Source organism: Pseudorasbora parva, chromosome 22 (assembly GCF_024679245.1).
Source record: "Pseudorasbora parva isolate DD20220531a chromosome 22, ASM2467924v1, whole genome shotgun sequence".
NCBI classification, from domain to species: Eukaryota; Metazoa; Chordata; class Actinopteri; order Cypriniformes; family Gobionidae; genus Pseudorasbora; species Pseudorasbora parva.
Window position 1 is genome coordinate 2,847,521 of NC_090193.1, and position 106,258 is coordinate 2,953,778.

At 40.7% G+C, this 106,258-nt stretch overlaps 3 protein-coding genes across 3 annotated transcripts; 1 reads left to right on the forward strand and 2 right to left on the reverse strand.

The window, feature by feature from the left end:
- Positions 1 to 2,991: 2,991 nt before the first annotated feature.
- dgkab (diacylglycerol kinase, alpha b) lies at positions 2,992 to 65,613 on the reverse strand. Its single transcript, XM_067431911.1, has 24 exons — positions 65,481 to 65,613; positions 64,714 to 64,812; positions 64,472 to 64,548; positions 59,317 to 59,449; positions 43,422 to 43,496; positions 43,273 to 43,322; positions 43,005 to 43,079; positions 37,819 to 37,935; positions 37,615 to 37,732; positions 35,108 to 35,196; positions 33,262 to 33,372; positions 28,979 to 29,068; positions 28,341 to 28,424; positions 28,145 to 28,218; positions 27,269 to 27,343; positions 25,700 to 25,785; positions 23,718 to 23,807; positions 22,242 to 22,402; positions 21,233 to 21,297; positions 17,101 to 17,191; positions 7,583 to 7,757; positions 6,501 to 6,621; positions 6,351 to 6,411; positions 2,992 to 3,875 (listed from the first exon to the last, which is right to left on the reverse strand). The coding sequence occupies exons 2-24, from the start codon at positions 64,784 to 64,786 to the stop codon at positions 3,798 to 3,800; spliced, it is 2,169 nt and encodes a 722-aa protein (XP_067288012.1). The 5' UTR covers positions 64,787 to 64,812; positions 65,481 to 65,613; the 3' UTR covers positions 2,992 to 3,797.
- A 130-nt stretch (positions 65,614 to 65,743) lies between these two features.
- Positions 65,744 to 78,960, forward strand: nabp2 (nucleic acid binding protein 2). Its single transcript, XM_067431729.1, has 7 exons — positions 65,744 to 65,975; positions 66,153 to 66,264; positions 67,270 to 67,408; positions 70,106 to 70,177; positions 70,344 to 70,413; positions 73,695 to 73,743; positions 76,724 to 78,960. Exons 2-7 carry the CDS (start codon positions 66,186 to 66,188, stop codon positions 76,897 to 76,899), a joined length of 585 nt encoding a protein of 194 aa, XP_067287830.1. The 5' UTR covers positions 65,744 to 65,975; positions 66,153 to 66,185; the 3' UTR covers positions 76,900 to 78,960.
- A 12,850-nt stretch (positions 78,961 to 91,810) lies between these two features.
- zgc:193807 (uncharacterized protein LOC555981 homolog) lies at positions 91,811 to 105,542 on the reverse strand. The gene is made up of 12 exons (XM_067432357.1): positions 105,411 to 105,542; positions 103,194 to 103,251; positions 103,031 to 103,083; positions 102,068 to 102,201; positions 96,393 to 96,618; positions 95,663 to 95,797; positions 95,325 to 95,497; positions 92,739 to 92,843; positions 92,489 to 92,633; positions 92,204 to 92,388; positions 92,028 to 92,097; positions 91,811 to 91,924 (listed from the first exon to the last, which is right to left on the reverse strand). Exons 1-12 carry the CDS (start codon positions 105,540 to 105,542, stop codon positions 91,859 to 91,861), a joined length of 1,482 nt encoding a protein of 493 aa, XP_067288458.1. The 3' UTR covers positions 91,811 to 91,858.
- Positions 105,543 to 106,258: the final 716 nt, after the last annotated feature.

The window sequence follows — 106,258 nt, forward strand, 5'->3', positions numbered from 1 at the left end:
CGTGGGCAAATAAAGCTTCAAAAATGTTTTTAAAAACTGATGTAAATGGACTGCATTTATATAGCGCTTTTATCCAAAGCGCTTTACATTTTTGCCTCACATTCACCCATTCATACACCGACGGCGATGTCAGCCATGTAAGGTGCCATCTAGCTCGTCGGGAGCAGCTGGGGTTAGGTGTCTTGCTCATGGACACTTCGACACTTGGTCAGGTGGAACCGGGGATTGAACCACCAACCTTCTGGTTTGTAGACAACCTACATGAACCACTGAGCCACTGCCGCCCCATGTGATGCCCCTGATGTGATGCTTTTTTTTTTTTAAATGAATAATGTCAAAGACTTTATATACAGGAAGGTATTGTACATGAAAGAACCAATCATTGATTAGTAAAGTCAGCTGTAGTTAGAAGCTCTTTATTATACCACGGCTCAGGCCCGGATTGGCTAATCGGGAGCACCGGGAAAATTCCCGGTGGGCCGGTCTGTTTTTGTGGCCGCGAGGGCCGTTGTTGTCATGGCACATAGTTGAACTATGGATGCTGTCCCTAGGCTGCCTGAACTCACAGCAGCCCCACTTTTTTATTTTACCGCAGTCTAACTCTTTTTATTTGTTATTTTACCGAAGTCCCACTCTTTTTTACTTAATATTTTCTCGCAGAGTGCAGCCTGCAGGTTTAATGATGACGTGATTATATTTTGACTCCCTGGCCCCGCCCTCGATACTGCGCCTTGAAAGTTGCTCAAAATAATAAAAGTCAGATAAAAATGGATAATAGGAAGCGCAAGGCGGCGCTGAAAAGGCCAGAATAAAAAAAATAAGAAGGCTCTGGAAACTGACGCGGCCAAATGTTCTAAGCTGTGCACATTGTTACTCAAAAAAACAAATGATGACGACGGGGCCGGTAAGTAATTATCACGTTAAGATAGTTAGGAGCAGTGCAAGATGCGACCGCGCAAAACAATGCTCTCTGCAAACCACGTTCATGTATCAAACTTTTTCTTAGCTCTTCAGCAGCAGCCGCCTCTAGTCCGTTTTGCTGCTAATAGTGAAGAGCAAGGCCCAGTAACTTTACCAAGCTCCAGTCATGAGCCCAACACACCAGAATGGGCAGGTAGGATAGTCATTCAGAAGAACTAATAGGAAGAGCCCTGCTCAATGAAAAATGCCCTGAGATAATAATGATACCTGATGATTCAGCAATACATTAATGAAACTGAGTGACTTGATTTGAAAGCTTTGTAAAAAGGGGGTAGGCTATTTGTGGTGAGAAATAAATGTAACAAATTTCATGTAGTGTCAGAAAGTTGTGAAGAGATTAGCTCTTACTGTGAAAGACACAGGTAAACTGCTATTGTACCATAGTGTGTGAATAAGCAAACAGTATCACTGAAAAAAATGTTTTCTTACTTAGTATCTTAATATCAAAATATTCTTAATTCAAGATACATTTACTAGACAAGTGAAATTACATAAGAAATTTATATATTTCAAAAATACAAAGAATTATAAGGCTCTAGAGAATAGTGTACTTTATGCAGACTTATACTCTGAGGTTGGAATCACATTATTTTAATATAGTCTGTCGTGAACTAAAGTGGGCCGGTCTAAGGCATGAAACTCCAGGGCTGAAAATGAGTCTCAATCCGGCCCTGCCACGGCTCTACTTCCTGCTCTCGACTGCACAGACTCAGGTCCAGAAGAAGCGAGAGATGTCAGCGCCATATTGGGACATTGGCATTTCACTTTTCAACAGGCGAAGAGAGTGAAGGCGTGTCGTCCTCTTTTCACGCTCTTTCTTGTTCTACAGCATTGTGTAATCAAACTTTTTATTTACTTTTCTTTTGGTAATATTTCATTTATAAAAGCCCTATATAGTCACAGTAATTCTACAAAAGTGTTTAAAAATAACTTTTATCTTATAGAAATGTGTCCATAAATCTTACGTCAACTCTGTTCCCGCACCATACTTTACCTTTAAATTGGCGGACTTATGTCCCACAACTATACAGGGAATGATGTCACTTCCCCTCACTGATAAGATCTGAAGTGCTGAAAGGTGTGTGTGCTCGAGATAATATATTAATCTAAAAAGTTCTTACACCAAGAGTTATTTAAAACGTCAACACACAATATCAAAAGGAAAACAGGACTGATCACTCATTAACCCGTGGGTTGTTGAAGTCTTTTAATCAGGATTTCATTAGTGCCATGTGCTCTTAGCATTAATGCAAGCAAGTTTTTAACTAAAACATGTTAAATGTACAATTCTGTTACCATCAAACTCTATTACCAATGTTATTTCTACACATCGCCTAATTTGTCTGTAACAGAGTTGACAAGCAATACTACAAAGAAATACATTTTTCTTTAAAAGTAAAAAAAGAGAAAGGGAAGTAACTTGTGTTTGGCAAACACACTGATATATTAATTGAATATGATTTCAATAAGATGATATTTTAGTGAACAGGTTTTTCCCGTAAATTTTGGAAATGCAAAATCTATCTCCAATTACAGAATCACTCATGTATTTTGGAGATCATGGAGATCATACTGTCAGAGTTTGGAAATGTTTATACTGTAACTAACACACCTAACCCTCCGTAAAGCATTACCATTCACAAAACCATAATCCCATTTCAAGTAATATTTCTGTGACATACACTATATTGCCAAAAGTATCACTGTTAGTGGGATTATAACAAAGTGGAAGCCATTGGGAACAACAGCAATTCAGCCACGAAGTGATAGACCATGTAAAATCACAGAGTAGGGTCAGCACATGCTAAGGGTCACAGTGCGCGGAAGTCACCAACTTTCTGCAGAGTCAACAGCGCCAAACCTCCAAACATCTGTGTCCCTCAGATGAGCTCAAGAACAGCGTAGAGAGCTTCATGGAATGGGTTTCCATGGCCGAGCAGCTCATCCAAGCCTTACATCACCAAGAGCAATGCAAAGCGTGGGATGCAGTGGAGTAAAGAAGCCGCCACTGGACTCTAGAGCAGTGAGACGTGTTCTCTGAGCGACCAATCACGCTTCAGTCTGACAATCACATGGACGAGTCTGGGTTTGGCGGTTGCCAGGAGAACGGGACTTGCCTGACTGCATTGTTCCAAGTGTAAAGTTTGGTGGAGGGGGGATTATGGTGTGGGTTGTTTTTCAGGGGTTGAGCAGTGAAAGGAATGCTTCACCAAGATATTTTGGACAATTTCATGCTCTCAACTTTGTGGGAACAGTTTGGGGACGGCCCCTTCCTGTCCCAGCATGACTGCGCTCCAGTGCACAAAGCGTCGGCCCATAAAGACATGGATGAGGAGTTTGGTGTGGAGGAACTTGACTGGCCTGCACAGAGTCCTGAGCTCAACCCGATAGAACAGCTTTGGGATGAATTAGAGCGGAGACTGAGAGCCAGGCCTTCTCGTCCAACATCAGTGCCTGACCTCACAAATGAGCTTCAAGAAGAATGGGCAAAAATCCCCATAAACACACTCCTAAAACTTGAGGAAAGCCTTCCCAGAAGAGCTGGAGCTGTTAGAGAGGGTGGGCCGACTCCATATTAAACCCTACGGATTAACAATGGGATGCCATTAAAGCTCATGAGCAGGTAAAGGCAGGCGTCCCAAAACTTTTGCCAATATAGTGTATGAAGTATTCTTAACATAACCAAATTGACACTAAAACTGAACACAAGCCTAGTCTAATGATTGCAACGACAACAAAAAAATCTTATATTATCATTATAGTGTAATGTTCCTGCACATCTTTATCTTCAGTGGAATGATCTTCAAGCCTCTGTTTTACTTGAGGAAGAATCCCAGTGTTTTAGCAGCAGGAGCCATCAACATATTAGCCTGATTTCTGTGTGTGATGTGGATCTACAGACAGAAAATACTGATGTTAATGACTGAACATCACTTCACAGAATGGAGCCGCTGCAGACATCTGAATGTGAATATGTGACGTTATTTTTGCTCTATATTAATGAGATTTGTAAGGTGTCTGATGTACTCAATTATATTTTGTTTGCTGACGATACCAGTGTTTTTTGCTCAGGTCCAAATCTGGAAGAGTTGGTAATGGTAGTGGAGAGGGAACTGTACAAACTAAAGAGATGGTTCGATTCAAATAAATAAAAACAAAATTCATGGTATTTAGTAATAAAATTATAGAAAATGATATTAAACTTAAAATTGATAATAATATATTAGAAAGAGTTAATTACATTAAGTTTTTAGGAGTGATTATAGATCATAAAATGGCATGGACATATCATATACAAAATGTTCGAAAGAAAATATCAAAAACAATTGCAATTTTATATAAATTGCAATATTTTTTGAATAAAAGTGCATTATATATATTGTACAGTACTCTCATCACTCCATATTTAACATATGGAATAGAAATCTGGGGAAATATACATCTAGAACTACTCCAGTTTTTCTATTACAAAAAATAAGGCCATCAGAATAATTACACATTCTCCATATAATACCCCAACAAATTCTTTGTTTACTGAGCTGAAAACATTAAAATTCTATGACATGGTAGATTTGTATACTACTATACTGGTGTTTAAGGCAAGGCAACACTTACTCCCACAGTCCTTGCAAGCTATGTTTAATTTGAGAGACAGTAATTATGATCTTAGAGGGACATATGTGTTTATACCATATTGTAGAACCAATTTAAGAAGAAACTGCCCATCAAATAAAGGTGTTCAGGTGTGGAATAGCTTCCCTGATGAATTAAAAAAGGCTAATTCATTAATACAGTTTAAAATACTTTATAAAGGACTGGTAATGAATAAATATAACAAATGATGATGGTAATGATGACTGATGGTAGTGGTAATGGAAATGATAATGGTAATAATAATAATAATCATAATAATAAATAAGAAAACTATAATAATAACAACGATGTATGTTCTTCCAAATACACATTGAGAATATCTTATATTTGATATATTAAATTAATGTCAATTAGTGCAGCTTGTGTGGAGTTAAGGGTAGGCATAATAAGCTTTAGCTTCAGCCTACACCTTTGGTCAATTAGAGTGTAAACTTAATTTTTTTATTTTTTATTTAAAAAAATATTTATTTTATGGTTATGTATGTGTGCATGCATATACAGTATTGTATGTATGTTCCCATATGACTAGTGCTATTTTGTGTAAAATGATTGCAACTGGAATTTTGCTTGTTGACAAAAAAACCAAATAAATAAAAATAATAATAATAATAAAAAAATTAATAAAAAAACAATACTCAGCAGGAACTGAAGTCACCATGGAATAATAATGGACAATTCATATTGTTTTAAAGAGTATTATTGCATATTTATATACGCTGTCGTTCAAAAGTTTTTGATCTGTAACATTTTTAATGTTTTTAGAAGAAGTCTCTTCTGCTCACCAAGAGCATCATTTAATTTATTTTTTAAGTGTAATTTATTCCTGTGATCAAAGCTGAATTTATCATCATTACTCCAGTCTTCAGTGTCACATGATCCTTCACTAATCATTCTCAGATGAGGATCTGATGATCAACACACAGTTATGATTATTATCAGTGTTGAAAAGGATTCTTTAATGAATACAGATATATATTCTTTTGAAGAACAGTATTTATCTGAAATAGAAAGCTTTTGCAACATTGTACTACTACATTGTGTGTGTGTGTGTGTGTGGGGGGGGGGGGTAAAGGGGGTAAAGAAGTAAAGTAAAGTAAAGAAGACATTTATAATATTAAAACAGATTCTGTCTAAAATAAGGCAGTGGCTATTACACTCGATAATTAATTAATTAATTAATTTCTTAGCGAAAGATGATATTTACACATTTACACCATGTAAAAGTAGCATTTCCTGCAATATGTGTAAATAGTAATTACATGCTATTTAAACCTTATTTTGACAGATATATACTATTTGCGCCTCAGCATTGCTGTATATTAGCAGGATGCAATAATAATAGAGTGTAAATGATTATATATTTCGTTAGACACTTGTAAATGCCTTTCCGATGTGATATGTGATGGGAAAAGGCGGATTTGAACCCGTGTTGATCGCGTCACAACAGATCCTTAAGTTTTACGCTCTACACCACAGAAGAAGCGGAAATATGCACGTCTTTTTTAAAATCTTGTCTGGCCAAAGCGGGCATTGTTAGGTGAAGCTAATGCGAATAGCCAAAAAGGCTCACTATTTGCACTTGGCACTAAATGCTGCTCTTTTGAACTTTCTATGTGGTTAAATGGCAGCAAAAACATGATGAAACATTTCAGTGAATGAGAAATCACTAGCACTGACGCCCTATAATAACGCTGATGCATGACAATCACACCTACCGTACATGGAGGCTGCATCCACGGCTCTCCATCCACCTGCATGGGCAGAGTTTTATATGTTCTACAGGAAAGGAGTGCTGTTAATAATATTCAGATTCACTTGCTTATCCAAATGCACAGTATATTGTAAAACACGTCATCTGGCTTCACCTGATCGTGACGTGAGCAGCCTGAACCAGGCGATGTGCTTTACTCTTCAACCCCGCGTAAATCTGCCCCATTTCCACCACACTCTCCAGCCCGACAACCTCGAGGAGTTTATCATTCATTTCTGAAACACAGCATTTAGTATCAAAGACAGCATCATCATCAACACACACACACGCACGCGCACGCACACACACACACACACGTTTGTTTTTGTGACATATAGGGACATTCCATAGGCGTAATGGTTTTTATACTGTACAAACCGTATTTTCTATCCCCTTACACTGCCCCTAAACCTACCCAACACACACACACACACACACACACACACACACACACACACACACACACACACACACACACACACACACACACACACACACACACACACACACACACACACGAAACTGACTTCATTAACACACATTCCTAATCTCATTTGTTCATGAACTCATTGGTTCATGTTACTTCAGAGAAGAATGTTTTTTCTGTTTATTCCTTCTTAAATATGTAATAATAACCTTACGTATAAAAGTATAAAAGACAACTCACGCGTAGCGGCCCAAACAGCCTTCTTTAGGGTATGACCCTGAAGCGTGGGTTGTTTTTTCCCCCATGTCTTTTATACTTTCTATCATGAAATAGCCAGTTTAATAAAGGCTTTTTATAAATTTCTAAAGAAGAGTGCCTTGGATTTCCTTCTACTATAGATTTTATAATGTTGTATTTCTGCTTTAGTTAGTATATCAGGTTAAAGCTACACTGTGTAACTTTTTTAGTTTATTCTTAGCTAAAAACACTTAGTTCTTTCAAAAATATATGTGCTCATTAATGTATATTTACTTCGTTCAAGTAATATAGTATTCTCGTAAGTTTATAATATACCATTGAAAATACATACGGGTGAGGGGTTCGAATGCCGGTAATTTCGTTTAGGGCAACCGTATAAACATGTATATTATAATATGTATATAATATGTATTCCATATTGCATTTCTGTCTCCTCATAAATACTAACCTTAGAATTGACAGCAATTTTATATCTTGTTTTTTTATTACTATTGCAGTAAGCATTTTCTTACCCTGTGAGCACATCTTAAGAGCCTCAGGATCAACAGTGACATCTTGCCACTTCTTTAGTTTCTCAACACTCTTTGTTTCCCCCCACAGGTTTGAACCGCCGTGCATGCTGGGAATGTTCAGGACAGCAACGCCCTCCAACGAGAGTCTGCTCAGGTCGACAGGAACGCCACAACACTACAGGGACAGAGAGTCATCAGACAACACTCCTCAGTGACCGCGAACGATCATTAATGCTATTAATCTATAATCAGTAATGTTATCTGATATGTCCAATTGTAGAAAAGAGTGTAAAAAATGTTATGATGATGAAAAATGCAGTAAAAAGTGTAATATTGTGAAATATTATCATAATTTAAATCAGCTGTTCTCTATGTGAATATATAGTAAAGTGTAATTTATTCCTGTGATCAAACATCATTACTTCAGTGTCACATGAGCCTTCACTAATCATTCAGCACAAATGCTCAACACACATTTATGATTATTATCAGTGTTGAAAACAGTTGTGTAGTTTGAACAAAAAATATTAATACGCAAAAACAGTTTTCAGCATTCAAATGAAAGGTCAGCTTTAATAACAGAAATAAATTACATTTTAAAATATATCAAAATGCAAATCATTTCTTTTAAAATGTAATATTTCATAATATTGGTGTTTTTTACTGTATTTCAGATCAATTAAATTCAGCCTACGTTCAAAAACATTTAAAAAAGTTTTAATTATTTGCAAGTATTGACTGCCAGTGTGGATAGCTAATATATATATATATATATATATATATATATATATATATATATATATATATATATATATATTATTTTAAAGTTTTTATTTTATTATATGGCACTTTTCTAATCACAAAACTTGAAAGTTGTCAGATTTACCATGTTCTAGTGTAAGTTTGAGAATATGAAAATATTTCGAGTTAAATGAATGTTCTTTGAAAGTTCAGAGAAAGGACTAAAGAAAGCCTGGAAACAGTTACATATTCACTCTTATCTTCTAATATACTCAGAACTGCTACGTTAATGTTTCTTTGTGTGATGAATAACATAAATGGCATTAAATCTGAGAATCAGTAGTAGTTTGCCTCCCTGGATATTAATATTGGTTGTTTAACATCTTTTTATCATTAACGATTGGCAAATATTGCCCCATCATGTTTAGATGCTTACCTCTTACCTGGCATGAAGCGTTAAAAAGTGCCGCGCTGCTCGGCTAATGTGGACAATAAATCCCACCTTCGTCGATTTAATTAGCTATCTCAACATTTTGAGATTGATACACACTTTTAGACCGCTGTACACTAGATAGATTAGAGTTTTTGACTCAAGTGGGCTACGCGGGCCATTCGTCTGGGTTGATGGAAAGATAGGCTATGTAAATTTACAAAAAGTCGCTTATCGATGTCTTTATGGACCGACGCTTTGTGCACTGGAGCGCAGTCATGTTGGGACAGGAAGGGGCCGTCCCCAAGCTGTTCCCACAAAGTTGGGAGCATGAAATTGTCCAAAAAGTTCCTTTCACTGGAACTAAGGCGCTAAGTCCAATCACTGAAAAACAAACCCACCCCATAATCCCCCCTCCACCAAACTTAACACAATGCAGTCAGGCAATTCCCATTGTCAGGGCGTGGTGCCATGAAAAGGGTGCAAGGATTTAAGTGCAGGAATAAAGCGATTTATTTAAATACAAAATAAAATCAAACATCCACGAGGGGGGAAAATCAAACATCAAATAAACTAAACACAAGCAGCAGGGACATGTAGCATGACATGAACAGGGACATCCAACAACTATACAGCACAGGACTGCAAACACAAGGAGATTATAAAGGGAACAAACAAGGCAGGAAATGAGGGAGAACAGGTGGGGCAAATAATAAATAATGAGATAACAAGAGGGGCGGGAGACATGACATATGACCAAAACATCACAAATCAAAGCACATGGCTAGAAAATAATAAAAACACCATATGTGCGAAACAAGACAAGACAGACATGTGGCAACCTTTCTCCTGGCAACCGCCAAACCCAGACTCGTCCATGGGATTGTCAGACTGAAGCGTGATTGGTCGCTCAGAGAACACGTCTCACTGCTCTAGAGTCCAGTGGCGGCTGCTTTACTCCACTGCATCCCACGCTTTGCATTGCTCTTGGTGATGTAAGGCTTGGATGAGCTGCTCTCTGTGTGTGTGTTGTTCTGCTGTATGTGTGTGTGTGTGTTCTGGTGTGTGTTTGTGTGTCTCTCTGGCGTGACTTTGTGTGTGTGTTGTTCTGCTGTATGTGTGTGTGTGTGTTCTGGTGTGTGTTTGTGTGTCACTCTGGCGTGACTCTGTGTGTGTGTTGTTCTGCTGTATGTGTGTGTGTGTTCTGGTGTGTGTTTGTGTGTCACTCTGGCGTGACTCTGTGTGTGTGTTGTTCTGCTGTATGTGTGTGTGTGTGTTCTGGTGTGTGTTTGTGTGTCTCTCTGGCGTGACTTTGTGTGTGTGTTGTTCTGCTGTATGTGTGTGTGTGTTCTGGTGTGTGTTTGTGTGTCACTCTGGCGTGACTCTGTGTGTGTGTTGTTCTGCTGTATGTGTGTGTGTGTTCTGGTGTGTTTGTGTGTCACTCTAGCGTGACTCTGTGTGTGTGTTGTTCTGCTGTATGTGTGTGTGTGTTCTGGTGTGTGTTTGTGTGTCACTCTGGCGTGACTTTGTGTGTGTGTTGTTCTGCTGTATGTGTGTGTTTGTGTGTCACTCAAGCGTGACTCTGTGTGTGTGTTGTTCTGCTGTATGTGTGTGTGTGTTCTGGTGTGTGTTTGTGTGTCACTCTGGCGTGACTCTGTGTGTGTGTTGTTCTGCTGTATGTGTGTGTGTGTGTTCTGGTGTGTGTTTGTGTGTCACTCTGGTGTGACTGTGTGTGTGTTGTTCTGCTGTATGTGTGAGTGTGTTCTGGTGTGTGTTTGTGTGTCACTCTGGCGTGACTCTGTGTGTGTGTTGTTCTGCTGTATGTGTGTGTGTGTGTTCTGGTGTGTGTTTGTGTGTCACTCTGGCGTGACTCTGTGTGTGTGTTGTTCTGCTGTATGTGTGTGTGTGTTCTGGTGTGTGTTTGTGTGTCTCTCTGGCGTGACTTTGTGTGTGTGTTGTTCTGCTGTATGTGTGTGTGTGTTCTGGTGTGTTTGTGTGTCACTCTAGCGTGACTCTGTGTGTGTGTTGTTCTGCTGTATGTGTGTGTGTGTGTTCTGGTGTGTGTTTGTGTGTCTCTCTGGCGTGACTTTGTGTGTGTGTTGTTCTGCTGTATGTGTGTGTGTGTGTTCTGGTGTGTGTTTTTGTGTCTCTCTGGCGTGACTTTGTGTGTGTTGTTCTGCTGTATGTGTGAGTGTGTTCTGGTGTGTGTTTGTGTGTCACTCTGGCGTGACTCTGTGTGTGTGTTGTTCTGCTGTATGTGTGTGTGTGTGTGTGTTCTGGTGTGTGTTTGTGTGTCACTCTGGCGTGACTGTGTGTGTGTTGTTCTGCTGTATGTGTGTGTGTGTGTTCTGGTGTGTGTTTTTGTGTCTCTCTGGCGTGACTTTGTGTGTGTGTTGTTCTGCTGTATGTGTGTGTGTGTGTTCTGGTGTGTGTTTGTGTGTCACTCTGGCGTGACTCTGTGTGTGTGTTGTTCTGCTGTATGTGTGTGTGTGTGTTCTGGTGTGTGTTTGTGTGTCACTCTGGCGTGACTTTGTGTGTGTGTTGTTCTGCTGTATGTGTGAGTGTGTTCTGGTGTGTGTTTGTGTGTCACTCTGGCGTGACTCTGTGTGTGTGTTGTTCTGCTGTATGTGTGAGTGTGTTCTGGTGTGTGTTTGTGTGTCACTCTGGCGTGACTCTGTGTGTGTGTTGTTCTGCTGTATGTGTGTGTGTGTGTTCTGGTGTGTGTTTGTGTGTCTCTCTGGCGTGACTTTGTGTGTGTGTTGTTCTGCTGTATGTGTGTGTGTGTTCTGGTGTGTGTTTGTGTGTCACTCTGGCGTGACTCTGTGTGTGTGTTGTTCTGCTGTATGTGTGTGTGTGTTCTGGTGTGTTTGTGTGTCACTCTAGCGTGACTCTGTGTGTGTGTTGTTCTGCTGCATGTGTGTGTGTGTTCTGGTGTGTGTTTGTGTGTCACTCTGGCGTGACTTTGTGTGTGTGTTGTTCTGCTGTATGTGTGTGTTTGTGTGTCACTCAAGCGTGACTCTGTGTGTGTGTTGTTCTGCTGTATGTGTGTGTGTGTTCTGGTGTGTGTTTGTGTGTCACTCTGGCGTGACTCTGTGTGTGTGTTGTTCTGCTGTATGTGTGTGTGTGTGTTCTGGTGTGTGTTTGTGTGTCACTCTGGCGTGACTGTGTGTGTGTTGTTCTGCTGTATGTGTGAGTGTGTTCTGGTGTGTGTTTGTGTGTCACTCTGGCGTGACTCTGTGTGTGTGTTGTTCTGCTGTATGTGTGTGTGTGTGTTCTGGTGTGTGTTTGTGTGTCACTCTGGCGTGACTCTGTGTGTGTGTTGTTCTGCTGTATGTGTGTGTGTGTGTTCTGGTGTGTGTTTGTGTGTCTCTCTGGCGTGACTTTGTGTGTGTGTTGTTCTGCTGTATGTGTGTGTGTGTTCTGGTGTGTTTGTGTGTCACTCTAGCGTGACTCTGTGTGTGTGTTGTTCTGCTGTATGTGTGTGTGTGTGTTCTGGTGTGTGTTTGTGTGTCTCTCTGGCGTGACTTTGTGTGTGTGTTGTTCTGCTGTATGTGTGTGTGTGTGTTCTGGTGTGTGTTTTTGTGTCTCTCTGGCGTGACTTTGTGTGTGTTGTTCTGCTGTATGTGTGAGTGTGTTCTGGTGTGTGTTTGTGTGTCACTCTGGCGTGACTCTGTGTGTGTGTTGTTCTGCTGTATGTGTGTGTGTGTGTGTGTTCTGGTGTGTGTTTGTGTGTCACTCTGGCGTGACTGTGTGTGTGTTGTTCTGCTGTATGTGTGTGTGTGTGTGTTCTGGTGTGTGTTTTTGTGTCTCTCTGGCGTGACTTTGTGTGTGTGTTGTTCTGCTGTATGTGTGTGTGTGTGTTCTGGTGTGTGTTTGTGTGTCACTCTGGCGTGACTCTGTGTGTGTGTTGTTCTGCTGTATGTGTGTGTGTGTGTTCTGGTGTGTGTTTGTGTGTCACTCTGGCGTGACTTTGTGTGTGTGTTGTTCTGCTGTATGTGTGAGTGTGTTCTGGTGTGTGTTTGTGTGTCACTCTGGCGTGACTCTGTGTGTGTGTTGTTCTGCTGTATGTGTGAGTGTGTTCTGGTGTGTGTTTGTGTGTCACTCTGGCGTGACTCTGTGTGTGTGTTGTTCTGCTGTATGTGTGTGAGTGTGTTCTGGTGTGTGTTTTTGTGTCTCTCTGGCGTGACTTTGTGTGTGTGTTGTTCTGCTGTATGTGTGTGTGTGTGTTCTGGTGTGTGTTTGTGTGTCACTCTGGCGTGACTGTGTGTGTGTTGTTCTGCTGTATGTGTGTGTGTGTGTTCTGGTGTGTGTTTGTGTGTCTCAATGGCGTGACTTTGTGTGTGTGTTGTTCTGCTGTATGTGTGAGTGTGTTCTGGTGTGTGTTTGTGTGTCACTCTGGCGTGACTCTGTGTGTGTGTTGTTCTGCTGTATGTGTGTGTGTGTTCTGGTGTGTGTTTGTGTGTCACTCTGGCGTGACTGTGTGTGTGTTGTTCTGCTGTATGTGTGTCACTCTGGCGTGACTCTGTGTGTGTGTTGTTCTGCTGTATGTGTGTGTGTGTTCTGGTGTGTGTTTGTGTGTCACTCTGGCGTGACTTTGTGTGTGTGTTGTTCTGCTTTATGTGTGTGTGTGTGTTCTGGTGTGTGTTTTTGTGTCTCTCTGGCGTGACTTTGTGTGTGTTGTTCTGCTGTATGTGTGAGTGTGTTCTGGTGTGTGTTTGTGTGTCACTCTGGCGTGACTCTGTGTGTGTGTTGTTCTGCTGTATGTGTGTGTGTGTGTGTGTGTTCTGGTGTGTGTTTGTGTGTCACTCTGGCGTGACTGTGTGTGTGTTGTTCTGCTGTATGTGTGTGTGTGTGTTCTGGTGTGTGTTTTTGTGTCTCTCTGGCGTGACTTTGTGTGTGTGTTGTTCTGCTGTATGTGTGTGTGTGTGTTCTGGTGTGTGTTTTTGTGTCTCTCTGGCGTGACTGTGTGTGTGTTGTTCTGCTGTATGTGTGTGTGTGTGTTCTGGTGTGTGTTTGTGTGTCACTCTGGCGTGACTCTGTGTGTGTGTTGTTCTGCTGTATGTGTGTGTGTGTTCTGGTGTGTGTTTGTGTGTCTCTCTGGCGTGACTTTGTGTGTGTGTTGTTCTGCTGTATGTGTGAGTGTGTTCTGGTGTGTGTTTGTGTGTCACTCTGGCGTGACTCTGTGTGTGTGTTGTTCTGCTGTATGTGTGTCTGTGTGTTCTGGTGTGTGTTTTTGTGTCTCTCTGGCGTGACTTTGTGTGTGTGTTGTTCTGCTGTATGTGTGTGTGTGTGTTCTGGTGTGTGTTTGTGTGTCACTCTGGCGTGACTGTGTGTGTGTTGTTCTGCTGTATGTGTGTGTGTGTGTTCTGGTGTGTGTTTGTGTGTCTCTCTGGCGTGACTTTGTGTGTGTGTTGTTCTGCTGTATGTGTGAGTATGTTCTGGTGTGTGTTTGTGTGTCACTCTGGCGTGACTCTGTGTGTGTGTTGTTCTGCTGTATGTGTGTGTGTGTGTTCTGGTGTGTGTTTGTGTGTCACTCTGGCGTGACTCTGTGTGTGTGTTGTTCTGCTGTATGTGTGTGTGTGTTCTGGTGTGTGTTTGTGTGTCTCTCTGGCGTGACTTTGTGTGTGTGTTGTTCTGCTGTATGTGTGTGTGTGTTCTGGTGTGTTTGTGTGTCACTCTAGCGTGACTCTGTGTGTGTGTTGTTCTGCTGTATGTGTGTGTGTGTGTTCTGGTGTGTGTTTGTGTGTCTCTCTGGCGTGACTTTGTGTGTGTGTTGTTCTGCTGTATGTGTGTGTGTGTGTTCTGGTGTGTGTTTTTGTGTCTCTCTGGCGTGACTTTGTGTGTGTTGTTCTGCTGTATGTGTGAGTGTGTTCTGGTGTGTGTTTGTGTGTCACTCTGGCGTGACTCTGTGTGTGTGTTGTTCTGCTGTATGTGTGTGTGTGTGTGTGTGTTCTGGTGTGTGTTTGTGTGTCACTCTGGCGTGACTGTGTGTGTGTTGTTCTGCTGTATGTGTGTGTGTGTGTTCTGGTGTGTGTTTTTGTGTCTCTCTGGCGTGACTTTGTGTGTGTGTTGTTCTGCTGTATGTGTGTGTGTGTGTTCTGGTGTGTGTTTGTGTGTCACTCTGGCGTGACTCTGTGTGTGTGTTGTTCTGCTGTATGTGTGTGTGTGTGTTCTGGTGTGTGTTTGTGTGTCACTCTGGCGTGACTTTGTGTGTGTGTTGTTCTGCTGTATGTGTGAGTGTGTTCTGGTGTGTGTTTGTGTGTCACTCTGGCGTGACTCTGTGTGTGTGTTGTTCTGCTGTATGTGTGAGTGTGTTCTGGTGTGTGTTTGTGTGTCACTCTGGCGTGACTCTGTGTGTGTGTTGTTCTGCTGTATGTGTGTGTGTGTGTTCTGGTGTGTGTTTTTGTGTCTCTCTGGCGTGACTTTGTGTGTGTGTTGTTCTGCTGTATGTGTGTGTGTGTGTTCTGGTGTGTGTTTGTGTGTCACTCTGGCGTGACTGTGTGTGTGTTGTTCTGCTGTATGTGTGTGTGTGTGTTCTGGTGTGTGTTTGTGTGTCTCTCTGGCGTGACTTTGTGTGTGTTGTTCTGCTGTATGTGTGAGTGTGTTCTGGTGTGTGTTTGTGTGTCACTCTGGCGTGACTCTGTGTGTGTGTTGTTCTGCTGTATGTGTGTGTGTGTTCTGGTGTGTGTTTGTGTGTCACTCTGGCGTGACTGTGTGTGTGTTGTTCTGCTGTATGTGTGTCACTCTGGCGTGACTCTGTGTGTGTGTTGTTCTGCTGTATGTGTGTGTGTGTTCTGGTGTGTGTTTGTGTGTCACTCTGGCGTGACTTTGTGTGTGTGTTGTTCTGCTGTATGTGTGTGTGTGTGTTCTGGTGTGTGTTTTTGTGTCTCTCTGGCGTGACTTTGTGTGTGTTGTTCTGCTGTATGTGTGAGTGTGTTCTGGTGTGTGTTTGTGTGTCACTCTGGCGTGACTCTGTGTGTGTGTTGTTCTGCTGTATGTGTGTGTGTGTGTGTGTGTGTTCTGGTGTGTGTTTGTGTGTCACTCTGGCGTGACTGTGTGTGTGTTGTTCTGCTGTATGTGTGTGTGTGTGTTCTGGTGTGTGTTTTTGTGTCTCTCTGGCGTGACTTTGTGTGTGTGTTGTTCTGCTGTATGTGTGTGTGTGTGTTCTGGTGTGTGTTTTTGTGTCTCTCTGGCGTGACTGTGTGTGTGTTGTTCTGCTGTATGTGTGTGTGTGTGTTCTGGTGTGTGTTTGTGTGTCACTCTGGCGTGACTCTGTGTGTGTGTTGTTCTGCTGTATGTGTGTGTTCTGGTGTGTGTTTGTGTGTCTCTCTGGCGTGACTTTGTGTGTGTGTTGTTCTGCTGTATGTGTGAGTGTGTTCTGGTGTGTGTTTGTGTGTCACTCTGGCGTGACTCTGTGTGTGTGTTGTTCTGCTGTATGTGTGTGTGTGTGTTCTGGTGTGTGTTTGTGTGTCTCTCTGGCGTGACTTTGTGTGTGTGTTGTTCTGCTGTATGTGTGTGTGTGTGTTCTGGTGTGTGTTTGTGTGTCTCTCTGGCGTGACTTTGTGTGTGTGTTGTTCTGCTGTATGTGTGAGTGTTTTCTGGTGTGTGTTTGTGTGTCACTCTGGCGTGACTCTGTGTGTGTGTTGTTCTGCTGTATGTGTGTGTGTGTTCTGGTGTGTGTTTGTGTGTCACTCTGGCGTGACTTTGTGTGCGTGTTGTTCTGCTGTATGTGTGTGTGTGTTCTGGTGTGTGTTTGTGTGTCACTCTGGCGTGACTCTGTGTGTGTGTTGTTCTGCTGTATGTGTGTGTGTGTTCTGGTGTGTGTTTGTGTGTCACTCTGGCGTGACTCTGTGTGTGTGTTGTTCTGCTGTATGTGTGTGTGTGTTCTGGTGTGTGTTTGTGTGTCACTCTGGCATGACTTTGTGTGTGTGTTGTTCTGCTGTGTGTGTGTGTGTGTTCTGGTGTGTGTTTGTGTGTCAAGGTGAACAAACTTACACTCAGTCAGTTCAAAAAAAGAAATACAAAACCTGTGCTAATTGAAAGAAAACAAATTGATAAAAAGTTACGCGTTTTAACGCTCGATGGCACCGTGCCGAATGTGAAGAGGGGGATTGCCATGTTAATATTGGACTGAATCGGCCACCGTAGGAGTTAAAACGAAATCAGAATTGAGAGGAACAGAAAATATTGATCAATGGATGGTCATAAAGCTTTACACCGCTAGAAAACATCACACAGTGTAGCTTTAAATCCAGTATTTGGTGATAATATAGCGTAATGGGAGATTTAAAGGCAGTTTAAAACACCAATTTTCAACACAGCACAAGAGTTAAACACAAACATTTACCTCAATGCTGAGGCATTCCTTGATGTTCCTGCAGGAAGCTGAAACGGTCTCAGATGTTGCGAGTTGAAAATACCACAGCTTATTTCTGGCTCTTTCAGGGCATTAAACATAAAATGTAGAACTATTAAAACTGAAGTAATAAATGCACAAAATATCTAGTTAAAGGCACAATATGTAAGCTTTTTCTAAAATATTCAAAAACCACTAGAACAGTGTTATAAATTTAGTTGACTTGCATTATCCCAGATGTTTCCAAGAATGTTTAAATCCAAAAGATGAGCACTTTTAACCAGGACACGAGTTCCAGTTCACGCGTCGCCTATCAATGACATCATACCCGCATTTCTTTATTTTGCAGAAACTATGGAAACACCAAAGCGGCTTTAATATCTGATGTGTTTTATTAGACAGGTGAGCAACTGTTTGAATCATTCATGGACAGAAACTAATGATTGTTCTCCAGCTTAACACAGTTAGTCTTAAGTCCCGTTCACACCGGACGCATAACGAAAAAGCCAAAATAAGCGAATATTTAGTTTCAAAGCCATTCACATCTAGCCTGACGTGGTCATACTCAATTCTAGTCAGAATATGAGTCTGATGCTCCATTGGGCTGTGATTATGGGGCGTTTCAACCCAACCAGGAAAGACCTCGATTGGACAGACCGACAACCAATCAGAGCAACGAAGCGACGGCAACAGAGCTCAACTGCAATATGTTGCCAAGTCTGTTTTTTTCCCGCGGATTGTTTTCTATGTCCGCGGGTTGAAGCGACTATTATGGCATATATAGACCCATGAGTGTGAATTTTAGCAGCAACCTTGCCAAAATAACACACATTTTACCCCCAAACGCCATTTTTTCCCGGAGAACCCCCCGAGAAGCTATTGTTTAGGGCTAGTAGTTGGCAGGTTTTGTTGTAAAAACTTGGCAACCCTGTCTGCACGCACGCTGGAATAAACAATCTTTGCCGGTGTTGTAAAAAAATTATAATAATTTAATGATACACAGAGTACTTACCCAACATGATCATCATTTCTTAGAGAAATTGTGAAGGTGATGCAGATACAAACAAGCTCTCCGTTTAGGATTTGAGTAAATATAATCCAAGCCCCTTTGATGACGTGATGATTACGTTACTGTTGATCATCTGTCCGTCATCGGCTAAACCCCGCCCTGATGATCTCATTGGTCAGTTTCTGTTGATCATCTGTCCGTCATCGGCTAAAGCCCGCCCTGATGATCTCATTGGTCAGTTTCTGTTGATCATCTGTCCGTCATCGGCTAAAGCCCGCCCTGATGATTTCATTGGTCCGAACAGTTTCTGTTCGGGGATAATCACTCCTCTATGGAGCGATGCCAGACCGAACTACCCGACCTAAACATTTTGTGGGCGGGGCTAAATTCGGCTGGCATCCAGGCTAATTCACATCAGCCGCGACATGAATTTGCAACGTTTCAGAGCTCCAACAGTCCAAAACGTTCTCAGCAACAGCTGAGAAAACACGGACAGTGAAGACAAGCTTTTTATTTTATTTAAAAGAACGAAAAGAAGGTTTCGGGTGCAGCCAGTCTTACAGAACAGAGTCTGGAGGGGAGTCTGCTAATCATGTACAGGAGCTAAAACTTTATCAGGGCCAGTTATGAACTTACTTTCTAAAGTCTGTGGGACAATTTGAGGATCTTATCCCGAGACAGCAGCGCATCTGACGAGACAAATCCAGAACCTCAGGAACCAATCGATCCGGACTGTTTCCAGTTGAGTCATAATGTAAACATTTAAGTGCCACAGACGTACTGATGGCAACACATTCACTTTCCATAATCGCAGACATAAGGTTTAGAAAAAAAATAAATGATTCATAAAAGGTTAAGTTATTGCTGTCTGTAAACACAGTAGTAAACACAGCTGCATGTGCACAGCTTTGACTAGACCTACAGCTGTAATCTCATGAGATATGCCAAACCTGGCAAAGATTAATGTTGAGTGAATAGCTCGTGACATCAACTGGACATTTCGTCACCTTTGTTTCCTTGTATGTGATTGGTTAAAGCCGTTTTTGACGCTGCTAGAGTAAAAAAGAAAAAGAAAAATCGAAACGAAACGAAACGAAAAAAAATAAATTGTTTTTGTTGTTTTTTCGCCGCAGCACATTCGCGTTCGGTGTGGAAGCGCTCATTACACAAACAGCTGATCCAAAAATACAACCATCGCGGGAATTATTCGCGCCTCAAAATCGCGTCCAGTGTGAAAGGTCCTTTACTGTTTGAATCTGATTTTCATGATTTACAGTGAGTATCATGTTTTACCATGCCTAATATCAATCTAGCTTGTGTGCAACAAGTGTTTCATAGTCGCCACCGAGTGAACGCTCAGAGCAGCATTATAACAACTCTCAACACACTCAAATGTGTGTAATATGATAAAACAGCACTGCATGAGCGGTAGTGGCGACTGTGGCATAATAAAAGCTCCGCTGCGGTCGAGCCGTGTATCGCGCTCGTCTGTCATTAGCAATCGCTTCAGCCGCTTCGTTTCTTTCCACAATACTCGGCCCTGCTCTGCTTCATACTACAGTAACAGATTTATTCAAGTTAAATTGAAGTCTTTTTAAGACCATTTATATAACAAATTAATACCTTTTTCACGTCCCTACCAGCAAAGAAAAAGACAATTTTTCCTTTGCTTATGTTGCTTGAGGTCTGTGTTGTGTTGTGTTGTGTTGTGTTGCGTTGTGTTGCTGTGTTGTGTTGTGTTGTGTTGTGTTGTGTTGTGTTGTGTTGTGTTGTGTTGTGTTGTGTTGTGTTGTGTTGTGTTGTGTTGTGTTGTGTTGTGTTGTGTTGTGTTGCGTTGCGTTGCGTTGCGTTGCGTTGCGTTGCTGTGTTGTGTTGTGTTGTGTTGTGTTGTGTTGTGTTGTGTTGTGTTGTGTTGCGTTGCGTTGCGTTGCGTTGCGTTGCGTTGCTGTGTTGTGTTGCGTTGCGTTGCGTTGCGTTGCGTTGCTGTGTTGTGTTGTGTTGTGTTGTGTTGCGTTGCGTTGCGTTGCTGTGTTGTGTTGTGTTGTGTTGCGTTGCGTTGCGTTGCGTTGCTGTGTTGTGTTGCGTTGCGTTGCGTTGCGTTGCGTTGCTGTGTTGTGTTGTGTTGTGTTGCGTTGCGTTGCGTTGCTGTTTTGTGTTGTGTTGCGTTGCGTTGCGTTGCGTTGCTGTGTTGTGTTGTGTTGTGTTGCGTTGCGTTGCGTTGCTGTGTTGTGTTGTCTTGTGTTGTGTTGCGTTGCGTTGCGTTGCTGTGTTGTGTTGTGTTGTGTTGTGTTGCGTTGCGTTGCGTTGCGTTGCTGTGTTGTGTTGTGTTGTGTTGTGTTGTGTTGTGTTGTGTTGCGTTGCGTTGCGTTGCGTTGCTGTGTTGTGTTGTGTTGTGTTGTGTTGTGTTGTGTTGTGTTGCGTTGCGTTGCTGTGTTGTGTTGTGTTGTGTTGCGTTGCGTTGCGTTGCTGTGTTGTGTTGTGTTGTGTTGTGTTGTGTTGTGTTGTGTTGCGTTGCGTTGCGTTGCTGTGTTGTGTTGTGTTGTGTTGTGTTGCGTTGTGTTGCGTTGCGTTGCGTTGCTGTGTTGTTGTGTTGTGTTGTGTTGTGTTGCGGTCTATAGTTGTAGCGCCTGATCTTCATCTTCTGAAGGCATCAAGTGTTCGCAGTATTTGAATATGACCCGGGGCTGAGTTTCGGTCTCAATTATTGGTTCTGCCACTCTTTATTTATACTACGCTATTTAATCAAAATAAACGTGGTTGGTAAATTAAACTTTTGAGGAAAAATACAATTCGGAGAAGTTACATACAGCACAATTAAGTCTTTTAAAGGTGTTATGTCCAAATTAATAAACTCAATGCTTTTTAAGACCCCGCGGGAACCCTGAGTAATGTTAATAATCTCATACATGAACATGATTTCTGCCCGAGTCCCTTCTCTATTCTTTTCCACCGGCTGTAGAGGAGACGACGGCATGAATCCGCGCTCAATCTTGTTGTCATCAAGCTACGCAAGCTATTGTTTTGAATCAGCGACCTCTAGTGATGAAAAACTACACACTGTGCCTTTAAAAAACACAACATTACGTACTGACTGAGCACATTACAGATCCTGACCTGCTGTTGAACTTCTGTGGATCCTTCTCTCTCATCACATGAAACTGGTGTGCTATAGACGCGTCCTGTTGAGGGAACATCGCACATTAAAAATAATAAAATAATAATTTGTTACATTTATATAGCGCTTTTCTAGGCACTCAAAGCGCTTTACATAGAAGGGGGAATCTCCTCAACCACCACCAATGTGCAGCATCCACCTGAATGTTGCGACGGCAGCCATTTTGTGCCAGAACTCCCAACACACACCAGCTGATTGGTGGAGAGGAGACTAAGTGATTAAGCCAATCAGGAGAGAGGGATGATTAGGAGGCCTTGATTGATAGAGGCCAATGGGCAAATTTGGCTAGGATGCCGGGGTTACACCCCTACTCTTTATCGAAGGACATCCTGGGATTTTTAACGAACACAGAGAGTCGGGACCTCGGTTTAACGTCTTATCCGAAGGACGGTAATCATTGACACAAATACGATACAGCTGCCAATTACAGAAATACAGAGCCAACATTCACTGCTAAAAATGCTTTTCGTACTTAGTATTTTTGTCTTGTTTCTAGTCAAAATTTCTAAAAATTCTTACATTAAGAAACATTTACTAGACAAGTAAAAAAAAAAATATTGTCTTGTTTTGGAAAAAAATAACTCAAAATGAAGAGAGTTTTTGCTTAAAATAAGAGAAATAATCTGCCAGTGGGGTAAGTAAAATAATGTTGTTTTAAGATTTTTTTAATTACCCCATTGGAAGATTATTTCTCTTATTTTAAGCAAAAACTCTCTTCATTTTAAGTTATTTTTTCCCAAAACAAGACAATTACTTTTGCTTGTCTAGTAAATACTTCTTGTTTTAAGAATTTTTAGATGTTTGGACTAGAAACAAGACAACAATACTAAGTAAGAAAAGCATTTTTCGCAGTGTCCTAAGAGCTGGGTGATTTTAAATCTGGCTTCATAGCTGCACCATTTGTCAAGAGGAAAATAAAACGTTTCAGTCCAGACTCTTGGCGCTCACCACACCGATAGAGAAATAGTTGTTGATGATGTTATTAGGCACTGGGTCGCCCTCGTCTGCCAGATCGGCTTGAATGACTCTCAGACTCCAGCGATCCATCTGCATCAATGTGCTCTCCTCAATCTGCCTCAGGACTTCTGTCAGATCACTGCCTTCGTATCCTGTTTAACCAGACACATATAAGAACAACACACGTCTTCGTCTTGAACTGCAAACACAGACTTTTACCTTCCGACAGGCGATTCAAAGTCGAACCTTTGCAAACACATACTTTTGGGCATATTATCTTCCCCCTTTGCACTCTGTCTAGTGGATTGCATATGGCGATCAATATGGTTACTATCTCAGCAAACAGGAAACATTCTTAGGACTTTGGCTAGTTTTCTGGCAAGGTACTCTCAAAGTTAAAGAAGACATATTAGGCCCCTTATTACAAGATGTGATATAAATCTCAGGTGTCCCCAAAATGTGTCTGTGAAGTTTCCCCTCAAAATACTTTCCAGATCATTTATTATAGCTTGTCAAATTTGCCCCTATTTGGGTGTGAGCAAAAACGTGCCTTTTTTGTGTGTCCCTTTAAATGCAAATGAGCTGCGAAAAGAGCGAATCCTTTACACGAGATTCGGATACTCCGTCAACAACATATCAGGCAAATCTCACTCAGCCTAAAAGTCAGAAATAAGCAGTTGTGGAGCAGTCATACATGTTTAAATTAAGAAAGAGCATGACACTTTTAGACTGAATGGTTAGTGGATTATTTATGTAACGTTAGATGTTGTGGCGTTACGTTGATTCAACTTAAAGGTCCCGTTCTTCGCGTGTTTTAGAAGCTTTGATTGTGTTTACAGTGTGCAATATAACATGAGTTCATGTTTCGCGTGTAAAAAAACACAGTATTTTTCACACAACTGACTTATCTGTACAGCGCTGTTTCTTCTGTCCTAAAAGCGGCCTGATGATTTCCTTGTTCTATGAAGTCCCTCCTTCAGAAACACTTAATGAGTTCTGATTGGGCCAGCGCTTCCTGTGTTGTGATTGGACAGCAGCTTAGCGCACTTTGCCCGGAAAGGTCCCGCCTCTTACCATAACGGGGAGATGCAAGCGCTGAATGTGCGCTCTTCTCCACCTGCGAGAGCAACGAGACCACGCCCCTTATTTTGCGTGTTCTTGTGGGCGGAGCTTTAGTCAACAAACGGTTCTAGTGACGTCATCACAGCAGGAAGTGCAGCGGTGTAGTCCAGACCGGCCGCTCGCTGTAGGCTTTGAAAGGGAACTTCTGTTAAATAAAATATCTCGCTTGGCATTGAACTTTGAGCTACATAATTTTACAGGTATTATTTATGCTCTAACAGCAACATTACACACTAACTAAAGTTTGAAAGATGGGATCGCGAAGCATGGGACCTTTAACGTAACGTAAGACATCCGAGTGTAAATATCTCTACTGAATGATGAGATGTTGAAGAGGAGACCCACCTCCGCCCCAGCGCAGACATCGTGCCAGATCATTTCCTGTCCCTAGAGGAAGGACTGCAACTGGAGGGCGAATCACCATATCAGCTTTATCTGAAGAAAAAATAAAACATGTCTGCTTAAATTAACTCGTTTACTCAATAATTACTGAGGTAAGTACTGGGAAATAACATGAATGAAACAGAGGTAGCGACAGATAATTTATTCTGTATTGTGGCATACATCCGATCCAAGTGAAACGGATTATTGAAAAAAAAAAAGTTTAGGTTAGGGACTTCTAGATTGGATGCTGAGATGCGAACGTGAGTGTTTAAGTGCACTAAATGACTGGAGGCAGTAATTCTCAACCAGGGGCCTCAGCAAACTTATCAGAGGGCCTCAAGATAACCTTTTTTTCTTTGAAGAACTAGGATTCGCACTGTTTTATAAATATGCACTACACTGGAAAAAGTATTGGGCCGCCCCTCCAAATAACTGAATTCAGGTGTCGAATCCCTTCATGGCCACAGGTGTATAAATTGACCACTAGGCCTGCAGACGCTTCTACACACATTAGTGAAAGAATGGGTCGCTCTCAGGAGCTCAGTGAACTCAAGCGTGGGGCCGTGATAGGCTGACACCTGTGCAATAAGTCCATTCCTGACATTTTCTCATTACTAAATATTCCACGCTCAACTGTTAGTGGGATTATAACAAAGTGGAAGCCATTGGGAACAACAGCAACTCAGCCACGAAGTGATAGGCCATGTAAAATCCCAGAGCGGGGTCAGCGCATGCTGAGGGTCACAGTGTGCAGAAGTCACCAACTTTCTGCAGAGTCAAAGCTCCAGACCTCCAAACTTCTGTGTTCTTCAGATGAGCTCAAGAACAGCGTAGAGAGCTTCATGGAATGGGTTTCCACGGCCGAGCAGCTCATCCAAGCCTTACATCACCAAGAGCAATGCAAAGAGTGGGATGCAGTGGAGTAAAGCAGCCGCCACTGGACTCTAGAGCAGTGAGACGTGTTCTCTGAGCGACCAATCACGCTTCAGTCTGACAATCCCATGGACGAGTCTGGGTTTGGCAGTTGCCAGGAGAATGGGACTAGCCTGACTGCATTGTGCCAAGTGTAAATTTTGGTGGAGGGGGGATTATGGGGTGGGGTTGTTTTTCAGGGGTTGGGCTTGGCCCCTTGCTTCATCATACCAAGACATTTTGGACAATTTCATGCTCTCAACTTTGTGGGAACAGTTTGGGAACGGCCCCTTCCTCTCCCAGCATGACTGCGCTCCAGTGCACAAACCGTCGCTCCATAAAGACATGGATGAGGAGTTTGGTGTGGAGGAACTTGACTGGCCTGCACAGAGTCCTGAGCTCAACCCGATAGAACAGCTTTGGGATGAATTAGAGCGGAGACTGAGAGCCAGGCCTTCTCGTCCAACATCAGTGCGAATGGACTTATTGCACAGGTGGCAACCTATCACGGCCCCAAGCTTGAGTTCACTGAGCTCCTGAGAGCCACCCATTCTTTCACTAATGTGTGTAGAAGCGTCTGCAGGCCTAGAGCTTGATTTATACACCTGTGGCCATGAAGGGATTGAACACCTGAACTTAGTGATCTGGAGGGGCGGCCCAATACTTTTGGCAGTATAGTGTATATATTATCATGTTTTTTTGTTGAGTATAAAATTTATATATCCGGCTATAACGGCTCATATAATATGATACTGTGAGAATATGAAGCTTATTTCCTTAATAATATTATATACTCAAAAAACAGCTACATTTTATTCAAATGTCTAAACTGAGCAAAAATGTCATTTGGTGCAGATACTGATATTTATATGTCCAAAAAGTTTGAAATTCGGAGAGCTTGTAATGTAAATCAATGAGATCTTTATAACAGCAGACTACTTAAATGGGTAACTACATATTATGTGATTAAATAAAATTGTGTGCATACTATAACAAATCTTTGGATTTGTGCATGACATTGTGTTTCTCACCAATAGCATCCAAAATCCAGCCGACAGTGCCGTCTCCTCCACACACCAGGATTCGGTATGTATGAAGATTTTGAAAGAGCTGGAGTCTGAAACGAAGAGACACACAAGAGGTTGTTTTGTGCTTCTTTGTGCAAACTAAAAAATGTTGGGTTATTTTTTTCTACCCAAATCCTGGGGTTATATTTTCAACGTTTGGGTAGTTTGTGTGTTACACAGATCATGGGTCAGACGTAACAACCCAGTGTTTGGGTTACCAGGATCTGTGTAACACACAAACTACCCAAACACTGGGTTGTTACGTCTGACCTAGGATCTGTGTAACACACAAACTACCCAAACACTGGGTTGTTACGTTAGATCCTGAGTCAGACATAACAACCCAGTGTTTGGGTAGTTTTTGTGTTACACAGATCCTGAGTCAGACGTAACAACCCAGTGTTTGGGTAGTTTTTGTGTTACACAGATCCTGGGTCAGACGTAACAACCCAGTGTTTGGGTAGTTTGTGTGTTACACAGATCCTGGGTCAGACGTAACAACCCAGTGTTTGGGTAGTTTTTGTGTTACACAGATCCTGGGTCAGACGTAACAACCCAGTGTTTGGGTAGTTTGTGTGTTACTCAGATCCTGGGTCAGACCTAACAACCCAGTGTTTGGGTAGTTTGTGTGTTACACAGATCCTGAGTCAGACATAACGACCCAGTGTTTGGGTAGTTTGTGTGTTACACAGATCCTGGTTCAGACGTAACAACCCAGTGTTTGGGTAACCCAGTGTTTGCGTAACAACCCAGTGTTTGGGTTACCAGGATCTGTGTAACACACAAACTACCCAAACACTGGGTTGTTAAGTCTGACCTAGGATCTGTGTAACACACAAACTACCCAAACACTGGGTTGTTACGTCTGACCCAGGATCTGTTTAACACACAAACTACCCAAACATTGAAAATATAACCCCAGTGTTTGGGTAGTTTGTGTGTTACACAGATCCTGAGTCAGACGTAACGACCCAGTGTTTGGGTAGTTTGTGTGTTACACAGATCCTGGTTCAGACGTAACAACCCAGTGTTTGGGTAACCCAGTGTTTGCGTAACAACCCAGTGTTTGGGTTACCAGGATCTGTGTAACACACAAACTACCCAAACACTGGGTTGTTAAGTCTGACCTAGGATCTGTGTAACACACAAACTACCCAAACACTGGGTTGTTACGTTAGATCCTGAGTCAGACGTAACAACCCAGTGTTTGGGTAGTTTTTGTGTTACACAGATCCTGAGTCAGACGTAACAACCCAGTGTTTGGGTAGTTTTTGTGTTACACAGATCCTGGGTCAGACGTAACAACCCAGTGTTTGGGTAGTTTGTGTGTTACTCAGATCCTGGGTCAGATGTAACAACCCAGTGTTTGGGTAGTTTTGGTGTTAAACAGATCCTGAGTCAGACGTAACAACCCAGTGTTTGGGTAGTTTTTGTGTTACACAGATCCTGAGTCAGACGTAACGACCCAGTGTTTGGGTAGTTTTTGTGTAACCCAGTTTTTGTGTTTTATAATCTCTATTTATAAAAACATACCCTGGATTTGGTCCTCCGTTGTCGAGATTGTAAACCTGTCGTGGGTTTAGGAGGTACTGAAACTTTCTCAACACCCTGCAATAAACCAGATTATCTCATTAAGCGAGTCATTTTAAATGTGTTTATTAGGTAAATGTGAAAAAGTGTTCTAATCTCAAGCATTTTAGGGGGCAAAAGAGCCAACAGTATTAGTATAAACAAATAGTTCTTCAAAGAGTCATATTATAGTGCCTCTATTATGCAATGCTAGCTTATCCTACAACAGGGCTCATGCATCCAAGGTCAAAAACACTTTATTTTCTCATAATATCCACTGCAGCATCAGCTTTTTTCTCTCAGTGTCTGAAATGCTGAAACGCTTTCTCAAACCCGCCTCTCTGTGAGCTGCTCTGCTCTGATTGGTCAGAAAGCAATCGCTCATTATCATATCTGAATCTCAGCTCCAGATCTTTCTCAGCTCTTGACAAACAGTGATACGAACAGTAATGATGGCGTGGGTTTTACCGTCTCAATCTTTTCTCCACATGGACAACACAAATCAAACTCTTCCATTCTCAGATACAACTACAGTGTGTGAGGGTGGGGCAAAGAGACAGCGTTCAGCCAATCAAGACCAGAGACAGACATTATGCAAATCAGTTACAAACCTACGTAGATTCAGCAGGAACTGAGACTGCAATCGCTGACGCCTCGTTTTGGTTCAAAATAAATTCTTACTCAGACAAAAACTCAATTTATCTGCACTTTAATATATGATGCATTGCAGATATTTTACATTCACAAACAGCTGTATTATACACTATATGAAAGGGAATATTCAAAAAAGCATAATAAGGGAAGGAGCATATTATTTTTTATTTAAAATAAAAATATAACCTCTTTCCTTGTTTTCCACCACTCTTTGGATTCACAAACACCAAGAGAGGGTGTGTGTCCTTCACAGAAAATATCTTCATAGAGATATACATAGAATAATAGAGAAAGCAAATACATACATTTTGTAAAACATTTTGTATCACAATAATATTTAATTATAATATTTGGAGTTTAATATTTGGAGTTAACTGCTTGCCTGCAAAAAGTGTCCATCTGAGTTTATGTTTACCAGGTAACTTTCTGCCAGACTGCTTCTCAAACAAGAGTCCGCTTGATCCATCTATAATTGAACATGAGGGTAACAAGTTATAATTATAGAATAAAAAATGTTATTATAATTCTAGCCAAACTGCCTTATTTAAAGCTACACTGTGTAACTTTTTTAGTTTATTCTTAGTTAAAAACACCTAGTTCTTTCAAAAATATATGTGCTCATTAATGTATATTTACTTCGTTCAAGTAATAAAGTATTCTCGTAAGTTTATAATATGCCATTGAAAATACATACGGGTGAGGGGTTTGAATGCCGGTCGCCATGTTGCTCCTCCATCTTGAAAGTACAGTAGCCAAAGAGGGACATACCCGTAAACTCAAGCTTTCGCATTTTAACACTCGATGGCACCGTGTCGAATGTGAAGAGGGGGATTGCCATGTTAATCTTGGACTAAATCGGCCACCGTAGGAGTTAAAACGAAATCAGAATGGAGAGGGACAGAAACTATTATTCACTGGATGGTCATATAGCTTTACACCGCTAGATGGGGAAAATATCACACAGTGTAGCTTTAACAACAACGCTAATAATGTTTGTATGTTGTTGTGGCTCCTGCTTACAGCACATATGGCCCACGGTGGAAGGATGTGTTGCTGTAATGGGCCACAGTCACAGAGCGACGAATCCAGAGGAACACAGTCACTGTGACGCTACGCTCATCATCAGCAGCGAAACCAGCAAAGACAAAAAACATTAGGCCGGAGACACACTGCAAGCTGGGTGTGAGCGTGGCGTTTCTGCTGCGTGTCAGCCGCGGGGCGTCTGCGTGGCGTTTTCTCTGTCTTTGCACATCAGAAGCGTGCCTGATGCGGCGCTGCTGCTGCTGTTAATGTACAGGGAAGCCCTATTCTTCATGTTAAATATAAATATATTGCCTATTGATACAGCAAAGACAACATCGGCAGTAGCCTATTGGCCATACATATCTATGGTATTGACGGCAAAATAGGCTACAGAATATTTTGTTCTGTATTGACAGGGTTCAAAATCGATAATTATGTTGTTTTATTATTACAATTAGGCCTATACCTACATTTATGTTAACCTACAGACTTTCAAACATGAAAATGTAATTTATTAATATGTATTCGTGTCAAAATGACATATAAACCGCATTTCCTATTCTATTTTGCCAGGAAACGCTTTCAACACGCTCGCGTGTCGTGTGAAAAATAGGCGTCTCTTCTATTTGAAGCATGCACCCGTTTTTCCGCCTGGTGTGAGCCGGTTAACATGGGAGCCGAAATAAAAACGGACATGCCACGCAGCCGAGACGCTCACGGCACGCTTGCAGTGTGTCCCCGGCCTTAGCATACACAGGCACAGACCTTTCTAAATCAAACAACCAACTAAATCAATTAAAGAGGGCATATTTATGTAGACTGGATAATGCCAGCCGAACTCAGCACCAATCTGAGCTCGGGCAGTTCGGTCTGGACTCGATCCATAGAGGAGTAAATATGCCGGAACAGAAACCATACCTGTCAAGTATCCCGTTTTGGCCGGGAAAGTCCCGTACTTTAAGCCGCCGTCCTCCCGTATTAGTATTTTCCTGTATATATCCCGTATTTTAACGTGCGTTATTAAAAAGGTAACTATTAAAAAGACAGCGACTGTAATTTTCTGAAGAGGAGCCGGCTGGGGGACAGTCACGCGTTTGGTAAGTTTTGTAACTGCGACTTCATCATGTGCGACAGCCGAAGATCTTTTAAAGTGACAGTATTCACTTATAATGACAATGTAAAGAGCAAAAGTAAGCTCACTAAATATGCACTGCTCTTGACTAAATAACTTCAGTACCTTTAATAAGGATTAATCTATATATAATTCATAACTTATGCAGTGCAAACTGATAACAATGTATATTTGCTACTTGTTAAGTTGTAAAACAAGTAGGAAGAGCACCGGTACAAATTAAAAGTATTATTATCATTATTATGGGTCTATGTGAGGATTTATGCCCTATTATTATTTATTTAATTTTTAAATGTTTATCTCCTTTCTTGCCATATAAATTATAGAATTGTATGTTTGCTTTGTGTCTTTAGTGATTTTTTCTCACTATATTCCCCTTTATCTTTCTCACTGGGGTTGTAAGGCAGTTTTCTTAACATAGTATATACGCTGCTTGCATATATTTATTTTAAAAATTATATACAAATAATTTTAATTAAAAATGTTCTTCTTCAGGTTTATACATTCAACATTAATGGCTAATTTAAGATGGGAAACAATGTACTGTATTTATAATGTCACACTTACTATTTATCTAACCGTTTAAATGTTTTTTTTCGTACATTAAAATATATGGATTTTAAGAAGGGGGTCCCTTATAAAGGTTCATCATATTTGGGGGTCCTTGGCATCATAAAGTTTGAAAACCCCTGCTTTAGACGAGGATGGACACACAAACGCTTCACTTCAGAAGGCCTTCATTAACCCCTGGAGCCGTGTGGAGCAGTTACATGATGGATAGATGCACTCTTCTGGACTTCAAAATTTAACCAACCATTAACTGCCATTATAAGGCTTGGAAGAGCCGGGACATTATTAATATAACTCTGATTGGCCCTCATTTATCAAAAGTGCGTACACCAAATTTCCAGCGTACACCTTGCGTACACCCAAACCCACGGTGACTTTGAGATTTATCAATATGGATGTTGCCGTACGGCACGCTCAAATCCTACGCCAGCTCAGGAGGGGGTGTACGCACACACACACACACACACACACACACACACACACACACACGCTCAAAACCTACGCCAGCTCAGGAGGTGGTGTACGCACGTTTGAGTTAGTGCGAAAATGCGCAGAAAAACAATTCCTAACACCACAAAACTCACTGGCAAGATATGCTATATGACCCACTGTTAAAAACCACAACAACCTTCAGCCTAACATTCAGTGCTTATTTTTGTGCAACAACGTCAATGTTTAATTTGTGTGACTTTACCAAAGTGTTTGATTTGTAGGCATATGTATTCCTCCAGTCGCGAGCCTGTGCGCTTTATCTGACGTGCCTGGCCCGGCAGCTGCGCACGGACTGGGACTAAAATAATTCACACTGACAAAATAATAAAAATGACCTTCTTCTTTTAAATAATAATAAAATCAATAAAAACGACATTCTTCTTCTAAATAACAAGCGTCATTAAGAATAATAATCATAATAATAATAAGAAGAATCTTACAAATTGTCATGTAATTATTAATGTGAATGAATGGTACTCCACATCACATCATCATCACTGTCGTACACCCCAATACATGTGGCGTGATACGAAATTAAATGCTAATTGTTTCAAAACATGCTGTAAAATAATGCATTGTGATGGTAATTTATCATCGAACAGCTATTTAAACTGCTGGAGTGCACTTATCAACCTCCACACTATTAACAGTACTCGATATTTGGGTCCATATTTTGTTTTTGTGGACGCCTTTAATCCCACTCTTTAAACTCCCAAAACAATTTCGTTTTTTTTTTTTCCACTTCCCTGGTGATGGTCTCGATGGGCGCGTCTCAATCATCTCAATAGTTCACTAGTCAGGGCACTGATCAGGGAGTCAGCCCATTGACTTATGTCCTAATCAGTGCCCTGACTAGTGGACTAGTGAGATGATTGAGACGCGCCCGATCTCCACGTCGGAGAAGTTTCGCTTCTTTGCCGTCTTCCGTGTGTCCATGGCGTAAAATGAAGGCGTGGGGGAGGCGGAGACTTGAATATATAGGGGCGTGTTATTCTAATGACGATCGTTTTCAGCCGCCGCATTTATCAAGGGCAGGTATTGCTACACCTGGATTGCAGAGGTGCGCACAGTTTCATAAATCAGGCGGTGAGAGGAGTGGAAGCATAATCTTACACCAACATATACGCCCGTTTCTACGCAAGATTGATAAATGAGGGCCATTGTATTCCTCTGAAAGAAGAATGTCATATACATCTAAGATGACTTGAGTGGGAGTAAATCATAGGTAGATTTTCATTTTTGGGTGAACTATCCCTTTAATACCATAATGTATTAAAGGATTGCAGACACCATGATAAATGATTTAAATGACACTGATGTTCGCTCTCAGGGTTGGCCACCGCTCCGACTTTTGAAAACCTGTTCCAGTGTGAGACGGGACACACACACCATCCTGCAGAAGGCCACGAATCTCAGAGACGGCCCACAGAAACACACACACCGAACCCTCAAAGTATAGCATTCTCATTATGAACATTTCAGAGTACTTTTAAATACAACCGAGATTATTTGAGCTCTTTTTAGAAAAAACGATTTTTGTCTACTTTAAAGGGTAAAGACCCCATGATTTTCTCTCCCGTCAAGTCATTCTAGGTGTGTATGACATTCTTCTTTCAGACGGAAATAATCAGAGTTATATTAGCTCTGCACCCTTATACCTAAACTCACTACTTCAGACCTATGTGCCCTCCAGAAGTGTCCGTTCTGCCTTGTGGTGCCATCCCAAAGAGGCACAAAATCACTTTCACAGACCTTTACCTTGAAGAACCTGCCTAACTCAACATGAGCTCTTTTAGCCATTTACAAGAATGTCTTTCATCAATACTTGACCCATTAACATCAACATTTTCTGTTCTATTTCTATTCTATCTATTTATTTAAATATAAAAATGTATTATTGTATACATATTATTATTATTATTGATATTATTGTACTGCACTAGACTAACTGGGCCTTGACACAGCTCTTACATATTGTTGCCCTATTGCTGGTTTGATTGCCTCTATTGTAAGTTGCTTTGTCTGGATAAAAGATCTGCTAAATGATCGAATGTAAATGTATCTGGACAAATAAATCAGCGCTCACCATGTGATGGCACCATGCACAGCTCTTTCCTGTGAGTATCTTGATCTTTTTGTGGCAAATCTCACATTTGTTGGACTCACAGTCAGCACTGATCCAGTCATGAACCGAACACTGGAGAAGGAGGAAAAACTCATTCACATGCCAAGCATTAACTTGCATTAAAGGAGTCATGAACTTAGAAATCTAATTTTTCTTACACTTTTGACATATAAGAGGTCATTAGTTAACCTTGAGAGCTGTAATTGTAAAAAAGTTTTTGAAAACTAAACATGTAATACTTATCACACTGAAGTATCACAGCAGACATGCCCTTTTAAAAAGAGCATATTAATCAGAGGCTAAAAATTTAAAAATGATGACCATTTTTTAATGTAAAATCATACTAACATTATAAGTGCACCTCAGGAAACATTACAAAACAATAAAACAATGCAGTTCTTGACCCCTTTAGAGGGATAGTTTACCCAAAAATGAAAATGACCCCATGATTTACTCTTCCTCAAGCCATCCTAGGTGTGTTAGCCTAGCCTAGAAATCTAGACGCACCCTAGCGGCAGCAAATTTAATCTGCCCGCAAGCGTCGTCTAGGAACTCTCAATACCCTTCTGAGCTGTATTCCTCACAATCTGGACGGGCCAATCACATCGTGTATAGAGTTGGCGGGCGGGGCCATAATGACGACGGCCGAGTTGCGTTTGCGTGCTTCTAGTAAACACAGAAACTGGCGAACGGCGGTCTTTCGAATCAGCTTTGACCGCGACTCTGGAAGACTTGAGTTAAGCTTTTCTCTGAGAAAAGAACAAAGAGCGGCACTGAAGTCATTCTTTAAAAAAAGGGAAAGGGAAGATGTGTTCGGAGTTTAGCCGACCGGATACGGCGAATGTTTAATCTGTCAGCGAGCTCTGCTTCACCTTCGTTGCTCTGGTTGGTTGTAGCGCTATCCTATCGCGTGCAGTGGGAGTTTGAAAGACAACCGTTTATCCGCCCCTCGGATTGAGCCCCGTCTATGGTGAGTTCCAGACCAAACATCTTGATGTGGGACTGGCTAGTGTTAGCCTGGATGCCAGCCGAACTTAGCCCCGCCCACAACATTTTTAGGTCGGGTAGTTCGGTCTGGCATCGCTCAATAGAGGAGTAATTATCTCCGAACAGAAACTGTTCGGACCAATGAAATCATCAGGGCGGGCTTTAGACGATGACGGACAGATGATCAACAGTAGCGTAATCATCACGTCATCAAAGGGGCTTGGATTATATTTACTCGAATCCTAAACGGAGAGCTTGTTTGTATCTGCATCACCTTCACAATTTCTCTCAAAAATGATGATCATGTTGGGTAAGTACTCTGTGTATCATTAAATTATTATTATTTTTTTACAACACCGGCAAAGATCGTTTATTCCAGCGTGCGTGCAGACAGGGTTGCCAAGTTTTTAAAACAAAACCCGCCAACTACTAGCCCTAAACAATAGCTCAGGGTCTCATATAGGCTCATTTGGCTCTATGCTCCTTTAATTTATGGAGACCTCAGTATATAGCCTGTTTATCCACATTTGATCAAAAAAGCCTGTATGGGCAGATATATGTTCACAATCACATATAGCCGAAAGTGTTGTATTGTTTACAGGACAGATGCATGTATCTTTTTTTCTGTTAATTAAGTCATATACACCTGGATCAGGATGGCTTAAAGGGTTTTATTATTAAATATTAAATTATGAGATAATTTTCATGTATGGGTGAACTTTTCCCTTAATGAATCAATTCAACACACAAATTGCAAATAAAGAAGAACCCCATGTAAGGGTAAACTCATTAGCATGCATGTTCTTTTATCATCTCTCACCCCTATCTCTGTTTCGGACCTGACAAAGGTCCTGACGCATGGTGTGTGGCTTTTGTTGGCACAGCTGCTGTGGACGGTGTACTTGCAAACTAGAAATTAATAAAAGAAGAGAGACAATTACAAAATGGCCACAGACAAGGGCATTTACAGAAACACCATCAAGCAGGCGTACCGTCCTGTGAAAGCTGTGTATTGTTAGAGTACCCTCGTGAAAAAGAAGCACACTTATCACAAACATAATGTACTTTAAAATAATATACTTACATGGGAAATAGATGTAATGTTTTTGGACACTTCATTTGAATTGTTTATTACATTTAAATTTAATTTAGTTGAACTTGAAAGTGTTTTTTTGACCAACCTACGTACATCTTTATATGTAATTTCATAACTACATCTATTTTCTTTTAAATATGGCAAATAAAACGTACTGCTGAATTTACTGACAAGCATTTATGAATTGATAACCTAAAATATACATTAACTTGTATGTCATCTACTTCAGTACATTTCAAATATTTTAATTAACACACTACAGTTAAAAACATAATGACTTAAAATGTACTTTAAAACTTTTCAATTGATATTTTTTTCCATACGCATGGTTTCTTCCTGGTCTTGGATAAGCCAGCTTGGGCATTTCCGGTGAACTGTTATCTGTCGTTCTGTACTCGCTGTACATCAACACAAAACCATCAATGATTGACGTTTTAACCTGTTATCTGTCACACCCCTTTACGAAAGTATACATGAAAATTCACTATACAAACTTAACCTGTTAACCTGTTAAGTGTCACTGGCCCACCGGTGGGCCCGTTTGCCACTGCATGTTTAAAACATTTATATCATATATTTATTCTGATCTAATGTTGACAAGCTATATATCATTCGAAAGCTTACAAACTCAAGATGCATCCTGTGAAAAACGCTTTGAAATCGGACCTTGTGTTACCATGGAAACGGTGCTCTAAATTATTCTAGCGGGCTCCTCCCCAAGTGGCGTAGTCATGTTTCATATTTATTTAACTACTTTATAATGAAAATAAAGTTTTATTAGTTTTGTCTAATCTTGACAAAACACATATCGTCGGAAGAGTCTCACGGTTCTATATCTACAAACTGTTTGGTAATATTTGGAAAAAAATATATAATTTTGACACAGGAAATTGCATTAAAAGAATCTAAGGAATTTCTATGACACCCGGTGGCTATGTGTGGTACAACGCCAAAATCTTATGGGAACTTCAATTTTTGTGATATCAACTTCAAATTTGGAACAAAAATTGATTAGACATATGGCTTTGATTTGATAGACATTTTAGAGTACAAAATATTTTGTAACATATATATTTTATATTAAATATCTAGTACAGTATATTTGATTTACAGTAAATTTAAACTTCCATAACTTTTTTATACTTTAATTTTTTGAAGTGATTTCACTTGAGGAATACTCTGCTGACTGTCTTCTTTACATTGATACCAAGCGTATGTCTATATTCCAAAGCATTCCTGAATTGCATTTAATGTTGTATTTATATTTTAATACAGACACACTTACCTAATTTGGCAATACACCTTGAATAAAGACTTGAAGCTAATGGGAACATTGGAATAAGAAACACTGTGTCTGTATTTGGACTCATTTGTTCATCCTCCCCATTGTTAAAACCAAACGTTTCAAGATGTAGGAAAAACAACATTTGATAGAAAACACTTTTATAAAAAAACATGAATGACCTCTATAACCTGTAGATGGCAGCAGAGGAGCATTAATTGGCTCATATTAGCCATTTCTTGTCATGTTTTTTCTACACGCTTCAGTCAGTGCAGCACAAGCTGATTTCAGCACACTTGTGTAACACTCCCATTGTGTTAAATTAACCTAACTAAAGTTTACCATAAATTAACGTTAAGTCTGACTATTTAAATGACTATATTCTGACTGTATTCTGATAATAAACTAAGTATTACACTATTGATGCTGTTACCGCTTCCTCAGGAAATTAATTGAAGATACCGCCACACCAACAAGTCACATTTCACCTTAGGTTTTCCAACTGGCTTATATTAATCACAATATGCACTTTTTTAAAAACTGACGGTAACACAGGTACTGTATGATGTCACTGATAGGCAATGCACACACACTTTTAATCTAAATATCTTACATATTGTGCCTTTAAGAACACCCCTTGCTTATGGTCAATTGTGTTAATAAAACAAGGTCTCTTTAAAACAGCTCTTTAAGTACACTTATTTGGCCTTTTATTTTATTAATATGTTATTATCTGCCAGTTTAAATACACATATTAATATCTGACATACACTACATTCAGTTAAGCACACTTCATGTCCTGTGTAAAAGCATCCATTTACTGAAAACTAAATGTTGGGACCCTTGAAATGGACTGCGGATTTAGACAACTGTATGTTTAACGAGAAAAGAATATGTATAAAGCTGTAAATTTAAATTAAATAAATATGCCCATCATTGATAAACTCACAATTGCAAGACAAGCCCTGTTTCCGCAGACCCAACATCATCTTCTGACAGACGAAGCAATATGTGGGCTTGTTGAAGTTCTTCAGCCGCCAGACATGCTGGCCGTCCTTTTCAGCTCCCTGTAGATAGAGTTAAAAACGCCACATGACAAACAGATCTCATCACATGACTACATACACAGTCCATTCTGACAGAGGCTGTTTACCTTTAACCCAAGCAGAACCAGGAGAGGAATGTTGTTCAAGCCCCCTTTTATCCACTCATGTTGGGTTACAGTACCACTGCTGTCCACGTCTATGGCTTTCAGCATGTCTTCAAGTACCTAGAAAAAGGAACAATGCATTAAAATACATTATATTGCCAAAAGATGGGATGCCTCCCTTTACATGCACATAAGACAGTGCACTATATAGGGGATAGGGAACGATCAGACAGTGCTCTATATAGGGGATAGGGAACGATCAGACAGTGCACTATATAGGGGATAGGGAACGATCAGACTGTGCACTATATAGGGGATAGGGAATGATCAGACAGTGCTCTATATAGGGGATAGGGAACGATCAGACAGTGCACTATATAGGGGATAGGGAACGATCAGACTGTGCACTATATAGGGGATAGGGAACGATCAGACAGTGCTCTATATAGGGGACAGGGAACGATCAGACAGTGCTCTATATAGGGGATAGGGAACGATCAGACAGTGCTCTATATAGGGGATAGGGAATGATCAGACAGTGCTCTATATAAGGGATAGGGAACGATCAGACAGTGCACTATATAGGGGATAGGGAACGATCAGACAGTGCACTATATAGGGGATAGGGAACGATCAGACAGTGCACTATATAGGGGATAGGGAACGATCAGACAGTGCACTACATAGGGGATAGGGAACGATCAGACAGTGCACTATATAGGGGATAGGGAACGATCAGACAGTGCACTATATAGGGGATAGGGAACGATCAGACAGTGCTCTATATAGGGGACAGGGAACGATCAGACAGTGCTCTATATAGGGGATAGGGAACGATCAGACAGTGCTCTATATAGGGGATAGGGAATGATCAGACAGTGCTCTATATAAGGGATAGGGAACGATCAGACAGTGCACTATATAGGGGATAGGGAACGATCAGACAGTGCACTATATAGGGGATAGGGAACGATCAGACAGTGCACTATATAGGGGATAGGGAACGATCAGACAGTGCACTACATAGGGGATAGGGAACGATCAGACAGTGCACTATATAGGGGATAGGGAACGATCAGACAGTGCACTATATAGGGGATAGGGAACGATCAGACAGTGCTCTATATAGGGGATAGGGAACGATCAGACAGTGCACTATATAGGGGATAGGGAACGATCAGACAGTGCACTATATAGGGGATAGGGAACGATCAGACAGTGCACTATATAGGGGATAGGGAACGATCAGACAGTGCTCTATATAGGGGATAGGGAACGATCAGACAGTGCACTATATAGGGGATAGGGAACGATCAGACTGTGCACTATATAGGGGATAGGGAACGATCAGACAGTGCTCTATATAGGGGACAGGGAACGATCAGACAGTGCTCTATATAGGGGATAGGGAACGATCAGACAGTGCTCTATATAGGGGATAGGGAATGATCAGACAGTGCTCTATATAAGGGATAGGGAACGATCAGACAGTGCACTATATAGGGGATAGGGAACGATCAGACAGTGCACTATATAGGGGATAGGGAACGATCAGACAGTGCACTATATAGGGGATAGGGAACGATCAGACAGTGCACTACATAGGGGATAGGGAACGATCAGACAGTGCACTATATAGGGGATAGGGAACGATCAGACAGTGCACTATATAGGGGATAGGGAACGATCAGACAGTGCTCTATATAGGGGATAGGGAACGATCAGACAGTGCACTATATAGGGGATAGGGAACGATCAGACAGTGCACTATATAGGGGATAGGGAACGATCAGACAGTGCACTATATAGGGGATAGGGAACGATCAGACAGTGCTCTATATAGGGGATAGGGAACGATCAGACAGTGCACTATATAGGGGATAGGGAACGATCAGACAGTGCACTATATAGGGGATAGGGAACGATCAGACAGTGCTCTATATAGCGGAAAGGGAACGATCAGACAGTGCTCTATATAGGGGATAGGGAACGATCAGACAGTGCACTATATAGGGGATAGGGAACGATCAGACAGTGCACTATATAGGGGATAGGGAACGATCAGACAGTGCTCTATATAGCGGAAAGGGAACGATCAGACAGTGCTCTATATAGGGGATAGGGAATGATCAGACAGTGCTCTATATAGGGGATAGGGAATGATCAGACAGTGCTCTATATAGGGGATAGGGAACGATCAGACAGTGCACTATATAGGGGATAGGGAACGATCAGACAGTGCACTGTGCACTATATAGGGGATAGGGAACGATCAGACAGTGCTCTATGTAGGGGATAGGGAACGATCAGACAGTGCTCTATATAGGGGATAGGGAACGATCAGACAGTGCTGTATATAGGGGATAGGGAACGATCAAACAGTGCACTATATAGGGGATAGGAAATGATCAAACAGTGCACTATATAGCGGAAAGGGAACGATCAGACAGTGCACTATATAGGGGATAGGGAATGATCAGACAGTGCACTATATAGGGGAAAGGGAACGATCAGACAGTGCACTATATAGGGGATAGGGAACGATCAGACAGTGCTCTATATAGGGGATAGGGGATGATCAGACAGTGCACTATATAGGGGATAGGGAATGATCAGACAGTGCTCTATATAGGGGATAGGGAACGATCAGACAGTGCTCTATATAGGGGATAGGGGATGATCAGACAGTGCACTATATAGGGGATAGGGAATGATCAGACAGTGCACTATATAGGGGATAGGGAATGATCAGACAGTGCACTATATAGTGGAAAGGGAACGATCAGACAGTGCACTATATAGGGGATAGGGGATGATCAGACAGTGCACTATATAGGGGATAGGGAATGATCAGACAGTGCACTATATAGGGGATAGGGGATGATCAGACAGTGCACTATATAGGGGATAGGGAATGATCAGACAGTGCACTATATAGGGGAAAGGGAACGATCAGACAGTGCACTATATAGGGGATAGGGGATGATCAGACAGTGAACTATATAGGGGATAGGGAATGATCAGACAGTGCACTATATAGGGGAAAGGGAATGATCAGACAGTGCTCTATATAGGGGATAGGGAACGATCAGACAGTGCTCTATATAGGGGATAGGGGATGATCAGACAGTGCACTATATAGGGGATAGGGAATGATCAGACAGTGCTCTATATAGGGGATAGAGAACGATCAGACAGTGCACTATATAGGGGATAGGGAACGATCAAACAGTGCACTATATAGCGGAAAGGGAACGATCAGACAGTGCACTATATAGGGGATAGGGAATGATCAGACAGTGCACTATATAGGGGATAGGGAATGATCAAACAATGCACTATATAGGGGATAGGGAACGATCAGACAGTGCTCTATATAGGGGAAAGAGAACGATCAGAGAGTGCACTATATAGGGGATAGGGAACGATCAAACAGTGCACTATATAGCGGAAAGGGAACGATCAGACAGTGCACTATATAGGGGATAGGGAATGATCAGACAGTGCACTATATAGGGGATAGGGAACGATCAGACAGTGCTCTATATAGGGGATAGGGAATGATCAGACAGTGCTGTATATAGGGGATAGGGAACGATCAGACAGTGCTCTATATAGGGGATAGGGAACGATCAGACAGTGCACTATATAGGGGATAGGGAACGATCAGACAGTGCTGTATATAGGGGATAGGGAACGATCAGACAGTGCTCTATATAGGGGATAGGAAACGATCAAACAATGCACTATATAGGGGATAGGGAACGATCAGACAGTGCACTATATAGGGGATAGGGAATGATCAAACAATGCACTATATAGGGGATAGGGAATGATCAGACAGTGCACAATATAGGGGAAAGCGAACGATCAGACAGTGCTCTATATATAGGGGATAGGGAATGATCAAACAATGCACTATATAGGGGATAGGGAACGATCAGACAGTGCACTATAGGGAAAGGGAACGATCAGACAGTGCTCTATAGGGAAAGGGAACAATCAGACAGTGCACTATATAGGGGATAGGGAATGATCAGACAGTGCTCTATATAGAGGATAGGGAACGATCAAACAGTGCACTATATAGGGGATAGGGAATGATCAGACAGTGCACTATATAGGGGATAGGGAACGATCAAACAGTGCACTATAAAGGGGATAGGGAATGATCAGACAGTGCACTATATAGGGGATAGGGAATGATCAGACAGTGCTCTATATAGGGGATAGGGAACGACCATACAGTGCTCTATATAGGGGATAGGGAACGATCAGACAGTGCACTATAAAGGGGATAGGGAATGATCAGACAGTGCACTATATAGGGGATAGGGAACGATCAAACAGTGCACTATATAGGGGATAGGGAACGATCAAACAGTGCACTATAAAGGGGATAGGGAATGATCAGACAGTGCACTATATAGGGGATAGGGAACGATCAGACAGTGCTCTATATAGGGGATAGGGAATGATCAGACAGTGCTCTATATAGGGGATAGGGAACGATCAAACAATGCATTATATAGGGGATAGGGAACGATCAGACAGTGCTCTATATAGGGGATAGGGAACGATCAGACAGTGCTCTATATAGGGGATAGGGAATGATCAGACAGTGCTCTATATAGGGGATAGGGAACGATCAGACAGTGCTCTATATAGGGGATAGGGAACGATCAGACAGTGCTCTATATAGGGGATAGGGAATGATCAGACAGTGCTCTATATAGGGGATAGGGAACGATCAGACAGTGCTCTATATAGGGGATAGGGAACGATCAGACAGTGCACTATATAGGGGATAGGGAACGATCAGACAGTGCTCTATATAGGGGATAGGGAACGATCAGACAGTGCTCTATATAGGGGATAGGGAACGATCAGACAGTGCTCTATATAGGGGATAGGGAACGATCAGACAGTGCTCTATATAGGGGATAGGGAACGATCAGACAGTGCTCTATATAGGGGATAGGGAACGATCAGACTGTGCTCTATATAGGGGATAGGGAATTATCATTTTCTCCAGTTTATTTTCTCCCAAAACAAGACAAAAACTTTTGCCAATCTAGTAAATGCTTCTTAATGTAAGACCTTTTAGATATTTGGACTTAAAACAGGACAAAAATACTAGGTACGAAAAGCATTTTTTGCAGTGTACCTCCTGAAAGAGATTAACTTACTGGCTTTAGTTCTGTCACATCCCATCCGAGGTATTCGGCAGCTCTCATCATCTGTTTAACAATTTTGTCAACTTCCTTTTCAACAAACATACACAGAAAATAAGAATGAAATAAACATTTTATAATTTACATCATTTTATAATTTATTTTAAGAGGATATTAATGGACATTTTTAACCTGAGTAAGCTCAAATGGGAAATACTTCATACTCAAGACAAGAGGGGTAGTATTACATGACGGAAATATCAAAATGTGTGCCTGTTGTTACCTTGCTATCAAGAAGTCCATTGTCATCTTTATCATACAATTTGAAGGTGTCTGCCAAATAAGTATCATATAATTGATAAATACTTTGCATATACATTGTATTGCCAAGTTTAAATTATAATTGAAACGATTATTCGATGAATGTCTTACACTCTAGTTTATCTCGTGGATTTCCATCCTCCAATATGGAAAAGTAACACAAAACAGCTTTAAGAGAGACGCCACCTGAAAGAGCAGAACAAATAACACTGAATATCAATGTAATACTCATGAAAAAAGAAAAAAAATACAGTAAGAGCCAGTAATAACCAGTGCTTTCTAATACTTAAAGTTAATACATTTAGTGTGTGGTTAGTTATATTTAGAATCCACCAGAATTTAACAGGATTTTTTTCTGATTATAAAAAAAGGTCAAAATGACTACATTCCTGTAGATTTTCTCAAAAATTGTGTGGATGTTTGTGGCATTTTTGTGTTGTTTTGCAGAAAAAAACCCATAAATAATCATTATGTACTTGTGCAATTTAATGTTAGTGATGGTAACAGTACAATTACTCTTAACACATTATACTCCATCACGTCTATTGCGGTCTCAAAACTCTGCCCAGTTGATAACACCTAGAATATCTAAATCAACTGCAGGCGGCCGATCCTTTTCCTTTAGCACCTTAACCCTGGAATAGGCTTCCTAGTATTGTTTGGGAAGCAGACACACTCTGTCAGTTTAAATCTAGACTAAAAACACATCTCTTTACTATGGCGTACACATAGAACATTATTAAAGGAACTGTATGTAAGAAATATATTTTAATTAATCATAAAATGGCCCTGATATATCACTAGACATTAAGAAATCATGTTCATTTCAAATAATTATATCACTGACAACAGTAGTCCGGCCAGGATATTGTCATTATAAAGATGTTGTTGCAGCGCTCAGCTGATGTTGATGATGAGATGACCATAGACAGTAAAAGAAATGGACAGAGCGACCCCATAGACGTCAACGGCGGAAAACGAGGCCAATCAGAGGCACTCACTTCCTGATGGCTGAGCGTACTGCGCCGGCTCAGACGGAGCTTGAGGACGTAGATGTGACGTGAGCCTCCTGTCTGACAGCTGTAGGTCTTCTAGTAGATGTGGAAAGTGAAATCTAAATCACGTTGTTTAAATATTTTCTCCCGTAGCTTTTGGCTCACTATGGGCTTCTCCCCATTCTTCTCCTTTGACTTTATCAGACTTTATGTCTCCACGTCCCCCCGACTGTCTCATAGACAGTAAAAGATTGCCTGCGAGCGTCTCCTCAGGTCTATACGGTAATTTCTCAACTGTGCGACAGAGTCGCGTTGGTTATGACGCAATCGTTAGCCTATTTTTACAAAAAACGCTTCTGCGGGGCGATAGTGTAAGATACAAGGTAACGGAGCCTTTTATACATTGTCGTGTTTCTTTATGAATAAACAATGGACAAATGGAGTCTTTAAACGCCTCAGATGTAAAGTTATTCACTGTCAAAGTGATTCAAAAATGAATGGGAGTTAATGGGATGCTAACAGCAGGTGATAATAATAATAATAATAATAAATTTTATTTATAATGCACTTTATATTAAACAAAATCTCAAAGTGCTACAGAATTTAAAAAACAAACAAAACAATCAACAACAATAAATAAATAAAACCGAAAAATAAAATAAAATAAATTAAACAAGTAGCAAGTCAATTAAAAGTCAATTAAAAGCTCTGCTAAAAAGGTGGGTTTTAAGACCACGCTTAAAAGTATCTATAGTCTGTGGAGTCCGCAGGTGGTCAGGGAGAGCGTTCCACAGACTGGGGGCTGCAGAGCAGAATGCCCGATCCCCCATAGTACGGAGATTGGCTGTGGGAGTTTTGAGGCGATACAGCGAAACAGAGCGGAGGTTACGAGTGGCTGTTTGTGTGGTGAGGAGTTCCTTGAGATAGGAGGGAGCATCACCATGGATGCACTGGTGGGTAAGGAGAGAGATCTTGTACTCGATCCTGAACGACACAGGAAGCCAGTGGAGTGATTTTAGAATTGGGGTGATATGGTCGTATTTGCGCACCCTCATGAGGATCCTAGCAGCGCTGTTCTGAATACACTGCAGCCTCTGGAGATTTTTGCTAGGGATGCCAATAAGGAGCGCATTGCTTCTCCGCATCAGCCAGTGATAGAATGGGACGAAGTTTGGCAATGTTTCTGAGGTGGAAGAAGGAGGTCTTACACAGGTGATTGATGTGAGCTTCAAAAGTAAGCTGTGATTCCATTCTGACCCCCAGATTTGTGACTGAAGTGGAAAGAGGAATGACCTGATCAGAGAAAGCAATGCTGGTGATAACGGACTTCTGGACCTGAAGTGGAGTGCCGACTAGGATAGCTTCAGTTTTGGAGCTGTTTAGCTGCAGAAAGTTTTGCTTCATCCACGCCTTTATCTCATCCAGGCAAGTGATCAAAGTGGATGGTGTGAGGTCAGCAGAGGGAGATGAACTTGTCCTAAAGTAAAGTTGAGTGTCATCAGCATAGCAGTGAAAAGAAATCCCATGCCGGTTGATGAGACGGCCAAGGGGGAGCATGTAGAGTATGAACAGGGTGGGTCCGAGCACAGAGCCTTGAGGGACACCGCAGGTGACATTGTGTGACAGGGATGTAGCTTCTCCTAACGCAACATATTCAGTTCTCCCAGTGAGATAAGAAGAAAACCAGTTGTGGACCGAGTCAGAGAGACCAATGGTGGAATGTAAACGGTGAAGGAGGATGTTATGGTCAACTGTATCGAAAGCTGCAGTTAAGTCCAGGAGGATGAGAAGGGATGGGGAACCAGCATCTGCCGCCATCAAAAGATCGTTTGTGACCCTGACCAAAGCTGTTTCTGTGCTGTGTCCTGAGCGGAAACCAGACTGAAATTTCTCATAAAGATGGTTATGCTCCAAATGGACCTGAAGCTGTGCAGCAACAACTTTTTCCAGCACCTTAGAGAGGTATGGGAGGTTGGAGATGGGCCTGTAGTTGTCATTAACATCTGGGTCTAAAGTAGGTTTTTTCAGAAGTGGTCTGATGATAGCAGTTTTAAGAGATGAAGGAACATGGCCAGCCTGGAGGGAATTATTAATAATTTTGGTAATGAATGGACTTAAGACACTGAGGTTAGATTTTACCAAGGCTGTAGGAAAAGGATCGAGTGCACAGGTGGATGGTTTCATTTTTCTGATGATGTCCTCAACCTCGAGCTGTGTGATGATGGAGAAGCAGCAGAGATGTTGGAAGGTCCCTGGCTGTGGATCAACAGACGGGACAGGCAGAGCGGAGGTGCTAGATAGGAGCAAGTCTATCTAGCTTGCTATCTATGATGTCTATCTATGATGGCTTGGTTAGCAATGGCCGCCCCTATGGGTGGAACGCTTTACGGGGGGTAGATTACCCCCTTGATGATGTCATGTTGTGTTTTGGCCTGAAGCTCCGCCCTCCACCTATCGACCAATCATGAAGTCAGTAGTGTTTCGGGTTGCCAGATCTGCTCTAGTTACCACAGCTGCAGATCTACAAACGTTCCTGCTGATCCTGCAGCCAATCTGGCAACCTCGAGTCAGGAGGAGGGGGATACCCCGCTCTACAGTCATTTAAAAAGTGATTGCAGTACCAGTATTGGCCACAATCTTACATACATTTCCTTTCATTTATATTATTCAATCAGTTCAATGATTGTTAGGCTGCATTAACTTGGTCAGCCGGAACCGGGAACACTTCCCATAACACCCGATGTACTCATTACATCATCAGGAGAGTGGCATCAGCGAGAGAAGAGTCTCTCTGTTTATCCCGAGGTTTACTGCAATCGGCTGCATCATCCAGATCAGATGGTTGACCTGGACCTGGACATGACCAACGCATCCCTGAACGCATCTCTGAACCTGTCTCGACATGATGTAACAACAACGACTAATGAGTTTAATGTCTCGGGGAATAATTAACTCAAAAGGGATTTAATATTTAATATTCATGAATTTATGAATATGATTTGCCAGTTGTTCATTACGTATTAAAATTTTCCGATAGGGAAAATTGTTTAATTAAATACAAGTAACCCTTTATGGAATTGCTTGAAATTATCCTACTAAGTTTGTCCTGCAAATTAGTTAGACTTTTCAAATCAATTCTCAATAAGGGATTACTGCTTTACGAGCGCATAAGAAACATTAACTTTACTGATCAGGATAAGTTCAATATTTCAAATGGTCATACAGTTTACTTTACTAACATAGTAGCATAAGCAGTTAGGTAACGTTTAGATCGCAAGTTTCATTGACTTCGTGTATGTGGCAGAATAACAGATTCAACTCATTAAATGTCTTTTGAAGGTTTAATAAACACAGACTAAAAAAATAACACTACAATTCACACAGAAAGTACATACTAAATATGCATCACGAGAGTAGAAGTATAGATATTAACGAAAGAATACATAAAAGAGAATAATGAATAGACTGAAATTAGAGAGAGATAAAAGAGAGAGAGAGAGACAAAGAGAGTGAGAGAGAGAGAGAGACAAAGAGAGTGGGGGAGGGTGAGAACCAACTTTCCTTCAATTCAACCAAATACGACCTTCACGGAGTTAATTTATCCCAACGGGAGAATAACACACCCTCTTTACAGCAGTAAGAAATAGAATACTTGCATTCTTTTTGGTTTCGTTTTGGCTTCTCGCTTGTGTGTGTGTCTCTGCGTGTTCAAATGTCCTGCATGTCCGGCGGTCCTTTCCGAGGTTGGGAGGGAAGCGGCTGTTTGCTTTAGCGATGCTTCGTGTTCTTGAAGATCGGATTGTAGAAGAGAAGATTTTTGGAAGAGATGAGGCCTGCTTGGAGGGCCTGCATTGGTGGCATGGCTTAAGTGCCAGCCCCGATGACGTGTTGGTTCAGCCAGAGAGAGAAGAGAGAGTGGGGAGTGTAAGAGAGAAGGAGGGCATCCGAGGTCCTCCTTTTATGGTCTGGCCGTAGTCCCACCCTCCAGGGTTAGACTTAACCAATGAGAGTGTTGGGATTTCCCGGCGGGAAATTCCTCAGCAGACTTTATTGCTCTTTGTTTGAAGGTTCGACTCAGTGGGTCTCTGAGTCTTCATACTATAATTAATGCAACAAACACACACTGCATTTTCTGAATAAGTGATATACCTGGAAGTGTAAGTCGTGAAGTGAGCATTAATTTGATAGGAGACATGACATATATGAGGTTATCTGAACTAGTACTTTGTTAAGACACAGACAAAAAGATGCAAAATACCATACAGAAGAAACATTTTACAAAACAATTATGTGTTTACATATACTGTCCTGGGGTGCATGTTCATTTATAGATGGTTTGTCTATAATTTGAGGCAAAAGCTCTGTGTCTCTGTGTCAAAAGCTCTGTGGCCACATTCTTTCCGGCCATAAAAAGATCTTATCAGATGGTTTCCAGGGTGACTGAAGAATCTCCCTCTGTTGTGTTGGGGGGGAAGGTATGCTAGTGAGCACAACTTTCAAAACATATTTGTTAAATGTAACTGGCGATTGTGTGTTTGATTCGCCTGAGTCGCTACATAACCCCCCCTTTCGCTAGTTGTTGTCCCTCCTATGGACAACAACGAGCGATATCAAAGATTCAGGAAGATCAGACACACCATAGCCATGTTAGGCTCCAGTTGTTTGTGTCTCCGGAAGTTATGGTCGTTCCACGGCAGATAAGGCAGACAGTAGCCCAGTTCAGGTCTCTGTGCTTGTGCAGCAGGTGTCGAGGCAGCAGGTGCCCTGACGGTGCGTCACCTGTCATCCAGAAGTCTGTTTGTGTGGTGCAGGTGTGCTGTGGGCTTTCTGCAGCCCTGGGTGGAACCATGTTCCTCGCAATGGCCAGTCAGTCCTTTAGGTCTCCTGCCTAGGAAGATGGACTGCATCTTGACACTTTTATGTCCTATGCTGACTAGGAACTTTTCAGAGGGTGCCTCGCATTGTGGCCAGGCTGGGTGCCTTCTGGTGATCCACTTTGGTTTCTCTGTTTCAAAGTTCAAAGTCATTGGGGTTTTGAGAATCCCTTCAGAGGCGGCCTTGTGTTCGTTTAAGGCCTTCTTTCTCAAATCACATGCATGACATAGTGTGGGGCTTGGCAGTATTGCCTACAAGATGACTAACTGGTGTTGGAGGAGAAGGTTCTTGAAGCTGGTGTAAGGTTAGGCAGAGGGCTTGGTCTCCTCCCCCCCTTTGCGTTTGTGTGCAGGGCTGGAGGAGCTTGCGCTGCTGATGTGAAGTTCAGGAGAGTACGTCTTTCTTTTGAGGATTCATTTGCAGTTGGTGATCAGTAGTCCAGGTTGCTCTCTCAGAACGATGCCCGAGGCTGGACTCGGTGTGATGATGTCTGGTGGTGGCTGGCCTCTGATTGTCTGGAGGCACAGGAGCATGATCACGGCCGCGTTTCTTAGGCATTTCCAGATCTGTTGCATGGCCTCAGTAGTGAAGTGGATGCCTCTGTCTGAGTTGATTCTCAGTGGCAATCTTGACAGGAAACAAATGTGATTCATCAGGTGGTATGCCGTGGTCTGGGCGGTGTCGTTGGGTGCTGGTTGACACTCCAACCACTTGGTAAACTGGCACACCACTGTGAGAAAGTACTTTTTGCCTTTTGTGGACCTGGGCAGGGGTTCTATCCGGTCGATTTGTAGGTTTGACCATGGGAAAGTGGTCCCTCTGTGTTGCAGTGGGGCTCTGTGGCTCGGGTTTGCTGGTTGGAACTGGCAGCGAACTAGCCCTTCTCTAACATACTCTGCTGCATCTTGATGCATCCCAGGCCCATATGCCACCTGTTTCAGTGTGTCATACGTGGCTCTGGTGCCGTGGTGTCCAGCACATGGTGTGTTGTGGGCGTACATTAGCATCACCCCCCTTTGCGACCGTGGCACTACAAGCTGTGGCGCTGTGTTGCCATCGGGTGCACACCAGAGAATGTTGTCCATAATACGCATCATGTGTCTGGAGTTATGTAGATGCTTGTGGCTAGAGTCATCAATGAGCTCAGAGTCAGTGATAGGGTGGTTGGAGGGGTCTGAGAGGTGGTCAAGAATTGTCTTTATTGCAGTGTCAGAGGTTTGCATATCCGCAATATCGTTGTTGGAAATTTGCGGAGTTAGCGATAGCAGCTGCAAGGCCGGCATTGTAGCCGGTGTCGATCGCTTGCTGTTAGTTAGCACTGCAACAATGGGGCTGGATGTGGGGTGCGGGGGTGCCCACATGTCGCCGTGTGGTGTGTTTTTACTGATTGTATTGCACAGTGGTAGACTTTTGGTTGAGTTGTCTGCCCACAGTGCAGGGATACTGTTCGTTGTGACAATGTCATTCAGCTGTAGGTCATTCATGACCTGGGGGCAGAAGGCATCAGAGTCTTTGGATAGCTGAAATGTGCAAAGTAGCGAACTTGAACTTGGCTTTGGGGCTGAGGCTGTGTTGTCCCAGTGTGCTGCAGGGGGTCCCGTGGCCTTTGTGACCTGGCAGTCTGGCTCTGTGGGAGTTCCCGTGACCTCTGTGACTTGACAGTCTTGCTCAGACGATGTGTGTGTCTGAAGGGGCAGAGGGTCACGCACTTGAGCCCAGACTTTCAGCTGTTTGAAGTCCAGTACGGGTTCGAAGCGGTCCAGCAGGTCTTTTCCGATGAGAAACGGATAAGTGTTCATAGGGGAGATATAGACTGGGTGTATCAGCCTCATAGGTCCAATTGTCAGGTGGATGGAAGCTACGTGCTTGAGCTGGATGTCGTTTTGGCTATACGACTGCACATTTAGCTTACAAGTGTGAAGGTTAAGGGTGCGATTTTTCCTCTGTGCTTCAAATCTGAGTCTTTCAAACAGTTGGGCGGATATAAGCGTGAGGTCGGAGCCAGTGTCAACTAGGGCTTCGAGCTTAAATTCCCTTTCCATAGTGATAGTCAGATAGAGTTTTCGAGCCATCCCCTTCTCGATCAGGTTTCCCAGGAGTCTTGGTGTGGGGACCTGTGTGTTGCTTGATAAGCCGTCTGGATATGTGTCAAGTGTCTCATTATGCGTGCAAACAATCAAAGCAGCGCTTTCTGGTACGCTGGGCTGTCCCATGATGCTGTCTTGATTAGAGGCTGTTGCTGTCAGCTGTAGTGAGTGTGTGCTGCTGACGTGTGGGGGTGCAACAGTTAGTACACTAGTCCGTGGTTGGGGAACAGTGTTCAGGGTGGATGATTCAGTTGCAGGAAGGGCGGGAAGGTTGATTTCAGGTATCATGTCTAGTCGTGCTGTACCTGGTCCGTCCTTCTTGTCTTCCTTGTGAGGTTTCTGTCGGAGGAGCTCTTTTAGGATCTTTATGAGCTCTGTAACTTCAGAAGCAGCTACACTTTCTTTGCCAGACGTGGGTTCAGGTCTGGGCCTACCATTGTCCCGTCGAGAGTGGCCTCTTCGCTGGCTTTTTGGGCGAGGCGGGTCCCAGGATCCTTCAGAGCGATCGCTCTGGTACCGTGGATGGTCGCCATTATGACCACGCTGCCCTCTGCTGGCTTGGAGTGGTTTGGACTCTCTGTTGACGGGTCGGTAACTGTGGTTCTGTTTGGCGCCCTCTAGGGTTAGCTCTGGGTGGTGCTCAGAGACAGGGCAGATGGTGGGCTGTTTTACAGTCTTTTCAGAAATGGTTTTCTGTTTGACGTAAGCTTTGTGAGCCAAGTCTCTTAACTGTTGCGTGCCCATGCTGCGCGGGCACGCCAGCACCCCCAGGTGGTAACTGATGGTAGGGTGCAGGTTTCGGAGGAAAAGAGTTTTGAAGTTGATGTCCTCCTCCATGCCTGGGTCGTTGCGTGTCCCGAAGTAGGCACGTCGCAGTCTGTTATAAAAGTTCTGTGAGGTCTCACGTCGAGCTTGCTTGAGGTCCATGGCAGTGATGAACCCCTGGTCTGACTCGGGGTCGGAGTACTCACGAATTAGAGCTTGTCGTAGATGCCAGTAGTCCGCTTTGATGGCCTCTGGTTGTCGATCCAGAAAGCTGCGTACGTCACGATTAGACGTGGCCCTGAGCAGGTACAGTCTGTCCCAGTTGTTCGCGTGAGCGACAGTTTGCAAGTAAAAGTCTATGTCTTTTAAGTATGCGTGGACGTCGTGTCCTCCTGCCGGGTCCGGGCTGAAGGTAGGAATATTTCTGGCCAGCTTGTCAAGGTTCTTTGAAGCTTCGTGGCTGTTGACCTTGACTTCCTGGAAGGGCGTCCTTTCCTTTGCTGCTGACGGGGATTCGTGGAGACTGGCGGGTGCTCTTTTAAACAGGGGGCTGTCATTCCCCTTCGTAGCTTCATGGCTAAAATGTGCGGAGTAACTGGTCAGGGGAAACTGTGTGTTGTGTGTTTCCCCCTTCCGGTAACGTTGCACTATATATGATTGTCTCAGTTCTCTTTGCACCATGTCAAGTTCATCTTTGAGCTCGTGTCTTTGCTGGATGAGCTCGTCGATCTCGGCTTGTGCCGACTGCAAATGTTTTGCATAGACTTTAGCTTTAATGTCTCTGTCTTTAAGTTCATCATGGGCTCTTTCCAGGAGGGATTCGCCACGCCGAAGCTTTTCGTCGAGGTGTTTCCTGGCGTCTTTCTCTGACTGTATTCGTCGGTCGGTGTCACGACGGAGCTCCTTCAGGGTCTTTTGAAGTCTTTCTATTTCTTTTCTTTGTTCTTTGTCTGTTTCGTCGTCTTTCTCTGTGTCTAGAAGCTGATCTAGACGAAGCTGGGTGAGGGCTTGGTCTCTCCGGGCCTCCTTGGCTTGAAGCTTTAGCGTTGCTGCCTCCTGTTCCAGGTTGTCGTAGCTCCCTTCGCTTAGACGTGCCTGTGCGATGAGGACGTGGGCGAGGCTTCCGAGGATCTTGGCCACTTCCTTGTTGGAGTAGCTGTGCGTGGGGTCGTGTGTCATCAGCTGGTCTAGCTCGGTGTCCAGTTGCTCCTGGCTTGGCTGGCCCAGACTTCCTTGACTGGTGGCCGTTAGCGCTTCCAGCCATGTCGTTAGGCGGTCCCACGGGACGGCGGAACTGGGTGCACGGAACATTACTGCGGACGAAAGAAACACAGCACACACACACACACAGAGAGAGAGCCAATGCAAGCTTGTTCTAAGCTAATGAGCTATCGTACGGATAGCTGGGAATTTTGGCTAACTGATCTAGACAGTTAGATAATTAGACAATTCAGACAATTAGGTGGGCGGTAGCCCTGGGGGGTCACTTGGTGAACTGCTGCTCGGTCGTCCCGGGACTATTTAATTCTCCTTGGGGTCTCTTGGTGAACTGAAAGAAACACAATCGTGATAGTCCAACAGTGAGGATAGGAAAGAGCACAGTGGAAACAAACACAAGATGAATTGGTCTGTAATGAAAGGAATGTCAGCGTGCGCGCCGGGAGTGTTAGGGAAAATTAATAGGCTTAATGCTCAAGATATACTAAAATTCGGCTTGTACTATGGGTTATCCCATTTAGCTCATCCGGGGTGGATTGAGGTCGCTTAAGTGGAAGATTAAATATCAAGAGCAATTTAGAAAAAGGCAAAAGTTTCTGTCAAGTAATGATAAACAAAAGCACTTTTGATACTGTTTGTAATTACCAGACTGAGCTTTATTCCCAATGGGAGGGGAAAAGAAAACTTTTGCAGAGAGAAATAAAAAATAAAAATAAAAATAAAAAATAAAAATTTAATAAAAGAAAAAAATTTAATCAAAATTAAAAATTAAAATTAAAAATTAAAATAAAATTATAAATAAAATAAAATAAAATAAAAGAATTAGAAGCTCAACTTAATTCAAATTAAATTCAAAGCAAGTTTAAATGAAATTTAAATAAGCCTGTAAGGAAAATCAAATAAAAGAAAGCCAATCAAAAATCTTATCCTATAATGATTAATCTCTAAGTGGGAGTTATCCAAATAAAAGAATTAATCAGAAAGGGCGTAGGGATTTAGTGTTGCGCTGACTTAACAGGGTATAGCCACACGGTGGCGTCCTTCCTTCCAATTGGACTGTCTGTGACTTAAACCTAATTTCACTTTGAGTTAGAGGAAGTTATGTTTCTTTTTTAAACTTCAAATTCGAAAAAGGGTGTTTAATCAGCGAGAAAGGAGACTTGGTTGTTGCTAGAAAAATTGTATAAATGAAACTGTGTACAACAGTAAGCAATAAACAATTTATAGGCTCAAACTTATTTTGTTAAGGCAGAATCACATAACGGAGAGTGAAACTATCCGAATTTATCCACACGATGGCGCTATTGCGCTCGCCCTAGACTAGAGTTAGTTAGGCGGAAATGCTCACCAGATGGCTTTGTCTGGTTCTAGAGTCGCCCTCTGGCGGTTTGCAAGCGGCGTTGCAATTCTTGAGTCGCCCTCTGGCGGTTTGCAAGCGGTGTTGCAATTCTGGAGTCGCCCTCTGTCGGTTTGCAAGCGGCGTTCCCTACACTCTACTGGCTTTTGCACTCATTTAAAAATGACTGCACTTTATGTGCACGAGCAACGAAACGGGTGACAAACAGGAATTTATCTTCTGCCTATTCACGCATTTTACATGGACTCCAATAGACATTTATCAATATGGCTGACGGTTTTCAGCATCTCTGATTCAAATGTTTTAGGTCTCAAGTCTTTGGTTAGCTAAGCCAGACTTAAACCAGGAGTTATCGTTTATCTTAACGATATAATAATTATTCTGAGGCCCCTTATATTGTACAGGAGAGTCTCGTCCTGTCCCAATCTTCCGCAATGATAGAAACTTTCCGTAGTTCAGATCAAGCGGGATAACGCAACGTACGTGTCTACAGACATCATCAAAATCTCATTATTTTGATGGAACACATAATATATTGCTCGAGTCAAATGTATGGGTTTCCTACAATACATTTGTTTGGAAATCACGCGGATAAAACCTATTGCGCCTACGGCCTGCAGAGTTTTTCGGAGATCACGCGGATTTTCGTACCGTTCATATTTTTATTAATATAATCCGGCTACTTCAACATTTCTCAGCATCTGTTTATGCTTGGGTTCGCCTTGCGCGTACCGTTCAATTCACAAAACAACACCAAAACAAAACGAAACAAAAACGCGCGTGCAGGTTATTAATACTCCAAAAATACACAATGAATAGAATATGAATATCATTCACACATACACAAACGTTTGAAACTTGCTCGCATTTTTCTCCACCAAATACATGTAACAACAACGACTAATGAGTTTAATGTCTCGGGGAATAATTAACTCAAAAGGGATTTAATATTTAATATTCATGAATTTATGAATATGATTTGCCAGTTGTTCATTACGTATTAAAATTTTCCGATAGGGAAAATTGTTTAATTAAATACAAGTAACCCTTTATGGAATTGCTTGAAATTATCCTACTAAGTTTGTCCTGCAAATTAGTTAGACTTTTCAAATCAATTCTCAATAAGGGATTACTGCTTTACGAGCGCATAAGAAACATTAACTTTACTGATCAGGATAAGTTCAATATTTCAAATGGTCATACAGTTTACTTTACTAACATAGTAGCATAAGCAGTTAGGTAACGTTTAGATCGCAAGTTTCATTGACTTCGTGTATGTGGCAGAATAACAGATTCAACTCATTAAATGTCTTTTGAAGGTTTAATAAACACAGACTAAAAAAATAACACTACAATTCACACAGAAAGTACATACTAAATATGCATCACGAGAGTAGAAGTATAGATATTAACGAAAGAATACATAAAAGAGAATAATGAATAGACTGAAATTAGAGAGAGATAAAAGAGAGAGAGAGAGACAAAGAGAGTGAGAGAGAGAGAGAGACAAAGAGAGTGGGGGAGGGTGAGAACCAACTTTCCTTCAATTCAACCAAATACGACCTTCACGGAGTTAATTTATCCCAACGGGAGAATAACACACCCTCTTTACAGCAGTAAGAAATAGAATACTTGCATTCTTTTTGGTTTCGTTTTGGCTTCTCGCTTGTGTGTGTGTCTCTGCGTGTTCAAATGTCCTGCATGTCCGGCGGTCCTTTCCGAGGTTGGGAGGGAAGCGGCTGTTTGCTTTAGCGATGCTTCGTGTTCTTGAAGATCGGATTGTAGAAGAGAAGATTTTTGGAAGAGATGAGGCCTGCTTGGAGGGCCTGCATTGGTGGCATGGCTTAAGTGCCAGCCCCGATGACGTGTTGGTTCAGCCAGAGAGAGAAGAGAGAGTGGGGAGTGTAAGAGAGAAGGAGGGCATCCGAGGTCCTCCTTTTATGGTCTGGCCGTAGTCCCACCCTCCAGGGTTAGACTTAACCAATGAGAGTGTTGGGATTTCCCGGCGGGAAATTCCTCAGCAGACTTTATTGCTCTTTGTTTGAAGGTTCGACTCAGTGGGTCTCTGAGTCTTCATACTATAATTAATGCAACAAACACACACTGCATTTTCTGAATAAGTGATATACCTGGAAGTGTAAGTCGTGAAGTGAGCATTAATTTGATAGGAGACATGACATATATGAGGTTATCTGAACTAGTACTTTGTTAAGACACAGACAAAAAGATGCAAAATACCATACAGAAGAAACATTTTACAAAACAATTATGTGTTTACATATACTGTCCTGGGGTGCATGTTCATTTATAGATGGTTTGTCTATAATTTGAGGCAAAAGCTCTGTGTCTCTGTGTCAAAAGCTCTGTGGCCACATTCTTTCCGGCCATAAAAAGATCTTATCAGATGGTTTCCAGGGTGACTGAAGAATCTCCCTCTGTTGTGTTGGGGGGGAAGGTATGCTAGTGAGCACAACTTTCAAAACATATTTGTTAAATGTAACTGGCGATTGTGTGTTTGATTCGCCTGAGTCGCTACAATGACATCCTCAATAAACCCGTTTCTGGCGTGACGACTCCAATCTTTCGAATAATCTTACGAATATCTATTTATTTAATATGACCTCTGACCTGTAAGGTTGCCAGAATCATAATCATACACTGTCTGTTCATCATACAGAGGAGACCTGGCACCCCGACTGAGCCTGGTTTCTCCCGAGGTTTTTTTCTCCATTCTGGCCCTGAAGGAGTTTTGGTTCCTTGCCACTGTCCATTTGACTTTTGTCTTGCTCAGTTGGGGACACTTAAATTTCAACTATATTACCGATCTGCCCGCATTGACAATTTCAATGATAATTGAAATTAGCTGTATAACATCAACGTTTTTACCAAAGCGGTTGTACAGCCGAATCAAATTCTGTTGCATTATTTTCCTGTTAACACTGTAAAGCTTCTTTGAAACAATTGGACTTGTAAAAAGCACTATATAAATAAAGGTAAACTGACTAATGGATGACCTTTGGTCCCATGAATATAATCTGTTCCCTGGCTATTCGTTTTGGCTGAGGGCAAAGTGAAATTTAATTAATTTATTTGATCATTAAATTGTACATTTAACAAAAAGACACTGGGTTGTGTTTTATATCATATTTAGTTTTATTAAAGAGAAGATAATCATATATGCCCACGTACTGCGCAAACCACATATTAATATGTTTACTATTTTTTTAATTGTAGCTACACCCAAAGAGGCAGGGTGATTTATATTTTGTTTTGTTATAAATATATGCTGTGCTTCTTCCCATAGTGCATCCTGGGGCCATGTGTTCCCCAGGTAAGCCACACACACACACCCGGCCATCCACGGGATGTAAAAGGAAACGTGATTTAGTGTTCACCCCCGTCTCTTCATTTTTCGTGTTTCGTTCTGGAGCATCAGTGAATGTTTTTTTTAATAGTTGTTTGAGTCCCTCAATCGTCTTCAGAATTTTAGAGACACACACACACACACACACACACACACACACACACACACACACACACACACACACACACACACACACACACACACACACACACACGTCGTGTTTCCATGTTTTATGGGGACTTTCCATAGGCGTAATGGTGTAATTCATACTGTACAAACTGTACATCCTATCCCCCTACACTGCCCCTACCCCTAAACCTACCCATCACAGGAGACATTCTGCATTTTACTTTCTCAAAAAAACTCCTTCTGTGTGATTTATAAGATGTTTTCCTCATGGGGACCTAAAAATGTCCCCACAAGGACAAGGATTTCGGATATTGCCATCTTTGTGGGGACATTTTGTCCCCATAACGTAGGGATTACCAGGCCACACACACACACACACACACACACACACACACACACACGTCCTCAGAATCACAGTCACTGCTGGAAAGGGTTCACATATGCAGAAGATGCTAGAAAACTAGAGAATGTGCAGGAACTGGAGGATTTCTCTGAAGAACTTAAGAGACTCAAGAACCACCATCAACACACACATAGCCGTGTATCATCAGGGAACGATCGACACACACACAAACACACACATAGCCGTGTATCATCAGGGAACGACCGACACACACACAAACACACACACAGCCGTGTATCATCAGGGAACGACCGACACACACACACACACACACACACACACACACACACACACACACACACACACACACACACACACAGCCATGGATCATCAGGGAACGACACACACAGCCGTGGATCATCAGGGAACGACTGACACACACAAACACACACACACACACACACACACACACACAGCCATGGATCATCAGGGAACGACACACGCAGCCGTGGATCATCAGGGAACGACTGACACACACACACACACACAGCCATGTATCATCCATGTATCTCCAGGGAGCGACACACAGGATTACACAGGAAGTGTCCTTGTGGACTGTAAACATTTTTATGTAAAATATCTTATTGAGCACAGAAAATAAATAACAGGCATTTTTTATGATCTCTCTTATTTGGTTAAAATTATTCAGATTATCACAGATTCTGCAAACGGTTCACAAACATTTTCTTGCAACTGTAAATATAGTGAAGATGTTTGATCGCTCATGTGGTTTGTATGCAGACAGGTCAGAAAGAGTGTTTTGAAACATTTACTGAAGTTCTGTAGTTCTTAAGAAATGAAGCAGCAGCTCACCATCTTTGCTGTCAGGACCAGACCGCTCAGATCTTTGGAAATACCAGTAGAGACGCTGACAGAGATCAGCTGGAAAGTCATCAACCTCAAGATAATTCTTGAGGAAAAGAGAAAATCCTGCTGCATCTATGTGCTTCAGAAGGGAAAACGCAAAGAGAATGTAATAAGATGCAAAAACTCGGTAACACTTTATTTTGATGGTCCACTTCAGAAACTCTACTAACTACAAGTAACATTGCACCTAAATGTCATCAAGCAGTCATTAGAGTATTAGTAGACTGTCTGCTTAATATCTGCTGACACTTTATTTTGACGCTCCCCAACTAACAATCTACTGACTATAAGTAACTCTCTAACTAATAATAATAATAATAATAATAGATTTTATTTATATTGCACTTTTCATTCCGAAGAATCTCAAAGTGCAACAGGGGGGGGGGGGGGGGTAACAAAAAATGAATAACATGTAAAAATATAGAATACTACAAACAATCAACCAACACAAAAAACAGAACAGAAACAGAGCTGATGGTGGAAGTCTCTGTTAGCTCCGCAGCACACTGTGGTCCACTCCATGTTTTAAATTTCCCCCAGCGGCAGTGTGTCCTGATGATGTCGTCGAGGCACGACAGCTGAAGACCAGATGATGGGTCTTCTTGACGATTACAATGATGGGGATCGCCGCAGCACCATGCAGGAGGCAGACAAAGCTCTCCAGGCACTTCTGTGGACACACCGGGGTCGGCGCAGAAGTCCAAGCCGCTCCACGGCCGCAATGCAAGACGGAACAGCGGCGCAGCCGAGAAGCGGAACATCCCAACATCATGCCGGACACTGATGACGATGGCCCGGATGACGCTAGCCCGGTGCAAACTTCAGCCACCATGCAGCTCAAGCCCGAGGGAGACCACCAGCGAGCAGTCGCAGCGAGAAACATCAAATGTCCTCCAAACCAGAACCAACCGCAGCAATTCAAACATAAACATCAGAGAAGCAGTGGAAAACGGCGAAACGACGAACAACGTCCTCTCAGTGTCTGCCAGCAAACAGCATAAGTCACAATTGTAGCTCTGACTGTTAGACTAGTCACAAACATAAGAAAATAAAATAAAATCTAAATCTAATAGTACAGTAACATGATTTGTGGGTGGAAAAGCGGCGAACAGACAACGCCAGTGTCCTCTCCCTCACGTTGCCTAGCAACCAAACTACAGGAACTTATTCTACTAACCCTAAACTAACAAGGCGTTTCTCAATGTCAAGGAAGGATCCTCGGAAGCCAGAATTCTAAGGATGCCACGTCATCGACATCCGACGAAGGACTGTTCCAATGTCGAGGATCCTCGAATTTCAACCAAGGACTGAGTCCTTCGTTCGAAAAATATGTCATATACAGAAAAGGATGCATATGAGTAGCCTTCGCGCACTTCGCGTTCTCAAATCACCCACAATCCTATGCGCGCAGCTTCGCTATCTTCTGACGTTCCCGGAGTCGGAGCGTGAACGGGGCAAATATGCTTGTATCGGAGTTTGTAGATGGGAAGGAAGGAGGCGGGAACCGGCGAACGTTCAACAACTTTATTATAAATAATAAACAAAACGAAAGTAACACGGGGAAAACCCTCACGGGCGACTGCCCGCACACACATAATAAAACATAAACAAACCATAACATAAACTCCAGGCCTAGTCCTCTCTCGTCTTCCACGCTCCACCATTTATACTCCAATCACTTTGCCGTGAGCCGAGACCGGTGTGGCGGCGATCAGCTGCCGCTCATTATCACTCCATCAGCCCGCTCTCACGGACCCTCACCTCGCTGATTGCCACAATGCTTTTATTTACGTTACCAAACATTTGTTATAACCGTAGTAAAGATACGTAAAGTTTAACGTTTAAATGCCAGTACAAATTACTACTGTATTGATATAAAAATATATACAAATAACGTTTAACATAATGTTATTGATGGCCAACGGACCTTTTCACTGACGTAATGACGCAATGACGTGCACTTGCTAGCCTGTTCCATTTGCGTGTTCTTCGAATCCTAATGAGGACCCTCGCCTAGCCTCTGAAGGAAGTGACTTGGAAGGATCAGTCCTTCCAAGGAAGCATCCTTGACATTGAGAAACACCTAGGGTCTACGAATACTCTGATGAGAGTTAGTTGACGTGTAGTTGCAAAGTTACTTGTAGATAGTAGAGTTTCTGAAGTGAACTATCGGAATAAAGTGTAACCGAAGATTTCAGATTCATGTTCAGCATCGTGTTCAATGGAAAAAAACAAACAAATTGTCTACTTTGTCCTATGCATATTAAAAAGTATAATTCACCCCCCGCCCCCCAAAAAATCTGCCATCATTATTCCAAACCAGTAGTGTTGTGTAAGGCATTACAAATACAGTGAGTTATAATCAGAGAATTCAAGTAACTAAAGTAATGCATTCTTTTTTAATTTACAACAAAATATCCAAGTTACTTTTTCAAATAAGTAACACCAGTTAGTTTTTCCCTGTATTGACTGACAGTTCTCCTGCCACCATGTTGAGTGAACTCATGAGTAAGTGCAAAGGCGTTGATGGGTATTGTAGAGCCAGATCGAAAAATGATTGCACAACCACCAAATAGGTGGCAATATGCACTGTGGGCCAGATTTACAAAACAGGGCAAATTAACATGAGAAAGCCATTCCATAAAAGGGCCGATGGGAGTGGAAAGTTCAGCTCGTGATCTACTCAAATGAAATGAAAGAACACAGATGCAACCGGATCATTTCCATACTGACCAACATAATCAACCAGTTAGTGTCTGGTTTAAGACGTGCTTTTATTGGTCTGTAAATAATGGCGCAAACACCTGTAAATTGACGAGCTCTAGGGCCGCGCAATATATCGAAATTAAGCAAATGTATATATATCGCAATATGCATATCGCAACTGCACGCAATATCTGTATGATTTTATTAGGCTGCTTCAACATTGTTAAAAAGTGGACGTTTTAGGTTGAAGCTGTGATGCATATAGCAGAGAATAGACTTTTACTTACTTGCTTGATGTTAAAAAGAGTTATTAAACGCAATAACTTGCGAAAAACAACAACTTGCATTCTCGCGCTGTCTGACACACACACCGAAACGTGCACAAGTTTCCTCTCTAAAAGCACGTGATCCCTTCAGTTCGGTTTCGTGTCTGCATTACATTAGCAATTACAATTTTTTGTTTGTTTACATTGACGTTAAAATAATATTGTCAGATTTCTGACTTTGACCAGCAGCGTTTTAGCAAAAAATTACTATCAGAAGTCGTAGCGATGCTTTCTTTTCCCAGAAAGAGTGTGAAACACGTAAAAAATATTCTCAGTTTTATTTTTTTTTCAAATGTAATGTAAATAGATTTTACACACTAAATGCAATATCGTAACGCATATCGTATATCGCATTATTTAACAAGGTATCGCATATCGCATTTTTCTTCAATATCGCACAGCCCTAACGAGCGCAATCATCTTGTGCGATTCCCCGTTACATGGTGTGCTGTTATTTAGTAACAAGTACTAAATGGTCTTGAATGATGCCCATGGGCGTCTGGTCTAAACCAGTATTTCTGTTATTTAAAGGGTGTGTTAGTAATATGAGCCTATAGGCGGTGTACAACACACACACACACACTCTGATTATTACACACACAGGGACGCGCAGCAGCACACACACATTTTTAAATATTAAAAAGAAAAGGATTGCTCTCTGGAGAAGCGTTCAGTGTTTTCGTTCGCACGTAAACCATGCACCAGGTGCGCCATTAAACATTTTTCCGTCATTAAACTAGCAAAAGTGGATTCAGAGTTCAGACACTGCTCTTTTCACACTGACTGACTATCAGGGATAGTGTTCAGTCACTTCTGTGTTCACACTGACCGATGAATCGGTGACAGTGGGGTTTCACACTACATGACTGTAAAAGAGGAAGAATCACTGATAACTCTGTCCCGTCTGCAAACTGCGTTTCACAACCAAACACACGCGACAAGTGACAAACTGAAGTTCTCACGTGAGACTGGAATTATTATTAAAAATGATAAACTACAGAAAGCTTGTGATCCAAATTGTCTGTGCGCTGATTTGAAGGGAAAAGGAGAAAAAGAAAAAAGATTATAGTGGAGGAAATGGTTGGGAAGACACAGAGAGCAAGAATTGTGTTCTGCAAAGAGAGTTTGAGGTAAATAAATCATTTTGCAATGTGCTGATGTCGCGGCCGATCAAACAAATGTTTGTGCTTTGTTTTTGTTTGATAGAATTGTAAACATATCTGTTAAAATACTGATATTCTGTCTATAACTTCTTTCTGAACCTCCCGCTGCCCTGTATATCACGCTTTCATTGGCTGTCGGTCATCGCCGATGTGATTTTCATTCAGAACTCATTTCACTCAGCAGGAGTTTGAATCGGCGACAGGTCCAGATATTTAGCATGCCAAATATCTCGCGGGCGTCGGCGACTCGTCAGCGATTCTCTCTGATCGCGTCTTTGATCCTTCACACGGTGTGATTGTCACTCACGTGCAAGAACACAGAGTTGCCTATGATTTCAGGCATTTGTCAGTGATTTCGCAAAACTTTAAAATCAGGCAGTGTGAACTCTGCATTTTTCATTTAAAAAAAAAGTAATTAAATTAGTAACTTTTTGATTGAGTAGCGCAATATTGACACACATTAAGTTAAAAAATAATTTTCCCCAACAGTTGCACACCTGTCTAATAACACATCAGATATTAAAGCGGCTTTGATGTTCCATGGTTTCCACAAAATAACAAATAATAATAGCAATCGGATATTGAGGATAACACGGGTATGATGTCATTGACAGGCGACGCACGCACACGGCCCATGTCCTGGTTAAAATTGTCTATATCTCTTGATTTAAACATTCTTGGAAACATTTGGGAAAATGCAAGTACAAAAGTCAACAAAATATATAACATTGATCTAGTGGCTTTTGGATATTTTAATCTTACATATTGTGCTTTTAACACATAAATGTAACAAAATATCAACGAGTCACCCTCACATTTGACATATCGTTTTTGAAAATGTGATGATTCCTTCATTAGTGGATAAATTAACTGTATGAGCCAGAAGAAAGTCATTGTTCATCTTACATCTCCAAACCTGTGATGGACCAGCTTCCCACCGGCATGAAAATCCTTCATAGCATCTTTCGCCTTTATCCTGCTATCTACATCAAACAACAACACAAAGATTTTTATATATAAAAATAGAACCTTATGCCAGATATTTAACATAGACTATTCTGTTCTTATGATTTAACTTATTATTCTGTCATTTATGAGTTCATGAATGATGAACAATGATTCCCATAGGGTTTATGAAAGACGCTTACATTCTAAATACTCCTGCAGCTGAATGAAGTCAACAGGGCTAATCTCATTTTCTAAAGCAGATTCTGTGGCCATTTTGTTTGTCCCAAGTCACTCTTGACCTGAGAGATGACGACAGAGAGAGGTTAAAATGCATGCTTAAATATATGGATGTATAAAGATCATATAATAAACTCATGTAATCATCAAAAAGTCAACCAAGGTTCATGAAGAAGAGCACTTTAAACGAAAGACAGCACTTATAAGTCAACAATAAATGCTGTACTTTCAGCAAGAAGAGCACTGAATTTACACAGTCATTAATTATCATATCTTATAGGTTTGTTGCTGATGCCATCTGTGTATGTTTATATTCATGTGACTAATAATTTGTGTATTGCGTGAAGTATGTGTGTTATGTGTGCTGAATGTTGCACCTGGTACAGTCTGTGGAAGCATATTTCCTCTCCTGAGGACAATATAAATCTGAAATCTGAAAATAAGTGTGTCCCTCATTAGATGTTTATTATTACATGTTTATTTCTCAAAAAGTTTGATTATTGGGCTGAAAAAAAGACCATTATTTCCACAGGTGAGTAATTACACGATAAACTTTACATTTATTAGCATTAAACATATTAGTTAGGTGAGAATTGTGTGCTGAATCTCATTTCGAACGCATTTAGCCAACAAAAAGTAAGTATTCGTTTAATAAAATAATTTAAAGGAGACTAATTCATATTTTAAATAAATAAATAGCACCCTACACATTTATTTGAATAAATCTTACCTTTAAAAGAGTCGAAAATTCACTCGGATAAAATGTGTGGGATTAAAATCACACGAATTATCTGTAGTGTGTGGATTAACACGCATGCGCATTACAAATAGTTCACAAAGAAATCGCTAAAGGAAGGTGTCGGTGTTGTGCCGAATTCTGACACCCTGCCAGATTATTACCATAGACAGTAAAAGAAGATTATTTCACCTAGTTTAGGAGTGTGGGGGTGTTCTGTGCAGGTCGGACACTTACGTGGGGATAACTACGTCATTACGTACAGAAGCATTGCGTCATGACGTTAACCAAAAAAACATATCGACCACTGTAAACGGTAGACTGTCCAGATCAACTGTGATGATTGACAGCTGTCAGAAGATTCGGCGCCCTAATTCACATCACGAGCAGCGAGTCTGCTCCGGATTACTCTCGCAAAGTGTAGCAGATGAAGAGAAACAGTAGGCTACCTTTAAAACAGGCAGTGCAACCATAGCTCAATGCTAACCAGTGAGTGTTTTCATGAGTTTCCTGTGTCTGTTTAATATTGTTGATCAGCTGTCAGTGAACGCACGTGCATGCTTCACCACAGCCAAAAAGTTGTTTGCATGCATGCATTTTTAATTCTTAATGTCTCGCGTGTGATTTGAAACGCTTCAGATGTGGACTGGCATGTTTGTGCATCAGGTTTTGCAGGATTTGGGCAGAAGCAGACTGATCATGAGCACAGAGACTCATGTGAAGGACATTAAACCTGGACTCAAGAATCTCAATGTCATCTTCATCGTGCTGGAAACAGGTGTCCAAACAACACATCACATGCTGAGGATCAACAAAATAATAAGAAATAATTATTAACATTTCACAATTGCACTAACATATCAGGAAAACCTCAAGCAACACTTTCTCACACAGGAGACAACAGTTTAGGATTTCAGGAATAACTTATGAAAGTGGTCTTAGTGCTGTTTGAATAAGAAACAAATGTATGAAATCCAAATATTTTAATGAATAGAGATATATACATTTAAAGTTAACATAGATGTAATTGAAAATTTGGACAGCTGGTGACACTAGAGGGGTTGAGTTAGAGACTCCACATTTGCTATAGTAATATTTGAGACTCCTTTATCTGTGTGCCAAATTTCACAACTTTTGAAACAGACAAAGAAGAATAAGTACGCCAATGGATACAATAGGTGCATATTCACCTTTAGTGCTTGAGCCCCAATAATATCCCATTAAACAGTGTTGGGGAATGTTACTTTGAAAAGTAATGCTTTACAATATTTTGTTTACATTTACATTTACATTTAATCATTTAGCAGACGCTTTTATCCAAAGCGACTTACAAAAAAAAAAAAAAAAAAAAACTCCCTTATAGAGTAACTAATTGCATTACTTGGTTACTTTTTAAGAAAAGTAATGCGTTACATTACTTTTGCGTTACTTTTTTTCACCTGGGCTGGGCTTGTTTTTTTCATATAAAATAAAAAAGTTTTATTTTTGAGTAAATGTAAAGACCCTTTCACACCAACTACTACTACTACTTTTTACTAGTTACTTGAAAAAGTAATCTGATTACGTAACTCAGGTTACTTGTAATGAGTTACCCCCAACACTGCCATTAAATACATGCAGCACCGCGCTACAATAAAAAAACTGAAGGCACAGGTGCTTCTCTCTCATGACATTTATTACAAAACACTCTTCAGGCCTTCTGTGATTAATATTTTATCAGTGTAAAGTCTCTGGACAGTGGTCATCTGGACTCTGAATCTTCTCTCACGCAATCTTCCTCAAGGACGAGTGACGAAGACCAAAGATGGCCATGAGGTGCGCACGTGTAAAGTGGCCGACAAGACGGGCAGCATCAGCATATCGGTTTGGGATGAAGTCGGTGGACTCATCCAGGCTGGAGACATCATCAGACTTACCAAAGGGTGAGCCTACGCTTGATATCACTCATGAACATTGAATTTCTTTCAGACATTTTAAAGGGGTGGTTGCATGCGATTTGACTTTTGTAACTTTAGTTAGTGTGTAATGTCGCTGCTTGAGCATAAACAGTATCTGCAATGTTACAGCGCTGAAAGTTCAATGCAAACGGAGATATTTTCTTTTAAAGTTACGGCAGTTTATTGCCTACAAAAATGGCCGGCTTGGACTACAACGAGCTTCTTCCTGGGTTTGTGACATCATAAACCCTCGCTAGTCTCCGCAGATGTGACTTCTGCCCGTAATTGGAAGGGGCGTGGCTTATGTGCGGCTTATGTGCGGTATACCGGTACTGGAAAAATACCGGTATATATTTTATTTAAAACGGTTTGATATCATGATTTTGCACATTTTGGTATATGCTGCTGTTCCGAAGTTCACCGCTAGATGGCAGCGCGCTGTCCAAACTGACCCGAAACAACCGGCAAATGTGACATAGTGATGGGAAGTTCGGTTCTTTTCCGCGAATCGGTTCTTTCGGACAGTTTGTTTCAATGATCCGGTTAAAAAAACCGGATCACCGGTTCTTTTACGTCTTTACGTAATGACGTCATTTCTATCATCCCAGTGGATGAAAATACATTCAAACACATCCATATAAAGTATTTGTAATCAAACCTTAGTATAGTAATAATTATTATTGACATCATCATCATCTTGGAAACATTTTTTCATTTATGTTTTGCAACAGCACTCAATACAGTTCACCAAATCGAACTGAATCGATTGTTACAACATCAACTTCAAGATATTAGTTGTATTTCTAGTTTGAGAGACTGTCTCTGTCGTGCAAACACTGATGTTTTACATGGATTAAATAAACTTACATTGACATAATACTTACACAAATCCTCAGTTCACCCGGGCTCATGTATTATCAGCATCAGCTGTCCCAGTCCGAGAGAAACAGTTCGGTTACGACGCTCTCACGCATGCTCAGATTAGCTCACCGGTTCACAGAATCGAACATGTCCTAAAGATCGAACGTGTCCGATAGAAACGGTTCTCGATTCTGTACCGGTGATCCGTTGCAACCCGGTCAATCTGACTCGAGAACCGCTGTATCAGTGTGTGTGTGTGCTGAGCTGCGAACTGCTGCAAGCTGAATAGTCTATATCAAACCTACTGTTTTGATTACATTTTAAAATGTGTATCAACTTAGAAATTAAATAAGATAAAAGCTGTTCCTGAAATTATCATGCATTATTGATAAAACAAATGTTTAATTTGACCGTTTTACAATCCATTGTTTCCAAACTTTAAAGTAATACAGTGATGAGACAGCTTTGTTATGATGTTTCCAAACGTGATTAGTCTTATACACTTAACCTGTATTTGGTTCCTCTGAACAAATAACACGCATGCGCAGCTCATCGGCTCATCGGTTCTCAGTATCGAACATGTCCGACAGAAACGGTTTTCGATTCTGCTGATCCGAGGATCCGACAACCGGTACGTTCAGTTACACGCACATGCTCAGTATCAGCTGCTCGTGAGTTCATCAGATCTCTCAGCAAAACATGTCTCACTTCAGCTAACGATTGGAGTTACAGCATCTACTTCAAGATATTCGTTTTATTTCTAGTTTGAGAGACTGTCACTCATGTCAGAAAGTTAATAACTACAGTAACTTGTGGGATCAGCCCTGATTTGAGACGCGAACCGTTTAGAACGATTCAGTCCGATTTGGTGAACTGGTTCGACCGGTTCACTATAAAGATCCGGTTAAAAAGAATGATTCGTTCGCGAACCGGACATCACTAATGTGACAACATAGACAAACAAAATGGATAAAGCAGTTGAATCTCACTCAAGATGCCCAAAACAAAATAATAAAGAGATGAGTAGAAGTGAAATGTGTAATGACTTTGCTTATAAAACTGATGAAGAACCATCAAACCTAGCCAAGAAGCATCTGTCACTATTCTGACTTTAAGACTTCTGAAGAGATCGACAGGTCAGTGATCATTCAGACCATCTCATTTAGACATTTTTGTTTTTTTAACACTGATCAACGCACACACACAGCCTAACATAAGATCGAATATCACAATCTCCAGCGTTCGTTTCAACCGATGACATTTAGATCTCATTATATTTGCATGATTAATTGATTAATGATTAATGCTGATTAATTTACTAATAAACATTTGTGGTAATTTCCCACTTTATAAACTCAAAACTTGCATAATTGTACTCATTCGTGTGCAATATACCCACGCTAATATCAGACCGTGTGGTATCGGTTTAATATCGGTACTTCGGTATTAGAAAAATATAGGAAACTACATTTGGCCATCTAACCAATCCAAGACCATTGCGTTTTTCGGAGGGATGGGCTTCATAGAAGCAGGAAGCAAACGAGCCGTTCAGAGGACAGACAGCGGTGTGGAATAAAGGGAGAATAGAAGAAAAATACGGCGTAAAAAAAAAAAAGTACTAAGACATGTTATACTGCTCCCCATAAACACAACCAAGCCTAGAAAAAACCACAGAACCACGGCTTTATCATATGCTCAGAAGACACATTCATTCTGCCTGAAACGAACACACAATCACAGTGCAAACACTAACTGCTTTAACAGGAAAATATCGCTCTTCAAATACCAGCCTAAAGGTTTTGCATTTATATCTTGCTGCAGTTATGCCTCCGTGTTTAAAGGCTGTTTGACGCTGTACACTGGAAGAGGAGGGGAACTACAGAAGATTGGAGAGTAAGTTTCAATCATTTCATTTCATTTAATCATTACTCATATTTTTTCAATAGCAGTATCGTTAGGGGAAAAATGATCTCAAGTCAAATACAGACAAATGTACGTTACATTTCGCCCCAAATATTTAATTGTGAATGAATAAACGTTTTTGTATCTAATTTGTAAGATTCTGCATGGTGTATTCGGAGGTGCCAAACTTTAGTGAGCCAAATCCAGAATATTTGGCCCAGAAAACGGTACGTCTTCTAGATTTATTTTTGTGGATTTCTATCTTAAAGGGATAGCTCACCCAAAAAATGAAAATGACCCCATGTGTTCCTCTCCCTCAAGCCATCCTAGGTGTGTATGACATTCTTCTTTCAGACGAACACAATCACGAGTTATATTAATAATGTCCTGGCTCTTCCAAGCTTTATAAGGACAGTGAATGGCAGCCCAAAATTTGAAGCCGGAGAAAGTGCATCCATCCATTATAAAAGTGCCCCACACGACTCCGGGGGTTAATATATGCCTTCTGAAGCAAAACGATGGGTTTATTAAGAAATATATCCATAAACTTTATTAAAGGGGGGGTGAAACACTCAGTTTCAGTCAATCTCATGTCAATCTTGAGTACCTATAGAGTAGTATTGCATCCTTCATATCTCCGAAAAGTCTTTAGTTTTATTATATTTATAAAAGAAATATAGGCTGTACCGAGTCTTTCCGGAAAAAACCGAACTGCTGGAGGCGTATCATGTGGGCGGAGCTAAAGAATGACGAGCACACCCAAAGCGGTGACGTCCTCAAGCGTGGAGAAGAAAACGTTACCCTAAATAAACCATGGCTATCAATCAGATTCAGCTAATACAGATATGATCCAGAATCAGATCCGGAGGCAGAAATAAACTGAACAGGAGAAGCAGCAGCAGCAGGACGTCCGTCTCTGTGGTATGGACTGTATTTAGTGGCCTGTCAACATTTGTGTGTGTTTACTCGCAGTTTATGAGGACATGATTCGGTTTATGGACTATTGTATGCGACTAAACCTTAGCAGTAGCAAGCAAAACGGTTTTGCACGTCAGACTAGTGTAACGTTATACAGAACAACAATGGAGTCCGTTAGCGCATTTGAGTGACGAAGCACGCTTTGTGAGAACGCTAGGTTTATGTTTGGGTGGTTTTACAATAATCAAACTGACACCTATAGTGGTCAGCTAAGCAAATGTATTTAAACACACACCATACATCGCATGCTCCATTGTTAAATTAACTAACATTATACACGATCGTGTCGTTTACTGATGTTAACTCGCGCGACGATAGCCAACAACAGACATTTGAAGCAGTTTTACTCACCGCGCACGACCGTGAACCTTTATCGCTGGGACCGCTCCGTCAAAAACACACTTCTTGTTGATTTGGTGAAGTCCTGTGACAGCAGTGACCGTCGAGATCCACTATTGAGACGCGACTGAAGCGTGATGCTGTGACGCTTCCCGTCATTTCTGCGTTCAAATCGGTTCAAATGCAGCGCTGCCTTCCCAGAATGCTGTGCTGAAGCACTGAAGTCGCTCGACGTCACTCATAGGAATAAAGTGGAGCGCGGAGCGGACTATAGTGTTCACGGACGACTGGATCTGCAGCTGAGCGAGTGTTTACGGGCGTGCATTTCCTCTCTCGCTCTAGTCACGCGCGCGCACCCTACCGGGAGAAGAGCCCGTACGGCCCATACAAGGACCTTCCGCTCTATTAACGTCAAGCCGACCCATACTCGAAAAAAACTCTCCGAAACTTTTGAGAAACTGGAAGGAGTATTTTTGACACAGAAATACTCCATCAAACGTCCAACATTAGTTTTTGAAACTTTGTCTATGTTTAGGATGGGAATCCAAGTCTTTAACAGTGGAAAGCTCAGTATGCATGAAACAGCATTTCACCCCCCCTTTAAGCATAATGTCTGGCTTCCGGCGGACCACCGTTTGTATTCAGCTCACAAAGAAAGCGTAACTGGCGAGACGGTGACGTTGGATGTACCTTCAAAACCCATCACGTCACTTCAGAAAGCCTATATACTTTCTATACATTATATGATGGAGGGATGCACTTTTTTTGGGGCTTTAAATTTTGGGCTGCCATTCACTGCCATTCTAAAGCTTGGAAGAGCCAGGACAATTTTTTGATATAACTCTAATTGTGTTCGTCTGAAAGAAGAATGTCGTACACACTTCATTTTTGGGTGAACTATCCCTTTAAAGAGGCCATATGATGCGGTCTTAAAAGTTCATTATTTTTTGGGGGTCGTACTAGAATGGGTTAACAGGCTTTAAATGTAAAACAAAAAACACTTAATTTTTCACATACTGCTCATTTTGGCAGCAGTTCTGTTCCCAGTCTGTCTGAAAGTCACTGATCGAGTTCGGGTTTCTACAAAGCCCCTCCTTCTGAAAAGCCAGAGTTCTCTGATTGGCCAGCTGACCCAGTGCGTTGTGATTGGTCAAACACCTCAAGCTCTGGCACCTTATCATAATCACAAGCTTCAGTTTGCAAGGTTTTAAAGCAATTGTAAACACACAGATAAAGGGATAGTTCACCCAATGAAAATTATGGTAATGTTAATTTTTTAAAATTTATTTCATATGGACATAGCAATAACATTGAACAAACCAGATGCATCGTTTAAAGTGTTATAGCACGTGGTAATTTTCAACACCTGTCCATAGGGGCTTTTACAACAGAAAACACAATTGTTAAACAAAACACGGCACAATTTAAATGAGATTTTGAAGCCTAAAAAGCGCTGCATTCATCATAAAAGTAATCTATACGGCTCCAGTGGGTTAGTAAAGGCCTATCCATATTTATAACTTTATTAACTATAATCACTGACTTCCGGTCATAGGCGTACACAAGTCTAGTTCCGGTGGAAGAGTGACCTCTGACCCGACGCATGACGTATTGATAAAAAAACGGATAGAATAAAACAAAACCGCTCACGAATGAGTTTTTAAAGAGGAATGTGAGAGGAGCTTGAGTTTGTTGTTTGAACCGCGAGAGGCGTCGATTCTCACCTGAGCTTATGCTACTCTTACATCCTACTTCAGGCGTCGGGTCAGAGGTCACTCTTCCGCCGAACTAGCCTCACGTACGGCTGTTACCTGGGTGGGGACACTAAATTATGATCCAAGTTATTCAACTAAATATACAAATTAAATGTATTAATTAGGTCATATTTAATTCTATAAACTAGCCAAATCTAATTCTGCTGCTATATTGTCCTGTTTGACACTGTGAAGCTGCTTTGAAACAATCAGCATTGTAAACGCGCTAAATAAAGTTGACTTGACTTGAGCAGCCGCATGTTTCTGGTGTCCAAAGATGCCACACATGCACAAACAGATACATTACACACTAAAGAAAAAGGAAATACATTAGAAAGCATCATATGGCCTTTTAAAAATGAATCGATTCACTAATTACGAAAACATCCAATGAACCATCGGTCATGGTAATTGACTTTCCTCTTGTGTCCGGTCAGGGACTGAATGACCAGAGCAACATGAACAGCAGCACTGGAGCCACTGCAGGTATAGCCATATACTGCTTCATTACTGCTTAATAGATAAGAAGGTAGTTAAAGGGTTAGTTCAGCCAAAAATGAAATTTTGTTCATTAACTCCTCACCCTAATGTCGTTCCACACCCGTAAGACCTCCGTTCATCTTCACACAAAGTTTAAGATATTTTATATTTAGTCCGAGAGCGTATGCAAGTGTATGCACACTATACTGTCCATGTCCAGAAAGGGAATAAAAACATCATCACAGTAGTCCATATGAGACATCAGTGGGTTAATTAGGCCCCGTCCACACGAAGCCAGAGCTTTCCCAATCCGATCTTTTTTTTCCCTCGTTTCAAGAAATATCAGCGTCCACACGAGATCACCGAAACCGACTCAAAGCGATGTAGTTTGCATGCCAGGCCAGTGTATGGCGCTGTAATTCTGCCACAGAAATACACTAAAAACGGAGAAGAAGAGTTGTGGCTAGAAGGGGTATAGAGTGCTGAAGTTCTGACGTCACTTTGTAGGCCAAAACGCGGAAGTGAGTTAGCATTTTAGCACTTCCGGTTCCCTCGCTCAAAAGTCTATGGGGTTTTGCCAAATCGCCTGAAATAAGGTCTGTGGTTAACAAAGCCTCTAAATATTTTCACGTTTTGATCTATGACATAAAACACACTAGTTCTAACCTGCTTATGATTTTTTTAAACTTTATTGTGTCTTAAAAACGGCGGTTGCTAACAAGTTGCTAAACGGGACTACATCCTTTGGCCGGGACTTTAGACGTCATTGTGACAAACGGGAAATATCACCGTTTCAATCACTTTTGAATTCTGTAAGTAAATGTTTAATAAAAATACAAAACTAGCCTGCGCTTCAGCCTCACGTTCTTAGAAGTTTACCTTTCAGTTAATATACATAAAGTTATATATTATAGTCCTTTCAAATAGTGGTGTTTCCAAATATTGTTATACACAGAAATCTGTGATATTAAGGTAACCGATCACCAGTTCTTCATTTCTGTGGAGAGACTGTAGTGTTGTGTTTTGTCCTGAGATGGAACCACAAGTCGTCGAATGAAAGCTGCGCTGTTCTACATGTCCAGATTTATAGCGGTTCTCTCCTCGATTATGATCAATCGTCTAAGAAAAAGGACATACGATTGTAAATTGATACGGCTAGCTTACGTCGTCAGTGCTTCTGAGGTGGTAAAAGCACTTTATCTGGCGAATTAGCAAAAGTTATGCAAACATACAATCAAACATAATACAGTGAAAGATTCTTCAAAAGATTCTTTAAAGTATATTTGGGACACGATGATCAGGCATAATAGCCTAATCTTAATCACAAAGACAATAATATTAAGCTTTATATAAAATAACAAAATAATAAATAAAACATTAACAAACGAGAAAACAAATCTCAGATCGGCACACATAAACCCAATTAGTTTCTAACATTTTTGGAAAAAACGAATGGTCAGTATTTCTCATGAAGAAGGGGATAAGTGTTCATACACAGCGCAGATCATAATGAGCGAACGTGTTTTTTAAATAAAGTTTGAGGAAGCTTGATGATGACGTAGATCCGCGACTGTGTGCTGTAGTCCGTTAATAGCCTACCTTTAGCATTTTATATCTGACGGCTTTATTTAGGCTTCAAGCGGTATACATGTTGGATTCACTTGTAAAGATTATCTTGATAGACAAAACGTGTAAGGGTCATAACTCTTTGTTGAACACAGATCTTATTTTTTGCCATTGTCCAAAAGTCTATGGGGAAAATGCATAGGCTTTTGATCGAGGGAACCCATGCGCCGCTAACTTCCGGGTTGGCCTACAAAGTGACGTCATGACTTCGGCACTCTATAGCAGTGGTAGGAGGTGAGACAAAATCTCACAATAAAATAACAATAAATACATTTGCTACTTAACAGATGTGTTTTATTAATGCCTACACCTACCCTAACCCTAAACATACCCTTACAGTAATGCAGATACGGTAATTAAATGAGGCGATATTGATGTGCGCATGCCCAGTGCCCGTAGTTGTATCCCTTAACTCTTTCACCGTGCTGGACGTAGTGCGATGTCATCACTGTTTCAGAAAATATACGGATTCGCTGTACACACGAAAACGGAAGATGGTCGTTTTCAGATTGATCCACTTTGGGACCCGGTTTAAAAAAATATCGGATTCATGCTTCCAAAACGCTGATATGGTACAAAAATATATACGTATACAGCTAAACCCTTCTCCATGTGGACGGGGCCTTAGAATCTCTTGAAGCATCGAAAATACATTTGGGTCCAAAAATAATAAAAACTACGACTTTATTCAGCATTGTCTTCTCTTCTGCGTTGGTTTTCAATCCTCAAACAAAGATTCGAACGGTTATGAATCAGTGAATCGATTCATGATTCGTACACCAATGTCACGTGATTTCAGCAGTTTGACACGCGATCTGAATCATTGATTGATTCACTGATTCATAACCGTTTGAATCTTTATTTGAGGATTGAAAACAAACGCGGAAGAGAAGACAATGCTGAATAAAGTCGTAGTTTTTGTTATTTTTGGACCCAAATGTATTTTGGATGCTTCAAGAGACTCTAATTAACCCACTGATGTCTCATATGGACTACTGTGATGATGTTTTTATTCCCTTTCTGGACATGGACAGTATAGTGTGCATACACTTGCATACGCTCTCGGACTAAATATAAAATATCTTAAAGTGTGTGTGAAGATGAACGGAGGTCTTACGGGTGTGGAGCGACATTAGGGAGAGGAGTTAATGACAGACATTTCATTTTTGGGTGAACTAACCCTTCAGTTTATTGAGTAGGATTATGGTCATTACGAATAAAGCATTAATATGTGTTTCTAATAAACAGCCAATATCCTAGTAATATGAATGATAATGAGCAACTAGTTCATAGTGAGAAATGGACCCTAAGCTAAAGTGTTACCAAATATATTTATATTCATTCAATATACTCTTTGAAGGTAATGACACTCCCAATGGAAATGGAGTGAATTCTCAAAGCTCTGGAAACTCCTCCAATCCCCCGGCGGGCGGACGAGCGAGCGCTGGGAATATAAACCGGTCGACCCCGAGTCCCGGAGCGGCGGGAGCTTCTGTAAGCAACGGCAAAGAGACTCGGCGAACTGTGAAAAGATGATTTCCTTTAGTTATGGAGCAACATAATCATTTGAGATTGGTTTTGGGGAGCAGCTGTTTGTCATTCTCATCTGAAGACGCGGAGCGCTAAACTCCTGTATGCTGCTTTTACTCTATAGATTGTCCAGTCTTGTAAAGTCACGTTTTATGATGTATTTCTACATTTTTCTTTTTTCACCCTCTCAGAATGGACACTATTATAGTTTTTAGCCCAACTTCTGATTGTTAGTCCACTTTTGATTTTCATCCTTAATAGGTAACACTTTACAATGAAGGTAGTATTAGTTAACATGAACTAACTCTGAGCAATGCCTGTACCTTTAATGTTATCTTACTGTACATATTTACATTAGTTTATGCAGCAATTGACACACACTAAGGATGAACATTTCTAACTCACCATCTGACTCTAAAGGTCGAAATGCTGTTGTATCACATCAACATTATTAAACAAAGCATGTATTAATGGTTTTTGAGAACCTTATTATCAATTTAAACTATTACTATTTAACTATACACATTACAATCTCTTTTAACATTTACCTGATGTGTTAAAGGGTTACTTCAGCGATTAGCATATGGCTTTGTATCAGTAGAAACCCTGGAGTATATTCAAATGATTGTGCTTTCCCCCCTCATATCCCCCTGAGACAAGAGATTTATGCATTTTATTATCATTATATTATCAAATATATGATATTTGCATTATCGGAGGAATGTTTGGCCAAAGGCTAAAGACTACAGCCAGCAGAGGGAGCCATTTCCTCATGTTTTGAACCCGCGCATGAGGATGGAGATCACACTCACAGCTCAGCTCAGCTACAGGCACTCATTTAAACGGAGCGATGGTGAGCAATGGAAGTCTTCTAACTTCTGAAATTAATTTCTATGAAAGTTAAGCTTGCAAAGGCATGAACTGAAACGCGCCTGACTGAACTCGCGTTGTGAATGTATGCCGCGAGTGTAGTCGCGATTACCTCAGCTCTCATCACGAGAGCTCATCAGCTCATTTATCTCACTCCTGCAGTCAGTGCTCAGTGCTGTGAGACTCGCGCGGCGACTCACTCATTATATTGAACACACACGTTCAGTTTTTAATTGTAGTGTCTTCTCCAACTCAGTCACAGTAATCCAGTAGCGGTGGCTTTGGGAATGGCCTCACAGGGCAGCGAAGCATTCTGGGAATTGTAGTCTTTCATCCTCATGAGACAAAAATACATTTTCTGTCTTTTCTCAGTCTAGAAGGTACCAAATTCAAAACTAATTTCACATTTCTACTACATTGATGTCCCAGTTTAAATACAGATTCATCTTCCCAGCGCTGAAGTACCCTTTTAACATTTGTTAGTTCATTACAAAGCAATAAATAATAATAAATGCTTTGTTAATGGCAAGTCATGTTAATAAAAGTCTACAAATGTTAGTAACAGATCAGTTAATGCTGAAATAGTGTACACTTTATTATAAGGTTCACAGATTCCATTAATAAAGGGTTTGTTGAATGTAAGTAATGATAGTAAAGTGTGTATAGACATAGGCTGTCTATGTTCAGATGGTTTCCACTGTAGAATTATGCTTACCAAAAGCCCAAAATCAATGGCTTATTTAATAATGTTGATGTGACACAACAGTATTTTGATCTTTAGACTCAGATGGTGAGTTAGAAATGTTCATCTTCGTGTGTGTGTGTTAACTAATTATATACAGTAAGATAACCTTACAAAAAACAGTAAAGCTACAGGCATTGCTCATTTTAACTAATGTTAACTAATACTACTTCATTGTAAAGTGTTACCTATTAATATTATTCAGTCATTTTTAAAATGACTACTTTGTCAGCTAAAATAAATCTTAATAGGTAAATGAAGCCAAAAACAAGCACTAATAAGCAGGTTTCAAGCGGATGGAAAACGTGACGACAGTTGTCAAGATGTGTACGTTTTAGAGTCCTCTAAGAACAGAATGTCCTCACATATTATATACGTTTCCCGGGTTCCTCAAAACTTTTTTTGTGTTTTTTAAATTGCGTGTCTGTAAATTAAAATGTTAAATTCTCTACTGCTATTGTTGCTTCCTCTCTACCATTCTCTCTCAATCTCAATGAGATTATTTCAATATATAATGACACTATATCTAATGCCTTTAGGGAACTTGCCCCATTAAAGGTGTCATGGAATGCATTGATACAATATTTTAAATTGTTCTCTAAAATCTACATATAAAGTATGTGGCTTAGGTAAGGGCATAAAATCTCCAGATATGGTTTTTCATGTCCATTTACAACCCTAGGATTGATCCGTAGAATGAATTGGGCTGGAAGGGTCATGAATAATCATGTTGCGCTCTGCTCTGATTGGCTGAGAACATCTCTACTGTCCGGCGATGAACGATGAAGAGGTTAGACATCCAACCGTATATGTTTGAGCCTGTGTCAGACGAAGACACAGATTCTGATTTTGAAGCCTTCATCATTTGTGATGTACTCTGAAATACAAGTGTACACTCTAAAAAATGCTGGGTAAAAAAACAACAAAAACAACCCAAGTTTGGTTGAAAATGGACAAATTCCAGCGATTGGGTTAAATGTTTGCACAACCCGTTTTATTTAACATAACTATTGTTTAAAATTGACTATATGGCTGGCTTAAAATATACCCAAAATAGGTTGGAAATTAAAAACCAGACACATAATTACTAAAGGCAACAATAATAAGCAGTTTAATACATTTTTATTGTTTAATTATTATTAAAGGTGGGGTAAGTGATATTTCAAAACCGGTTTACAAAATGGACTCGGGCCGAGTACCTAAACAAACTTGTAGCCAATCAGCAGTAAGGGGCGTGTCTACTCAGGGGCTTGTGCTCAGTGCACTTCATTATTACAACTTGGGTTGTTTTTAACCCAGCGTTTTTTAGAGTGTATATCACTGTCGCTATTGTCCTTGCTTGCTTTTTCTCAATACCAAGCCTGCAGTCTCCCTCTCATTTACTGAAGCTTTCGCGCCTCGATCGCCCCCCGGTGGCCGGTCCCAGTATAGCCACCCCTCTGTGTTTTCTAATGGACGCGAGACAAACTAACTTTGGGGAAAAAATATTTGAAGAGTAATTTTATTATTTCGTTTATGTCATTGAAGGCAGTTACCATCACGATGAGTGATGACAAGATGACAAGTGTTCGTTTTTAAAATAAGTTTAGTTTTAGTTAGTTATTTGATGCTATAAAACGGGGGGTGTGACGTCATGATTGACAGCTGTGACTGACGTCTTCTCTGAGTGAAGTTGTCACTGAGGCACTAACGGACTTTTTTCGAAATTTTTGATAGCAGATTGGAGCTTTAGCTTTAATTTCTACATTTCCATAACTGTTTATTTCACACCAACATAATTAATTGTTCTGCATCTCCGAGAGTGTGGGCGGGCTTTTGATATCGCAGCTGTACTTCCTGCTCTACTTCCTGCGCTCTACTGCGCAACTCCGGTCCCGAAATCGCTACTGCGCAGACTCGGTCCCAAGATGTCCGCGCCGTGCAGGCCGCCTGAAAGCTTCAAATCTGCCAAGCGGAAACGGATGATGTCGAGTTGTCCATATTTTTTTACAGTCTATGCTCAATACCTGCAGAACTTATGAATAACGTTAGCCAACCAAATTGTGGACTGTTAAGTTCACAATGTCTTATAAAAACTAACGCCAGCGCACGTTTTGTAAAGCTTTTACCTCACGTAAATTCGGCATATAAGGTTTGACAATCCCTAGTGAAAGCAACTACCTCAAATGCTGGCGTTTGTCAAGTCCAGCTTCGTATTGCCCAAGGTTCGAAAAACGATCAGGTTGGAAAAAATTTGGCACACACAAGCAAGTTCTTGCCCATTCTGTCTGGGACGTTACCTTCATAAATAAAAGCCATTTTGCTTTGGTTTCTTCTGAAGCTGGACACCTGTGAGTCTGTACTCCTAACACAGAGCAGGTGGCATGCCAGGATCGCTTCATTGTAAAACGAAAGGCACCTTCGCTCTCTAAGTACCAAATGGGCTGGGAAGAGAATGGGCGGTCATATTCAAATAACCAGCTAGATAACGTCATCGGCGGCATATTGAAACCGGTCACCGAATGACACTTTCAAACTGGCTGCATGTTTACTTTACAGCTTTTCTGAGCTGGCAGACGCAGTAGAAACCGAACTAAAAGCAACACAAAAAAAGCTACAAAAGTAAAATTTTCATTCTATGGCACCGTTAAAGGTGCAATATGTAAGATTGGCAGCTAGTGGTTGAAATGGGAACTGCAGTTCAAATTCCCCATCCTCAGACTCGATGCTCACGCCGGGTTGCCAGCCTGAAGACAAAACAGGAGCGAATGCACAATGAAACAATGACAGTGTAAGTTGAGTTAATTTATCCGTATTTTAATATGCTCTTGTTCGTGGAGATTATTTGATGGCTGCTGATGCTTTATGGGTCGGGTAGAATCTGTGATCTCTGACCCAGTTTATTCGCTGGCTTCCATTGCTATAATACGCTGTGTTTTCCACCAACTGGCAACCTGTGGTGTTAAAATGCTATTGGGTAAACCGGCGGCGTGCGTCATCATCGCACAGAGCAAAACAAAACCAGACATTCCCACACGGAGCACACATTTCAAAGTAGAATAACTGGCTGTAGCATTGTGCTTCAGAGATACAGGTGAATTTAGCATGCTTCCTACATATCAGCAAACATATTATGTTATTTTTATGCTTTAGTAAAGTGAAAAACTTACGTACAGCACCTTTTAAAACAAGAACTGTCCCCTCAGATCATTCCCCTCCATGGTTGACCCCTGAACTTTGAGTAATGAGAGCTAAAGGTATGCGTCTTGATCGACTTTATAAGTAAAATGACCTTCATAAGCTATTGCTTATTCAGGCTTCATATTGCAATATAAAGACACCACACGCTCTATCTACATTTGAGTGTTATTAATAGGGTTCGGGTACCGTTCAGATTTGAGCCGAAATGTAATAGAATTAACCATTTTAACCAACTGTATTTTGTTTAGGGATGTTTACCTCAATAACTATAAAGAAACTAAGTCATTTATAAAAGTGTTATTGACATTATGCCTTTTTTAAAATGTATTTCTATGAAAAGATTTCCCACAAGTTCTGTGTTGTGTATTTTCTGTTAATCAAATGAAGACATAAAACATTAATTAATACATTATTAATTAAACATTAACTTTTTTTGTCAAACAAAATGAGCCTTATACTTAAATTAAAAAATTAAAACATGGAAGAAAATTTTGATTATTACTTTTATTTAATTTTGTTGTGTTGCCGTGAAGAGATTTGAGTTTCCGTGTGTTTATGACGGTAGTTTTTCCTCAAATTAAACGTCACTTCCACAGTCATGCGCGACCTTTCCCACGTGATAACGTCATAAAGAAAAAGAACAACCACAAAGACGAGCATTTGAGGTTTAAAAGTATATAAATGTGTATTAGTGTAGTAAATGTGTGATGGTTGGTCTGGATCAGACTCTATTCCTCTGGGATCATCAGAGTCTCTGAAGCTCTTCCTCATTGATCTGGACCTTCAGCAGTTGGTTCCCATTGAAGTCTAGCCTGACAATCCAGACCCACATCAAGATGAAGTTAGGTCTGGGTACACACTATATGGGGAGATTCTGGGTTTGTAAGATAATGAAATTGAATAGCCTACTGAATATAAAATTTATTTTATGAACTTATACTTTATTTATGAAATAATTATTTTAAAAGTATTTTTGCATGGATGCTACTTTTTAAATATAGACTATATATTATATTATTTTAAAATCTCACGTACCCCCATTTGAGAACCACTAGAGCACACAGGGCCTGAGTTACACACTTTCAAAAATGAATTTATTTATTTTTTTTAATCAAAAAGCGCTTATTTTTTTTTGGGGGGGGGGGTTATAACAGCTTAGACAACATATATTTACATGTTTATCACTTTTAGCAGTGTTTTATGTAACTTTAAAGGGTTTCCTGTAAAATGACACCAACATTTTGAACCTAGACCACTGTGTGTATGTATGGGAGGCTTTTCAATTTGGGTCGGCCAAATCCAGGCGGAAATGGCACCAGACTAATTTAGTGTAAATACATTACTTTGTGTAAAACAAATGCCAAAGTGATAGGCTGACAAGCCAGACCCACATCAAGATGTTTGGTCTGGAAACTCACCATTGACGGCTCAATCTGAGGGGCGGATAAACGGTTGTCTTTCAAACTCCCTCTGCACGCGATAGGATAGCGCTACACCAACCAGAGCAACGAAGGTGAAACAGAGCTCGCTGACAGATTAAACATTCGCCGTATCCGGTCGGCTAAACTCAGACCACATCTTCCCTTCTTAAGAATGACTTCAGTGCCGTTCTTTGTTCTTTTCTCAGAGGAAAGCTTAACTCAAAGTCTTCCAGAGTCGCGGTCAAAGCTGATTCGAAAGGCCGCCGCCGTTCGCCAGTTTCTGTGTTTACTAGAAGCACACAAACGCAACTCGGCCGTCGTCATTATGGCCCCGCCCACCGGCTCTATACACGATGTGATTGACCCGGCAAGAGTTTGCCGATTACAGCTCAGAAGGGTATTGAGAGTTGCAAGACGACACATGCAGGCAGATTAAATTTGCTGCCGCTAGGGTGCGTCTAGATTTCTAGGCTATCTGTACGCTGAATTTTGAGCAGACTCAGAGCCGCTTTAGAGCAGCCTTAAAGGGATAGTTCACCCAAAAAATGAAAATTGTCATTAGCCCCTATCACACAGCAATACCAATGGTAAATTACCATAAAATGACCAGAACGACTTTACTGGTAAATACACAAATATGCTGTTCACACAAGCAACACGTTGGATTTTTACCTTTCACACATCGGCAGCAAAATACCAGTAAGTTCTGATGTCAGTCATCTTTAGAGGGGTCATGAGCTGGCTTTAAAAAACAATTATATTATATTATAATTACTGTAGTTTTTCATACTGTTTTATACTGTCTGTACTGTTTGTGTGGTTTTTACATTCAAAAACATCCTTATGAATAAGTAATAGGCTATTTTCTGCCCTGGTTTTGAGCCCCTCTCCTGAACGCTCAGTTTTTATGGGCATACCGCACTGAAACGTTGGAGGTAAATGCCCACTGCTGTGATAGGATAAGTTTTGCATATTATAATGAGTGTAGCGACTCAGGCGAATCAAACACACAATCGCCAGTTACATTTAACAAATATGTTTTGAAAGTGTGCTCACTAGCAGACCTTCCCCCAACACAGCAGAAGGAGATTCTTCAGTCACCCTGGAAACCATCTGATAAGGTGTTTTTATGGCCCCGAAAGGAATTTGGCCACATGAAGTTTCAGACACAAAGACACAGAGCTTTTGCCTCAAATTATAGACAAACCATCTATAAATGAACATGCACCCCAGGACATTATATGTAAACACATAACTGTCTTGTAAAATGTTTATTCTGTATGGTATTTTGCATATTTTTATCTTTGTCTTAACAAATTACTAGTTCAGATAACCTCATATATGTCATGTCTCCTATCAAATTAATGCTCACTTCACGACTTACACTTCCATGTATATCACTTATTCAGAAAATGCAGTGTGTGTTTGTTGCATTAATTATAGTATGAAGACTCAGAGACCCACTGAGTCGAACCTTCAAACAAAGAGCCATAAATCTGCTGAGGAATTTCCCGCCGGGAAATCCCAACACTCTCATTGGTTAAGTTTAACCCCAGAGGGTGGGACTACTCCCAGACCTTAAAAGAGGTGCTCGGATGCCCTCCCTCTCTCTCTCTTCTTGTTCTCTTACTCCGCTCTGTTCACTTCTCCTCTCTCTCCTGTGGGAGCCAACACCCACGGAGGGGGGGGGGGCTGGCACTCAAGCCAGGCCACCAATGCAGGCCCTCCAAGCAGGCCTCATCTCTTCCAAAAATCTTCTCTTCTACAATCCGATCTTCAAGAACACGAAGCATCGCTAAAGCAAACAGCCGCTTCCCTCCCAACCTCGGAAAGGACCGCCGGACACGCCGGACACGCAGAGACACGCAGAGACACGCAGAGACACATGCACACAAGCGAGAAGCCAAAACGAAACCAAAAAGAATGCAAGTATTCTATTTCTTACTGCTGTAAAGAGGGTGTGTTATGTCCCCGTTGGGATAAATTAACTCCGTGAAGGTCGTATTTGGTTGAACAGAAGGAAAGCTGTTTCTTACCCTCCCCCACTCTCTTTGTCTCTCTCTCTCCCTCTCTCTTTGTCTCTCTCTCTCTCTCTTTTATCTCTCTCTAACTTCAGTCTATTCATTATTCTCTTTTATGTATTCTTTCGTTAATATCTATACTTCTACTCTCTTGTTGCATATTTAGTATGTACTTTCTGTGTGAATTGTAGTGTTATTTTTAGTCTGTGTTTATTAAACCTCCGAAAGACATTTAATGAGTTGAATCTGTTATTCTGCCACATACACAAAGTCAATGAAACTTGCGATCTAAACGTTACCTAACTGCTTATGCTACTATGTTAGTAAAGTAAACTGTATGACCATTTGAAATATTGAACTTATCCTGATCAGTAAAGTTAATGTTTCTTATGCGCTCGTAAAGCAGTAATCCCTTTATTGAGAATTGATTTGAAAAGTCTATAACTAATTTGCAGGACAAACTTAGTAGGATAATTTCAGGCAATTTCATAAAGGGTTACTTGTATTTAATTAAACAATTTTCCCTATCGGAAAATTTTAATACGTAATGAACAACTGGCAAATTATATTCATAAATTCATGAATATTGAATATTAAATCCCTTTTGAGTTAATTATTCCCCGAGACATTAAACTCATGAGTCGTTGTTGTTACATGAGCTTCTGCTGATCGGACTGACTGGAGTCCAGCTCTGGAGCTCAGACTGGGGCAAATGTTCATCTTCCAACAGGACAACAACCCTAAGCACACAGCCAAGATAACAAAGGAGTGGCTACGGGACAACTCTGGCACCTTCTTCAGATCTGGAAGGTCACTATAGGCCTAATTCTGTTGTAACAGACTCAGGTCTGTTACCATGTTCACACCACCTTAAGTACTACTACTACCCACCACTAGAGGCGCTAGGGTGCTTTAGAAGGTGGCATATTATTATATTGGTTACGTGGGGGAGAGGACGCTGGCGTCGTCTGTTCGCCGCTTCTCCACCCACAAATCATGTTACTGTACTATTAGATTTAGATTTTATTTTATTTCCTTATGTTTGTGACTAGTCTAACAGTCAGAGCTACAATTGGGGCTGTTGCTGATTGCTGGCAGCCACTGAGAGGACGTTGTTCCTCGTTTCGCCGTTTTCCAACGCTTCTAATGTTTACGTTTGAATTGCTGCGGTTGGTTGGTTCTGGTTTGGAGGACATTTGATGTTTCTCGCCGCGACTGCTCACTGGTGGTCTCCCTTGGGCTTAAGCTGCATGGTGGCTGAAGTTTGCACCGGGCTAGCGTCATCTGGGCCATCGTAATCGGCGTCCGGCATGATGTTGGGATGTTCCGCTTCTCGGCTGCGCCGCTGTTCCGTCCTGCATTGCGGCCGTGGAGCGTCTTGGACTTCTGCGCCGACCCCGGTGTGTCCACAGAGGTCCCCGGAAAAATTTTCTGCCTCCTGCATGGTGCTGCGGCGATCCCCATCGTTTGAATCGTCACGAAGACCCATCATCTGGTCTTCAGCTGTCGTGCCTCGGCGATGTCATCAGGACATACTGCCGCTGGGAGAAATTTAAAACATGGAGTGGACCACAGTGTGCTGCGGAGCTAACAGAGACTTCCACCATCAGCTGTTTTCTGTTCACCATCAGCTCTGTTTCTGTTCACCATCAGCTGTTTTCTGTCCACCATCAGCTCTGTTTCTGTTCACCATCAGCTCTGTTTCTGTCCACCATCAGCTCTGTTTCTGTTCACCATCAGCTCTGTTTCTGTCCACCATCAGCTCTGTTTCTGTTCACCATCAGCTGTTTTCTGTTCACCATCAGCTCTGTTTCTGTTCACCATCAGCTCTGTTTCTGTTCACCATCAGCTCTGTTTCTGTCCACCATCAGCTCTGTTTCTGTTCACCATCAGCTGTTTTCTGTCCACCATCAGCTCTGTTTCTGTTCACCATCAGCTGTTTTCTGTTCACCATCAGCTCTGTTTCTGTTCACCATCAGCTCTGTTTCTGTCCACCATCAGCTCTGTTTCTGTTCACCATCAGCTCTGTTTCTGTTCACCATCAGCTCTGTTTCTGTTCACCATCAGCTCTGTTTCTGTTCACCATCAGCTCTGTTTCTGTCCACCATCAGCTCTGTTTCTGTCCACCATCAGCTCTGTTTCTGTTCACCATCAGCTCTGTTTCTGTTCACCATCAGCTCTGTTTCTGTTCACCATCAGCTCTGTTTCTGTTCACCATCAGCTCTGTTTCTGTCCACCATCAGCTCTGTTTCTGTTCACCATCAGCTCTGTTTCTGTTCACCATCAGCTCTGTTTCTGTTCACCATCAGCTCTGTTTCTGTTCACCATCAGCTCTGTTTCTGTTCACCATCAGCTCTGTTTCTGTTCACCTTCAGCTCTGTTTCTGTTCACCATCAGCTCTGTTTCTGTTCACCTTCAGCTCTGTTTCTGTTCACCATCAGCTCTGTTTCTGTTCACCATCAGCTCTGTTTCTGTTCACCATCAGCTCTGTTTCTGTTCACCATCAGCTCTGTTTCTGTTCACCATCAGCTCTGTTTCTGTTCTGTTTTCTGTGTTGGTTGATTGTTTGTAGTATTCTATATTTTTACTTTTTATTCATATTCATACCCCCCCCCCCCCCTTTGTTGCACTTTGAGATTCTTCGGAATGAAAAGTGCATTATAAATAAAATCTATTATTATTATTATTATATACCCAGGTGGGTAGTAGAGTTAGGAAGATTTGTTGGACAGAGGAAGCATGGCTCACCTACTGTGTTGCCACAAACTGCTTTGAGTCCTGATTGGGAAACTTAGGTTTTATGCTCAGTCAAAAAGGACTCTTTGTTGCTACTAGCATTCCTACCACTTTCCTAGATTGCTGGGATTACCAGTTATTATCTATGCAAGTTCTCTGCCCGGTCGATCTCTTGGATCTTAAGCACAAAGGACTGTAAGGGATACCGGCACATCTCCCATCATCTACGAGACAGTCTTTTGGGACGTGTGGACTTTTTACGTCAAGTTCATCCTGAATGATGTTGAGCCCATCTTAGGCGGGTTTGTTTCTCAACCAAAACTTGCAAAGACTGGTATTTACGTGATTCCATTTACAGTTGTTCTTGCTGGTATGGTCATTGTGTATGTTGATTTCAGTAGGTGTTGAGGGTGTATTGTAAATGTAATTTGTTCGGTTTACTTATTTGGTTGTATGGGTGATTAGATAAAGTGTCAAGAGCACATGTTTATTCTAATTGTTTTGAGTGATTTATCCATGGTTTAAATTGTGTTGATAAAAAATAAGTTGGTGGTTCCTTCCCTAAAAATCAGACTTATAGCAGTCTTAAACTTAGTAGTTAAGACAGTTATACTGTGTCAACAAGTGATTTATGGACACGTGAATCTGATTAACTGACAATGTGTGGAAATATACCATTACTGTGCATTTTTTCTGAGCCAATCAGAATCATCCGCCTTGCAGTAATGATGTGGATAGACTTTAAAAACAGTATAACCGTTGGGACAATTGTATGTATAATAGACGAGACTACAAACTCCTCATGAGACTTCAGCAGAAGGCGGCTTCTGCTGATAATAATGCAAACTATTCTTCAGTAAGTTTTTCATTAATTGCACTCCTGACTCTTGGTCTTCATTTTCCGCTACTGGTCTTGGGTCCTAAACTGTTATCCCCTGACGCTGTGCACTGATGCTCCCCATCCAGTCTGAGGGAGCTTTAGAGGTCCTGCAAAGAAGAGCTTTGCTTGTAGCATCATCCTCAAAAAGACTTGAGGCTGTAATTGGTGCCAAAGGTGCTTCAACAAAATATTGAGCAAAGGCACATGTGACTTTTTTTTTGCTTTTAATGGAAATAAATTTGCAAAGAAGATGAGTCCGGTTCCCAAAGTGCACTGCCATCCGGCCTTCCACCAGCCGAGTGAACTCCTCCAGGTGATGGCGCTGGAAACCCTTCGATGGACAACTCCATCCATCCATCCATCCGTCCGTCCATCCATCCACCCATGTAATATTTCTATCAATCTGTCTGTCTGTCTGTCTGTCTGTCTTAGGGGTGTTACGATACACTCCAGTCACGATACGATATAAACCGCGATACGGAACTCACGATACGATATCTATCCCGATTTTTTTAAGGCAAAATAAAGAAGAGAGTTTTATTTATTTTACTATTATTAAAATAGTATTACTATTATTATTAGTGTATTATTAGTGTATTATTATCGGGACCCACAAATATTCCGGCATTGCATTATTATACATTATATTCAACATTATATTAAATGTTGTGGGGGTGAGACTATTCAACAGAGACCCAATATAATACATTCTGATCAACATGACAGAAGCAACTGAACAGAGAATTGTACATAATCATTTGCATGAATGTACCAAAGCATTTGCAACTTGTTCAAAGAAATGAGAAACTGCTTTTGTGATGTGCACAAGAGACACAATGATGTGAGAATTGAACAGGTAGTTTTGAGAATTTCAATTCTGATCTGAGAAATGTACCAAAGCGACTGAGAAAAACTATAACCGACCAAACTCAGGAAATATCATATTAATAAAGTATACTATGCACAAAAAATCAGATGAGCTGAGAATATGAGCGCAACACGTTTAATTACACGTTAAGTATTTTTCTTATAATGGTTTTCAATGGGAGAAAATGCTTAACGTGTAGCCTAATTTAACGCGTTTCGTTGATATTCTCAGCTCATCTGATTTTTTGTGCATCGTGTACTTCATTAGTATTATGTTTCCTGAGTTCGTCTCAGGACATTACGGCACGTTTTAGCGATGTCCCTGTCCCACCTCACTCGCTAATGCACTACACATATAAGAATAAAGCATCTAAAATGATTTAAATAATCATACTATCAAAACTCAATGTGATCTGGTGATGATGGCGCCCTCACTTTGAGGAGTGTGTGTGCGCTTCAGATGATCAGTGCAATCGTCACAGCTCTAGTCGCAAGAAAGCTCGGCAAAATGGCCGCTCTCTAACTGTAAATGTTTAGCTCATCCAAGAACTTTAATTCTGCATTTACTCGCTCATGTTGTTTTCGCGCCTCACACAATCATCTGAGCGTCCGTGTTTACTACAGTATGAGCGTCGGAGTAAATCTGTTCATCATAAGCCGTCGCTCGTGTCTCTTCAGAAGACTTGGATTCGGATTAGACACTCCATTAGTTATTTTGATGATGCCTTTAGGACATTTTTTGGATCTTTTAAGTTGGAGAAGAATAATGGACTATAAATTAAATCCCTCATGTTTCATAAAGAATATCTTCATTTGTGTTTGGAAGCTAAAAGAAAAATGACATGATGGTGAGTTCATGATGACAGAGTTTGAATTTGTGACACATTGTAAATTTGTGTTTGGGTGAATTATAAACAGGCCGACTACAGCAAGCTGAGCCTTGGATAAAACAACTCTATATCGCGAATCATATCGTTTCCATCAGTGATACATATCGCGATAAATCGATGAACAATATATCGTTACACCCCTTATCTATCTATCTATCTATCCATCTATCTATCTATCCATCCATCCATCCATCCATCCATCCATCCATCCAATATTTATAATCCATCTAGGAGAAGCATAGCCTGGATGCCAGCCGAATTTAGCCCCGCCCACAAAAATTTTCGGTCGGGCAATTGCTCCATAGAGGAGTAATTATCCCCGAACAGAAACTGTTCAGACCAATGAGATCATCAGGGCGGGCTTTAGCCGATGATGGACAGATGATCAACAGAAACTGACCAATGAGATCATCAGGGCGGGCTTTAGCCGATGACGGACAGATGATCAACAGTAACGTAATAATCACGTCATCAAAGGGGCTTGGATTATATTTGTTTGAATCCTAAACGGAGAGCTTGTTTGTATCTGCATTCGTCTCTCAGAAATGATGATGATGTTGGGTAAGTACTCCGTGTATCATTAAATTATTTTACAACACCGGCAAAGATCGTGTATTCCAGCCTGATTTCAGCGCGTGTGCAGACAGGGTTACCAAGTTTTTACAAAAAAACGCGGCAACTACTAGGGGGTTCTCCGGTGAAAAAATGGCGTTTGGGGTAAAATGTGTGTTATTTTGGCAAGGTTGCTGCTAAAATTCGCACTCCAGGGTCTATATATCCATAATAGTCGCTTCAACCCGCAGACATAGAAAACAACCCGTGGAAAAAACGCGGACTTGGCAACACAGTGCAGTTGAGCTCTGTTGACATTTGACAAGTAACGTTATGCGTCTCTTCGTTGCGCTGATTGGTTGTAGGTCTGCTCAATTGATGTCTTTCCTGGTTGGGTTGAAACACGCCCCATAATCACAGCCCAATGGAGCATCAGACTCATATTCTGACTAGAGCTGAGTATGACCACGTCAGGCTAGGAGAAGCAGGGAACGGGACTCAATCCTGATTGGAAATATTGGATGGATGGATGGATGGATGGATGGATGGATGGATGGATGGATGGACAGATAGATAGACAGATAGATAGACAGATAGATAGATGGATGGATGGATGGATGGATGGATAGTTGCTCATCGAAGGGTTTCCAGGCGAGGAGGAGTTCAGGATTTTACTCTCTGTCGCTTCTCGTCTTCTTTTCTCCTTCCATCTCCTCCTTTTCTCTCGTCTATAACCCTGGGTGCTGTTTTTTCTTCTTGGAGTCTGGAGAAGGCAGCAGAGCAGGTTTGGGTTCCTCAGAGATCCCTCATATATTATTTCTCTTTATAATCTTCGGTAGAGGCGGGCTGCGTGGCATCGGCTTTTTTTTCAACTGCAAAAGAGACGCAATATTTTAGTTAGCATCACATCCATGTCACAATATTTGACAAGACAAAAGCACGGGGTGTGTAGTGCTGGCTCTGTGTGGCACTTACTATCACTAGTGGAGGAGGAGCAAAAGCTCTTTCCAGTGCTTTCAACTTGGCTTCTTTCCTTTTCCTCAAACTGTAAAGGAGGGAGATTATCAAGAGGTCACACAAAACATAAAATGATGATCATCACAGTAGCTTCATCACTGTGTGTCATGAAGACATGTATTTTTATATCTTACATGGGATCATAGGCTTCAAAAAGCTCCCGTTGTTTTCTGCGGCGTATCAAAAGTGGCACGTCTTCAGTCGTTTTTATAATCCACTCTTCTAAATCTGCCAGCATTGCGAATGGATAGGAAGGGCTGCAGAAACGGCCGAAGATCTCCTCGTAAAACTCTGAGAGCTTCTCAGATAACTCTCTGGTCTGGTGAGAAAAAGCAAATTTACAAGATCAGTCTTTTAATACATTTGGATGTGTGTGTGTGTGGTGCCGTGATGCTTTTAGATGGGCCATGATGTCTTACCTTCTTTCTTATAGCGGCTGGGTCATATTTGCACCCCTGCAGGTAATGAAGTTGCTCTTTCATTTGTCTTATGGCTTTACTGTTCATCACTTCCAGTTTTCTAATTTGGGCTATCTGCTCTCTAAAGTCGTCTATCTTCTCCTTTCTGCACAAAAACACACAAGACAGAAAGATGGTCAAACACAGTTACTGTCTTCCCAGATTGAGAGTGTGTAGAAATCAAACACATGGTTGTGCACAAGAAACATACATCTTTTCCCTATCATCCTGATAGCTCTCGAGGACCCGCTCCTGGTCGTATATGAAGTTCAGAGATTCCTCCGCTATATGGTCATCATGGGCACAGAAGACTTGACTGAAACAGTAACGGAGATGATTAAAAACAATAACTCAGTGTCTGGCAACCAAAACTGAAACAAATCAACATTATAGGGATACTCCACCGCTTTTACATATTAAACTATAGCCGCGTTTCCACCACAGGAACTTTACCCAGGAACCAGGACCTTTGGGTGGTATTCGGTGTGTTTTGCCCGCAGGAACAGGGTCTAAATGAAGTTCCGGGTAAATATTTCCCCCTCCAAACGGCCCTGCTCACGAGGTAGTACTTTTTCAAAGTTCAAAGGCGGGACTTGGGCGCTGAACATGCTGATTGGTTGAGCTCACGCAGCATTTTCAGGAACTTTCGAGGGCATTTTATTTCATCCGGCATTTTTAAAAGTCTTGTGAGGTTCGGTCTACGTTCAGTAAATATCAGTCTTGCTCTCTCTGTCTGATGGCGCGCGTTCGTCTCAGCCATCTCACGTGCAATGTCCGTAATAGCTGATAATAATATACATTGTCATTTTAAATCTAGCTTTACAAGCTTTCTGAATATGCTGCTCTTTTCTGTCGTTGTTAATTTCCTCTTTAGTAAACCTATACATAACCAGCAACAACAACAAAAAAATCCTCTCCTCCTATTGACAGAAATGAGAGACGGATGAGGAGATGTGAGGGAGGATTTTTCAGCCGGGACTTTTTACTGCGCCGAGTCGAAGTACTCTCAGAAGTGCTATTCCGCCACACATTATAGTTCATTTTTAATCCATTTAGAAAAGCGTCTCGTTTTATTTTGTGTCACCATATGTGATCGTTCAGCTATCGGTGTAACTGTATTTAAATAGGGAAACGTGGAGGAGTTTGGTCGCTTCTAACTTGATCTCTGTTTGGTACCATAGTGAATGAACTGGGCTTAGTGGGCTAAGCTAAATGCTATCAGATCGTCACCGCGCGTCAGAGAGATTAAGGCAGGGCTGGACAGGTAATCTGGCATACCGGGCATTTGCCCGGTGGGCCGACGCACTTTAGGGCCGGTAGTGTTTTGTAAAACTTTTTTTTTTTGTACCACTGACAACATGCAGCGACAGCGGCCCATTGGTTTGTCTTCTGAATTGACAAGCCGAAGCGAGAGAGACCTCCCCTCCATATTAGGCACTATTTTTCTATTTATTTATTAATTAGTAGGCCTATTTGAGCGCTTGGAACTGCAAAAGGCAAATATCCGCACAGCGCAGCCGCTGACGAACGTACGCTGCGTTTAAATGCTGCTCTATACGGCACTTTGACTCCGAATTTAGTTTTATACAATTGTGTGATATGGGAATATAACAGGTTCTGTGTTGAATCAGCTGAAAACAGCCGCGAGCATGTGTTCATGACGAGGTGAAGTGGAAAACGGCAATACACACAAACGCTTCACTTTAACACAACCATAATTTACATGGCAGCTAACAGTGAAGAAATATGGTGTTTTGGAAGAAACATTTATTAAAAATGTTGCTATATTACTTCAATTAATATTGCAGAATGTAAATCACTTTTATAGAGGCTGTTTTCGACAGGTGATTAATTTTTTTTCTTAAAAATATAATAGTTTATTACATATGTTTTATATAGTTTTAGAGGAGCAAGGTTTTTACAGTCTATGTGTTTTACCCTGTGACTACCATGATCTTACATTTAAATTAAACTGGCCTACAGTTAAACTATAGTCTGTAAACAGTTTTAAAATCTGGATCCCATGGAATTAAAGCCTTTTTTCCTCTTTAAAAGTTTTACTAACTTTTTTTTAAAATAGATTTAATGAAATGTAATAGCCTCATGAAAGATAGATATCAGTGTCTTACTTAAATGATGTGTTAACTCTTGAAAAATTTTGTTTGAAAGATTGTTCAACCCAAAAATGTGACATTTACTCACCCTAATGTCATTCCAAACCTAAATACATTTATTTCTGTGTAGCATAAAATAAAATAATTTGAGCCAGTTTTTTTGTTCATACAATATTCAAATGGTAGCCTAACCAAAATGCCTTGGTTGCCAACATTCTTCAAAACATCTTATTTTGTGTTTCACAGAAGTCATACAGGTTTGGAACGACACGAGAGTGAGTAAATGATCACAGCATTTAAAAGAAGTAAATTTACTGCATCCTAGCTCAAAATCAGTGCTTTACTGCATTTCTTTAGGGCATTTCTGTCTGACAAAAAAGCAATATTAAGTTTATCTGCATTTGCAGCAAATTCGATAATATCTATCATTATTTGTCCTCGTCCTAGTTTTATTTATATACGCCAATTTAAGGCCCCAACCCCAGCAAAAACATTCACGGGGAACTCATGGGCCGGATGTGCTGGGTATGCCAGAGCCGAATTTTAGCCCCAGTCCAGCCCTGGATTAAGAGCACACACTGAGACGAGAGAGGTGTGTGTCAACTCGTCTTAGTTAAGGGAATAACAGTTTAATCTGAAAAAGCAGTGGAGTATCCCTTTAACAATGATGTAAAAGTAATTACGCTTTTGTGGCCTCCGGGTCAATCGGCTCTCTTTCAGGTGAAGTCTTTTCCTGGTCCTCAGACTTCACACAGATTTTAGAGCTGGAATAATGCAAAGTCATGGCGGCTTCGGGCGCATGTGTGAATGGGGTTGCATTGAGCTCTGCTCTTTCAAACTGAAAATAGTCCTGAATCTGGAGGGAGAATTACAAACCATCAGCTTGCTTGCGTGTTGCATTTGATCACACATCGCTGTGTGCTGACGTTACAACTTTACTGAGCCTTATTTTCATTTTAAAAATCATAACAACAAATACAGATTCTTTCAAGATTGCCAGAATTATTTGTGCATTATTCACCACTTCCAGCTGTCTCATGGGGTCCTTTATTTCAGCGTGTCGGCGGTCCAAGACCTTTTCAAACATTTCCTGGACCCAATCCGTCAGGCAGGAATATTGGAGGACCTCGTGCTTCATTTCTCTAACATGAAATTCCTGGAGAACACATGAATAGTCAAAAATATTAAAGGGTTAGTTCACCCAAAAATGTAAATTGTGTGATTAATTCCTCCTGTGGTTGGCCAGCCGTCAGACCTCCGCTCATCTTCACACACAGATGAAGATATTAGTGTTGTATCGGATCGCCAAATTCACGTGATTTCATCAGTTTGACACGCGATGCGAATCCTGAATCGATTCACTGATTCATAACCGTTCAAATCTTTGTTTTGAAATCGGCCATCACTATATAAGTCGTTATTTAGTTTTTTTGTGCACAAAAACTATTCTCATCTCTTCATAAATGATTGTAGAGCCGCTGTAGTGAGATGGGCTTTGTAACGACGTCTTTAGAGCCTTTATGGGTCTTGAGAGAGGAAATGACATTGGTGTCAATGAAGGCCTTTCTGAGCCATCGGATTTCAACACTAATATCTTCATCTGTGTGTGAAGATGAACGGAGGTCTGACGGCTGACCAACCACAGGAGGAATTAATCACACAATGCACATTTCTGGGTGAACTAACCCTTTAAGAGACAGAACTGACATCAGTGTGTCTTGTTGTCGATGTAATTGTAAGTGTGTATTTACCAATTCTCTGATTTGATTATATAAAGCCGGTTTCTCCAGATTTTGCTCAGAGACCCTAGACTTTAACCGCCTCAGCTGAAAAAGTAACTCTCTGAAGGAATTTTTCATTTCCTCCATGTCTGCTTCCGGCTCTTCTTGCACTTTTTTCTGCTCTTCCAGAAAATGCACACTCCTCCAAACAGGTTTCTTGTCCTCTTCCTCAGACACTTCAGAGTCACACACTTCACTGAAACAGTAACAGAGATGGCCATGAATCAGTAATGTTGTCAGAAGCAGAATCTTCACTGTGCATGTGCAATATATATATAATGTGCAATATATATATACACACTGTAAAAAAAGGCAAATTTTGAACTTTGGCAGTTCAATCAACTTGGATGTTTACGTTATTTTAACTTAAATTACGATGAACTGACTTTAAAAAATGAGTTACATCTTGTATAACTAAATTTTTTTTTTTTAACATTCCTTAATTCCTTATTTTGATGAGTTAAAACAATGTAAAAACATATGTTGTCATAACTTATTGAACATATACTTTTTTACAGTGAATATATGCTAGGGCTGTGCAATATATCGAAATTATCGAAATATCGCAAATGTACATATCGCAATGGCACGCAATATCTGAAAGATTTTAATAGGCTTCTTCAACATTGTGAAAAGTGTACGTTTTAGGTCGGCATATACACTGTAAAAAATTACTTAGAAAAAAAGTTCCCTGGTTGCCTTAAAATTGAGTTCATTGAAATTAAAATTTTGAGTTAATACAATGAACATTTTTTTGAGATTCGACAACCTTTATTAAAATATTATTAAAAGATTTTGTAAGCATATTGGGTAATTGTTTTATTTCTGATGACGCAGACAAATTGTGCTATTTTCATGATTTATCACATTTTTTATGTGGTTCAGATACAATAATATTTTGAGTTTCTATTTATTAAACAAATTTCCTTCATTGTATCAACTCACATTTTTAATTTCAATAAACTCAAAATTAAGGCAACCAGGTTACATACTTTTTTAAGTTAAACCAACAAAAAACAGCATTTTTTTTTACAGCGTAGCAGATGTACATCATATTGCAATGGCACGTAATATCTGAAAGATTTTAATAGGCTTCTTCAACATTGTGAAAAGTGTACGTTTTAGGTCAGCATATAACAACAGAAAATAGACTGAGCACACGACTGTTACTGTTACTTATCTCTGTCAACACACTTGATGAGTATTCATGTAAACTCAGTCGGTTATGCTTTAAGTGAACGATATCAGAAAGAAGCTGAATGTGTGTCAAAGAGTTTTTGGTATCTAAATATTTGCATTATATTTTTTGCTTGTTGACATTGATGTTAAAATGATTTTTGCTAAAACGCTGCTGGTCACTTTCAGCAGTTGTAGCGATGCTTTCTTGTCCCAGAAAGAAAGTGAAACACACAAATAATATCATTCTCAGTTTTAAAATACTATTTAAAATATAAAATTTAATTTAAATAGATTTTACACACTAATAGCAATATCGTATTGCATATCGAATATTGCATTATTTAACAAGATATCGCATTTTTCTTCAATATCGCACAGCTCTAACATATGCAAAAGCAAATCCTGAACTCTGAAACATGACGAAATGAAATAAATCAGTGGGCCCTGTTTTAACGACCTGAAGCCCAGCTGTGTTTGCCCCATTGTGGAGTCACTATTTACACGCGAACGGAAAGACTGAGCGCTTATAATAATATCATTATATTAAATGACACAGAAATACTGCACTGTTGACTTTAGAGCAGGTGTGTGTTGGTCAATGGTCAGTGGTTTTCAGTTCCTCACAATAGCAACGCTCCAACAATGCTCCTGGACACTCCTGGTTTAGACCAGACGCTCATGGGGGAAATTATATCATAGAAGAAAATAAATTTGAATCATTATGTATGAGAGTTAAATAACATTTTCCAAATTAAATAATATAATACATACAGAGAAGCATAATGGCCCGTCCATGACCTTAGAGGTCACTGTCCAGCTAAATGTCTAAATATAATGGCCTAGGCGTTAGGATGATGAAACGGGTTATTTGTGTATGTGCTCGCAACTTTTACCACGTGAGTGGAAAATTACAGAAGCAGCTAGTGCTGAGCTTGGAGGTCAGGGGAGGGTTAGGAATGGAAAAGAGTGTGTGTGTGTGTGTGTGTGTGTGTGTGTGTGTGTTAGCACTCTGCAGACATTCAGGATGGCTGTATTACTGTGACTCTTGCAGGAAAATAAATCTTAATAAAGACAATTGGCTAAGGTTGGTCTCTTATTCAGTGATGCAACTGAGTTCATATTTTGCCATAACATGCGCTAGTGCGTTTGATATTTAAAAAACGTTGTAACAGTCACTGTCTGTCACTTGTTCTTATTGACAGTGCTATGTTCATCCCATCCACTAGGGGACACCAGTAGCATCTATAGCCTATGAATAAAAGAGGAAGTAAAAGGGTGAGTGGTAGATTCAAAGACATTAGTTTATTAGTTAATCTGAGTAAAAATGAAATCAAGAGTATTATTAAAGGTGCACTATGGAACTTTCCGTCCACTAGAGGGCGCCTATGCAAAACAAATCGTAGTTTGATGACGCAACGTGTGAGCGCAGCATCTTGGGAGATGTGGTCTTCTCATCACAGCCGGTGGAAAATAGGACTCGGGCAGAAATCACGTTCATGCATGCGGTTATTAACATTACTGTAGTGTAAAGCAGAGCAGGAGCGAGTGTTGTAGGCGGGTATTTAAACAAATACCCGCCTCGCGAATACCGGGACTTTTAATATGAAGGGACGGGAGACAGTCGCCGGGCGCTCGCACTGATCCGCTCTTCCGGTTATGATTTTGAGGTAATGGAGCTCTGTTTATCATATTAGATACATTTAAGTGTGTTCAAAACGATGTAACGCAGATATGACGTGATTGACAGGCGACTCTCTCAAACGCAATGCTGAAACGTCCCGGTCCTTAGTTAAAATAGCAATTTTCTCACAATTTACAAATAGTTGGAAACATCTGGGATATTGTAGGTACTGAACTGAACAAAATATATAACACTGGCCTAGTGCTTTTTGGATATTTTACTGCAAAAATACTACAATAGTGCACCTTCAAGAAAAGGATGAAGGAAAGATGGCAAAAACAATGGGATGACGAGAAGAAAGGTTGATGGTTTTACAGGATTCAAAGGAAAGTAGGAGAGATGAGAAGTGCAGGGAAAAATAGAAGAGAAGAGATAATAATATAAGTCTAAATAGTACACTTTATAAAGTGAATAAACATGATACAGGAAAGTGTGAATTTTGTGGGCAGAAGAAACAGTGGAACATACTGTCAGAAATATGAGACTGAAAGAAGGGTTTACAAAATCTAGAAAGAATAAAAATGTGATTTATATTAGGAGATATTTTACAAAATAACTCAGGAAATTAATGTTATAATTTTCTTTCTCAATATCTAAAAGTGGCTAATTTATGGACTCGAATATAAGGGAGGACGTGTCATTTTGTTCCACACTCCACACCAGTCGGTGGCGGTAAAACACCATTTCGTTGTTTGTCAACCGCCAAAAAAAATGAAGAAGAAGAAGAAGACGTGGTAGGTTCAGTTTGAGAAACCACATGCTATCTGTTCTCCTTAAAGCTACACTGTGTAACTTTTTCAGTTTATTCTTAGCTAAAATCAGTTCTTTCAAAAATATGTGCTCATTAATGTATATTTACTACTTTCAAGTAATAAAGTATTCTCATTTATAATATGCCATTGAAAATACATACGGGTGAGGGGTTCGAATGCCGGTCGCCATGTTGCTCCTCCATCTTGAAAGTACAGTAGCCAAAGAGGGACATACCCGTAAATTCAAGCTTCGCCTTTCGCGTTTAACACTCGATGGCACCGTGCCGAATGTGAAGAGGGGGATTGCTTGAGGCTGCTATATGATGATGGAGGATCACTCTTATTCTCGAGGATATTTGCCAGAGTCGCCAAGGAAACGGAAAAGAGAATTAAGACGGCAACGCTACGGGCAAATCAACAAGACAAAAGTAAATATTGGAGCGGCCTTTCCAAGATGGAAAGATGAGGAGCAACAATTTTAAAAAGAACGCCGACGTTGCCTGCTTTCTTCTCGACAGGTAATATTAATTCAGCCTATTCGTGTATATTGGAAGTTTTATTGTTGCTTGGCTAATTATATCATGGTGTGCTGTGCATAACACTAGAACGACGTCTAGGATAGTTTTCCTCGCGTCAATGATGAAAAAGTATTGTTTACCTTATAACATAAATCCGTGTTCTATGACGGATAACATGAGATCAATATTTTAATTGCATTATAATTTGTTGGCTATATATGTAGGCACTTTAAATTTTAGTTATTTTTAATTTATTTTACTGTATACACAATTAATGTAGTCTAATCTGATAATGCTAGTGTAAGTTAGCTGTTTCTAAGCGAGACTTTCACCTTTACTTTTACATCTGTCCTGTAATCGTATTCATTTAAGACATATTATTGTACGATGTAAATATATTTCCTTATTATGACTAGCCTACACTTATGAATGCTGGTAGGTCATTAGAGAAAATGATATAGCCTACAATGTAAACGTTGCCTTACGCTAGTGATGTCGTACAATAGACAGAATAACGAGAGCACTGATAAACGTTACTTTACTAAGATTAGCTTGCATTCGTCTGGGAACCTGATAGCTGATGTTAGCAATGAAATGGTATAAAAAAAATAACGAAAACGTAAAACTATTATTCATTTTAAATAGATTAATTTGATCATGGATCATTTGGCAAATTAAATAACTGCAAATTATCATAGTTTTCAAAAGTAACCTCATCACTTGAAGCAACACTCATGGAAGAGGTCGAACTGGAAGCCACGAAATCGAAATGGAGAGGAACAGAAACTATTATTCACTGGATGGTCATATACCTTTACACCTCTAGATGGGGGAAAATATCACACAGTGGAGCTTTAAATAAACCTGGTTTGAGAAACTTTGGGTTTGCTGCTCAACCAGGATTTTTGTTACCTGCCCTTGAGTGCTGGATTGGGAATTTGCTTTGGTGCAGCAGCCCAAGGATTTTATTCCTACCCTCACGAGTTACAACCAGAAGGATAAATATTTCCTTTCATCGATACCTTTTTGCAGATGAGACGGTTCCTTCTAAAGACTGTTCGCTTTGACAAGCCCCATTATTCTTCAACTGTATGGGACGTTTCACATGCATCCATCTACAGCATTATTTGTGTGTGCTTTATCTAATGTTTGAGTGGTTATCAGCTTCGATGGTTTACGCACTGAAAACCCTAATAAGTTGATTGAACTCAATTGATTTGAGTAAACTCGTTCCCCCAATTCAATTGAGTAATGGAGTCTCCCAAAACGTGTATATTTAAGTTCACTTAACTTGGTGCTCACGTTCACTGTACTGAAATTGTTAAGTTCACCAAACTGGGTACACCAGAAGTTCAGTACACCATGCTGGGTACAACCAATCAAAACTTCAGCATGCATTGCAGCATGAATAAATTATACAATTATACATTGTGACATATTTTCTTTGATTCTTACTATTTGCTTTTACTTTTGCTCTTTTGAACAAATCAACATTTACCAAAGATGTACACATACCTCTCTTTTGAACGGAGTCTGGGATCAGCCTCACGACTGGCCCGATCATTTTTTGCCTTCTGTCCTCTTTCGGATGCGGCACTTTTCTCCAGATATTTATGCTGGGCCACTTTCATATGCGGTGGATACAGATTCTACACAAATGAAAAACTTAATGCACACACTTCACAAGCAGTAGATATTTCATACGAGACCCTGGAGCATGAAAACAGTCCAGCGTCTCACGGGTTTATCTGCGGCACACTGCCAAAAATGCTTTTCTTACTCAGTATTTTTGTCGTTTCTTGTCTAAATATCTAAAAATTCTTACAGTAAGAAACATTTACTAGAGAAGTAAAATTGTCTTGTTTTGGGAAAAAATAACTCAAAATGAAGAGAGTTTTTGCTTAAAATAAGAGAAATAATCTGCCAGTGGGGTAAGTAAAATAATGTTGATTTAAGATTATTTTTCTCACCCCATTGGCAGATTATTTCTCTTATTTTGAGCAAAAACTCTCTTCATTTTGAGTTATTTTTTCCCAAAACAAGACAATAACTTTTGCTTGTCTAGTAAATACTTCTTGTTTTAAGTATTTTTAGATGTTTGGACTAGAAACAAGACAAAAATACTGAGTAAGAAAAGCATTTTTTGCAGTGTAATATCCAATTCATTGTATGGATCCATTTTTGTTTATGCCAAAATTCATTATGATATCAAGATCATGTTCCATGAAGACATTTTGTAAAATTGTATTATTAGTAATAATGTATCATAGTAATAATATTGCTACGGACTTCATTTGGACAAATTTAAAGGAGATTATCTCAGATTTTCATCTTGGCCAAATATTCATTATATAACAATATCAATGGAAAGCTTATTTAAATTTCATTAGGACTGGTTTTATGGTTCAGGGTCACATTTAAAAAAAAAAATCATATTCATTATAACCGGAACAATCAGAATATATAACATTCACTTACTTGATAGTGGAATAGCTTTAAAGCACCGTACTTTGATGGGTCTGGATGCTGTCCTGCATAAAACATCACATTTATTTCATGTTAATATGATTCTCATGAAGGAACTTATGCTTAACGCCACTTCATACTCAAGTGATATGTTTTGAATTCAAACGTTACAAACCGGTTTTGTAAGTGCCAAAGATGGGAGGAAGCATGACAGACTCCAGCGGATTGAGCTCCTGTTGATGATAAATGAGGATACACACATTAAGACTAATACAGGGCTTTCATGAAGGAACATTTCAGATCTTTTGAAGAGTAAAAGAAGAGTTAAGAGTTAAGTAACTGAAATGTGATCTCTAAATGTAGATGTTTAAGGAGAAACACTTCAGAGTTTGAGATATCTGTCACTTTTTAATTCATTTTACTAAAAACAAACTTGAATGGTTTTGTTCAGAACCACTACAATAAGGAAATAACTTCTACTGCTCCTTCTGATCACACTGCAGAAAGGGATTTCTCTTTTTCCAGCACAAATAAAGATTCATAAATCAAGACACATTTACTTCAGTTGGAAAATGACATGAAATATAAAATCTTGTTTTATTAAGTTTATGACTAAAACCATAAAAAATAAAATATCTGCAATGTGCTCAGAAAGATCAGCTTCATTTAGAAGTTTTGACAGATGTTTGATGTTTTAATCATAAATCACTTTATTTTATATCTTTTTTAAGACTTAATTTACGTTTGCATCTCAAGTCAATTCATTAGAGCTGAACCGATAACTCTTTATATTTGAAAGCTGATAACCGATATATTGGCCGTTAAATCAAAACCAAATATTTATATCATTTTGAGAGCCTGATTACAAAAACAAAAGTCTCAGCATTAAAGTCATGGCCCACACACAGTTATGATGTTATGACAAAAATTCTCTTCGGGTTACTGACGACGACATTAAAAATAAACAGATATCGTCCAAAACCGACATGATGGCTGATATACTGCATCCCTAAAACGTATCTTGATTTAAACTTGTTTAGATATTTGTATTGGAGGACAGGACATAAATACTGAGGAAGACAATCATTTTTGTCCTGCACGCAACATTTATAATGCCATGACTTTATGAATCTAAGACTTTCAGCTCTGATTTAACATCATCTTAAGGCCTTTTAGAGGCTTAATATTAATAATGACCCATGATGGTTGAAAAAACACATTCAATAGTCGACTCAAAAAACTGATTCAGGATAAGTAATGATCCCTTTATAGATAAGACACATTTAAATTATGTTTACTTTACCTAATTAATTTAAGTTGTGTTGAAATGTGTTTAATCAGCCTAATATAGGCTGTTTAAAACTGAAGTTTACTTTATTAATTTGCGTTAAAACTACATGAAATATTGGGGTGCTAATTAACTGGGCAGTGGGTCTGTAGTTCCCAGCATGCTTTGCAAGGGACTGCGCTAGGAGAGAAGATTTATGGATTAAAGTGATATTTTATGTGTTTTTCAGTAAAAGGAAAGATGTCATTAGTTTATGTGTTTAATGTTCAGTTATGTTGGACATCGAGGAGTTTCTGTATTTGTGTGGTTATCATTATGCAGAAGAGTGTGTGTGTGTGTGTGTGTGTGTGTGTGTGTGTGTGTGTGTGTGTGTGTGTGTGTGTGTGTGTGTGTGTAGGCTGTGGGCACTTATATACAAATTCAATGGATGTAATTCCTGCTCTCAATTAAATATTTTTAGTTTGTCCAATGAGTTAATTTTGCATTTTATTTTTAAATTTTATTTTTTAAAGGCAAATTAAGTTGATAACAGTGTTCACCTTACATAATAAACTTTTATAAACTTAACATAACAATTAAGTAAACGGCACATATAAATATTATAACAGTGACAAATCCAAATGATTTGTATTTACTCAAAGAAATTGTGCCAGCTTTACTTGAATTTTTTTGTTCATATAACTAAATTGTTATTTGTAAAAATTGCTCAGTATAGTTGTGAGCAACCTCGTACCACATATTCTCGAAAGTAAATCCAACAAGTCATTTTTTTGAGTGTACCTTTAGGGTTTTGTACCTTAGGGAACCGCCCCAGTGACAGCAATGTACCTTTTTTTCTGACAGTTCATCCCTAAAATGTATCTTGATTTAAACTTGTTTAGATATTTGTATTGGACAGGACATAAATACTGAGGAAGACAATCATTTTTGCAATGCACACAATATTTAATGCCATGACTTTATGAATGTAAGACTTTCAGCTCTGATTTAAGATCATTTTAAGCCTCACACAAGCCGTGGACATATAAGCGCAGGCTTAATATTAATAATGACCCATGATGGTTGAAAAAAACAACACATTCAATAGTATGATAGCCTTCTTACCTTCACCACCAAAATCTTTTCCAGGTTAGTTTTAGGTGGTGGTTGTGGCCGCAGTCCAGGCTTGTCTGGGGTCCACACTGGCTGTTCGCTCTGAGGAGCAGGCCTAAATCTGCGAAATTTATATTTATACATTCTTAACTTTGTAATCACAAGTTGGCAAAAAGTCTCAATCAGATGCTGATAGGAAGTCCGACACTGATCAGTGGCTGCAGATGCAGAAGCGCGTCCGCTCTTTAAGCCTCCAGCGCTGTGATGTCACTGATGGAACGCGCTCCTGTGATGTCACTGCAGGAGATTGTTTTGATTTAAAAACTGTTAATAAAGATGAATGAGTGCATGAGGCGTTTATAGCCCAGCGCAGGGGTTTACAAACGTTACCATGCCAACGACCCTCAAATATGATGCACCTTTATGGGGGACCCCCTTAAATCCATCGATATATTTATCTACTTAAACTCAAGACCATTTTTGGGGATTTCCGCCTGGATTTGGCCGACCCAAATTGAAAAGCTTCCCATACACACACACACACAGTGGTCTAGGTTCAAACTTTTGGTGTCATTTTAAAGGAGACCCTTTGAAGTTACATAAAACACTGCTAAAAGTCATACACATGTAAGGAAATGTTGTCTAAACTGTAATAACCCCCCAAAAAAGTAGGCGCTTTTTGATTTTTATAAATTATTAATTTTTGAAAGTGTGTAACTCAGGCCCTGTGAGCTCTAGGACCCTGCAGACAGTTTGGGCTGTTTCCACTAAATTACAGAAAATAGTGGAAAAAAGAAGTTTGTCTGTGTCATGTTGTATGACAGATTTATTCAAATGGGTCTGAAGGGACTGTTGAGCTC

What these genes read in the sequence shown, in the direction of transcription:
- zgc:193807 (XM_067432357.1), bottom strand. Translation starts at nt 105,542, where the DNA reads ATGTATAAATATAAATTTCGCAGATTTAGGCCTGCTCCTCAGAGCGAA. An exon ending in CAGCCGCTATAAGAAAGAAG is followed by an intron (nt 92,389 to 92,488) that starts GTAAGACATCAT and finishes TTTTCTCACCAG; the next exon opens with ACCAGAGAGTTATCTGAGAA. An exon ending in TTTGAAGCCTATGATCCCAT is followed by an intron (nt 92,098 to 92,203) that starts GTAAGATATAAA and finishes CCTCCTTTACAG; the next exon opens with TTTGAGGAAAAGGAAAGAAG.
- nabp2 (XM_067431729.1), top strand. Translation starts at nt 66,186, where the DNA reads ATGAGCACAGAGACTCATGTGAAGGACATTAAACCTGGACTCAAGAAT. An exon ending in GAACTACAGAAGATTGGAGA is followed by an intron (nt 70,178 to 70,343) that starts GTAAGTTTCAAT and finishes CTAATTTGTAAG; the next exon opens with ATTCTGCATGGTGTATTCGG. An exon ending in CAGCACTGGAGCCACTGCAG is followed by an intron (nt 73,744 to 76,723) that starts GTATAGCCATAT and finishes TACTCTTTGAAG; the next exon opens with GTAATGACACTCCCAATGGA.
- dgkab (XM_067431911.1), bottom strand. Translation starts at nt 64,786, where the DNA reads ATGGCCACAGAATCTGCTTTAGAAAATGAGATTAGCCCTGTTGACTTC. An exon ending in CACCGTGGGCCATATGTGCT is followed by an intron (nt 28,425 to 28,978) that starts GTAAGCAGGAGC and finishes GTTCAATTATAG; the next exon opens with ATGGATCAAGCGGACTCTTG. An exon ending in ACTATTTCTCTATCGGTGTG is followed by an intron (nt 21,298 to 22,241) that starts GTGAGCGCCAAG and finishes TTCCCTCAACAG; the next exon opens with GACGCGTCTATAGCACACCA.